Raw genomic sequence first — 144,179 nt, forward strand, 5'->3', positions numbered from 1 at the left:
ATGGCTCCTCAATGTTATCTGGGAGAGGTATATAAATATAATACGCTACGAAGATCCCCACAATCAGAAGGTACAGCGATTTTCTTCCCATGGTGTTCTGTCTGCTTCTTGGTCTTCAGAAACACAGAAAGTAAACTTACATAATATGCCTGAATAAAATACATTAATGACTGGTGTGCTTCAGCTCCACCCAAAAGATTTATCTTGCTTTTTTGAATATAGAGTTGCTCACTTAGTTTAAGGTTGCCATAGTAAGGTCAAAATTTTATCTGTTATTCAGATACAGTTGTGTTGAGTGCAACTTCAAGGTTTAATGAGTAATAGGAAACGAGGGCAAAGTATACTGTTATTTGTAGGATAGATAAGCATGTATTGAGTAATAACTTAGAAAAAAATATTTAACTATAACAAAATTATCCATAGAAAACATACAGAATTCAGATTCTTTGTTTTAAAATAGCTTATCATGGAAAACCAAACAAATTATATATGTATATTTTATATAGTCTCACTCTGTCACCCAGGCTTGAGGGCAGTGGCACAATCTTGGCTCACTGCAACCTCCACCTCCCAGGTTTAAGCGAATCTACTGCCTCAGCCTCCTGAGTAGCTGGGATTGCAGCCCTGCGCCGCCATGGCTGGCTAATTTTTGTATTTTTAGTAGAGTCAGGGTTTCCCCATGTTAGCCAGGCTGATTTCGAACTCCTCACCTCAAGTGATCTGCTTGCCTGGGCCTCCCAAAGTATTGGGATTACAGGTGTGAACCACAGCACCCAGCCAAATATAATCTTAAAGTGTTGAGAGTACAGAAAACAAAATAGCTACTATTTCTGCCCTTATAAAATTTAGGTTAACTTTTCAGAGACAGAAATATTCACAGTATTGAAAAATTGAGTTTAGTTAAGATTAAGAATTTATGTTAATCAAACTGTCCAATAAAGTAATTGAAAAGACAAGCTATGATCAGGTGTGGTGGCTCATGCCTGTAACCCCAGTACTTTGGGAGGCCAAGGCAGGCAGATCACTTAAGGTCAGAAGTTTGAGACCAGCCTGGTCCACATGTTGAAACCTAATCTCTACTAAAAATACAAAAATTAGCCAGGTGTGGTGGCAGGCACCTGTAATCTCAGCTGCTTGGGAGGCTAAGGCAGGAGAATCACTTCATCCTGGGAGGCGAAGGTTCAGTGAGCCAAGATTGTGCCACTGTACTCAGCCTGGGCAACAGAGTGAGACTCCATCATCTCCAAAAAGAAAAGACAAGCTACAATGTGGATAATGATATTTGTAATGCATATAAATAAGAAAATATTAGTATATAGAATGTATAACAAACTGATGCAAAGAGGAATAGACCAACAACTCAATAAAGTAGATGACATACTTCAACAGTTTTTCATGGAAGGTCTAGTTATTGGGATTTCAAGAAAAAAAAAGATTCAATTTTCAAGTACATATTTCAAAAGGAAATGCCTATGAAATAAGATGGTAAAATGAGCACTGTTTTAACATCCTCTCCATTCTCCTAATATTATTAAAACAATGGTCAAGAAGAAATCTTAATAAACTGATGTCAAAAAGAGAAATATATTCATATAACCTTCTAGAAAAAAAGAATATTAACTGGAATAGAGACATTTTGTAATAACAAAAAGTTCAGTTCTCCAAGATGACATAACAATTGTAAGCACGTATACATATGACAACAGAACTTCATAGTTCAAGAAGCAAGAGCTGAAAAAAGCGAAAGATAGTAATTGACACTCCCATCTCATTCATTCTTACATGTTCTAATAATAGATTATTATTAGAATAATATTCTCCTTTTAATTATTATTTTATGACTAGAACAAGTATGCAGAAAACCAGTAGGCATATAGAAAATTCAGTCTCTTGTACAGCCTCCACAAGTTATAGGTAATATCAGAGCAAACATTAACATTTCATGGTATAAATGTACATTTAAAATTAATTCAAACTGTTATAAAACCCATTATATCAAGAGTTAAATCCTTTTAAAGAATTCTTTCAAAGGAACCATCAACTTCAGATGTACTGAAATTTATATTCTAAATGTATCCCAGTGTTGTCACAGTCCATAAATATTCTTCCCAGTTCTACTAATAGTTGTATCAGAAAAATGAGCCTTCTCAAAATTAAAAACCATCAAAATTTAATCACAATCTTGCATTTGCCAAACCAACGGACTTCACTTTCAAATACATCAATTGAAAGTGAAGCTAAAAAATATATAAATAATGATACACACATTTTTTTTCAATTGTAACTTTATGTCATATTCCTAATAAAGACATACTTAAGACCTGGTAATTTATAAAGGAAAATGTTTTAACTGACTCATAATTCCATATGGCTGGGGAGGTCTCACAATGCAGAAGAGCAAGGGATGTCTTACATGGCGGCACGCAAGACAGAACTTGTGCAGAGGAACTCCCTTTATAAAACCATCAGATCTTGTGAGACTTATTCAGTACCATGAGAACAGCACAGGAAAAGACCTCCATGATTCAATTGCCTCCCACTGGCTTCCTCCCACAACATGTGGGAATTGTGGAAGCTACAATTCAAAATGAGATTTGGGTGGGAAAACAGCCAAACCATATCAAATACCATTTTATTGTTTGTGATAACAAAACATTAGGAAGAACAAAAGTTTCAACTGAATAGAGCTGATTAAATGAACTATGATTTACACAGATATTGAGTCCTATGCAGCTATGTAAAAGAATGAAGACAGTTTGTATGTAAAGGCGTGCAAACACCTGGAGGATGTATAAGTAAATGAAAATGTAAAGGCATAATAGCATATGTGTGATGGTGTCTATTATGTAAGAAAGGAAGAAGGATAAGAATACATTTTTCTATTATTTGTATTTGTTATTATTATAATGGGAGCAGAATACCCAGGATAAGTCACAAGAAACTAATAAGACTGATGGTGTATATACGACTGGGTTGGAAATAAGATGAATAAAGTTAGAAATGGGAGCAGTATATGTCATTGTATACTTTCTTTGTATTGATTTTCAACTATATGAATATTTCAATATTTAAAAAATAAAATTTGCTTTCAATTATCTTGGAAACATGGAGTGGGCTACATAAGAAAGTAATAAGCTCTCCATTCTTGGAATTGTGGATGCTAAGATCAAAGACCTCTTCCAGTGAAGATTCAGCAGTTTCTAATCTCTACTACCAAACAATTCCTACTTGTTACAGTTAAAAATTTCCTCTCTATATATTGCTATGTGTGTGTGTGTGTGTGAGTGTGTGTGTGTGTATATATATATATATATATATATACACACACACGTATATATATATGTAAAAGAATGAAGACAATTTGTGTGTAAAGGTGTTAAAGTTAGAAATGTGAACAGGATGGGTCATTGTAGACACAGATATACACATATACACGCGCACATATATATAACTATGTATACACACATATGCACCACACATATAGAGAGAGAGACTGAGAGAGAGTTAATTTTGTAGCAAGAAGATTTGAGGAGATAGACTGGGTCAGGTTCTCAATGAAATACTCATAGTAGGGAGAGGTATTCTTCCAAAGCAACTAACCACATCTCTCATAATTTTTAAGTATTTTTCAGTCAGTGAAGCTACAGTATGATTTCATAAGAACTTACACATCAATAGCATATACCCAAATCTACTATTAATGCTTAAATGTCACAGAGTAGCTCAAATATATGACTTCTGAGTTTTGAATGAAATTTAAAAATCATACCTAAGTAGAAGGTTTTTAAATTAATGTATATCTTATGACTTTACTCCTATTAGAATAGGTCGTTTTTATTATAAATATAAGCCGAATATCACCTTGTTGTTCATCTTGTTAGTGGTATGCTTTAGAATCACTCAGGGATACAATAAAGAAGCCAGTAAAACTTGACAAGAGGAAACCAAATACTTACAAAACTTATTTTTAAAAAGAAAAATAACTAGAATCCTAGAAAACTTACCTTTCTTGATCAATAAAAATTTTCACTTATTGAATATGATGACTTTCCATAACGGTAATTAGCAGCATTATTTTCCATGGTTTCTCAACATTATCTGAGAGGAGTGTATAGCTACAATATGCTATGAGGACTCTCGATATTAGAAAGTAAAAGAATTTCTTCCCGTTTTGTAACTCTGTTTCTTCAAAAGACAGCATATGGTTTATATCAAGCCTGAAATTAAATAGATATAGAAACCCCCAGCCAAAACTATTATCTCACTGTCTATCCCAGAAAGTTCTTATTAGCAAAACAGATTGCCGTATTGTACCATGTGACCAATAATAGCACAAATTCCAGTGAGCATCGTGTAAAAGAAAATACTCACTTCTGGAAAGTTCTGTCCAAACTGCAGCATTACTGTATCTTCAGAGCATCACTGGGCAGAGAGGGCTGTGGCCCACCGACTTGGAGAAAAGCACATTAATTTTCAGATATTCTGGAAAATGTAGTAGAAGCACATCCCCCCAGTGGAGAGAAAAACATACTGATTCATTAAAAAGTTCTGATATATTTTGAATAATTTATTTCATCTTTAATAAAAGCCAAGAAATTATGGGCAAATTGAATATCTTAAGTAGTAATTGGAATGGTTTGTAGTGAATAATGAAAAGCATTCTTGCAAAAGAAACTTTGAGCCATGTCTTAGAAAGGCTGACTGGTGATAAGAAATAAAAAGGGCTTTGTAAATCAAAAGGCGCTAAAGTAGAATTTGTAAATATAACTCTTAATCTACATAACTTTTTGCCCCTTCATATTCCATCTTAGTTAATATATACTCTCAACTGATATGTTGCTGAATATCATGATACTTGATAAGAAATGAAGGAGTCCTTGATGTGTCCTTAAGGTTATTCTGCTATTCTGCTGTCTTTAATGTAAGGTTCAGGTTTCTTTTCTTTTTCTTTTTTGAGAAAGGGTGTTTCTCTGTTGCCCAGGCTGGAATATTGGAGTGCAATGGTGGAATCAAACCTCTTTGTAGCCTCTGCCACCCAGGCTCCAGGGACCCTCTCATCTCAACCTCCTGAGTAGCTAGGACCACAGGTGTGCCATCATTTCCAGGTAATTTTTTAAAAGAAATTATATGTAGTGATGAGGTCTTGCTATGTTGCTCAGGTTGCTCTTGAACTCCTGGGCTCAAGCAATTCTCCCGCCTTGGCCTCCCAAAGTGCTGGGATTGCGTGAGCTACTGCACTGCCCAGTCTTACTCTTTAACATGGTTCTGTGTTCTAGAAAAGCAAGAAAAGCAATTTGGATAACAACCTTTTTCCGTGTTGCAAAGAAAATTTTTACATGGAGAGTGGACGATATAAATGGAAAATTTTCAATTTACAGCAGCACTTGCCCAGGACAGAATCAAAATTCAATGCTGTGTTTCACTATAATTTTTTTGACACTATCCTCTCAAAGAACCAGGACGTTTAAGTAATCCTGCTAATCCTGACATTAATCCAACCAAAGATTCTTTCCTGATAAATCAGTGATCACTGGGGCTTGTTTAAACCAATTGTTTATAGTCATTTAGACTCCTTGTACTACAAGGGCATCTAGTTTTCAGTAAATGATAACATTGCAACCTATAATTTTAATTGTATCCAAAAGCAAACCTTTCTCACATGCCATAGTATATCACATGTACCCCATAAATACTAAGTATCAATCATAAAATAGATATGTGAATATCAAGCTTAACTTTTAAGGGTTTTTTGTCTGTTTGTTTCTGAGATGGAGTTTTGCGCTTGTCACACAGGCTGGAGTGCAATGGCACCATCTTGGCTCATTGCAACCTCCACCTCCAGGGTTCAAGCAGTTCTCCTCAACCTCCTGAGTATCTGGGATTACAGGCCTGCACCATCACACCCAGCTAATTTTTGTAATTTTAGTAGAGATGGGGTTTCCCATGTTGGTCAGGCTGGTCTCAAACTCCTTACCTCAGGTGATCTGCCCACGTGGGCCTCCCAAAGTGCTGGGATTATAGGCATGAGTCACAGTACCCAGCTTAAGGTGATTTTCTTAACTGTAATATTTTCATTTTCAAATGCTGCTCCTCCTCATGGCATAGAAGTTTTTGTTGTTCTCATGGCTGTTGCTATTTGCTAATTCCTTCTGCCAACTGCCATGTATTTTCAACAGTGTCCTAGGGCAGCTTTTTTGGTGTCCACTCTTGAACATTAGGGTTTTATTTCTTAAGAGCAATAGAGGACAAGGATCCCAATGGACTTTTGCCACCACCTGCAGCAGCTGCCATTTCCCTCCCTGGCTAATATCATAAGGGAAGCTTTCTCAGGATTCCCCCCAATCTTGTGTTTGTGTGTGTAAATCTATTTAATATCTATCTATCTATCTATCTATCTATCTATCTATCTATCTATCTATCTATCTATCCATCCATCTATCTACTATCTTCCTACCTATTATGTAATCAATCTATGTAATCTATTTATATAGCAGACATATATCACAGATAGATTTCTCTTCAAAACATTACAATTTTGAGCAGGTTGTTGATTAATAATTTTCACTGTCTGAGTGGATGCTCTGTTGAATTCTATCTAACTATTCTTCATATTTATTTACTGAATCCCAAGAAGAGTAAAATAAAAAACAATATGAAGAAAGAATGCTACGATCAACAGACTTCAGCTGAAGTTCTAGCAGGAAAAGCTTTCACATTCGTTATTTTGAGGCCAGTCCAAGTTCAGTGTAATCAAAAGTTTACTTTGTGCTTGAAATCAAGAAAATGGACCTTTGAGAAAGAACAAGGTACAAAAAGCGAAATAAACCCCTTTCCATGAAAGCTCATTTAATAAAGGTATTTATTGTTTAAACAATACTTCATAATAAGAATATATTGTGTTTACCATTTCAAGATGAGGATTTCAACTTACATTATTACTAGCTGTGTGATCAAAGGGAAATTTGTTAGACTCTTCTTGATTTACTGATTTATAATAAAAACATGTTAATTCATACCTAATAGGATTGCTGTTTGGGTTACAGTCATAATGAATGCAAAGAATTAGCATAGCTCTTGGCATCTAGGAGATCCACAAGAAATGGTAATTGGTTACTATTGTTATCACTGCATAATATTATCATTATGGTGAGAAAGGGACGCAACCATGATTCTTGCTGATGTACATCTAACTTAATCTGTCCCCATTTTAAAAAATGCTGCTGAAAGTGCTGACCTGAAATATGTAGAAATGTAGCAATTTTTGATAGCATAGAAAAGGCCAAGATTGTACAGTGCAAAAGTGTAGTATATTAAAGCCTAATGACCAATGAGTCAAAATCCTTTCACTGACTTCTTATAGATTATTAATCTATTAAAATGGAGAAAATAAATAACATGTAAATCATCAATTCTAAGTGGAATTTTACAAATTAAAGGAGTGCAACTTTTACACAAATAGAAGTTTTCTGTGGTTTTCATTTCCCCTTTGTCCACATGAGTCACACTTTTCCTCATGGATAATATGTACTATGTAAAATAGCAGTGTCGTCAGAGCACATATGCAACACCAGTGTAAAAATACTGACATCAGAGCTTCTTGCTGTACCACATGCTTGACTTTTTTCAGACATTTGGTTTCACTCATATTATAACAAACTTTACTAAGGCAGAAAAATTTATAGCTTTCAATTTTATATTTGTGAATAGGTTTTCAAAGTGTTTGTAGAAATACTTTCAGAATTTAAATAATAAGTAAACCCTAAGATCTTATTTTTTGACCCGACTAAATTTTAAAATTTAAATATGTTTCCAATAGCAAATTAAGGCTTTTCTCAAGTTCTTAGAAAGTGGTTGTAATTTGAGAGTCTATCATTTTTCCCAAATTCCTCTAAGCTTTTTAGTTAATACCTATCTCTCCAAATAACTCATAAATTTATGAACTGGATGTTGTGAAAGATCTCATAAGAGAGAGAAAACGATTATTAAAGTGGTTTCATTTACTCCCCATAATCTTCTCACCTTGCCTAGAAAAAATAGCGGGACTTCAAGCAATCTGTTTATCAAAAGAATTCTCATTAGTTGTTGATGGACCAAAGGAATTTAGCTAAAGCAATCTTTATTGCTATAGAAAGACACAAGGCTAACACTGACATAAATCATGTTATGTGCACATACAGCCATTCCAAATAAGGCAAAATAAGACAACTCTTTATATTGCAACATAGCACCGGGGCCACCAGCTGCGCTATGGGAAGAAGGAGAAAATTGTGAACTAAGAAGTGTTCAAATTGGTTGCTTTCATAATGGATTGGCCTCCAAAGCTCTAAGTAGGGAGCACAAAAAAAAAAAAAATTGCCTATGTCATGCTGCTACCGCTGATTGCCAAGACTTTGAATGTTTGGACAAGGATAAGGAAACAGCAGATGTCTTCACCTTTCTTTATAATTCTCTCGATATGTCAATCTTTGTGGCTTAGAAAACACAAATGCCATAGGGTTTAGGATGTGAACTAGAAAATATATACTACTCAAGAGAGCATTAAAACAGACTGAACTCTAATCCATGCACTCATACACTCACACACATATTTCTACCAAAGATCTTGTCATCTTTTAGTAACTCTCTTTCTTTCTCTCTCTTGCCAGAGACAACATCAAGAACTTGCTTCATGGCTATATGCCCTAGTCCCAAATCCAGAGCATTTAAATAAATATTTCTTGAATAAATGAATTTTCTTTAACTGTGAGGGTATTATGATACCTCTCTAATAAAGAATTAAACCCCCTCTTTAAATGTTATTTCCTTTTTTGTATCTTTTCTTGTAATAGAAACTAAGTCTGAATTTTGATAAAGTCCAATTTATCTATTTTTCTTTTATACCTAGTGCTTTTTTCTGTCCCATGTCTTATCTAAGAAATTTTGGCCTAAAAAGAGATTACAAAGATTTTTTTCTCTTATGTTTTCCTCCAGAAGTTTTAAAGTTTTGTGGGTTTTTAAAATATAGATCCATGATTCATTTTGAGATATTAATAATTTTTGTATATGGAATGAAGTAAAGGTCAGGGTTAAGGATTTTTTTTAATATGGATATGCAAATGTTCAGGTACCATTTAAAAATATACTACACTTTTGTAATTGAACTACTTTGGCAACTTCTTTAAAAATTTACCCCAAAGTTATGGATTTATTTCTAGATTCTCTTTTTATTACCTGTCTACCCTTATTGAAATACCTCATTGAAATAAATCCTTTTTGAATATTATTCTATTAAAATATCTTGACTACATAGCTTTGTATACAATTTTAAAATTATTTACTGTAAATGCTATGAATTTGTTCTCCAAAATAGTTTTTTTCTAATATTCTACACTCATTTTTATTTTCATATGTGCTTTAGGATAAATACGATATTTTCTTTAAAAATTGAACTAAAGCCTTCTGGGATCTAGACTGGGATCATAGTAAATAAATAGGAGAACTGACACCTAAGTAATCTTGGGCCTTTTGGGCAATGAACATCTTACTTCTTTCCATTTATTTAGGACATCTTTAATTTTCCTCAGAATAGCTTTCATTTGTCTGTGAAACTGTCTTTTATGTATTTTGTTAATTTTATCTCTGAATATATCATGTTTTATGCCATTAAAAAGCAGCTTTATTAAAAGATAATTGACTTACCCAGATTTTACTATTTAAGGCACTTTGACATAATATGTCAAATCATATATTAGCACAGTGCAATAAAATTACAAATCAATTCTAAGATAGTAGCACAACATATTTTGCAGAATGCTGATATGATTTGGCTGTATCCCCACCCAAATCTTATCTTGAATTGGAATCCAAATTGTACTCCCCACATGTTGAGGTAGGGACCTGGTGGGAGGTAATTGGATCTTTGGGGCAGTTTCTCCCATGTTGTTCTCATGATAGTGTGTGAGTTCTTATGAGATCTAGTTGTTTGATAAGTGTCTGACTCTTCTCTCTCTTCTCTCTGTGTCTGTCTTTCTCTCTTGCCTGCTGCCATGTAAGATGTGCCTTGCTTCCCCTTTGCCTTCTGCCATGACTGTAAGTTTCCTGAGGCCTTCCTAGTCATGCAGAACTGTGAGTCAATTAAACCTCTTTTCTTTATAAATTCTCAGTCTCATACAAATGCAGAAAGAAATTTTTTCAAAAGATAAATGGCTATCTCAAAAGAAAATGACAACTCAGCAACAAGGGATTGGTTTCTTTACTATACACAACATTTCTACCTGTTAACAACAAAACAGCAATGGCTTAACAGAAAAATTGAGGACTTATGTACTAACAGCTATGGAAAAATAAATTTAAATATATCCTAATGATATGCCACCTAGTATGTCAAGGCTACAAATAATTACCTAGTACTCATTACCTTTATTCTCCATATATTTATTCTTCAAAATCTTTTATATCTTTATCTCTCTCTCTTTCTGAGGTAATCTACTTCTTGATAGCTATCTTCTAGTTCACTAATATTCACTTCAGCTAAGTTTGATATGTTTTTAAACCCATCTTTTTTGTTTTAATTTTCAATTGTTTATCTTCCAAGTGCTCAAGCATAATGATGACCACATAAATTAAATTCTCAAGAGACATCCTCCAACAAAACTGTTCAACAAGAACAAATAAAGCTACAAAGCCACAAATTTCAAATAACCTCTAAGTAGAAGTGTAAACAGCAACGTTCAACAGAGTTATTTCTCAAGTTCTTGCCTTGAAACTGTATAGAGAATAAGATTTGGGAGAGAATTGTCTGGGAAAATTACACAGAAAAGAAAGAGAAATGAAGGATCTAAGACTGAGCTAAAATCATGCTCCCAGAAAGAGAAAGTGAACCCAAAGCATGAAAATCTTGTACAAGAGTCTGAGTGCTAAATTGTAAAACTTAGTGAAGATAATTAATAAAAGGTGCTCACAGCTAGCTCATTGTGGGTGGTAACTAGGGGAGGAGATGGAAACCAGGGAAGGAGATGGCAAAGGGGAGGAAGTGGAAAACTTTTGAGACAAGGTGGGAAATTGGAAAAGGAAGAAGAGAACTTTGGTAAGTATTTCCTAGTTTTTCTTCTGTTTTTATATGAAATATAAACACTAACATGAACAAAGAAAATATTTAAAGGTATAAAACCCACTGGTAAAATTAAGTACATGAACAAACCCAGAACACTCTAATACTGTAGTTGTGGTGGGCAGTCCACTCACAACTCTAGTATGAGGCCCAGAAGACAAATCTATTAAAAATAATAATACCTAGAGCAACTTATTAAGAGATAGGCAATATGCATTCTATATTTAGGTTAAGTTATATGATTATATTATTCAGGACTTTTATGTTCCTGTAAATTTATTCTCTATTTTTTCTGTAAATTGCTAAGAGAAGAGTTTTGAAATCTTCAGCCATACTATGGGTTTGTCAATTCTTTCTTTGGTTTAGTAATTTTTTGCTTCCTTCACTTTGAATCCCTGCTACTGGGTGTACACGCATTTGAGATCATTTTGTCTTCCTGATGAATTGACCACTGTATCTTAGAAATGCCTCGCTTTTTCCATAATTTTGTTTTGTTCTGAAAGTTACTTTGTCTGATATGACTATAGCTAATCCAGACTTTTTATGAATAGAAAATGCGTAGTATGACTTATTCAATCATTTTGCTTGCATATTTACATTTTTAATTTTTACAAGAATTTTTGCTATACTAAAAACAGTCGGAACTTCCATTTTAATGCAATTTGATCATCTTTGATTTTTCATTTGATGCTCTATTTGCAGTTTTTGTAATCATTGATAAGGTTTGGCTTAAATATTACTATTTGGTTTCTATGTCTCCCATATCATTTTCCTCTTTTTAAGCCAATTTTGAATTGAATATTTCTTATAATTCTCTTTTACCTTCACCTGAGGTTTATTACCAATATGTCTGTTTTATGATGTTTATTGGCTGCTATGGCATTCACAAGGTCATATTTGAGGAGATAAAGGAGTGAGCCACATGGGTATCTCAGGAAGGAACATGGAAGACACAGTGATATCAACTGGAAAGTTTCAATAAGGTTGGAGCATTCCAGAGATGTTCAAATAACACACAGGAGGTAAGAAGGAGGAGTTAGAGAGCTTTCAGTCTGACCGAACTGAGAAGCCACTGGAGGATCCTGAACAGAGGAGTGTGACATACTTTGACTTCCATTTAAAAAAGATCATTGTCTGACATGTTGCAATTGACTCTAAGGGTACAGGATGGAAGGGGGGATATCAGTTAGAATGCTATTGGAATATTCTAAGCAAAAATTGGCAGCAGATTAGAGGTTATTTGCAATCGAGTTTAGAAGAAAAAAGAGGTTGAATATAGAACATATTTTGGCTAAGAGGATTTTATAATGATACACATGAAAGAAAGAATAAAAATAAAATTAAAAATAGCTAATTTTTTGCTCCTTTTTCTTTTGTTTAGAACAACTGAAATATGCAATAGCTATTTATTGAAATGAGAAAGACAAAGATCAGAGGTTATTTGAGGGAGATCAAAAATTTGTTTGGGATTTTTATTTAAATCCAAGTGAACTTGCCAAGTAGGACATTGGATATATAACTAATCTGGATTTGAGAAGTTCCAGACTGAAGATGTGACCTGGAGGGGAGGGTTGCCTTCCAGGTCATTTAAAGCCATGAGACTGAATGGCATCTCAGAGAATAAACTGCAGATAGAGAAGAGACCTGAGTTCCAAGATCAGAAGCACTCTACTCAGAGTAGATCAGAAAACGATAGTGACATGAGAGTCAGTGACTCACAGGTAAGCAGAAAACTGCAAAACGGAAGGGAGATTGGTGATCTAGTCTGCTACATCATTAACATTGACAAGGATTTTGGTGGTTAGAGCAAGTTTGGATGAAAGGTTGATTGGAGAAGATAAATAAGAAAGATTTGGAAGAAAGTATATGGAGGCAGCAAATATAGACCGTTCTACCCAATTTTTCTTTTTTGTTTTGCTATAAAGGAAAATAGAGAAATGTGGTGGAAACTGGAAGGGCAAATAGAGTCATAAGAGTTTTTTTAAAGAAAGTGAAATTTTATCATATTTGTATTCTGGTGGAAATGATCCATCAGACAGCAATAAAGCAGAAGAAAAAGTAGATAATTTCTAGAATATTGTTCTTGAGAAAGCAAAAGAGGATGAAATATAGCATACACTTAAGAGAATTTGGCCTTACATGAGAGCACAATTTAAATATAATAATAGGAGAGATTGACTTGGGGAAAATAATGTAATTGATGGGCAGCATTAAGGGCACACTGGAAGCCTGCATGTGTCAATGAGAACATTGACACATTATTATTTTATTCTATCATGCTCATCTGTAAAGGATAAAGGGTTATGGAGGAAGGAGAGAGAGAAAACCTGGGAGTATATATGTAATGAAGTGATAATGACTGACTATACAACTTAATCTGAGTAATGAAAAAAAGAAAAAAATACATGAGCATAGTGAAGAAATACGAAATCCCGGTAAAATTCTTAAGTACTGTGGCTATTGAAGTATTAGTGGGAGCAACTTACAAATACAGCAGTTATAATCTGACAGTAGTCTATTTAATGCTGAGATTATAGAGAGGGTGTAGTTTTTGTTAGTAACAAGGTCGAAGGCATGATTATACGGACAAATGGTTTGTGCAGAATAGAAGAATAGAGGACAGACCATTGGGGAAGAATAAGTCATAAAAATCAGAGTCTGCCTTGCTGGCTATATTATCTATATAGATTTTGAGGTTCTCAACTATAATATTGGAGATATTACATTTTGGATATTGAAGTGACAATAATAATGGATCTGATTATTAGAGTGACAACGAAGTTAAAGGTAAAATGTTTGAGACATGAGAGCCAGTGACTCAGAGGTAAGAAGATGACTACAAAATGGAAGGGAGACTGGTGATCTAGCCTGCTACAATAATTCAGAAGGCTTTAGAGAAATGGAACAGTCTGAGAGCAACAATGAGGAAGGAAGACATCTACTTCATGTTAAGCTCCTGTAGTATGAATAATATGGAAGAAAAAAAAATAGAAGAAGCCTGATCCTAAATTAAGTACTGGAGCTCAGCTGAAAGTTGAGAGAGAACACTGACAAAAGTTTGAGGATGTCACTCATAATGAATCGTGAGCTCCAGCCAGCACAGTGGAATTTGTAGGAATCAGGAAGGGACTACGAGAAAGACAGAAAAAGGTACAGGGAATGACTTGTATGGATTAGAATTTGGGAGATGAGAGTGACTTGAGACTAATGACTAATGTAGAGAAGGATAAAAAACAATTAGAAAGAACCAGTCCTGGTGACTTAGGACAAAAGAAGCCAGTTGGTAAGGTAGGGGACACCCATAATTATTTATCATATTTTACTTTGAGAAAACCAAAGGTAAGGACCTAGGTGGAGATTTGAACCAGAAATTGAATCTGTCAGTAAATAATAAAAGATGTTTTGTTGCTGTTGCTATCATTCCCTCACTCTATTACCTCTTCCTTTGGGCAGGAGTCCTGGAAAAACGTGGTATAATTAATACCAATTCATTTCATTATTATTGTTTATGTTGCTTTAATAAGGTTTTTTATTAAAACTTTATGTCTATATTTAAATGTGTCCTCCTACTCCAAATTAAGACTCCTACTCCTTACATCATGAAACAGATTATTTTGATTTGTGGGCACCTGGTTTGAGGGAGGTAAAGGAATAGGGCACAGAGATCTAAGTAAAAAATTAGAGAAAGGCCTTCTGCGAGTAATTGAGTACACAAATATTACAATGATGCCCCATTGGGAACTGTAACTCATCTATACATCCATTCCATGCATTATATGACTCCAAATATTTCTATGTGTTATTCACACGTAATTTTAATCACTTACCCTAAAGAATTTGTGGCCTACTTCTTATTGCCTATCTACCACTGACATGATTTTACTGAATATAAGCTTTATTCAGAATGATGTGCTCAGATTAAAAAATATGACTTCTCAGGCAGCTTTAACAGCTAAGGCTCATGACATGAAATATAATTCTGTAAAATGACATATAGGAATGTATATACATATGTATACGTATATTTATGAGTGGGGCTTCCAGGAATGCTATTGTTTTTCCTGATAAAACAAACAAAAACGAAAGTGTATGATTTTCCCCATTGTCTCCACCAGCGATTTCTGGCTGTCAACAGCTGAGCAGTAAAATAAAGAAACTTTGGCTTCTAATAAAAATTTAAAAAATAAAATAAGTAAAATAAAAAAGTGCTGGGAATCCCAGCACTTTGGGAGACTGAGGCGGGCAGATCACCTGAGGTCAGGACTTCAAGACCAGCCTGAGCAATATGGTGAAACCTTATCTTTTAAAAAATTAAAATAAAATAAATAAATAATTTTTAAGAAAGAAAAGAAACTTTGGTGTCCAGTGTCTGTGAGGAAACTCCATGCTGGCCCTCGGCTGTCTTCCCCAATGCACTTCCAAAGCGATCAAACCTTATTACCATATGATCGCTACGGCTTGTTGTTCGTGGTCTTTCCCCCCAAACAATGCCTATAGGACTTAAGAACTTTTAGCGATAGCGAAAGTTTTTTAATTTGGTTGTATCATTTCTTCTATGTCCTAAGCTTTGCTCACCACTATAAGTCACTGCCACATGTGGAGCTACTGCCTTATGCTGGCTTCGTGCCTACTTCAACCTTCTTAATTTCTCACAAAATTAGAGCTGGCTTTCCCTAAAGTACCTAAAAGATCATTTGCATTAATGTTGTTAACTTAGTACAGGAAGAGGTCTGTATTAAGAATTGAATTTTACAATAATAGGCAAACAGTATTATATTGAGGCAAATGCTTTTTAAAAGAGATGGCACATATTTCCTATTAGTTCTCACAGGGCAGCACGTCAAGTCTCTAAATTCATGCTGACTAAAACTCTGGCATTTTACAAACCACATGTGTTTGTTTAAAACTTTCTTCTCTTCAGTAATATTTTTAGCCAATCAAAAAACTAGAACTGTAAATAGGGATTTAACAAATGAGTCATGGTAGCCGAAGAAAATACGAAGTGAGTGAATAACACTTAGAACAGTAAATAAAATGGAGAAGAATTTGCTAGCAGTCAAAAAAATAAAAACAAAAACAAAACCCACTATGGCTATGAGGACCTTAGAAGGTCACAGATGATAAAGATCAATTCAAACATCAACCTTTGATTTTCACTAATTTGCTTCCTGTTCTGAGCCTTCTACATTTTAAATAAACCATTGCTTAGATTTTTATTATAGATTTTTACTTAGCCAATTCATATACTGATTTTCTATTCTATACCCAATTTTAAGCCCATTATAGGAAAGAGCTCCATGGAATCCATCCTCAATGTGGTTATGGGTCACTTGAACTCCAGCGTTCCGTAGTCGGGTGACATACATGAGTCCATCATCTCTTAAGATGTCATATTGACAGGTGATGATGTAGGTCAAGGGCAAATCACGCAACTTGTTGTCATCAGCCAACAAAGGGGCTGCCCTCACATCTAGGAACCCTGGATATTTTTTAGCCAGCTCAGAACTACCATGATTTGGACTATAATAAGAGTGGCCTTTCTTAAACTTCTCAGTGAGCAAGGAACTCCAATTAACAAATTTCAACAGATGGCTTGATTCCATTGGTACATGTTGATTAAAGAACATGGTTTTTTCAAGTGATCTGTCTGTGGTAAAGTATTCACTCCACAACCTGACCATGAGTGGTTTGGACAGGACTAGAGAGTCTTGATTTTCCCGATACGATGGTAAATCCATGTCAAGAGTCTGAAGGGCAGGATATATTAAAGACTGAAGCTTGAGTTTGATCTTGATATCTGGGTCGTCTATGAGCTGAAAAACAATTAAAATAAATTTCTTAAACAAATAATTTTCATTCGAAAGCATATTTTTATTTAAAAACAATACATTGATGAGATTAATTCAGAATATCAACAAGATAATCAGAAACAACAAAAATATATCTCAAGAACTTCTCCATTTTCAACATTATAGGAATCAATAATTTAATACTATGTATGCAAGATGATTTGTGCTTTTTTCATAATTGGAAAAAGAGACCGTCTAATCTGTGGTCTCAGCAAAATCTCAGGCCAGAAACCATGGCTAACACCTGTAATCCCAGCACTTTGGGAGGCCAAGGCAGGCAGATGACTTGAGTTCAGGAGTTGAGACCAGTCTGGCCAACATGGCGAAACCCCTTCTCTACTAAAAATAGAAAAATTAGCCAGATGTGGTTGTGTGTGTCTATAATCCTACTCAGTAGGCTGAGACAGGAGAATCACTTGAACCCAGGAGGTGGAGGTTGCAGGGAGCCAACACTGTACAACTGCACCAGCCTGGGCAACAGAGCAAGACTCTGTCTCAAATAATAAATAAACAAACAAACAAATAAATAAATAAATAAAAGGATCAAATAACTAAGAATTCTAATTTGGCTCTAACACTGAACAAATTAGTTCTGAATAAGTTTTATAGTCCCTCTGTGAAAAATGTGGGTTGGATTGGTTTGATTTGTTTTTTAAATGAGAGTATTTCAACTGTGTTCTTTCTCTTTGTGCTGCAGTCATCTACATAATTATCTTTTTAATTTCTACAGGGCAGTGGTATCCTAATTAGAAAATAATTCTCTCAGGTGTTATGTGAAAGATTGGGAGCCTTAAATACAAAAATATTTATCAAAGTTAAGCAAGAACATATTAGAATTCTCATTCCCACTATAAAACTCTAATTCATTTTAATTTTCATGTTTTAAATATTCAATTTATAAGGCCGGGAGCTGTGGCTCAAGCCTGTAATCCCAGCACTTTGGGAGGCCGAGGCGGGTGGATCACAAGGTCAAGAGATAGAGACCATCCTGGTCAACATGGTGAAACACCAGCTCTACTAAAAATACAAAAAATTAGCTGGGCACAGTGGCACGCGCCTGTAATCCCAGCTACTTGGGAGGCTGAGGCGGGAGAATTGCCCGAACCCAGGAGGCGGAAGATGCAGTGAGCCGAGATCGCACCTTTGCACTCCAGCCTGGGTAACAAGAGCAAAACTCCGTCTCAAAAAAAAAAAAATTCAATTTATAGTGGTGTTAAGAAAAATGTTATCTATAAATCAACGTGCATACTTACAGGGTGGGCTAAAAGTTTCCTGTTTATAGGGTACTGAATTAGATAAGCAGAGACCAGAAATTTGAGTTTTAAGAACTACTTCAGGTGATTCTGATGCAAGCTAAAATTTGGGATCCACTGGCATAGGTCTAAATAGTGATTATTGAAGCCACCTGCATTCTGATGCCTCTCAGATCAAAATTTAATGGGTAAATTGGAAGTCTATTTCTGAAAACTTGCAACAGCATTTTGTATATAATGTTGAAGAAAACACAGCATGCTGACATTCTTCAACATAGATATAACATTTTCCGAAAAAAAGAATAAAACAAAATATGCACACACAGCAGCAAAAGCAAAGGCAGCAAATTTTATTTTATTACATTTAAAACAAAGTTAATAATAAGAACCACTTGGCACAATAGAATATAAGTACATTACAAGATTTTTTAATGTAAAATAATTTCTGAATTGAAATAATTAGTGTCATTAGTTCAAGTAAGATTGCCACACACAGTCCATCTAAGTCAATATCTAGTAGAAAGATGCTGTTTACATTAGCAGAGGTGTGATAAATAATTAAGTAGATAGCTAATAGGTGGCTGATAAAACACAGAGTAAGATAAAACACAAAAAATATTTTATATTTTACCAATAAATTCAGGTAACCAAATCTCAGGTAAATTTACAGGTAACTAAATCTTTGAACATGCAGATATTTTATAAAGTTGTCTTTTATTATTAAATAAAATATGCAGAAAATCAAGCACATGGCTTCATAAAACAGAAATGTAAAATAGAACATTTTACATGTGTAAGGTTCAGGGAGTTCACCATATCTCTTGAATTGATCATTGGCCCTTCTTCCCTCCCGGAAATCACCATTCTTTGTTTCATGGTATTTAACATTGCAAGTTTCTTCAGAATTATGCCACCTGTGCTCATTTTTAACTCATATAGCTTATCGGGTTAAGAAAATTCTATCTATTCCTAGTTAACCAATAATTAGAACAATTGTTGTGACTTTTTCAAAATGCTTTTTCTACCTCTAGCAAGATGATATATGATTTTGCTTCTGTAATTTACTAATATGAGGAAAATTAACTGATTTTTATAAAATATAATTTCCTTCCATTATTAGCAACTTGATCATGGTATATTTTGGATATCTTAGTTTTATGAGTGTTATTGGCTCATTTCTTTATTCCCAAAAATAATTTGTTCATGTTTCCTGAAAACCATCTGATCTTGACTGATGGATTGGTTATAAAACATATGCCTCTCTGAAAATAAATCAGAGACCATACACTGTTTTCTTTTCCCCTAGCATACTTCATGTTTATTTGAATTATTTCATCTTTGAATGTTTAATGTATATTACCAATGAGGTTTTCTACTGGTACTGTATTTTATTACAGGTTGAGTATCTCTTATTCAAAATGCCTGGGATGAAAAGCATTTCAGATTTCTGTTTTTCATTTTGTTTTGTTTTGGAATATTTGTATCATACCTACCAATTCAGCATCCCCAAACCAAAAAAATTAATATTCAAAATACTCCAGCTAGCATTTTCTTTGAGTGTCATGTTGGTGCTTGTAAAGTTTTAAATTCTGGAGCATTTTGAATTTTGAATTTTCAAATTAGGGATATTCAATCTGTACTGATTGAATTATTTTAGTAATTATTACATGGCTGAGATTTTTATTTTTTGTATCTATCTGGCAAGTTAAATTTTTCTTGGAGTTTGATTATTTAATTTCAATATTGTTCCATTTTCTTTTAATTAAAAAGTTTTTCAAAGTATCTCTTTTAAGACTTACACTGTGCATTCTTAACTTATTAAAGGCTAATTCTTTTTTATATCTGAAAGATCAACATACAATCTTACTCCCTTTTTCAATTCTGCCATTAATCTCTATTTTTCTCCATTTGTCTTTCTAGATATTTTACAATTTTATTCATCTTTTTAAAGTATTAACTTTTTGCTTGTCATTCATACTACTAAGCATGTTAGGTATATCGTAATTTCTGATATTATCATTGTTATTATCTCCCTTGTATTTTTGGTGACTTCTGTTCTTTTTTAAAAAGAATTATTGAGACATACATATTTTTAGCCTTTCTTATTTTCTAATATATGCTTTTAAGGATATACAAGTTTCTCTAAATATTGCTCTAAATGTGGAGAACATTAAAAAGATATTTAAAAGATATAAAAGCATCGTGGCCCAGTACTTCATCCATTAAAAACAAAACAAAAAGACCTTTTGTGTTCGCTTGTTCCTCTGTTCTTCATACATCCATTACATGAAATGTGTTGTTATTCCCGAAGTATCTCAGCTTATTATTATTCTTGTCTGTTTAGTGTTTTAATTACTGAAAGAGGTATCCTTAAATTTCTCGCTGTAATTGTGAACTTGTGTATTTTTCCCTGCACCTTTTAATATTTTCTTCATCTATTTTAAGGCTGTATTATTAAATCCACACAGATTTAGGGTTGTTGTATTTTCTTGATAATTTAAACTTTTTCTGTAAGATGTAACTTTTTTTTAACCTAGCAATATCTTTAAATATGTTCTCATGGTATGCATTTTCCACAAATTTACTTTCAAATTTTCTGCTTATGCCTTTAATGTGTCATTTAAAAACTACACATGATCAGAAATTGTTCTTCAGCCACTCTGATAATCTTGGTCCTACAACCAGATTATTTAGATCACTTATATTTAACCTAATTACTATAGTGTTTGGTTTCAATCTGCTACCTCATTTTATTATCCTTTTTTTTTCTATTTTTTGCCTTTCACATTAACCTTTCAAATTTTCTATTTTTCCTCAGTCTAGAATTTATACAATATCTATACTTTAAATGGTTGTCCTCAGTGTTACAATGTGTTAGTAACTTCTCAAAGGCAAAGGCTATGAACTTTTCAGATGCCGATTCTAATCTTTTATTTCCTTTTGGACAATAAAAAGAGTTTATAACACTTAAAATCTATCCTTCCCATTCCCCTTAACTTATAGGTCCTTTTTTTCTAATGTTTTAATTTTATATATGTTATTTTAAACTACCCAACTTGATTAGGGTTTATCCACATCTTAACACATTCCTGTCTTTTGCTTCTACCTACATCTTAATCTTTTATTTGTGTTTTCATTTTGCCTAAAATGCTTTATTTAAAATATCTTTCAATTTGTCCTATTAATAGCAAGCTGGCTTAATTCTCATTTATCTAAATATGTCTCTGTTTCTACTTTATTCTTAAATAATATTTTTGTGAGGCATAAAATTAGGTTGTCTGTCATTTTTGTTCTGTACATTAATATTATCATTCTCCTACCTAGAGCTTATGTTATTGCTGTTGAGAAGTAAGCTTTCAGTATAACTGGCACTTCTTTAAAGCTACATTTTATATATATATATATATATATATATATACACACACATACACACACACACACACACACGCACATATATACATGCATATATACACATACACATATATATGTATGTATATATGTATATACACACACATATATATCATGTGTGTGTATATACATATATATATATATATTTTTTTTTTTTTTTTTGAGACGGAGTTTCACTCTTGTTACCCAGGCTGGAGTGCAATGGCGTGATCTCGGTTCACTGCAACCTCCACCTCCCAGGTTCAAGCAATTCTCCTGCCTCAGCCTCCCAAGTAGCTGGGATTACAGACTCCCACCACCATGCCCAGCTATTTTTTTTTTTTCTGTATTTTTGGTAGACACAGGGTTTCACCACGTTGGCCAGGCTAGTCTCAAACTCCTGACCTCAGGTGATCCATCCACCTCAGCTTCCCAAAGTGCTGGGATTACAGGCATGAGCCACCATGCCTGGCCTACTGTTGTATTTTTAAATATCCCTTTCTCCCATTCTCTTGCCTCTCTTTTTGGTATAATATTTAAAACACTATCGGATTTTCAGACTGTAGCTACTATATCTTAATCTTCTTTTCTGTATTTATCTTTTTGTCTCTTCAAGCTTCATTTTGCCTAGTTACATGAGTTGATATGACGCATCTTTCCCATCTATCAATTTACAAATGATCTCTTCAGCTGTGTAAAATTACTTATGCCATTTTTAAGGTTTTAATTTTCATAAGTTTATTTTTTAGTTTTAGAATTTTTTTTAAAGTTCTAATTTTCTAATGAAATTTGTAACCCTCATTCTGGATTTATTGAAGAAAGTAGGACAGTTGTTTCATATTCTGTGAATATCACATTCTTATATATTAGCTCTAATATCTCAGTTTTGTAGTATTTCTATTGTCTGCTGATTCAGCTTGCTTTCCTTCATGGTTTCTTGCTTACTTGTTTGCCCAAGTACATTTGATAGTGTTTTGGGCATTCAATTTCATGAGGTATTCACACAAAAAAAGTTTAAAGACTATGATGGTACTGTATTTCTCCAGCAATGTCTTTTATGCATTTCAGTCAAACACATAGTAGTAATTGCCTCTCACACTACTTTAATTTAAATTCAAAGCTTGAGGTTCCTCCAGCCATCTGGATGACGTGCAGCAAGGCTATAAACAGAAGTGAGTTTTATTTTACGGCAGGTTCACTTTGACTCTGAGAGTTTATTTCTTCAGGGCCTCACTTAAAGTGAGGAGTGATTTGTGAGTGTACTCATATCTGCAAGGCTCTTAAATTTGCGTGTATAACCCTGAGAAGCTTCCAAAGCTCATCTTGGTTTGCTTCCTTTTGATTACCACATGCCATTAGGGCAGAGAGGATGTTGAGTGCTAGAATTATTTTTTGAGAAGTTTTCTCTTGTTTGTCTTTTAAAATTTTTGGTATAAAAGTTTCTATATCTTATTAGCCTTTATAAGATATTTTAGCTAGATTTTTTTTTTTTTTTTTTTGAGATGGAGTCTCACTCTGTTGCCCAGGCTGGAGTGCAGGGACGTGATCTTGGTTCACTGCAACCTCTGCCTCCTGGGCTCAAGCGATTCTTCTTCCTCAGCCTCCTGAGTAGCTGGGATTACAGGTGTGTGCCACCAGGCCTGGCTAATTTTTGTATTTTTGGTAAAGACAGTGTTTCACCATGTTAGTTAGGCTGGTCTCAAACTCCTGACCTCATGATCCACCCACCTTGGCCTACCGAAGTGCTGGGATTACAGTTAGCTAGATTTTTAATAATTATGGGTCAGAATTAACTGGTTCATCATTTTAGAAGTCTAAACTCCATATGAGGAAAGGCTTATTATGCAACACAATAAAGAGAAATTGATGTTTGAAGAGATTAGATGGTTTATCTAAGGTCGTAGATGGACATTGCTTCAACTCCAATAATCTGTGTCTCCTGATGGGTTCATTGTACTTCACTAGGATGCCTCTCAGAGCAACAATGTATATAGAATTCAATTTTGGAGAAGTTTCACATATCTGTTCTATAGTATATTAGAATGAATCACAAAATTTGTATTTTTCCTTTGGCTAGAAATCAAAATAAGGTTATCTTGAATTTGCCAATAGCTAAAATTTATACATTTACAAAGTATATAAAAATAAATAATAAAATCAGCAAAACTGATAGCAATAGTTTTATTGCACGGTAAATTTAGATGCAATATTTATTATGAGTCAGTTATTCAATTACAGAATCAATTATTAAACTGTAGATATTAATTTGGAAAGTTTATGTAATTATTTTTCCTTATAGAAACATTGCTTCTAAGACATCACTCCCTGGTTTATTAGGTCAAAAAACCAATACCAAAAACAATTTTATCCATAATATAGTAGGCTACTTACAATTACATAATAATTTATGTTGATAGCTCATAGGTATACAGTTTTGGCTAAATGTCATATAAGTAGCGTCATACAAATAACAAATGAAAAGTATAATTCCTTCTGCAAGTGTATGGTATCTATAGACCTGTTAACATTTTTTTCTAAAAATTTTATTTTAAATAAATATATTTAAGCATAGGATATTTAAGTAATAAAACAAATCTGAGCATCATACCTGTTGAGTCACCGCTGCAGCTAAATTTCCACCAGCACTGTCTCCAGAAATGCCAATTCTTTTAGGATCTATACCGTATTTTTCAAGAATCTCTTGGCGTAACAACCATCTTAGTGCATTATATACATCTTCAAATTGATTTGGAAAGTGATATTTAGGTGCTAGTCTGTAGCTGTGGGCAGAAGAACAATTTTTAAGTCAACTGTTTTTAATTTAAAAGTGTATGATATTCTGCTTACTCTAACCCTAAAATCAAAAGTAAATTTTTTTCTGTAGCAAGCCTGATATTTTGGATCATGATAAATCCGAAAACAGATTTCATCCTTATGATGATGCTCTATATGAAAACTTTTACAAATGACATTTACACAAGTAAATTCTTTAATACAAAACTTGGATTAGGCTTACGGTGAAAACAAACACACACACACAAGCAGGTGTTACGTTTCCCTGCTTGGGAATAAATTTCTTCCAGAATGATTTTTTTTTTCTGTGATCATTATATTTTGGTGGTAACCAATAAATGGTAAGCAAATCTTCAGAATTGTGAGATTCTACCTTAATCCAATGTTTAGTTAATCTAATGTTTAGTTCATTACAATGTTTTTTCACATGGCTTCTTCATTTTTCTACTCATTCTTTTCTGATCAGTTTTCCAGGAATTATTGATCTAGAACACTTCTCAAGAATAGATTTTGCCTGTGTTCCCATGTGCAATTGCTTTTAGTGAAGGATTTTACTATGACATACCTTGTAATGCTTTAAGTTTGCTTTATCATATAATCCTCAAAAAACCCATTTGTAGGAAAATATTATATGCATCCCAATTTAAAGATGAGGAAACTAAGCTAAAGAAATTGTATTTATCTAGTACAAAGTCACAGAATTAATTTGAGTACCCAGATTTGATTCTGATTTTCTGATTTTAAAGCCCTCACTTTTATTCACTCTGCTCGTGAAAACTAGGCTGGAAATCTAGCAGAGGTAATTTGTCCATAAGATCCAATAGTTTAATTGTATTCTATTTCTAAACTTCCTGTTTGATCTGATTTCTTATTTCCCATGTCTGTTCCTGTAATGCTCAAGCTCACTTTCTCTATGGTCACTCTCTCAATTTCACATAAACTCTCTTGGCACAACAAAGAAAGACCACAAAAGCTGACAGCATTTTCCTATATAAAGCATTCAGCCAAAGCCCAAACAAACGGAGAATGCTCTTACTTGGTTGATACAACAACAGCATCAAGTCTATCAGCTGTTCGCCTTGACAGAAAGTCATAGTTAAACAAAGCTGAAATTAAAAAAAAAAAAAAAAGAGTGTTTCTTTCAACAGAAAGCCTACTGGTACACCTTGTTCCTCATTGATACACTCTAGAAAAAAATATTTCTAATATTTTATCTTAATTTTAGAACATAAATTCTTCCCAGTGTTTCTTTTACATGTGACTTGTCATTTTCTCATCCATTCCTACATTTTTACACTGGATAATTTAAACCAGTTTTTTCTCCTCAAGATTAATTTCTGCTTCCTTCATTTAGCAGGCATTAGGTGTTGAAAGTATAAATAAATATTAGCTCCAGCTTTAGGGAAGTCATAGCCTACTGGAAACAGGGGTGGGGAGGGCAGGCATATAAACCAAAAGCAATAATGCAAAATAATAGTTGTTTTAATGGAGGAATGGAGGGGTACAGAAAATGCTCTTTGGAAATTAAATTAGACTTCACAGAAACTGCCAGAGAGAGAGAGAGAGAGAAGAGTAAATAGCAAGTAGAGAGAGCAGAGACTTGAATTAAGTATTCATATTTTCTTGGCAGACAAGAAAGGATGTGTTTTGTTCTGTTCCATGGTTTGGTTTTGCTTCGTTTTGGTGTGTTTATAGATTGGGGATGGGTCAGACCTGTTTACCATGGGGCTTGGGCAAATGCTTCCTTTTGCAGATAAGAAACTTGTTAAAAGAGAAATAGAATTTAGTAGTAACAAGTGTCAGGAAAAATCACACAGCTGTGAAGGAGAAGTAACAGGATACGAGGTTCTTACAAAGCCCATCTCTTGTGGGCCATGGAAAGAGGAATAGATATCATCTTGTGATGTTTCCAAAATCAGGTGCTGAGTACTCTTAACGTCAAATGCACACTAAGTCCTTAACTTTTATTTAACCTTTACTATACAAAGCCATGCTCATATTTTTGATTGGAATACATATTTTTATGTTTTTCTTTAATATTGAAATAGAAAGTATCAGGCAAATGTTATTTTGTTTCTGAGCTTATTCTTATTTAGTTCCTTCACCTTAGTAAACATATTTTCATTCTTCAGAGATACTTTGAGGTAAAAGTTTTCAAAAAAGTACTTTGGACAGAAGAGACTTGTGGAAACGGGTATGTCATATTCAGATTTTGTGTTAGACACATCGCTGCATTGTTAAGTGGTGACTTTACTATCTAAATTTAGAGAAAATGATAGAATCACCATTAACTGCTCCAATTTAAATTCCCGATCTACATCAATACCATCAACACGTATTTTCCTTCTGTCACAAATGAAAATATGCTCCTCTTCCTGTGTTGCTAATTTTTCCCATCTGTATCAAATCCAATTTGCTTCCATATCCTCTAGATCAGATAAACCCCCATCCCTTCCTCTAGCTGCCACTCCCCACGTTTCTCCAATATACCTCAAATTACCACCACCTTAACTTCAACTTACAATCATGTTCATATACCTCCTGTACATAAATATGAAATATATATAATAAAAAACATGCAAAATATATTTGCAAATAAAATAATTTTAGATTTGATAGTAATTAAAAGTTTATATTAAAATATATTGTGTTTGTATAAATTCATAAGTGCATTAAACAAAATACATATGATACAATATAAAATCAAAATAAAATACCCTTATTCAACTCTGTTTTTTTTAATCTAACACCTTTTTCCCGTTTCCTTAATGTTTATGCTTAAGACTAAAGTCTTTGTTTCTATTTCCTCATATTGAATCCATTGTTCAACTCACTTCATTGTGCAACTTTCTATCAAATCTGCAATTAATAATAAATGTCTAAGTTAGTGAAATACATTCTCTTCTTACCTTAGATTTGCTACAGTTTTGGTATTTATTATGCTCTCTTTCAGAATGAGTTTTAAAATAGTTCTTTTAAACCTGCATAGCTCCAAAGAAATAAATTTCAGACAGCTGAAGTGTTTTGTTATCTGACATGTATGTCTTGATATGATGAAGTCAATATTTCACTAAAATATATGTATATAATAAACTAAAACTTTTAACATGGGGCACATACCAGCATCCCCCATGCACCAACCACCACCATGAACGTAAAATAAGCCTCTTCTTAGTATCTCCGACTTTCGTGTTGGCACGTACACACGGACAGGAACATCATTAAAAGTCGTCTCCATCACAGTAACATTTTCATCAGATGTAGGTGGGACTTCTTGAAAGCTCATGAAGAACATTGCAGTGTTTACAAAATGATCGATTCCCAAGAATTCAACTAACAAAGCCTAAAAGGAGAGACAGGAAAAATAAATACTAAATTACAAATATCAAATGCCAGTGTTGCTTATGAACACAGAACTATGCAGAGGTACACCCGGCAGTCCTGTCTCATACCCTCACAGGTGAATCTGAATGGCACAGTTGGAAATACTGAAGGTTTAGTGGTGTTGCCACATAGTTTCCTTAGGCTAAAAAAAAAAAAAAGAATTATTGAGGAATTACAACTTGATAGATTCCATGCTGGACGGTTCGAGTTACAAAGATAATTAAAACAAGTGCTCTTTTCTAAAGAAGCTCAGAGTCAAGAAGGAAAATAGTTGTGTTAGCAATTACCAAACAACATCACTGCATATCTCATAGATATGTACAAAGAACTTTGACGGTGGTCGGCCGGTTCACTAGCTGCCTGGATGAGAATTGAAGAGGAGTTTTCAAATAGCACGTGAGCTCTGATATGAGTACTGAGAGGAAAGTAGAGTTTGGCCAAAGGGGAAAATCTCACTCTAGGCCAAAGCAATCGCCACAAGGACACTTCTGTTGTAATCAGAAATGCATGTAGTTTGGTAAAGCAATAAAGATGTCTGTACAGGGATGTATGAAAGAAAAGGGGCCTCTAAAGGTGACTATGAGCCAAATCCTGATGGACCTAGAATGTTGGGATTCCAAGGATCAGAAAGACTTGCTTTCCTCTCCTAAATTGGAAACATTTGGACTAAAGGGCTGTGTGATCGAAGAGCTAGCTGAACCTCTTTCCCAACAATGAAAATTAAGTAAGTACAAAAGAAATAACAAAATTGTCTATTTTCAATACTAAATTGTCCCCACCCTATTCTTGAAGAGGAAGTCAGGAAATACAGTTCCCAGAACTCCTTGCCAGTGCAATTATAGATTATGCAACAGAGAGGCATTCTTATAAGACTTACTGGGTAGAAAAGAAGGAAAAGTCATTATTTTTTCGTTTTGCAGTACTGTGGGCATTCATATAGACACTGGCAAATATGTGGCTCTTAATACTTCTGATTGTCCTCCTAAGAACTGCCACTTCAGTAATGCAGGCAGCTGGAATTATTGATGACTACTCTTCACTCCTCGATTTTAAAGACTGAATTGATTCCTATTGACCTCCTTGTAGTGGCGTCTGTGTTCTGAAAAAAAACATGATTGATAAAAGTATATAGTCTAAAAGATGGTATCAAAAAAGAGAACATTTAAGACATGTTAGAATTAGATATCTGATCTCGTTAGATTTAAAGACAGGAATAGCCTCACTGCCAATGTAAAAATGTAACTGCTAATGCATGAAATGCAGTAGCAGGCCGGGCGCGGTGGCTCAAGCCTGTAATCCCAGCACTTTGGGAGGCCTAGGCGGGTGGATCACGAGGTCAAGATATAGAGACCATCCTGGTCAACATGGTGAAACTCCGTCTCTACTAAAGATACAAAAAATTAGCTGGGCATGGTGGCGCATGCCTGTAATCCCAGCTACTTGGGAGGCTGAGGCAGGAGAATTGCCTGAACCCAGGAGGCGGAGGTTGCGGTGAGCCGAGATCGCGCCATTGCACTCCAGCCTGGGTAACAAGAGCAAAACTCCGTCTCAAAAAAAAAAAAGAAATGCAGTAGCAAACCAGTTACTTAGTTTAACAACTGTTGTAGTTTCTGTTAAGGGAGGGTTTTCGGAGATCAAGTCGCTGTTGCAAAAAAAAAAAGAATATTACGGAGAGAACGATGAGTTCAAATAGTGACTGCATGCAAAAGGTAACCGAAAGAATAATAACATTCTCAGGGTTTTAGTTTTCATCTAAAATTACAGTCTGGAAAGCAAATACTGCTATAACTTCCCTAAAAGAAACCACTTACACTTACATCTCTGTCTGAAAATAGAAACGAAGTTTACAGTTTGTGGAACTGCAATAACAACTGAATTCACGGTCCTCCTGGATGTCTTGGTCGAAAGATGAAACTTGGTCTAACATTCATATCTAAATAATATTCTGAGTACTAGATTAGAAACATTTGTATGGATTATGGATTCTGACAAACCTAAACACTGAATTCCCAAGTCCCACTAAATCTTCCCTAGCAGAAATAGCAGGTTTTTAACAGTCTCATTTAAGGAAGATTAGGTGCCAGAATTTCTCTTGGTGGCTTTAAAGGACCAGATACATTGAAGTTACTTTTTCCTGAGTGTTTATTGGCTTGTTCACTGATGAGAGTCCCTGGGAACTCTCAAGAGCACTGGGAGCCATAATACCCCTGAGTTCCCTATGAGAACTCAGAGGAATTGGTAGCAATGATGTCTCTGCAAAGATCCCTTTTGGTCAACCTCAGAGGAGTCCCTAAAGTATAAGTTTCTTCCGGCAGATAGTGGGTCTTCAATGCAAGTGAATATGTGATGACAAGAAGATGTACTGAATGTCCACTCTGTGCTAAACACAGTGCTAAAAAGTATGATTGATTAAAGATGCCTGTTTTCCAGAGTCCAGTCTTCATTGACTGTGAATAAGTTCAACTGTACTTATAGATAAGATTTAATACAAGGCAGAATTGAGGAAAAACCTTGAATAGGGGGCTCAGGTAGCAAGAGGGGTGGGATCGATTTTAACTCACCATCATGGAGAAAGTTTCTCATGAATGCTCTATTTGATCTTAATCTGTTGACTCTGAAAAATGTGTTTAAAAATTTTTAGATTCATTCAGAAAGACCAGAGCAACTCGATCAAAATCCTGAGTAAAAGACAGGATTTTGGTTTAACTTTCTTGGGCTATGTGATCAAAATTAACCTGGGAAGTTCTATGATGGTGACATTGTGGGGAGCCGTTTTCACAAATGTCCTTTCTTTCTTTACAGGAGTTTTTTTTTTTTTTGAGATGGAGTTTCGCTCTTGTTACCCAGGCTGGAGTGCAATGGCGCGATCTCGGCTCACAGCAACCTCCACCTCCTGGGTTCAGGCAGTTCTCCTGCCTCAGCCTCCTGAGTAGCTGGGATTACAGGCACGCGCCACCATGCCCAGCTAATTTTTTTGTATTTTTAGTACAGACGGGGTTTCACCATGTTGACCAGGATGGTCTCGATCTCTTGATCTCGTGATCCACCTCCCTCCACCCAAAGTGCTGGGATTACAGGCTTGAGCCACCGCGCCAGGCCTCTTTACAGGAGTTTTAATTAGCAGCTTAATATGTTCTAATGAGCCAACAACAAAATAAATTATCTATATGTAATGTTAACATGTATGATTGAATATAAATATTAAGTCATGTAAACCACTATTTTTAAAAGTAGTGATTTTGCAACAATCTTTGAGTTAAACTATACAACTATTTAATTTTCTAATTCATTTACTGAAAGGTCTTTTATAAATATTATTCTGTTATTTAAGATTGTCTCAGATGAATTTTATCCAAAATCATATATTCAGTTGTTACTAGATTTGTCCTGAAGTTAAGAAGTTAGTCATAGTCAAAAGAAAAGGCAGCAACTAACCAACTAACAGCTATTATAGGTATATATAGGCAACAATGACTTCATAATATATTCATTCACCTATATGATGTATACTATATAATGTATAATGGATATATGGATATATGAATTAGGTATAGATTTAAATAAGATATATAACTCAATGTAAATATACATATTTACATTGCATTATATATATATAAATTATATATACACATATACATGTATATGTATGTATGTAATATATGTGTACATATATACATTATATATATGTACATATATACATTATACACCTATATTTCAACTAAATATTTTATTAAAATAGTACAGAATGCTATATGTAACACAAATTAAAAATAGAAATTTAGTTATGAAACTACTAATTGTAACATATGGGAGAAAGTACTAAGCATGTATTTTGTAAGGGGATTCTATAATTTTACGAGTTTTTAGATTCTACTAGTAAATGAGGTAAATGTATAACAAAATGCTAAGAAGTCATTAGCATTCAAAACATATCACCCAGTGCCTGAAATCTGAATTGAAGGACAAGAGTGTTGCACTTTACTCAGCTGCCTTCTCTTTAGTGGAATATGATTAATTGGAGCAGTGGCTTAGTGGACATATCTTCTCAGATCATCTTACCCTCTTTATCCTGACACTATAACCTAAAAGCAATGTTTGATATAAATTTGAAACATTAAATGATATAGAATAAAATTCTGACTAACTCTGAAATTTGTATCTCTCAGTTTATATATAAAATTGTTTCTTGCTGAATCTTAATCTATCATAGAAGGGTCCATTACCCCAAGAAAAAATAATAAAATTGAATTTCTGATGATTCATAGTTAATAAACAGTGTCTAGGCCCCTGGCTACACCCGCATAAGAGCTTTGTTTACCCAGTGTGGTTATTCAACAATTTGGAAACTCAAATTATCATTGGACTTTAAAGTTCATGCTTTGGAGGCCAACCAGTGTATCTTTGAGAAGACCATAACAGGAGAAAGAAGTAAGCAGGGCTGGGAGAATCAATGGCAAACAGAAAGAAAACAGAAGATAAAACTAATCTTTTTGAAAATGTCCTCAAACCTAAAAACTTCAAACCTTTAGAATCAGGTATAACAATAGAAAACTATTTTTACAAATGCTAATAATCGCTAGTCTGGGATAGGTCTGGTTGGCTCATTAGAAGATAGTCTGGGATAGGTCAAATAATACTTGATTGCAGTATTATTTCCTGCTAAGCCTAAAAAGCAACCTCAGAGTCCTTTCAGGGTCATGCTGAGCAATCTATCAGAATTGGCATTGTAGCTAAACATAATTGATATTGCTACTATAGAAGATAATGACATGATACAGACTAGTTGAGACTTGATTCCACTCAGTGACTTCCATTTATCTTCATCACTGAATTATTAGAAACTTGAATTACCATTTTAATATCTTATGCTCAAATTGATTGCTAACCACAAGGAAGGACCAGATGGCAAAAATTCAAGCAAGTTATTGTTGGTTTTTTTTCTTTTTCAAAGGGTTTGGAGAAAAGATGGGAAAAAACTGAGGGACTTCATGAAAGGTTGATGATTTTATAGAGGTTTTGAAAAGATGACAGATTCTATGGTAATCTGACGTACTTTGGCAAATAAATGTTTTTCTTATCTTTTTCTTTCTTTTTTTAAAGGAGTCAGGGCTTTAAGTTCCTTCAAATCTATGCTTTTCTTCTGCAGGAAATTATACAGAACATGAAAGTAAACAAGTAATCAATAATCATGGTGATAAACTCTATTTCTTCAAAAAAACAAAGAATCACAAAAAACCCATGAACTATAAATTATGTGTAGTGTTGGACCAAAGCAACTGAAACCATATACATATATATGGTTTGAAGCCATATTGCAGTGAAACTGACCCAAATCCAGTAACAACATATACTAGACCATTTAATGAGTTTGAATTGAGTGAGTCTACTTATACACAGATTTTTAAAAAGCAAACTTGAGGATGAAAAATATATGTGCAAAACCCGTGTATACAGAAGACCAACTGTATATGCTAATAAAATGACTAGAAAGCGAAGTAACTAATAGAAAATGAAAATGCAGCACTGAATGTAGGGGCTGATGCCTGTAGTCCCAGTGCATTGAAGGCAAAGATTGGGAGGTTGGGGGATTGCTCAAATCCAGGAGTTTAAAACCAGCCTGGGCAACATAACAAGACCCCATCTCTAAAAAGAAAAAAATTAATAGCTAGGCATGGTGGCATGTGCCTGTAGCCCTAATTACTTGGAAGGCCAAGTAGTGGGAGGATCACTTGAGCCCAGGATTTCCAGGCTGTAGTAAACTGTGAATACCAATGCACTCCATCCTGGGCAACAGAGAGATCAAGAACCTGTCTGTATAAAAACAAACAAAAAAAAAAAAAACAAAGAAACAAACAAAAATCCTGAGAATGAGGCATGTATCACACTTATTCAAAGCTGCATTAAATGCCAGAAGAGAATGTTGAAATATCTAAAAATATATGGAAGGAAGCAGAGTGTGAGCCAAGTGTTTAAGTGTCCTTGGATTATTGTTTTCTTTTGCTACAAGAAGGCAGTTTGCTAAGAAGGTTCAAAAAATTATAATGAATGGCTTTATATCCAAGTAGTTAGCCTCCTTAGAAAAGAACCACAGGTCTCCGAGGGCCAGTGTGGACACTGGGGACAGCCAGCCAGGCAGCTACCCTGTTGCCTCAGCAGCTCACTCTCCTTCAACTGAGAATCATGCTGTGTGTGTTCAATTTCCCTTGCTCTTTTACCAGTTGACCTTTAGACAGAACATTTCAGTAAGAATGTATTTTCACATCTGAATCCAAGATTGTTACATAGAATTTTATATAATCACAGTGCCACTCAATTCTACCTTTTCTGAAGTTTATACTTCACAAAGGCTTCATTCTATCAGTATTCATGCCATGAAAATCACAGTAAGATTAATTGTTTTTTTCAGCCAGCACATTTTATTTTCTAATATTTAAAATTAAAATTACTTGAATACTTTCCTTCATGCTTATTCTGCTAGGGGTCTGTGTTAAAGAATGAAGATTTTTTTTTTTTTAAGTTTCGAAAATCAGCAAGCAAACACTAAGAGCAAAATTTCCAAGACAGCAGAAAGTTTTAAAAATAATATAGCTGGTTATTATTTTCTCCTAAGTAAGCTTAAATATTCATAGAGATTATGAAATTCTGAACTTACCAAATTTGTTATCATTTTCACAGGTATACCTATCCACACCAGTCGCCAGGCTTCCTCAATATTATCTGGGAGAGGAGTATAAACATAATATGCCCCAAGTACTCCTGCAATCAGAAGCAAAATAGTCTTTCTTCCCATGATGTTTCCCTTCTGCTCTTTCTACTTTTGCACACAGCATGTACATGTTTGAAACATTCAGTGGCTGAATTTTCATTGTTTTAAGACTTGTTATAAAATGTTACATAACTTCCTGAGTACAAATTCCACTGTTCAGTTTTTCATTTCATCAGCAGACTAAATATACTTAGCAGAAATACAAAGGCGAGCTCTGAGAAACAATCAGCACTTATTTTCTGCAAGTTCTGTCAAATCCAACAGCCTTATTATGTTGCTAGGCTGTTAGTAAACCAACATTTATTGCACAATTACTAAGAGCTGAATACTTTGTTTAAAAACGCCATGTGACAGTGCAGGAAATCCAGTGTATGTCTCAAATAACAAATCTTAGAGTATGGAAGAACAAACAGAGTATTTTACAAGTATTGAGGCTGGGTGTGGTAGCTCATGCCTGTAATCTCAGCACTTTAGGAGGCTGAGGTAGGTGAATCACATGAGGTCAGGAGTTTGAGACTAGCCTGGCCAACATGGTGAAACCATGTCTCTACTAAAAATATGAAAATTAGCTGGACATGGTGGCAGGTGCTGGTAATCCCAGCTACTCAGGAGGCTGAGGCAGGAGAATCTTCAACTTGGAAAGGAGAGGTTGCAGTGAGCCAAGATCCTGCTACTGCACTCTAGCCTGCATGACAGAGTGAGACTCTGTCTCAAAAATAAATAAATAAAATAAAATAAAAAGTACTGAGAGCTTTTATGAAGTTTGGCACTCATGATCACATGTTTTATATATTACTTTTATTCTCTTATTACAATTACAATTATCAGTGAATAATACTAATTATGTTTAAATTATACAATAATCATGGTGACAGCTAACAGTTTTTGAGCACTTACTGTACTCCAGTGTACTAAAACATTTAAAACTTATTTAATCCCCTCAATGGTATTTATTATCACATTAAAGAGAAAAACTGAAACTGAGGAAAGTTCAGGAAGTTGTACAAGCTCATTTAATAGTATGTAGTGAAACCTGTACAGGTGTCTCTCAGAGCACATTAAAAGTCTCACTTATTTCAATCTTTAATTAATCTTCTATTACAGATAAGCAATTGAAATTACAATGGTTAAGTAACTTTTCAAGGTCACAAAAAAACAAGGACTAGAAATGTCAGAGACATTTACCATTCCCTTAATATCCACATGCCCCTCTGCTAAAGATTGAATGTGTTGCTCCCAAATTCATATGTTGAAACCTAACCTCCAAGGTGATGATATTAAGGGCGGGTGGGGGCTTTGGGAAGTGGTTAGGTTATGAAGCCTCTGGCCTTGTGAATAGGATTTGTGCCCTTATAAATGACGCTTAAGATAGTCTGCCTACTCCTTCTGCCTTGTGAAGACACAAAGCAGTTGCCATCTGTGAAGCAGAACAAGCTCTCACCAGACACTGAAGCTACTGGTGCTGTGAATTTTGACTTCCCAGCCTCCAGAACTGCAAGCAATAAATTACTGCTGTTAATAAATTACTCAGCCTAGATATTTTGTTATAGTAACCTGAACAAACTAGTACACTCTAATTTTTGGCTCATTATAGTTAAATGAGATTATCAGACTAGTGTCAGCCAAAGAGAGCTGATGCAAAGTCATGTGTGTTACTTCTAGGCAGAAGTAGTTAAGATCCACAGAACCTGAAAACCATCTTTTGAATGGTGGCATCACGAAATATAAGCAGTCTGAATTTTTCAGTGAACCAAAGATTCAGTAGATCAAACTCTATACTTTTCTTGAGCAGTGGACAAATTTCATGTCCAAGTTTAAAGTACTGTAATCTTCATATCACATTAAATATATTTGTTTTTTAGTTGTCATATCAAAACAGGAACGTAAGAACAAATATTATGAGAGGCTTTCTTTCTCAAGGTCACATGATTACATATTTCCAAAGCTAGCATATTAGCCTAGATTCTCTGGCTCAGATGTCTTTATTCTTAACACTCTGAAAATTAATAAGTGGAAATCCAGAAGAGCTAGTTATGTTCACGCAGTGTGTCATGAATGTATGGTGTGTGTTGTGAATGTTCATGTTTATATGTTGAAATCCTAACCCCCAATGGGATGGTATAAAGAGGTTAAGCCTTGCAGTGGTATTTAGGTTATGAGGGTAGAGCCCAGATGGATAGGATTAGTGATCTTATAAAAGATACCTCAGAGAGCTCTCTTGTCTTATTCTGCCATATGAGGACAAGGTGAGAAGACAGCCATCTATTACCCAAGAAGAAAGCCCTCACCAGATGGAATGTACCAGAACCTTGATCTTGTACTCCCAAGCATCCAGAAGAGGGAGAAATAAATAGGGAGAAATAAATGTTCATTGTTTAAATCACATAGCCTATGGTATTTTTGTTACAGCATCCTGAATTTGTCAGGGTTCTGAAGAGGAACAGAGCCAATAGAAGATATATATACATACATACATATATATATATATATATATATATGTATGTATGTATATATATATATGTATGTATGTATATATATATGTATGTATGTATATATATATATGTATGTATGTATATATATATATATATATATATACAGCCATATATTGCATAACAATGTGGATAGTCTCTGATAAGTGCATCATTAGGCAATTTCATCATTGTGCAAACCTCATAGAGTATACTTACACCAAACTGAATGGTATAAAATACTAACCTCTAGCCTAGATGATATAGCCTATTGAATCTAGGCTACAAACACACAAGCATGTTACTATACTGAATACTGTAGATGACTATAACAAATAGTAAATATTACTATATCTAAACATATCTATATTAGTCGGTTCTCACAATGCTATAATACTTGAGATTGGGTAATTTATAAAGAAAAGAGGTTTAATTGGCTTATGGTTCCACAGGCTATATAGGAAACATGGGTGGAGAGGACTCAGGAAACTTAAGAATCATGGTGGAAGGGGAAGCTGGCACATTTTCACATGGTGGAGCAGGAGAGAGGGCAAGTAAAGGGAGAGGTGCTACACACTGAAACAACCAGATCTCATGAAAAGTCTATCACAAGAACAGCAAGTGGGAAATCTTCCCCCATGATTCAACCACTTCCCAACAGGCCTCTCCTTTAACATGAGATTTGGGTGGGGACATAGAGCCAAACCATATCAATATCAAAACCTAGAACTGTATAATAAAAATACAATATTACAGTCCTTTGGGAATACCATCAATATGTGCAGTCTTTCATTAACCAAAACATAACCATGGGTGCATGACTGAATGTAGCTGGAGATATATGTAGAGATATCATTTTATCATTTTAAATTTGATGATAATTGCCTTAAGGCCAAAAACTTTTTTAAAAATGTTTCATGTGTACTTCAAAAGAATGCGTATTATGACATTATTTGGTATGGGTTCAATTTGGTAAATTAAATCAATTGTATTAATTGTGTTATTGAAATTTTTTGACTTAATTTTTGTGTTTTTCTATTAGTTACTGAAAAAAAATTAGTTAAAATCTTCTACTACAGGTTCTCAGCTTTTGAAAATCTCCCAGTCTCCTCACAAGAACCCACAGAGAAACGAATATAACAAAAGCAAAAGCCCATGGGCAACGTAATATGAAGAAAAATAGAAGGCAAAAATACAACAACAAACCAACCTCAAGTATCTATGTTGGGAATAACTTACCAAAAACTACAAGGTCTGTGTGGTATGAGCTTCCCTATGTGCAGGTGGAAGCCGAGGGAAGCGGTGACATATTTGACAGAATAAGAATTAATCAACAAATATTCACCTGAAATTGTTGTTACAAATCTGAAGCAGTTGAAACTGGCTGGGGTTTGCACTGCCTTATGCTGAGTGTAAGCTCTCTGCAGTGTGACCTGAAGGGGTTGGAACAGGCTGGGCCCTACTGTCCCTCAACGCTGGCCAATCAAAGGCTCTTCCAGGGAAGAACCCCACACTGAGAAGAAACTGTTGGGGAAAGAATCTAAATTATGCAAAAAATGGGAAAAGAAGTAGACTGGATTGTGGGAATAAAATGAAATATTTCACAAGAACAATAGAAGAGGGCAAGTTATCAGTAGAAAATATACAAAATCATGGCTCCCTTCTAAGGAGTTAACATCCAAGTTAATGAATTTTCTGTGAAAATGAGCCTCAGAAATAACTGAGGTTAAATATCATTCAGAGTTATTGTAATAGCAAACATAATAAGCAAAATGACCTCTTTATTGACAATTAAAGTCCACAAAGCAGAGGAAAACTATAACTTAATGGTTTAAAATTAGCCAAAGTCATTAACACAATAACCTGCAATGTGAAAGAACATCATAAATGAGAATTATGAAAACTCAGAAATTAATAACACACAAGATGTAACTCCCTAAACAAACAAAGAACAAACAAACAACACCATTTCAAAAATGAAGACCAGACCAAAATGGACGCAAAAGAGAATAAATATGATATAAAGCTACAAAGACTACAGAAAACATCATAGGGGAAAAATAGCATAAAAATGAGATAGAAGTTTCAAATAAAAAGGAAGTTAATAGGTACAGACTCTATGATTCATTTTTATGAAATCCCAAAAAAGGTAAATTTACAGAGAAAATGGGTTTGCTGGAGGGCTAAGGGCAAAAGAAATGTTTGTCCACAAAAGAGAAATAGGTGAAAACGTTTTCAGGGTACAAAGCTGTTCTGTGCCCCAATTATAGTGAAATTTACATAATGGTATACATTTGTCAAAACATATAGGATTGTATACCAAATATGATGAACCTTATAGTATATAACATATAAATGAATGCAAAAAGAAGTTAGGAACAAAATTAGAATGACTTTTAGAAAAACAGCAAATGATGAAGTCGGTGAAAGAACATCCAACACAAATATAATGACATTTTACATGAAAAAAATCAAAGCAAGGGAATGGAACAATTATTAAAGACTATAAGATATTCCTGAAATCTTTAAAAAGAAAAACTAAGATTTGAAACTGCATATTAATGAGATAAACAACATAACTAGAAAAAAAAAGGTAAGCATAGTAGCCAATACTGACACATTCTGTTAAAAGGAAGATTATTAGACTTAAAAAAATCTTTTGCCTGTCATCCCAGCACTTTGGGAGGCCAAAGCCAGCACATCACAAGTTCAGGAGTTTGAAGTCAGCCTGGCCAACATTGTGAAACCCTGTCTTTACTAAAAATACAAAAATTAGCTGAGCATGGTGGTGCGTGCCTGTAATCCCAGCTACTTGGAAGGCTGAGACAGGAGAATCATTTGAACCCAGGAGGCGGAGATTGCAGTGAGCCAAGATCGCACCACTGCACTCAAGCCTGGGACAGAGCGAGACTCTGTCTCAAAAGGAAAAATTATTTGCACATTAAAAAATAATACCTTATATAATACAAAAAAGAAAAAACAGATTTTCTTCAGATATTATATAGCTGAAGTTTTAGACCAAAAGAAAATTATATATATATATAATTTATGTCTATATATTTATATATCTGTATCCCTACTTAAAGGACCCTTCTACATAAATAAATTATTTTATTTCCAGTCAAAATTAATTTCAAATATAAATGCTGAAGACAAGCTACCATCTATATCCAAGAACTCAATAGCGATATCATCCTTATATATTCTCCCTTTAGAATGATGAACTTTAATGAGAAATTTCTCATTAAAGTGTCACACAGTCAAATTACGGGAGAGATATCAACATAAAAACTGGTGGTGCCATATTTTCTTTATCCAGTCAATCATTGATGGGCATTTGTGGCACATATACACCATGGAATACTATGCAGCCATAAAAAAGAATGAGTTCATGTCCTTTTCAGGGACATGGATGAAACTGGAAACCGTCATTCTCAGCAAACTGACACAAGAACAGAAAATCAAACATCACATGTTCTCGCTCATAAGTGGGTTTTGAACAATGAGAACACATGGACACAGGAAGGGGAACATCACATACTGGGGCCTGTTGGGGGGTGGGCGAGCTAGGGGAGGGATAGCAGGAGGTAGTGGGGATTAGAGAGGGATAACATTAGGAGAAATACCTAATGTAGATGACTTGGGGATGGATACAGCAAACACTATGGCATGTATATACCTAGGTAACTATCTTGGCATGTGTATACCTGTGTAACAATCCTGCACGATCTGCACATGTACCCCAGAACTTAAAGTATATTTTTAAAAAAGGTTTAAGACAATGATAGAAAAGAAGAAAGAAACAACAACAAAAAAAAACTGGTGGTGAGCATTAAAAATACATATATGTACGTGTGTAAGAACAAATGAGGGCTATGAGGAAATATAGCATGTAATGTCTATATGTTTTGGCAATGTAGCTAGACAACAACTATTGTTTTTTAAGTAGCAGTGAGCATACCCAGTTCCCAGATGTTTATTTCTAAATTTCATTCTCCATTAAAGAAATCAATCTTGGAGAAATGACTTATTCTGTGACCAGGTCAGGAAAAGTATAAGATGAGCCTGAAGCAGCCTGTAATGGCAGAAATAAGAAAGTGCTCAAAAATCAAAAGGATAGTGATATGTCAAAAGGACACTGGAGCCAACATGAGAGAGCTTCGAGGGACAAAGCTGGAACAATTTGAGCAACAAAATAAATAATATAGCATTAGTTTATAACCCGAAATACAATATCTATATGCATATTTACATCTCGACGTACATCATTGAATTTTAAATAAAGGTATGAAAGAGAAGAGACAAGTCTTTCTTACGGAAGAATTCCAAACAATTTATGTAGATCTTACCCTATAGGAGATAAAGTTTAGTTTTCCCTGCTCCTTGAGTGGGGGCCGAACTTAATGTGTTGCTTCTAAAGAATATAGCAAAATAGAGGAAAAAGTAATTTTTAAGTAAAGACTCATGGGAAAAACTGCCATGGCCAAATGAGTAAGGTTAATATTATCAGTTATACAGTCATGGTGATAGCATTGTTTTCCCTGATGTGATATTAAAAGGTCATTGCTCCTATGTGGTCTTCTTTCAAACCCATGATCCAAACTGGTTATGAGAAAACATAAGACAAATGCAAATTGGGGGACATTTCACAAAATACCTGATGAGTACTCCTCAAAACTGACGGTCATGAGAAATAAGCGAACACTGAGAAATCGTCATAGACCAGAAAAGTCTACACAGACATGATAAATAAAAACATGGCTCATCCTAGATTAAATTCTGGAACTGAAAAATGGCCATGTCTGGAAAAAATAGTGAAATTTTTGAAAAAATCTGGAGTTTAGTTAATAGTAGTCTACCAGCGTTGGTTTCTTGTTTTTGGAAAATGTATTATGGTTAAGCAATGTGTTAACAATGGGGGAAATGGGTGAAAGTGGTACAGAAATTTTCCATACTTTCCGTGCAACTTTTCTGAAAAATATTATTTCAAAATAAAAAGTTTATTTTTAAAATATGGGGAGCAAATGGGGAGAATGCATGCAAAACATTTTAAACTATTTTCAACAATCACACTGCTGTTGTGTTGGTATGTTATTCTAAAAATGACTTCTGTGTAATGTGTGATAAAGCAGGTGAAAAACAACATAATATAATTCTGTTGTCTCTGGTATACCTGAGAAGCAGGAATCTTAGTGTGAAAAAAAGAAGATACAGTTATAAGATAAAAATGTTGATAAACTGATTTGAATTGGAACCAGTATGGATTCAAGAGATATGAGTGATAATAGTCATCACTTCCTATTTACAATTTCGACAGAAAAATGTTTTGTGATTCATTATTTATGATAACTCTTTCCATTGTGTTTGGTAATTTAACCGTCACCATGTTAAGGAATTCTAATCTATTCATATTTCCTGTGATGTATATACATTGGGACCAGCTATTAATTTTATCATGCCTTTTCCTTAATTGGTTCATTCACATGACTCTTCTATTAATTCCTTTTTTAAAAAAATACTTCTCTGCTAAATCTATTAATTTTTTGATGTAATAAATTATATTGCTTTATACTTTGGTACTGAGTTACTATGGCATGCCTGTTTGCTCAAACTGTATTTTCTTTTGATACATTGCTGGATTGCTTCCTAAAAAAGAACTGGAATGCTTTTATTGCTTTTCTGCCACTTGGAATAATTTCAATTGTAATTAATTAGTTTTAAGTAACTCGTGCTATTCTGAGAAAAGTCATATTACTATGAATCCATCTGTTGCTGATGCCCTCTCCAGTGATGTATTATGAATTAATTTTCCAGTTTTTCTCAGCTTTATAAGTTAGGGGAGGGTCATTTTTTTCCAGCTATGGTTAAGAATTACTTGTTTTGTAACTTTCATTTTAGGTTCAGGGGTACATGTGCAGGTTTGTTACATAGGTAAACTCATGTCACGAGGGTTAGTTGTGTAGGTCACTTCATCACTCAGGTACTTAGCCTAATACTCAATTTTTTTATTTTTCCTTCTCTCTCTCCTTCCACCTTCCACACTTTAGTAGGCCCCAGTGTCTGTTGTTTCCTTCTTTGTGTCCATGAGTTCTCATCATTTTACTCTCATCATTTAGCACTTAAAGCATTTGCTTTTGTCAGCTTTGTTGAAGATCAGGTAGTCGCAAGTGTGCGGCTTTATTTCTGGGTTCTCTATTCTGTTTCATTGGTCTATGTGTCTGTGTTTGTACCAGTACCATGCTGTTTGAGCTATCTATGACAAACCCACAGCCAACACCATACTGAGTGGGCAAAAGCTGGAAGCATTCCCCTTGACAACTGGCAGAAGACAAAGATGCTCTCTCTCGCTGCTCTTATTCAACAGAGTCTTCGAAGTCCTGGCGAGAGCAATCAGGCGAAAGAAAGAAATAAAGTGCATCCATATAGGAAGAAAGGAAGTCAAATTATTTCTGTTTGCAGATAACATAATTCTGTATCTAGAAAACCCCATAATCTTGGCCCAAAAGCTCCTTCAGTTGATAAACAACTTCAATAAAGTTATAAGATACAAAATCAATGTACAAAAATCACTAGCATTCTTATACACCAACGATAGCCAAGCCAAGAGCAAATCAGGAAAGCAATTCCATTCACAATTGCCACAGAAAGAATAAAAAGTGTCTTGGAACACAGCTAACCAGGGAGGTGAAAGAGTTCTACAATGAAAATTACAAAACACTGCTCAAAGAAATCAGAGATGACACAAACAAATGGAAAAACATCCCATGCTTGTGTGTAGGAAGAATCAATATCATTAAAATGGTCATACTTCCTAAAGCAATATACAGATTCAGTGCTATTCCTATGAAACTGCCAGTAACATTCTTCACAGAAGTAGAAAAAAAGAACTATTTAAAAAGTCATATGGAACCAAAAAAGAGCTTAAATAGCCAAGGCAATCCTAGGCAAGAAAGAACAAAGCTGGAGGCATCAAGTTACCTGACTTCAAATTATACTACAGAGAGTGCAGTTTTTTCCCCCCATTTATATCTTACCCATGCCCTCTAGGTTTGAAATATGTTGCCCTCAATGGCACATAGCAGTCACATAATTATTTTAGTACCTTCTATCTTCTTTTTCATTGCCAATATTGTATCTATTTTATTATATGAGTTTGAGGAGGAGTGTGTGGTATTTGTCTTACTCATCTTCAAAAATTATCAGCTTTTGATTTACTTAAGTGGAAAACTATAAGCCATATTTAATTTTAGGGAAACACTCTAATAGACATTTATTTTTGTCCATTATTATGTCTATTCTAACAGACATTTATATATGTATGTATCCAAATACATACATATATAGGATTTTATATTTCATCACTTTGGTATATGTATATGTATGTATGTGTGTATATATATATATATATATATATTCCATCACTTTGGTATATATATTTGCTCCTGCTGTGTTACTTCTGTGAATACAACAGATGTGATTTTAAAAATAAAAATAAAAAGGAGAGAGGACCTCCTGCTGGGGATGGAACCAAACAAAGGTGTATCCAGATAATGTTCCTACAAATTTCTGTCCATATTGAGGCTTGCAGCAGACTTCTGTGAACTGTCCATAGTGTCATTAGTGTCATTAATGTCTCACCAAGGCACATGCTAGGAGAAATTGGTCCAGTAAGTTCTATCAGTGAGAGACTTTTTGAAAAGACTCTAGAGAGCTATGTGTACAAATTAAAAGTACTAGTTCACATAACCCAAATGGAACAATTTTTCTGGGTTAATCAGAGCTAGATTTAAAAGGAGCTACTATGTCTCAAGGGCAAGTGCTTTTCTTCATAGGTGGTGAGTGTACAATAGGATCATACATGATAGGAGAAGTGGTATGTTCTACCATTGATATGATCCATGAAGGTACTTTTGAGCACGTGGAAGGCTCTGATACGACGTATGGTGTATTCAGCTAGCTGCTGTTCTTGCTGGTATCCTGTTCTCAGAGAGAAATACACAGAAGGAAAATTGACTCTTCCTTTCAGAACACCATTAATGGTACAAGACCATTTTTTACTTTTAAGAAATTGGAACATATGATACTTGCTAGGTGTTCTTTTGTGTTCCATCATACAACAACAGGTAACATATAACAACATATATATACAACATACACACACACACACACACACACACACACACCACATCCTAACCCCCAATACTTTACCTGTGATTTTATTTACAAATAGGGTCTTTACAAAGACACAGGTTAAAATGAAGTCATTAGGGTAGGCCCTAATCTAATATGACTGCTATCTTTATAAAAAGGGAAAATAGAGGAAAATGCATACAAAGGGAGAATGTCATGTGAAGATTGGAGTTATGCTGCTACAGGCCAGGAGTCCTGAAACAGATCCATCCTTGGTGTCTTCAGAGGAACCATGGTGTGCTGACACCTTGATATCTGACTTCTAGCCTTCTGAACCACAAGGCAATAAATTCCTTTTGTTTATTTAAGGCACTCATTTTGTAATACTTTGTTATGGCAGCTCTAGCAAATAAACACAATGCTCGAATGGATATTTCAGCAGAAAAACCTGGAAATGTCCCTTAGGATCAGTGCTGTTTGGAAACTTAGGAAACAGTTGCTTCCTTACATGTTAGACATGCACATCAGAAACCGACACCTTGTGTGTTTCCACATCAGCTGTATCATCAGGACTTGGACTAAGACACCAACTATAATGTAAACCTTCGTCCTGGTAGCTAGAGAATATTAATCTTGACTCTCAGCTTCTGGATCACTATTTCCCTTAGAAAGAAAGATGAGATGTAAATACAAATCAACGTCTGGATAACATAGCTACAAAGAGACTGAAAACACTGGAATGTCATTGCATGGGGTTTAATCAAGGCTTCCCCTATACTGTCAAGAAATAAATTAGATTTGTTAAAAGATACATTACAGCAAGGTAGTTTCTATACCACTACAGGATGACTAAAGTTAACAATAATATATTACATAATTTCAAACAGCTGAAAAGAGGATATTGAACATCCCCAAGACAAAGAAATGATAAATGTTTGAGATGATGTGCCAATTACCCTGATATAATCACTATACATGATATGTATTGAAATATCACCATATATATATATCCCATGAATATGTATAATTATTGTCAATCAAAAGGTAAAACACATTATAACAGATGACTTTTGTTAGATTGTTTCCAAACTTAAAGACTTGATCACAATGCTCATATGCCACCACACAAAAGGGAACAAACTTTGAAAGTATGAGGCAGTGAAATGAACCCTTTAGCATGCAAATGGTAACAGTGCCTGGATAAAACCACAGAAGAAGCTAGTGAGGTAAGAGACTGCAATGGAAGCTAATCTAGCTGTGGTTCCTTCCAGAAATATTCTGGGACCAGATTTACAAAATAAATAAACAAGGATCGATTGGCCTACCTTAGCATACTTTTCTACCACATACTTATACAGAAAAGAAAGTGTTTTTCTGCTCTGCAAAATATAAGATTTTTCAGAAATTAAAACAAATTTAGTTGTTACCTAGCTTTGAGCTATCCTCCCTGTTTAAAGCCTTGAAAGAGCATACTAGGGACGCTGCACACTAGTGAAGTACTTACAAAGTTGAATGGGTTTTGAGTTAAGAATCGTTATGAAAAATGTTCAGACAATAGGACACTCAAAATGTGCTTTCTATTCGAGGGCTGCATTTTTAATGATTTGTCTACAAATCAGAACATGCTGTCAAAATGAAGAGATTTCTAGGACTTGTTTTCCTAATTAGAACACCTGTATATTAAATAATAGAAAAGAACTGAAACCAGATTCAGTATCATGGAAAACAAATTACAATTTAAAAATATATCGAGTTTAAAGGAGGTTAAATCAGAATTATGAAAACTACAATTTGTTAGTGTATAGCACATAGAATCAAATCTCCATTTCTCAGAGGAGAAAAATAATAGACTTCAGTGACACTTATTGTAGTCATAGAAGCATTGTTAGCTTAGTGGTACTGAAACTGAGTGAAAGAAAAATGGCTCTTTGAACATAATTAATTTCTCTTTACATTAAAAAAATCTTACTTTGTTTGTGGACTGTGGAAATTGTGATTTTTAATTGCCTTGTGAATAGTGAGAATTGAAAATAATGTCTGGTCCCAACTGAATAAGTTGCTTTTGGGTCAATCGGATAGTAGATTTTTCACACACACATGCACATACTCATACATATACACATTTTTTTTTACTGCATTTTCAATTTCTTAATTGGATTCAACTAATTATGCTTAATACTCAAAATTAATAACATCATTCCATAAATCTGTTTTCATAGTAATGTATCTTCAGTTTCTTGGTTTATGATTCCACTCAGAAAAGGCCTACAGAAGTGAGTTACTCTTTAGGTAATCTGAGATGTTATATTTGAAAGTTTTTGGAGAAGCTTTTCTAGTCCATACGCAAATGTTCTTCATTATTGAATGCATATTTAGATCAGATTCTTGAGTTATTATACTGATGTACTGCCTCCTTTAAAAAATAAAATTTGACTGAAAATGTTTTAAAAAATGACCTCCCAAAAGAAAACTACATCCTAATCTCTGAAGGTTACTTTATATAGAAAAGGGTGGGGAAATCTGCAAATGCAATTAAACTGAGGGTCTTGAGATTCGGAGATTATCCTAGACTATTCAGGCGGACCCTCCTAAATGCAAAAACATGTGTTTTTCTTAGAGAAGCCCATAGAGAGATTTGACACAGGCAGAGAAGGAGGCAATGTGAAGATGAAACAGAAAGACTGGTAGATGCCGGCCTTCAAGATTGAAGTGATCTGGCAATAGTCAAGAATGCTGGCAGCCACCAGAGGTTAAAAGAGGAAAAGAGCGCCATCTAGAGTCTCCAAGGGAGGCGTGTCTCTTGTCTATGACTTGGTTTGGACCTAGTTAATACTAATTTCATAGTAAAATTAGAACTAAAAAAACTAATATCTATTATTTTAAGCAACTGAATTTGTAGTAATTTGCTACATAGGCACAGGAAACTAATATAGGTCCCTTATGGTTTATTTCATCCAGTGGTTTCCACACATTTTTAGCAGCAATTTTGGGCCTTGTTTTTTCCTCTTCCCACTCATTACAATTTCTGCGCCTGTCTGGAAACTGTCTTTCGTAATTTGCCAATAACCACTCTTATTTTTCAATTTTAATAAGCATTGGTTCTTATCAGGAGTAACATAATTATAATAAATTATAAGTAAGGAGAAAATAGGCACGCTTACATACATTTTACACATGGAGGGTCTGCAAGTCAGAAAATGTCATAACTGTTCAAGGACACACATTAACTGCTACAAATGATTCAAATATAGATTTAGACAACTTAAATGTCATTGTTCTTTGCTCCAAAACTACAAAATACCAAAAATTACAACCCATTATGTAAGGGCTATACATGTTTATTATATACCTATAAATTTTTATCCAGCCAACTTACATACATATCTCTTATCCTAAGACCTAGATGTAAATAAAATGGTGAAGTCATGTATGATAAAGCTCCATGAATTCCATCCTCAATATGGTCATGAGCAACTTGGACTCCAACATTTCGAAGCCTTGTAACATACATAAGTCCATCATCTCTTAAGAGATCATGTTGACAAGTAAGAATATAGGTTAGTGGCAAATTCCGTAACTGGGAATCATTGGCCAACAAGGGTAATGCTCTGGCATCTGTAAGTGCTGGCAGTGAATAACTAAGTCCTCCAAGAATTGGTTCAGTATAAACATAGTCTTTTCTATACTTCTCAGGAAGAAGAACACTCCAATTAACAAACTTAAACAGATGTCTTGACTCCAGAGGCATGTGTTGGTTTCTTCTCATTGCCTGGGGAAGTGCTTCATCCTTGGTGAAATATAAGCTCACGAGTTTTATGGCTACATCCCTTGTCAAAACTATACCATGCTCATTTTCTCGGTGAGATGGCGAATAGCTGTCTGTTATCTGTAAGCCAGGGTAAAGTAAGGCTTGCATCTTGATTTTATGTTTCATTCCAGCATCATTCTGCATCTGAAAATACATAGTAATATTCTGGAATGCAAAAACTTCCAAAATACCAGAAGAATAAAATTTAATTTTAATTATTTAGCAATCATGAGATAAACAAATCTACATAAACTGATGTTATATATCATAGTTATTTTTTACAACATTTATAATATATTTATATGGCATGAAAAAATTCAAACCAGTTTAAAATTAAAGTTTTATAAAATACGGACTTTGTGTGTGAGGAAAAAAAGAGAAAGAATAAGAGAGGGAAAGAGAAAAAGAATACACCAGGAGGGAGAGATATATATGATTTTTAGTCAAAATTCACAAATGAAAATGATCCAATTCCAAAGATATTTCTAGGGGAAATTGACAGTACATATAAGTTTGTAAAAATCCTTCTTGACAAAAGTAACCAGAGTGAGTGGAAGAAATAAATGTAACTATTAAATCATATTTCTCCATTTTAGAAACTAAAAAAAAAATCTTAAAATTTTTTAGAATATATTCTTTGGCAATGAGGTACACATCATCAACATCACACCATAATTTTTAAGAAACATTATACCAATGCAAAAGCACATGGACCAAGTCTGAGGGGAAAAAGCCAATCAACAGGTATCTTATGAGAATGATGCAGTGCAGTACTGGAAAAGCAAAGCGAGAAAATTATGAAAAAATTGATATGCACAAGTTTAATATGCAAGGAAAAAAATGCAGAGTACTTGATAAAGGAGTGCCTTTTCTTTTCCAAAGCAAAAAAGGCACTTGAGGCCTCACCTATGACCCTGCAGACTGCAGGAGAGAACCTTGAATTAATCTCCCAGGAGCTTTTGCCTTGACTAGAGTCTGGCATCTGGACAAATGAAAATACCTGCTGCTGCTCCAAGTGAAAAGTCCAGGACCACAGGATGTAAGTCTAAGTCAACCAGTCACCACAGTGGTTGGCTGAACGGAAAGAACAAACTCAATTGAAATCCAAGAGGTACCTCAGAAAGGGAAATGGCATCCTACCAACTCCATACGTACTTCCAAGATGCTAGAGGTTTAACAAGTGTAAAATAAAAATGAGCCAAAACAAAGTTATCTTACAGAAACTTCCCTAAATTCCAAATCTCTATGCAGTGCTCTTAGATAGATAATTTACTTATCAAACATTGCTATCAATAGCCCACTGTCAGTCATCCTACTCTCAATGTTGATAATCTAGGGGGAAAAAACAAAACAAAACAGAGAACACATACACAGGGATGGGTCAAAAATGGTCCATCAATACTCTTGCCTGACCCTAACTTTCCTTTCTGAAATGCCTTATGAAATAAATCACTTCAACAAATGTGTCAGCCTTTCCTACCTCTTGTTCCCCATTATGTCATTTGTTACTTTGCCATTCAAGGCTTTTTTTTCTTTCTCTCTGCTATTCTTCAAAACCCATGCTAAAGTCAGTTCTCTTTAATATATTGAAAAAGCACCTGAGTCAGATTCTCCGAGGTTGGCAATTTTGCCATAGTCTTAAAAACTATCTTATTTATCTGGTGCGTTTCAGATATTTTCTACACATTTTATGTATACCCACAAGCATGTATGTATGATTATGCATATAAACACCTGATCAAAAAAAACTCTTCTTTAATTCCCAAATCTCTATTACCTCTTTCAGGCCAATCATCACTTTTCCTTTATTATACAAAAATGTACATTTTTTACATTTTTTTGAATTTCACAAGCACTGATATGATACCTAAGTTATCATTGTATCTTTTACCAGGCCTAGGATAATAAAGTCATTAATATAGTATGAGAAAATAATAGAGAAATGAATATTTTAATAATATGGAAACCATAGTATTATAAACCATAAGATCTGATTGTAATTATTTTAACAGGACACTATCTCTGGAATCAGGAATACTAGAATGCAATAAACAGTAACAAGCCTAAAACAAGTAGGTCCCACAGCAATGCTGAATGACTGAACATCGATTCCTTAGTTCTTTACTTTGAGACCAATATGGTCTCGAAGACAGCCAGCTAAGCACATTTCAAAAGTGCGCATAAACGTAATACTAAACCAAAACAAGCCTGGAATAGACTATTCTATCAAATAGACATGAATGAATGGATATGTATGTCTGATTTTGTGGGTAACTAATATGAACTTGAGTGCAAAAAAAAGTGACATTCGTCACAGATTGGTATTACTTTGTGAAGAACAAGAATGAAAAAGTAAAAGGTCAAAAAAGTTGAGAGAACATATCTTGCACATGGTAATGTCCTAAGGGTTTAGACACTGGCTAACTATTTAAAATTTCCATTTAAATTTTTATTACATTTCCAATATAATAAAGACCTTTGGATAGCTAAGTAATTTAAAGGTTGTGGAAGATCTTCAACAAAGCCCGTACTTAATCTTTTTCAATAATGAACATTATTTCCATGAAAACACAATGGATAGTATGCATTTAAAATTTCCTTTTATAATTAAACACCATTAATCCTAAACTTAGGGTTTTTACAGTAAAATTGTCTCATATAAATTATTTGTTCTGCCCCTAGTTTATTAAGTCACCCAATTTGAATCTCTAACTGTTTTTCAGAGTTATAGCCCATGCCACTGGTATTATTGTCATCAACAACGTAATTTATTTATACCATGATGATGATTGGTCTCCTAGATCTTTACATATGAGAGCAAAATTTGGAACCCAGTTCATAAAAAGCTTCTAGGCCATGCTGAAATGCTTGGAGTAACATATGGACCAGCACCATTTTCACTCCTACATCAGTTTTTTCATTCACAAACCACCCTCCTAGACTGCATGAGTTGGGAGTGGTGGCTGAAAGGAAGTTGGTAGCTACGTCAGAAAAGGGATGATCCACAACTTCATGCCCTGTGTCATTCTATGACTCAACTGCTTCGAAGCCCATTCAAAGCAGTAATCTGCCATGGACACCTGTGCTTGCCATAAAGTCAACTCCAGACAGTCTGAGGCATTACTGAATCCTCTCCCATTTCCCAAGCTCCCTACGACTATTCAAAGGGCATGGCACTTTCCTAGAGAATGACAGGTTCCCCTGCCAAGGGAACATATTGCAGCCTTTGCACTATGCCCCTCATCATTTACTACCCTTCTCAATCCAGTTACTGATTCACAAGATACCCTACCATCTAGCTCCCTAGTTTGAGTGTGTATTATTCAAAGTCCTGCATGCCCACACCAACTTTTCCATAACCTGTCATCCATGGAAGAATGGATGTACACAAAATATTAACTTGTTATTTGAGGAGTTTCTACATTGCTATGATAAGTATTGTTCACCAAACTTAATATTTATCTGTTATTTTCAACCCAGAGCACTGAACTTGATGGCAACTGTGATTGCTTTCCCCACTAATTTTCCTTTCTATTAACCACCCCTACCAACCCCAAACCAAATTCCACCAATACACAACTAGTCAATGAGTATCTGGACAGACTATAAACTACCATGGAGAAATCCCAATATGGAAGGAATTCCTTGCTTTATCCTAACACACATCTTCCAATCATGCTTAAAACTGCAGAACTCCCACATGGGCTGGATAGAATCCAAGATAATCAACCCACTGTTCTCCTTGCAGATTCTTACTGTCCTTTCCTGATCTTTATTCTTCCCCTAAAATCCCACTTCCCACTTTATGTTCTAAAAGTATGACAATAAAACAGATTATATCACTCAGAAGTGCAGGACTCATGGTGATAACACTTCCAGGTGCAAGTAGCAGAAGACAGATATTTGTGCTTCTAATGAATTTCAGGTGGCCTGTATAACACTGAGATGCTGTGATTACACAGAGGTAAACAAGCAAAATAACAGAAACTGACACACATATTATGTATCTATGGGACATCATCCAATGTCCAAGGATGCTGCATGTCAATCATGTTTTTCTAAAACTCATCACCATTAATTATAATTTCTGATTAATATTTGCTATTAAAACTATTTTAAAGTTTTTAAAATATTTTTAAAGAAGTGTCACATATGTAATAACTATATAGCCATAGAAATATTATTTTAAATCAGATCATAAGGCTTATTATATCACCTATGACAAATGACACAAATTAGAAGCAAAGATATATTTAGAAAGACCGAAGCTAGAAACCTAAATAAGTAGAGCTATCACATATCATAGCTTCCTCTTTAAATTATCTATGTTAAAATACTTATTTTTTTTAGAAAATCCAAGAGAGTAGGACTTAATAATTACTTCAAAATATCAAATTAATTCCCATTGTTTTATGAAAAGAATATCTCTGGTCCTAAATAAGAGCAATGCATACCTTATTTTAAAATAAAATGTGGCCATGAAATTTGATTTAAGTGATATGATTAAAGTTTAGAAATAGTTTTTTTTTTAATTAAAGATTAAGGCACTATGTCCACAAAAGTTTTCCTAGCTACAGTGATCATCCAGATTATTATGACCAACAAGCCACATTAGTGATTTTAGGACACATCATGTGATATTTCCAAGAAACCTAGCAATCATAGGTAAAAGATATTCATTTTTTCTGAATAATAAGAATATAATTGAAAAGTAGACAAAGTCCACAAGAGAAAATGATAGGATAATGTATTTGTCCTGATCCATGAGAAAATCCTTTTATAATGTGAATTGAAATGGATGAGCCATTTTTTAAATATATATCTCTCAGTGGTGATTATTGATACCAAATTTTTAAAGCCATAAACTATAACATATTATTGATCACCAGATCATGTGGCATTGGAAAAAGTAAGCTCTATAATAATTTCATAGTAAAAATTAATTCTTATGACCCAGAATAAACAGTACAGGGAATAAAGCTTTTCAATGAAAATGTAGTTCATGCACAAAGTTTAGCAGTCCATGAAGAACAAATCACTTTAAGTATAATCATAAAATAAATAGGAAAGGGTAAAGAAAATCGCCTTTTTACATCCTAATTAATTTCACTGAGTTCTGCATTCTGTTCATCTGCATACAGCACTATGTTCCCCTTGAACAGGTGAATCAGACATTTAAATAGATACTATGTTCTTATATAATTAATTTAAGAAATAGAATGACGTTAGATTTTTATTCACTTTTGTGCCGGCCTACAGATTTTACTGAGAATTGCATCTCTGTTCGGTGCCTGTGATAATATCAGGTGTTGTCCTGCTGAAAAGTTATAAGGTAGGGTATCACATTTTCATAAATCTGTATGGCTACATCCAATTGTTATTTCTTTTTTCTTTCTTTCTTTTCTGTTTTGTTTTTTAAAGGTAGGGTCTTGCTCTGTCTCCCATGTTGGAGTGCAGTGGTGTGATCCTACCTCTCTGCAAGCCGTGAACTCCTGGGATCAAGCAATCCTCCTGCCTCAGCCTACTGAGTTGCTGGGACTACAGACGTAGTCTGTACCACTACCCTTGACTATTTTTATTTTTTGGCCAGATGGGCCTTGAACTCCTAGCCTCAAGTAATCCTCCCCACTGGGCTGCCCATGATGATTGCTTCACTTGCAAAGCCAAACAAATGTTACAGATGTGCAAGAAGAAATTAATGGTGTGGCAAGATGTTGCTTAATCACTATTGGGTAATTGTTGGACAGCTTTTGGAATCTCCGCATTCCCCAAACTGGTTTCAGATGAAATTTAAGAGCAGGATGCTATACAATTTTACATAGTAATTAGCATAATAATCTCTAAGCAGGACATTATTCTGTTTTTACCTTCTATCTAACTTCTCATTTTATTCCAGCAAGATCCTTCAGATAAATGGCATTATTTCAAGTAAGTAGCAAATAAGTTCAGGTTGGAAGAGTCCTCAGGAATCAACATGTCTAATGGTTCGCAAACTTTCTTCTTGGGAATAAAATGTGCTTTTTTCTCTTAAGAAAATTTACTTAGAACTCTAAACATGAAAGGTAACCAAAGTGGAACAGGTTGGGTTGAAGGGAGGCCCAGGTATAGAACCAAAGGTGAGGCTTTGCTCTCACTGCCATTTTGGTTTCACAATAGGGTTTTCTGTGTGTGATGTCACAGATTAATATATACATATAGGCATATGTATATGTATATGTAAATGTATATGTATGTATGTGCATATATACTTACATATGTATGTATAACATAAATTTCAATGTATATGTACATAACAATATGTATGTATATAAACTTCTTCTAGTGTTCTAATCCTGAATCTTCTAATACTTAAGAGGAAAGAAATTTTAAAAAATGAATAAAGAGGTATCTAGCATAACCTTTTGGTTCAGGTTTTTATAATGAGTCATATTTTTAAAAGTACAGAGCAGTGTTTCTCAAAAAGAAGTCTAAAGAAGGTTAGTTTCATCATTTTTTTTTGAAGTAGAAAGGTAGAAAACTTGACATAAGGAGTAAACATCAGGAAAAAAACATCAGCACTCTTAAAAAGTGTCAAGATCATGAAAGATCAGAAAAGACTGGCAAACTATTCATTAGGAACATAGACACGCAGGTGGAGAAAGTTATGAACAGAGACTCATAGGTAAACTTAACAACCTAGTTGGACAGGTGGTGGAACCTGATCTCACAAAACAAATCCCCAGCACTATCAAAAAATGTCTAGGTCATGAAAAGCAAAGAGAGCCTGGCTACTTTTCCTTTATAAACATACATGCAAAAATTTTAAACAAAATACTGACAAACAAAATTGAACAGCACATTAAAAGGGTAATACACCATGATCAAGTGGAATTTATCCCAAGAACACAAGAATGCTTCAACCAATGTGATACACCACAGTAAGCGTGAAGAATAAAAATTACATGAACAGCTCAACAGATGCAAAAAAGCACTTAACAAAATGCAATATCTTTCATAATACAAACTCTCAACAAATTATGTATAGAGGAAAATACCTCAACATAGTAAAGCTCACAGCTAACATCATACTCACTGGTGAAAAGCTGAAAGTTTTTCCTCTGAAATCAGAAACAAGACATGGAAGACCTAGTTAGTCATTAAGCAAAAAAAGAAAAGAAATAAAGAAATAAAAAGCATCCAAATGAGAAAGAAGTAAAAATGTCTGTTTGCAGATTACATGATGTTATGTATAGAAAACCCTAAGACTCTACCAAAAAACTGTTAGTACAAGTAAATAAATTCAGTAAATTTGCAGGATAAAAAATCAACATACAAAAATCACTTGCATTTCTATATACTAACAACAAACTATCTAAAAAATAAATTTTTAAAAATCCAATTTCAATAACATTAAAAATAAGTACATAAGTAAAACACTAGGAATAAATTTAATCAAGGAGGAAGAAAGATCTGTACACAGGAAGCTATAAAATATTAATAAAAGAAATTGAAGACACAGATAAATGAAAAAATTAGCCATGTTTCTGTATCTGAAGAATTAATACTGTTAAAATGTTTATACTACTCCAACATATAGATTGGGGTAGTATAGATATTTTAACAGTATTAATTCTTAATTAAGCAATGTTAAGCAACGTACCAGATTGAATGCAATTCCTATCAAAATTCCAATGGTATTTTTTACAGAAATAGAAACATGTGGAACCACAAAAGACTGAATAGGCAATATAATCTTGAGTAAAAAGAACAAACCTGGAGGCATCACAATGCCTGGTTTCAAAACAAACTGCAAAGCTACAATAATCAAAACAGTATGGTACCGGCATAAAAGACAACATAGAGACCAATGGAAAAGAAAAAAGAGCTTAGAAATAAATGGTTGTCTTAGTTCAGTTAGTGCTGCTACAACAGAATGCCTGAGACTGGGCAATTAAAAAAAATATTTGTCTTACAATTCGGATGGCTGAAAGGTTTAAGATTGGATATCTGCATCGGATAATGGCCTCTGGCTGCTTTAACTCATGGCTGAAGGAGAATGGGACTCTGCATATGCAAAGAAATCACATGGCAAGGGTCAGGCGCCATGGCTCATGCTTGTAATCACAGCACTTTGGGAGGCCAAGGCAGGCTGATCACAAGGTCAGGAGTTTGAGACCAGCCTGTCCAATATGGTGAAACCCCATTTGTACTAAAAAATTAAAAATTAGCCAGGTGTGGGGGCTCACATCTGTAGTCCCAGCTACCCTCGGGAGGCTGAGGCAGGAGGATCACTTGAACCCAGGAGGTGGAGGTTGCAGTGAGCCAAGATTGTGACACTTGCACTCCAGCCTGGATGACAGAGTGAGACTCCATCTCAAAAAAAAAAAAAAAGAAAAAAAATCACATGGCAAGAAAGGAAGCAAGAGAGAGAAACCAAGGAAGTTGGATTCTTTTTAACAATCTGCTCTCTCATAAACTAATTCCCTGGGGAGCAAGAATTCACTCATTCATTCCTTCTGAAGGGCATTAATCTATTCATGAGGGATCCACCCTCATGCCCCAAACATCTCTCACTAGGCTCAGTCTTTCAACACCACCACAGTGGGGATCAAATTTCAACATGACTTTTGACTGAGAAAGACCAAACTACAGCAATGGTCAATTGATCTTTGACAAAGGTGCCAAGAACACACAAAATGAAAAGACAGTCTTTTCAGTAAATGACGTTGGGAAATCTGTATATTCACATTCAGAAGAATGAAATTGGACACTCATTTTATTCCATATACAAAAATCAACTCAAAATGATGAACAAAAGTTTCAAAACTTACTATGAAACGGTAAAGCTACTGGAAGAAAACTTACAGAAAAAAATTATTGATATTGGTCTAGAAAATACTTTGAGAGGTATGGCTGAGTCTGCAAGTACAAGCAACAAAAGCAAAACTGGATACATGGAATTGCCTCAAACTAAAAAGCTTCCGCTCTAAAAAAGAAACAACAGAGTGAAGAGACAATTTAAACAATAGGAGACAATATTTCAAAGCATGGGTTGAATAAGGGGTTAATATTCAAAATGTATGAAGAACTCAACTAAATGGCAAGAAAAAAATGATCCATTTAAAAATGGGAAATAGAACTGAGTAGACATTTCTCAAGAGAAGATGTACAAATGGTGAACAGCTATATGAAAAAGTGTTCAACATCACCAATGATCAAGGAATTGCAAATTAAAGCCTAATGAGATATCAGATAACACCTGTTAGAATGGCTATTGTCAAAAAAGAGAAATAATAAAGGTTGGTAAAGATATAGAGAAAGGTACCCTTTGTGCATTGTTGTTGGAAATGTAAATTAGTACATCCATTATGGAAAACTGTATGGATTTTCCTCAAGAAATTAAAAAGGGAACTACCAGATGATCCAGCAACCACTTCTAGGTATATATCCATAATCAGTAACATGAAGAGATCCCTGTACTCACATATTCATTGCAGCAGTATTCACAATAGCTAAGGTATGGAATCAAACTGTTGTCAGCCAGATAAATTGATAAAGAAAATTTGGTGTGTGTAGCTACACACACACACACACACACACACACACACACACACACACACAATGGAATATTATTCAGCCATCAAAAAGAAGAAAATCCTGTCACTGGTTACAACGTTGATGAACCTGGAGGTCCTTACACTAAATGAAATAAGCCAGGTAAGGACAGACAAATACTGCATAATCTTGCTTATATGTGGAACCTAAGAATGCTAAACCCCTAGAAGTGGATAGTACAGTGGTGGTTACAAGGAGCTGGGGATATAGATGCAAGGGGATGGAGATGGGGAAAATGGGGAGATACTGGTGAAAGGGTATAAAGTTTCAGTTATGCAGGATGAATACGTTCTGGAGATCTAATATTAAGTGCTATGACGATAGTTAATGATACTGCATACTCCAAGTTTGCTAAGACAGATCTTAAATATGCTCACTACACAGAAAAAAAAATGGTAACTATATGAGGTGATGACTATGTTATTTAGCTTGTGTTAATCATTGCAAAATGCATACATTTATCAAAACATCAAATTGTACCTCTTAAATATATATGATTTTCCCTTTCAATTATACCTCAATGAAACCTTACGAAAGAGAAAAAACAGAAAGTAAAAGAGTTGGCATTCTTCCCAAATTATTTAAAGAGACAATTGTAATTTTTCTCTCAAAACCTGACAAAGGAGGTGGAGGTTGCAGTGAGCCTAGATCATGCCGCTGCACTCCAGTGTGGTCGACAGAGCAAAACTCCATCTCAAAAAAAAAGCCTGACAAAAAGTGTTAAAAAATAAAGATTAATCTCAAAAAATATTTAATAAACTATAGCAAATGGAATGTAGCAATGTATAAAAATTTTAATTCATCATGACCAAGCAAGCCTCATGCTGAGAATATAAGCATAATTTTATGTTTAACATTTAAAAAACCAATCGGCATAATTTACCACATTAAAAGAATAAGAAAAATTACATGATCATAGTTTTTGCATAAATGGGTGTTGAATTTGTCAAATGCTTTTAATGCAACGATTCTACTAGGAATAGAAATAACTTCCTCAATCTGACAAAAGCTAACCATGAAGACCTTTAGTTAATATCATATGTATTGATAAAATATTGAAAAATGTCCTCCTAAAATCCAAAGCAAGACAGTTATATTAAATATTTTACTCAAGGTCCCAGACAGTGCACTAATAAAAGAAAATAAAAAGAAATAAGTACTGGGAAGCAACAACTAAAACTGTCTCTAGTCATTGAAAATATAATGGTGTAGAAACAAAAACACAGAACACTAGAGTTCTAAGTGAATTTATTGATGCTATGATGACAGAAGGCCAGGATCACAATCCACTGTATTTCTACAGAGCATAGAAATAAATCCCAAATTCCAAATCCAGTATGTGTTAGGTAAATGTTTGGAAAATGTTAATTTTAATAAAATTTTTGAAAAATATTTCAGAGTAAAATTTGAGAAAAGATTTCCATGATTGCTATACTGAAAATAGTAAAATATTGGTGAAAAACTGAAGAGGATCTAATAAAGTATGAGACATGCCATGTATATTAATTGGAAATCTCAATATTATTGAGATGTCAATTCTCCCCAAAGTTACAGATTCAATGCAATCCTATAAAAATTCAGTTAGACTTTCTTTTTAAAATTGATAAGGTCATCTAATATTTTAATGGAAAAGATATGGAATACTAAAAACAATTCTTTTTCAAAGAAGAACAAAATTGAAGTCAGTGTGGTATTGGCAGTAGGATAGGCATATAGATCAACGGAAGAAAATAATCCAGAAATAGTCACATTAAGGTTAAATAAATGTTTACTCAAGTACCACTGTAATTCAATGGGAAAGAATAGTCTTTTCAACAAATGGTGCTGGAAGAACTCAATTATCTATAGAAAAAGAGTAAGCCTCAACTTCTGCTTCCTATCATAAAAACAAATATAAGGTACCTGTTGAGTGACCGCTGTTGCTAAATTGCCCCCAGAACTGTCTCCCGAAATACAGATTCGAGTGGGATCCACTCCATATTTTGTAAGAACTTTTTCCAGGAGAAAAAATTTGACTGCAGCGAGGCCATCTTCAAACTGAGCAGGAAAGTGGTGTTGAGGAGCTAGCCTGTAGCTTTAAAGAAAGAAAATAAAGCATTTATGGTGGTCCAACTCATCCTCAAATACCGAATAAATGCAATTTAGTGCCAGCCTTTATTTCTCCGTCTTCTAAAAATCAAGCCTAAGTTTTCTACTAATTCTTGATTAAAATGAAAATTATTTTAACAAAATGTAATGGTTATCAATCTTGCACCTAAAAGTCCATGGATGGCATTATTTGTGAGGAGTCGCGGGAGTGTTATGAACTTCCTAGGAATTGTAAGCAAAATTTTTAGTCCAAGTGTATTTTGGAATAGAGATGATCTATAGTTTACATTATATTCTCAATGTGATTGGTAATCCAAACATTTTTTTAAAACACCTGTTTAAAAAGCACAATAGACTGGAGATCTGAGAGCATATCGTAGGCAGTGTCGTATTTTATCATGGTCATTTTAGGTAAAAATTCTATAAGCTGACACTGCATATACTTCATCCTGGATAATACCCACTAGTTATTACTAGATAACAATTGGAATTATAAACAAAATTTAAATATGCCAGAGAACTTGCTTATTTCTGATAAATTCATTTGTAAGGCAAATTATCACCCCATTCTTTTAATGGGCACAAATAGATATTTTCCCCAATATATGTGGACCAGAAAAACAGGAAAATACCTTTAGCAGCCTATTCATAGAGCTTTTTCTTTTTGATCTTCAGAATGCTAAAAAGTGTAAATTTCCATAGCCAACATGAAATGTTGGTGATAAGGTTCTTAGAATTTTATTATAAGCTATCTAGAAAATTCTAAGTAATGTGTAGCTTAAGATGTGTACCAGAAAGATGTTTGTATCTTTACTTAGAATGCAGTGGATTTATACTTTTTGGGCAAAGAACGACACAAATTGTAAGGATTTCATAGAATGTATAAGCCAGGCACAAACTTTTTTAATTATATCGAACCAGATATAAAATAGTATTTATATTACTTCAAATACAATGAAATTAGACTTTTCTTGCCTGCTCAAATACAATCCAGTACTCCAAATGTGTAATAGTTAATTTGCTTCCTTCTGTCCAGCTATGTTACTTGGGACACTGTTAGTACCTTACAGGACCTGAGTCTTATGTGTCTAGAGCAAGTTTTTCCAAAACTGCTTACACTGGGGTATACTTCAGATATTCTCACAATCACAGAAGAATAATGGGACACTGAACCTCTTTGAGGAGCAGTCTGTGTTGCAGTAATGACAAGTAAAATATATTAATTAAAAATATATATTTGAATCATAGCTCACTTGATGTGGAAATCAAACCTCTACATGGTAAAGGCAAAAATCATAGTAGCCAAAGAAAATCATTCTCTTACTCCACGCCTACAACAACAGCATCAAGTGTGTTTGCAGTCCATCTATTCAGGGAGTCAAAAGCCTTCTGTTCTGAAATGAAGAAATAAATATCAATGTATTTCCTGTAATTAAAAGGCAATAGAGAGAGTTACAGCTATGAATGTGGAAATAACAGTGGTTTGTGAATATCACATAGGAGCTTTTATTTCTACCCCCCATTTCCAAGCAGATGGACCTGAATCCAGATGACACACTCTTCCCTTCCTAGCCTTTTCAGCCACTCTCTCCAGGAGGAAAAGATGACTTTACCAATTGGTTATTTTGAGGAGGATAAACTAGAATAGGCTCAGTCTATTGTAATTTCCTCTTGACATCTGCTGTCTGTACACAAGGACCCTTCCAGAACCCTCTGTATCCTGGTGCATTTTACTCCACTTTGCTTCTCCGGGCAGCAAGTTTCACAGGGAGGAGGCATATGATTGGTCAGTAGGACCAGCCACTATGGCTGGGTTAATCTCTCTAACTCAAGGATAACATACCAACAAGACCTAAGCATACATTCACCAAAGTCTTCATCCAAAATAATAGTAATATTTTGACTTGGATTTATGTGAACTCTATGTATAACTTTTTAATTGGCTCAAAAGTTGGAGGAAAAAGAAATAGTACATATTGACTCTCTAAACATGATTCTTCAAAACCTCTGTCTTCTTTGAAGACGCCATATAATTAAACAGTCCAATAACATTGGCATTAAGAAAGAGTCTAAGGAATAGTAACCATATATGAGAGAGCCTCTGTCAGGTCAGTGTGAAGACTAGATATACATAGGAGTTTTGACATGCTTGACATACAAGCCATTGACTTTCCACAGTACACATAAAACACACATATACACACATCTTTACCCAGGTCCCCTACATATCCTGGCCAAGCAACTTGGCAAATTCTGTGACATCTGCTGCTGCTTTATTTACCATGAGATCCTAGAAATCCAGAGAATTCTAGAGTTGTAATCAAATTCCAGACTTGTAAAAAGCTTCCCTCACACATTAACAAAACTGCAAAGTAAAAACTATTTAACCACTGGGTATATACATAATCTGGAAAACAGGAAAGCAAGTCACCTAGTCTATTTTTTTTTTTTGAGACGGAGTTTCGCTCTTATTACCCAGGCTGGAGTGCAATGGCGCAATCTTGGCTCACAGCAACCTCCGCCTCCTGGGTTTAGGCAATTCTCCTGCCTCAGCCTCCTGAGTAGCTGGGATTACAGGCACGCGCCACCATGCCCAGCTAATTTTTTGTATTTTTAATAGAGACAGGGTTTCACCATGTTGACCAGGATGCTCTCGATCTCTTGACCTTGTGATCCACTCGCCTTGGCCTCCCAAAGTGCTGGGATTACAGGCGTGAGCCACTGCTCCCGGCCTAGTCTTTTAAATTAAAAATAATAATAATGTTTTATTAAAGATTAAGTTAATTTTCAAGAAAAGGCCATGCATAGATGAAAATCAAAATACATAATATGTAAGAACTCTGTGAACTTCACCTTGTTAACCAAAGACATTAAATCGTCCAAAGAAAATGGGAGAGCTTTATTTTCTAAAAAAAAAAAAAAAAAGAAATCTGCAGATAGTGAGACAGAGCCTTCTGTGTGAAACGGAAGTGTGCTCCAGAGACCAAAGAAAGGGTCTGTGGCTTAAATATGGAGAATCAGAATCATGTCTATATATGCAAATGAAAGATTCAAACTTATTCAAATAGTTGGAAACAGCTGAGTCCTGACTGGGTAGTTTCCAAGCCCCAAACCAGAAGTCTGTTCGATACCCCTTTCAAGCAGCTGGTGGGAGGAGTTTTCTAGCCAAGATGTCTCAGCTTGGAAACATCCTAGCTCAGGTGGACAAACAGGATATTTGGAGCTGTCCTCACTGGGAACAAAGGGGTGTGTGACCACCCTTTTCTCACTCATTATGGACACTGAGCTCCCAGTATCTTAATTTGGGTTTCTTTATCAGCCACAGGGAGTCCATCTCATGCAGAGACTTTGGGGTCTTATTTCCAGTTTCATTTCATAAACTTTAAAGCCATTCAATGATATATTTCAAATATATGTCTTCATTTTCATCTCCCAAAACTTTTTAATTTTTCTTAGAATTAAAGCCATATTGTTTTTTTTTATTTGTTTCCCATTTTTATCTCAAACTGTCTCTACTCATAGAATATTGCTGATATTATCTATCTGGTCATGTTTTTCTCTATTCTATGCCTTTTTATTGTTACAGTGTCTGTAGAATGCAGATAGAAACAAAAAGATATAAGTGTAAATGTTGAGAAACAAAATTCACAGAAGTATGTAAAAAGTCTACAATAGTAACATTTTCCTATATTTTTTGATTCTCAAAGCAACTTTGGTTTGTTTCAGATAAGAAAAAAGAGGAAGCCTAGGAGGAAAAAGAAAGAAAATTAAAATTTGCAAATACTAGAAAATAGTTATGTCTATTTTTTCTTGGTCAAAAACCAGAAAGCATTTAAGTCTTTTCCAGTTCATTTACATATGTTTGGGAGATCTGAAAACAAATAATGTGTAAATACAAAACCAAAACATCGAAAAAAGACATCCAGAATTTAGCAAAGCAGAATGTTGGAATGTCATATCCTGAATAATAATTCTCACATTTTTAGGAATTACTGATCACAATCATTGCCTATGTCAGTAATAAAAGATATAAACCTAATAATCAGGAATATTTCTTAGTATTTTTCGATCAGTGATATTTTTCCATCCGTGGGCATTTATTTTGTGTTTACTCAAGTCCTAGGTAATATATATATGAACACTTGATATTTCATAGACCTTATAAAAACTTCAGTGGAATGAATGCATTTCTTTGGAGAGAAATGAGACCAACTTGGTATTTATCCTACCAAGAAAGCTGGTTATTCTGACCGTTTTGATGCATGGTATAAATTAAATTATAGATGAAATCTAATTTATTGAAAACATTAAGGAGATAAAAAATACATGAAAGAAAATGATTAGAACATTTTGGATAATAATCTCATTAGAGATCATCAGATGTTCCTCTCATTCACTCTGTGTGTGTTTTATTTTTTTCTTCACAAAAACGTTTATTGAATAATCACTGTATCAAAAATGCCTAAAAAGACAAGTGGGGAACCTAGACTTTATGGGAAGAGTTCATTATTGCGTAGTACTATTTTGTGTTTTTCTTTTAGAGTTAATACTAGCAACTGTGCTCTAAGTCTTATCACTATTTGTATTATGTTCTCAGTAACTGCAAACTTGATCTTGTAGCAACCAATAGCAAATGCTTTTGACTTTTTTTTTTTTTTGAGACGGAGTTTCACTCTTGTTACCCAGGCTGGAGTGCAATGGCGCGATCTCGGCTCACCGCAACCTACGCCCCCTGCGTTCAGCCAATTCTCCTGCCTCAGCCTCCCGAGTGCTTTTGACTTGTTAATTGAAACTTCTACATCTCCTCAATATTTCTGCTCCTGAATTCTGATCCCAAGGAAAAAAAGTTTTAGTAATTGACTTCATATCCTATTTTCATTTGATATATGTTCATTCAATATGAAAGCTAAGGATAATAAAAAACAAAACAAAAAAAGCTGAATTTAAAATCCCCATAATACTATTTGCCAAACATATGTCTATGTCTGTCTCTTTATTAGATATCTAACATTTATATCTATACTTATCCATATCGACAAGTATACATATCTAGATGTATATATCAGCATAAGTGTGTATATTTATATAAAATAGTTCTCATATCAAAAATATAGAGCTAGCTATACTTTTTCCTTCTACAATGAACTTACTGCAACTTCCAAAACAAAAACCACCACCATGAAAATAGATTACAGCTCGTCTTCGGGTTTCTGACTTTCTTTTTGGCAAGTACAATCGTACTGGAATGTCAGCAAATGTTGTATCAGTCACTGTGATGTATTCATCTGAAAGTGGTTGGGTGTAATCCAGCCTGAATATCATGGATATAAACTCTTCATATCTCATAATACCCATATTTTCAAAACACACAGCCTGTAAGAACAAAACAAACACAGTTAAATATTTGGATATTTAAATAATACCAAATGTATATAAAAAGAAAGTTTAAAAAGGCAGAAAAATAAGCAAAGTAAACAAAAAGAAATAGACTGTTTATAAATATTATTTCAAAATAATATTGTAAAGATTTTATTACATGACCTTCTTGCCCTTGAAAATCTCAAATATCTGGCAAGATTGCCAAACAGAATAGCTGTGGTCTGCAGCTCCCAGAGAGAGCAACACAGAAGGTGGGTGATTTCTGCATTTCCAACTGAGGTACCCAGTTCATCTCATTGGAACTGGTTAGGTGGTGGGTGTAGCCCACACAGGGTGAACAGAAGCAGGATGGGGTATTGCTTCACCTGGAAGCACAAGGAGCCCAGGGACCTCCCTTCCCCAGCCAAGGGAAGCCTTGAGGTACTGTGCTACCCAGCCCAGAAACTAGGCTTTTCCCACGGTTGTTGCAATCTGCAGATTAGGAAGATTCCCTTGTGTGCCTACATCACCAGGGCCCTGAGTTTCAGGCACAAAACTGGACGGCTGTTTGAGCAGACACTGAGCTAGCTGCAGGAGTTTTTTTTCAGACCCCAGTGGCACCTGGAACCCCAGTGAGACAGACCCTTTCACTGCCCTGGAAAGGAGGCTGAAGCCAGGGAGCCAAATGGTCTCCATCAGAGGGTCGCACTCCCACAGACCCCAGCAAGCTAAGATTACTGGGTTGAAATCCTCACAGCCAGCACAGAAGACTGAAGTCAACCTGTGACAATCTAGCTTGGTAGGGGGAGGGGCAGCTTGAGTAGGCAGTTTTTCCTTTACAGTGCTAGGGAGAACAGGAGGTTTGTACTGGGCGGAATTCAGCACAGTGCAGCAAAGTGACTGTGGTCAGACTGCCTCTCTAGATTCCTCCTTACTTGGCAGGGTATCTCTGAAAGAAAGGCAGCAGCCCCAGTCAAAGGCTTACAGATTAAACTCCCATCTCCCTGAGGCAGAGCACCTGGGGCAAGGGGAGGCTGTGGGCACAGCTTCCACTGACTGAAACTTTCCTGCCTGCAGCCTCTAAAGAGAGCAGCTGCTCCTTAGAAGGAGGATTCTCCCAGCACAGCAATCAAGCTCTGCTAAAGGACAGACTGCATTTCAAGTGGGTCCCTGACTCCTGTGCCTCATGATAGGGAGACACCTCCCAGCAGGGGTTGACAGACACATCATACAGGAGAGCTCTGGCTGGCATCAGGCCAGTGCCCCACTGGGATGAAGCTTCCAGAGGAAGGAACAGGCAGCAATGTTTGCCATTCTGCAGCCTTCACTGGTGATACCCAGGCAAACAGGGCCTGGAGAGGACCTCCAGCAAACTGCAATAGACCTACAGAAGAGGGGCCTGTTAGAAGAAAAACTCACAAACAGAAAGCAAAAACATCAACATCAACAAAATAGACCCACACACAAAAACCCAACCAAAGATCATCAGCCTCAATGATCAAAGGTAGATGAATCCATGAAGATGAGGAAAAGCCAGCACAAAAACACCGAAAGTCCCAAAAACCAGAATGACTATTTTCCTTCAAGTGACCGCAACTCCTCTCCAGCAAGGGCACAAAACTGGATGGAGAATGAGATTGACAAAATGACAGAAGTAGGATTCAGATGGTGGCTAATAACAAGCTCCTCTGAGTTAAAGGAACATGTTCTAACCCAACGCAAGGAAGCTAAGAACATTAATAAAAGGTTACAGGAACTACTAACTATAATAACCACTTTAGAGAAGAACATAAATGACCTGATGGAGCTGAAAACACAGCATGAGAACTTTATGAGGCATATACAAGTATCAATAGCTAAATCAATTGAGTGAAAGAAAGGATATCAGAGATTGAAGATCAATCTACTGAAATAAGGTGTGAAGACAACATTAGAGAAAAAAGAATGAAAAGGAATGAACAAAGCCTCCAAGAAATATGGGACTATGTGAAAAGACCAAATCTGCATTTGATTGGTGTACCTGAAAGTGATGGGGAGAAAGGAATCAAGTTGGAAAACACACCTCCGGATACTATCCAGGAGAATGTCCCCAACCTAACAAGGCAGACCAACATTCAAATTCAGGAAATACAGAAAACACCACAAAGATATTCCTAGAGAAGAGCAACCCCATATCACATAATCATCAGATTCTCCAAAGTTGAAATGAAGAAAAAAATGTTAAGGGCAGCCAAAGAGAAAGGTCAGGTTATCTACAAAGAGAGGCCCATCAGACCAACAGTGGATCTCTCTGCAGAAACTCTACAAGCCAGAAAGAGTGGGACAATATTCCACATTGCTAGATAAAAGAATTTTCAACCCAGAATTTCATATCCAACCAAACTAAGCTTTATAAGCAAAGAAGAAATAAAATCCTTTCCAGACATGCAAGTGGTGAGGGATTTGGTCACCACCAAGCCTGCCTTACAAGAGATCCTGAAGGAAGCACTAAATATGGAAAGGAAAAACCAGTACCAGCCACTGCAAAAATACACAAAAATATAAAGACCAATGACACCACGAAGAAATTGCCTGGACTAATGTACAAAGAGACCAGCTATCGTGATGACATCATGATGACAGGATCATATTCATACACAACAATATTAACCTTAAATGTAAATGCATTAAATGTCCCAATTAAAAGACACAGACTGGCAAATTGGATAAATAATCAAGACCGATCAGTGTGCTGTATTCAGGAGACCCATCTCATGTGCAGAGACACATAGGCTCCAAATAAAGGGATGAAGGAAGATTTACCTAGCAAATGGAAAGTAAAAAACCAAAACAAAAAAAAGGCAGGGGTTGCAATCCTAGTCTCTGATAAAACAAACTTTAAATTAACAAAAATCAAAAAAGATAAAGAAGGGCATTACATAACGGTAAAGGGATCAAGGCAACAAGAAGAGCTAACTATTCTAAATATATATGCACCAAATACAGGAGCACCCAGATTCATACAAGTTCTTAGAGATCTACAGAGACTTAGACTCCCACTCAATACTAGTGGGAGACTTTAACAACATACTATCAATATTAGACAGATCAATGCGATGGAAAATTACAAAGATATTCAGAACTTGAACTCAGCTCTGAACCAATCAGACCTAACAGTCTTCTACAGAGCTCTCCACCCAAAATCAAAAGATACATTCTTTTCAGCACAATAGTGCACTTATTCTAAAATTGACCACATAATTGGAAGTAATACACTCCTCAGCAAATGCAAAATAATGAAAATCATAAAAAACAGTCCCTCAGACCACAGTGCAATCAAATTAGAACTCAGGATTAAGAAACTTACTAAAACTGCCCAACCACATGGAAATTGAACAACTTGCTCCTGAAATAGCTACTGGGAAAATAACAAAATTAAAGCAAAAATAACCAAGTTATTTGAAGCCAATGAAAACAAAGAGACAATGTACCAAGATCTCTGGGACAAAACTAAAGCAGTGTTTAAAGGGAAATTTATATCACTAAATGCCCACATCAGAAAGCTGGAAAGATTTGAAATTGACACCCAAACATCACAATTAAAAGAACTAGAGAAGCAAGAGCAATAAAATTCAAAAGCTATCAGAAGACAAGAAATAATTAAGGTCAGAGCAGAACTGAAGGAGGTAGAAACATGAAAAAAACCTTCAAAAAAATCAATAAATTCAGGATCTGGTTTTTTGAAAAGATTAAGAAACTAGATAGACCACTCTCTAGACTAATAAAGAAGAAAAGTGAGAAGAATCAAAATAGACTCAATAAAAAATGATAAAGGGTATATCACCACAGATCCCACAGAAATACAAACTACTATTAGAGAATACTACATACACCTATATGCAAATAAACTAGAAAATCTAGACAAAATGGATATATTCCTGGACACATACACCTCCCCCCCAAGACTAAACCAGGAAGAAGTTGCATTCCTGAATAGACCAATAACAAGTTCTGAAATTGAGGCAGTAATTAATACCCTACCAACCAAAGAAAGCCCAGGACCAGATGGGTTCACAACCAAATTCCACCAGAGTACAAAGAAGACCTGGCACCATATCTTCTGAAATTATTCCAAGCAATAGCAAAAGAGAGACTCCTCACTAACTCATTTTATGAGGCCTGCATCATCCTGATACCAAAACCTGGCAGAGACACAGCAATAACAAAAAAATTTCAGGCCAATATCCCTGATGAACATCAATGCAAAAATCCACAATAAAATATGGGCAAACTGAATCCAGCAGCACATCAAAGAGCTTATCCACCATGATCAAGTCTGCTTCATCCTTGGGATGCAAGGCTTGTTCGACATATGCAAATAAATATACATAATTCATCATATAAACAGAGCCAATGACAAAGCCATATGATTATCTCAATAGATATAGAAAAGACCTTCAATAGAAATCTAGGCAAAACTATCCAGGACATAGGAGTAGGCAAGGACTTCATGAACAAAACACCAAAAGCATTGGCAACAAAAGCCAAAATAGACAAATGGGACCTAATGAAACTCCACAGCTTCTGCACGGCAAAAGAAACAGTCACTAGAGTGGATCGGCAACCAACAGAATGGGAAAAAATTTTCGCAGTCTACCCATCTGACAAAGGGCTGATATCCAGAATTTACAAACAACTCAAGCAGATTTACAGGAAAAAAACAAACAAGCCCATTCAAAAGTGGGCAAAGGATATGAACAGATACTTTACGAAAGAAGACATATATGAGGCCAACAATCATATGAAAAAATGCTCATCGTCACTGGTCATCAGAGAGATGCAAATCAAAACCACATTGAGATACCATCTCACGCCAGTTAGAATGGCGATCATTAAAAAATCTGGAGACAACAGATGCTGGAGAGGATGTGGAGAAAAAGGAACACTTTTACACTGTTGGTGGGAGTGTAAATTAGTTCAACCATTGTGGAAGACAGTGTGGCGATTCCTCAAGGCCTTAGAAATAGAAATTCCATTTGACCCAGCAATCCCATTACTGGGTATATATCCAAAAGACTATAAATCGTTCTACTATAAGGACACATGTACACGAATGTTCATTGCAGCACTGTTTACAATAGCAAAGACCTGGAATCAACCCAAATGCCCATTGATAATAGACTGGATTGGAAAAATGTGGCACATATACACCATGGAATATTATGCAGCAATCAGAAATGATGAGTTCGTGTCGTTTGTAGGGACATGGATGAATCTGGAAAACATCATCCTCAGCAAACTGACACAAGAAGAGAAAATGAAACACCGTATATTCTCACTCATAGGTGGGTGATGAAAAATGAGAACACATGGACACAGAAAGGGGAGTACTAAACACTGGGGTCTATTGGGGGGAAAAGGGGAGGGCCAGTGGGAGGGGGAGGTGGGGAGGGATAGCCTGGGGAGAAATGCCAAATGTGGGTGAAGGGGAGAAGAAAAGCAAAGCACACTGCCATGTGTGTACCCACGCAACTGTCTTGCATGCTCTGCTCATGTACCCCAAAACCTAAAATCCAATAAAAAATTAAAAAAAAAAAAAAAGAAAAGACCTTCAATAAAATTCAACATCGCTTCATGCTAAAAGCTCTCAATAAACTAGGTTTTGATGGAACATATCTCAAAATAATAAGAGCTATTTATGACAAACCTATAGCCAATATCATACTGAATGGGCAAATGCTGGAAGCATTCCATTTGAAAACTGGCACAAGACAAGGATGCCCTCTCTCACCACTCCTATTCAACATAGTATTGGAAGTTCTAGCCAGAGCAATCAGGCAAGAAAAAGAAATAAGGGGTATTCATTTAGGAAAAGAGGAAGTCAAATTGTCTCTGTTTGCAGATAACATGATTGCATATTTGGAAAACCCCATTGTCTCAGCCCCAAAACTCCTTATGCTGATAAGCAACTTCAGCAAAGTCTCAGAATACAAATCAACATGCAAAAATCTCACACATTCCTATACACCAACAATAGGACAAGCAGAGAGCCAAATCATGAGTGAACTTCCATTCACAATTACCACAAAGAGAATAAAATACACAGGAATACAACTTACAAGGGACTTGAAGGACCTCTTCAAGGAGAACTACAAACCACTGCTCAAGGAAATAAGAGAGGACACAAACAAATAGAAAAAAACTCCATGCTCATGGATAGGAAGAATCAAGGTCATGTAAATGGCCATACTGCTGAAAGTAATTTATAGATTCAATGCTATTCCCATTAAGCTACCATCGACTTTCTTTGCAGAATTAGAAAAAGCTAAGTCTCATATGGAACCAAAAAAGAGCCTGTATAGTCAAGACAATCCTAAACAAAAAGAACAAAGCTGGAGGCATCATGCTACCTAACTTCAAACTATACTACAAGCCTACAGTAACAAAAACAGTATGGTACTGGTACCAAAACAGATGTATAAACTAATGGAACAAAACAGAGCCCTCAGAAATAACACCACATATCTACAACCATCTGCGCTTCGACAAACCTGACAAAAATAAGCAATGCTGGGAAAACTGGCTAGCTATATGCAGAAAACTGAAACTGGACTCCTTCCTTACACCTTATACAAAAATTAACTCCAAATGGATTAAAAATTTAAGTGTAAGACCTAAAACCATAATATCCTAGAAGAAAACATAGGCAGTGCCATTTAGGACATAGGCATGGGCAAAGACTTTGTAACTAATTCACCAAAAGCAATTGCAATAAAAGCCAAATTGACAAATTAAAAAAAAAGAGCTTCTGCACAGCAAAATAAACTCTCATCAGAGTGAACATGGAACCTACAGAATGGAAGAAATTTTTGCAATCTACTCATCTGACAAGGTCTAATAGCCAGAATCTACAAGGAACGTAAACAAATTTAAAAGAATAAAACAACCCCATCAAAAAGTGGGCAAAGGATGTGAACAGACACTTCTCAAAAGAAGACATTTATGCAGCCAGCAAATATATTTAAAAAAGGCTCATCATCACTGGTCATTAGAGAAATGCAAATCAAAACCACCATGAAATACCATCTTATGCCAGTTAGACTAGTAATCATTAAAGTCAGGAAACAGCAGATGTTGGCACAGATGCAGAGAAACAGGAACACTTTTACACTGTTGGTGGGAGTGTAAATTAGTTCAACCACTGTGGAACACAGTGTGGCAATTCCTCAAGGATCTTTAACCAGAAATAACATTTGACCCAGCAATCCCATTGCTGGATATATACCCAAAGGATTATAAATATTTCTACTATAAAGACACATGTACACGTATGTTTATTGCAGCACAATTTACAATAACAAAGACTTAGAACCAGCCCAAATGCCCATCGGTGATAGACTGGATAAAGAAAATGTGGCACATATACACCATGGAATACTATGCAGCCACAAAAGGATTAGTTCGTGTCCTTTGCAGAGACATGGCTGAAGCTGGAAGCCATCATTCTTAGCAAACTCACAACAGGACAGTAAACCAAACACTACATGTTCTCACTCATAAGTGGGAGTTGAACAATGAGAATACATAGACACAGGAAGGGGAATCACACACCAGGGCCTGTTGGGAGGTGGGTGGAAAGGGGAAGGAGAGCAATAGGACAAATACCTAATGCATGAAGGGCTTAAAACCTAGATGAAGAGTTGATAGGTGCAGGAAACCATCATTGCACACATATATCAATGTAAAAAACCTGCATGTTCTGCATACATATCTCAGAACTTGAAGTAAAAGAAAAAAGAGAAAAGGAAACAAAAAGAAAAATTGTTGTGTATATAAAAAAAGAAAATATCAAGTATTCAGTATTTTTAGATTGAGTGCTATCGTATTCAAAAATCCATTAATTTGCTAGCAGTTTTTTATGCCTACGGTAATCATTTGTGATTTATAATTATTTTTCAGAAAAATAAAACAATTTTTAGGCGTGCTGTCACATTTTCTTTTTTCATTGTTCATTTTATTTAATACAAAGTTTTAAATATAATCATGTAACTACAGCAGTAATAATCCAAATTTTGGGGGTTTCAACTCCAAAAAGATTATATTTTCCTCATCCTTAAATTCCATCTTTGATGTTATTGAAAAAAAGCTGTCTTTGGTATTTCTGACAGCTTCTCTAGGACCCTTGTGTTATGTCACTGGATAGTTTACTCACAAGAAAAAAAATTTTTTAATTATGTGGTTGATAACACATTAAACAATTTTTATTATTGCAGTCATTCCAAGGAAATTAAGATATTTACAGGGCAACTGAGAACATCTAACCCCTATACTTTTTTTAACTTTAATTTAATTTAATTTTTAAATTTAATTTGAGAGAGAGTCTTGCTCTGTTGCCCAGGCTGGAGTGCAGTCTGGCTCCAGACAATCTAGGCTCACTGCAATCTCTGCCTCTTGGGTTCAAGCAATTCTCCTGTCTCAGCCTCCCTAGTAGCTGGTATTACAGGCATGCATTACCACACGCAGCTGATTTTTGTACTTTTAGTAGAGACAGCGTTTTCCCATTTTTGTCAGGCCGGTCTTGAACTCCTGACAGGTGATCCAGCCACCATGGCCACCCAAAGTACAACAGTGAGCCACCAAGCTAACCCCTATACTTTAATGATGAGGAAGTATGCTGAAACTCATTAAATTGTAGCCAGTAAATGTCAAAGCCAAGTTTGCATCCATTTAAACCAGCATCTTGTGCTACTACTTACTAGCCGTATGACATTGAGAAAATTGCTCTCTGTAGCTCAATATCCTTGTCTATATGATAGTAATAACAATAATAATAATAAATCAGTGGGCTGTAGAAGGGTTTAAACAAGTTAATGTTCTGAGATACAAATTAGATAATCAAGGAAGGTAACATAGCAGTTTCTCTGTGGAACTGACACTTGCTTACCCATTTATGGTTACTCAAGGAGTAAGAGCATTAGAGAAAAGTTATGGAGAAGGTAAGCCTCTAGAAGTGATTAGAGGGGAAAATATTTGCGGACATCAGAAAGAGTCAACTGTGGTTTCACAAGCATATGTATTGTTTGCTGTACAAAGCTTCACAAGACAGCCTCTTCTTCTTAGACCATGGATTGCCCTCTTTTTTCTGTTGCCTTCTCCTTTTAGCCCCTTATTGTTACCCTTTCTGGAAGCTATCTGGCTTGGCAGAAAAAGTATGGGTTTCTAAATGAGACAGTTTAGAGTTCAAATTATGGAGTTGTTACTTTTTACCTGCATGTGTTCTTCTCAATCTCTTCCCCTACCTCCTAAAACCTGATAAAAATAATTGCAGGATAGTGGGGAATCAATGGAAGTATATACTATACGAAGCCTATACAATTTAATAACTCAAAAATATTAGTTTTAACCCTACCTTTCCCTTTTAAAGGAGCTACTTTTTTGCTTGAATTTATCATTAATTCTGTATATGCCAAGTCAGAAAATCTCTGAAAACCAGCAATTAAGAATTGAATATGGACAATGAAAGCCATTAAAGAGTAAGAGCCTTAAATTGATATCAAACAGTTACAAATATCAACCATGTGTATCTGAGCAACTAAAAGGTAATTATGGGACTAGGTTGTCCCTGAAAGTTCAAATTTCATCAAGTTCTCAAATCTCAAAGCCTTTTCCTTTGTCAATACCATTTATTTTATATGTCACAATAAATTTAATTTATACATGTCACATTTAGACATAAATTCTTAGAAGTGAGGATTCTGTCTCACTGTTTCACACAGCTGTAGGAAGCTTTATTCACCAATTTTATTTAATTAATTTACTCTAACAAATAAGCAAGGGTTCTTTCAAAAGGGTGATACTATTAATAAAAGAGTTCATAAGCACTCATTTGTAGTCAATAAGTCATCCCAATATCCAATAGAAAAAAAATGTTAATCTTACCATAAATGTACAGGTTTTAGCAATGACATCCAAGGCCATTATTTTCCAGCTTTCTTCAATGTTGTCTGGCATGGGTGTGTAAAAATGAGAGGCAAAAAGAACACAAAGCAGGCCCAAACAGAGAGCTTTGAGCCCCATAATATCCCTTTTTCCAGCGACTTCACGGTACTGAGATTAAAATCTGTCATAAACACTGAATAATAACTAGAAGAGCAAATGTAGTCTTGGGAACTCTCTCAGGTGATATGGTCGTCTTTACACAAAGCTAATTTTCAATTCAAATGTTACAGTGTCTGCAGTAACTGGTTTTGCAAGCACACAGACTGGACCAGATGTCATAACTCATCAGGGTGTGCGTGCATTATTAGCATTCAATTTAAAACTCTTACAGTGTTTCTTCACCCTGCGAATCCATCATCAGCCCAAAACAATTATTATTGAGACATAAATCAGAACCTAAATGAAAGCACTAAATAAGTCATGAAGTAAATTTTTGTGATTGGGTGGTGGTTGCAACATTTTTTAAAAGCAGGTTTTTTTTTTTAAGTTTGCTGATATTAAGTCAAAATCCAGGCTCATGCCATTACTATGGATTATTAACAATGTTAACAAACTTTTCTTGTGGTGAAACAAGTTTTCGATTAAAAGACAGGGGATGAGGGTACTTGTTCAATTTCCATCAAGCACCAAACTAGAATTTTTCCGTAGACTAAGCCAGGAAGCTCAGTTGAATTATCTGTTTTACAAAGGATTACATAGTATGTTGAATATGTGTCAATTCAGTTGGGCTAGGGAATGCTCAAATAGCTGGTAAAAAAATATTTCTGGATATGTCTTTGAGAGTGTTTCTGGAAAAGATTAGCATTTGAACTGGTAGAGTGAGTGAAGAAAATCATCCTCCCCGGTGTGGGCTGGCAGAACCCAATCACAAAAATGTGGAGGAAAAGTAAATTCCCTCTCTTCCTCGGCTGGGACATTGTTGTAACTCTAATTCAAGTTCAGGCTGCCTCAGCAGCACCTTCTTGCTCTGTTCCTGGCTTGTCACAAATGACCTATATATTTTGAGACAGTCTCCACCCAGTTTCTGTTTCTGTTTCTAGATAGATAAAGCCCCATTTGCTGCCTTATTTCTGCTTTAAGTCTGGTAAACACAATCATGTAACCGCTTTCAATTAACCAATCCAACTCTGTTGTGGGAAACCCACCTAGGTCATCCTGAACCCCAATAAAGGGTTCTACCTACAGGTCCCTCCATCTCTCGCTTGCTTTCTACCTGCTAGCTGAGAGACAGTGTCCTTGACTGCCTCCCCCTTTCCATCGGCTCTGCAAGGCATTTTACCCTCCTCTTTCTGGAATCTGCAAGTAAATAAACTTCATCTTTTTGACATTCCAGTCTAAATGTCCTCATTGTGCTGCACCTGACTACATCAAACCTAACTTAAATACTTCACTTAACAAACATCCATCTTCTCCTGCCCTTGGACATTGGAGCTCCTAGTTCCTAGGCCTTTAGATTCCTGGACTCCCATCAGACACCACATATTGTGGGACTTCTTTGCCTAAATAATTGCATGGGCCAATTTATACAATATATATCTACATATATATGTGTCTGTGTGTGTGTATATATATACATATGTGCTATATACATACACACACACATAAACTTTCTATATATAGTTTATGTAAAATATCTATATATTTTTATATATATAGACACTTTATATATAGAATATATAGAAAACGTATATATATATAGAAATTTTATATAGAGAAATATAGAATTCTTTATATAGAGAAACTATATATATAGGAACTTTCTGTATACAAAATTTTATACATAGTTATAACTAGTAACTTTCTATATATGTATAAACTAATCATGGATAGATACACAAACATATACAAATATGTGTGTATCTAAACATTATAATAGATAATCATAATATAGATATATATAGAGATATATAAATATATAATAGTTATCTATATCTGTGTGTGGATCTATCTATCTGTCTGTCTGACTCCTGTTGGTTCTATTCCTTCGGAGAACCCTGATTAATACATATAGTGACTTCGTTCATGTGTTTCAATGGTAAATCTTTAGAACTAACCCACATGAATAATTTAGCCTAGGGTGGCAGAGAACATCAAGTACAAATGTTGGACTTGTGCCTGCTGCAACCTGACAGCCTGAGAGAGACCATGTCCACATTAGAGCTGATCACCTGAAGGTTCTTCAGAGATACAAGGACTACTAGAGATTTTCTCTCTGATGTGTCAGGACCTGGTAAATAGTAAGTACAGGATTGGTACTTATGGAAAGTAATTTTTAGTAATAGAATTCACTCATATCAGAGGTCCAATATACACTTTTAATGATATAAACATATATCATTATACTGACATAAGTATATGTCATGATATAAGCATATATATCATTAAAAGTATATATTGGACCTCTTAATGCATGAGTATTAACGCCAAAGTCTATCCAACTTGAATTATTTAAGCATTTATTTTTATTGACCTGTATTTCAGGTTTCCCTGAATTCCTTAGGTATAACTTAATATTGTCTATCATTTAAAGAAGAACACTATTAAAGTATAAAAGTCACTATTGTTAATAATAATACACATATATTGGAACTGTCCTGGACAAAATGGGAGTTGTGACCTTAGCCTACTTATAAAACTTTAATTTAATTCATTCTGTGCCTCCATTTTTAAGTAGACAATAAGATTCTTGAAGGGAGACAGCATCATATTTTTATCCTTGCAACCCCTAAGTTCTCAAAGCTGTGCATGTAGCAGTGCTTAATAAACATTAAAAATAAATGAATGGATTCTCTAGTTAATTGGTTAATTGATGCCTAAAGATTCTAGGAAAGGGAAATTCTCAAATCCACCGATAGCAATGGTATCTGGAAAGTAATTTTAGGAATGGTCAGTTATGGCAAAAACTAAGGGAGGAATAGAGTTAAGGTAAAGATTGCAAGACTTCTGCCTTCACACACCTCACAGATACACACACATAAATGAACAGAAAGAGACATTGTGGAAGAAAGAGAAATCATGTTTGATTTGTCCGTTTGTGGCTTTTAGTGTGTGAAGTTCTGAAGCACCATGCAAACAGTTCAGGACAGTGAGCTTATTTGAGCCTCACAAATTTTCACCGCACAGTGTCATAATCTATGATTACTGTCTATGGAGTCTTAGATGTGCCTTCCCACACCTTAGTTCTATTAAGTTCAGGCAATCTCAAACACCTTTATAGCAAGTAATATTTTCTTCATTCCTCTGAGATAAAATACAAATTCCTCAATAGGATGGTATATGTTTCTGATTATCTTCATACATCTCTCCTTTTATCCTATGATTCAGGTGGACTTCAACCACTGGAAATGATTTTATAACAAAAAACTAAATAAATAAAGCTTCTAAAGTTCTTGTCACATCTCTCCTAGAATGAACCACTCAATTTCTCTCTGATCCCATCTCCCTGTCAAACATTCATTTTTCCTCTTAATTTTCAGTTCAATCCTTTCTATGTTGCTTTTCGTGATCCCCAATAGGTAGGGTTGATGAATTTATCTTTATCTCCTCCTAAATAAGTGCAAATTGTAGTATGAGTAACACCAAACTGAACTTACATAGTGGGTATGAATCTTCTTGTAATGATATGTGCAGGACACATACATATAAATATTTTCTTTAAACCTTGCTATACACTGAATGTTTATGCCCTGTCCCCCTAAATTTACATGTTGAAATCCTTACCACTTTCAAGAATGAATGAAACAACCAGATAGAAGATACATGAAGGAATAGAGAACTTTAACTACACAATAAACTGACTAGACCTAACAGGCATATATATAGAACACGCCACCCAGCAATAGCAAAATACACATTATTTCAAGTACACATGGGACATTCTCTAAAATAGACTCTATATTAGGCAATGTAACAGGTCTTACTAGGTTTTTTAAAATATAGTAGCTTATAAAAAGTATTTTTTCTACTATCAAAATGATATAGTTAGAAATTAATAACAAAAAGAAAACTGAAAATTACACAAATGTATGGAAATTAAACAACACACTTAAAATTTTTTATTTGTATTTATTTTTCATTTTTTAGAGAGACAAGGTCTTGCTTTATTGCCCAGCTTGGAGTACTGCAATGCAATCATAGCTTACTGCAGCTCCAAACTCCTGGGCTCAAGCAATCCTCCTGCCTCAACCTTCTGGAGTAGTTAAGACTACAGGTGTGTGCCACTACACCCGATTAATTTTTTTAATTTTCTGTACACACAGGATATACCTGTATTGTCCAGGCTGGTTGCAAATTCCTAGTCTCAAGCAGTCCTCCCACTTGGCCTCTCAAAGTGCTGGCATTACAGGCATGATCCACTGCACTTAGCCTAAACAACACACTTTTAAACAACTAATAGGTCAGAGGAAAAAAAAGTCATAAGGAAAATTAGAAAATAAATAGAGATGAATGAAAACAAAACCACAATACATCAAAACCTATGGGATACAGCAAAGCAGTGCTGAGACGGAAATTTATAGGAAAAAAAGGAAATTAAGTTCAAAGCTAGTAGGAATAACAAATAGTAAAGATTAGAATGTGAATAAACAAAAGAGAGAATAAAAAAATAGAGTAAAGCAGTGAAACCAAAAGTTGGATGTCTGAAACAAAACTGACAAAACCTTTAGTTGGAACAACAAATCAAAAAGCGAGTATACGCAAATAACTCAATCAGAAGAGAGAGTTGGGACCTCACTAACTGGCCTTACAGAGATGAAAGGAATTATCAGAGAATACAATAAACAGCTGAAGGCCTAAAAGTTAGACAACCTAGAATGAAGGAACAAATCCTTGAAAACTTCAAATGTTCATTGCAGCATTATCCACAAAAGCTAAGAGCTGGAAACAATCCAAGTGTCCATCCACTGAGGAATGCATAAGCAGACGTGGTATATATTTGCAGTAGAGTAGCATGTATTTGCAATATTCAGTCATACAAAGGAATGAAATTTTTTCCTACAACATGGACCTTGGAAACATAATGTCTGGTGGAATAAACTGGACAAAGAAGGTTAAAAATTCCATAATTTCTCTTATTTGAGCTACCTAGAATAGGTAAATTTATAGACACAAAATAAAATAGAGGTTACCAGGGCCTGGGGAGAGGTTGGGAAAGGGAGTTTTGGACCAATGAATACAGAATTCTGTTGGAAATGATTCTAAAAAGTTCTGGATCTAGATAGCGGTCATGGTTGCAAAACATTATGAATGTATTTTATGTCTCTGAATTGAAAATTGATGAGTAGTTAACATAATAAATACTACGTGTATTTTACCACAACAGAAATAAACAAAGAAACCAAAGGAAAAACTGGGCAAGTACTTGAAAAAAAAATATGAGTAAACTCTGTTAAAACAAAGGGGAAGTTTGTTTTAATGGTAATTTAAAACCTGGACATGGTTATTAAAAAGATTGATAGATTTGACAAGAAAATTTTTTTAAAAACTTAAACTCACAGTAAGCAAGTTCTACATATGATATTGTTTGGCTCTCTGTCCCCACCCAATCTCATATTGAATTGTAATCCCCACGTGTGGAGAAAGAGACCTGGTAGGAGGTTATTGGATTATGAGTGGTTTCCCTCATACTGTTCTCATGATAATGAGTGAGTTCTCACAAAATCTGATGGTTTTATAAGTGCTTAGGAGTTCTTCCTTCACTCTTGTGCTCTCTCTTGCCTTCCACTATGTAAGGCACACCTTTCTCCCCCTTTGCCTTCCACCACAATTGTAAGTTTCCTGAGGCCTCCTCAGCCATGTGGAACTGTAAGTCAATTAAACCTCTTTCCTTTATAAATTACCCAGCCTCATGTAGTATCTTTACAGCAGTGGGAAAAAATGGACTAATACAACATATAATAATAATTTTAGGTAGTTAGATAGACATTAGCAGCTAGGAGGGGGTAAAGGAAGAGAACAAAAAGGCTGTCACTAAGACAGCAGCCTATGGTCTACCTAAGTTCAGCCCCAGAACTGCACTAACTCCATCGTAAGAAATCGAGTTGGTGGTAAAGTTTGTGGCCAGCCCATACTGGAAAAAGATAAACAGGGAAGAAGTGGAAATTCCCTAAAGTGGTTCATGCCCAGTAGCCTGGAACTGTGTCCCAAAGTTCACCCCAAGCTCATTAGACCATCATTATAATAACATCTACCTGTGGTTTTCTCCATCCAGTGGGTTTTTCTTGACAAACTATGGATAAGAACATGGGCAGTTTAATTTTAGCTATTTAACTATAGACTGCCAATCAAATGACATCATCCTGTCACTCTGACATAGCCCAAACCTAAACTCCTCCCCACTAAACTCTCATAAAAGCCCCTTGAGTTTTGTAAGGGAAAACTGCAAATTTCACTTTGCAGAAATCGGTCTGCTCTTTCTCTGAGAATGTATTACTCTGCTTAATAAATTTTGCTTTGAGCTTGCATTGTGATGTTAATTTGCAATTCTTTGCTCACTATCACATGAGCTGAGATTTATGGTCCAGGGCTTCAGGTCTGTTGACTTCCCCAGTTAAAGAGTTCATCCAAATGCAAAATTCCCAGTAAGAAAAAGACAAATGTAAAAACATTTAAAACATGTGGAACATGTAATACAGAAGAACAGATAGTTTCATAGTATATAAATGCTCTGTATATTGAGAATAATACTACCAACAATGCAATCAGAAATCAGTGAAGTTTATGAAAGCACATTCAAAGGCAAGGGAAATACAAATGGTCTTTAAACGTGTTAAAGGAAGTTTAGTATCATGTATAATAACCTCATAATATTCCCGTAAAATGCATTTTTTCCAAATTAATTGTGAAAAATCAAAACATCGACAACTCATTCTAAAGGCAGCATAGTGGGAAAAAACTGCTTTCGTGCACTAATACACTAGCACAAAACGGTGAAACCATAGGAAAGACAATTGAAGCACCTAATAATATAACTATATATTCCGCCTTGTTCCAAACATCACATTTCTGAGAATTCATTATACAAATCAACATGTCTGAAATTATGTACATATAACTACATTTTTCTTTGTGATATTCTTTTTAATAGAAAAATGTAGTAAGTCTCCCAAGTGCCCACCTATGGATGACTGGGTAAAGAACTACAGCACCTCCACACAATAGGATATTATGCAGATATTCAAACAAAGTGGAAGTTAGGTAGTTATTTAAAATTTTCTTCAGAGTATATAATTAGGTAGAAAACAAAGTGTGGAGAATTATGCATGTAATAGCTTACTTATACAAAAAAAATAAAAAACATATAATTGTATTTTCTTATAAGGAAAAACTAGGAAAATGAGCAATAGATAAATAGCAAGGTCAAATCTCATATAATTAATACAAGTTACATATAGTTGTGGGGGTGCAGGAAAAAAGTGTGAAAAGTAACAAGAATGTGACCATCCCTTTCCATGTTTTCTTTTTTATTTATGTAAATTTGATTCTTGAATGGTGTAAATCAGCTAAGTATTGAAAATGAATTTAAAATTAGAAAACAGAACATCAATATAGATATAAAAGAAAACAATAAAATTATCTATACCAATACAATTATACTAGAATTTTTGTGAAGTAGAGTTGAACCATAGTTTTCAGTTAAAGGATAAAGATGAGAAATTTTGGAAAACTGGAGGTAACAAGCAGCAGGTAGTTTTTAGGACTTATTGGTATCTATACAGAAACAAACGGAGCAACTACATAAATATCAAAACTAAAATGAAATTGATGATGTGTACAACAAAACTGGCTAAGTATCCCCGCAAATCTCAAAATATAAGAAAGGAAACAAAGCAAATGAATAGGCACAAAACTGGTATGTTATCAGCATCTAGGCAGGAGAATGTAGAGGAAAGCAGAGGCCATCTGACAGATCAAATAATAACGGTAGCAAAAATTAGTTAACAGGTAGTCACTGAAAAACACAGGAGGCCAAGTTGAGAATAGTAGGTAAATTGGGAAGGATTTTGTCCATTCAAACAGCGGCTGAGTTCAAGAGGCCCAATCTGAAACAATGGAACAATCTAGCTCCAGTAAAGCCTGGATCTGCCCAGCTCTGTCTTCCATGAAGGATAGAACCCCACAGAGCAGAAATTGATGGGAGTGATATACAAGCTGAGGAGGATGTGGACAACAAAGGGGTCATGAGCAGAGGTCCAGATAACTGAAAAACATCTGAAAGCAAGCCACTCTACTTTATTTATTTATTTTTTATTTCTTAATAAAGCATAATAAAACAAAGCATCTAAAACCGCAGCTTCTGAAAGAACCACTTGTTCTTACCTGTCCTGTATCTCTCCTCAAACTTGACCTTGGCCTTTGTCCAAAGGGATGTCCACAGAGTGCCTTGTGGGCATCAGGTGATTGTAGTTTTAAACTTTCCTAAAAGACTTGATCTTTGACCTCTTGGCGATCTTCTTCTTGCCCATGGCAGCTGTCACTTTGTGGGGATAGCAGTCAATTCCAGCCACCAAAGCATGACTGCAGGGGCGATCTGAGGTGCCATCATCAATGTTCTTCACTATGACAGCTTTGCGTCCAGAGTAGCATCCAGCCAGGACAAGCACCACCTTCCTAGGTTCCATGAATTTGCCCATTTCGGCAGCACCCACTCGGGCCTACAGCAAAAAGGAAAAAAATCTCACTCTACTTTTTATATTTTAACACTTTCCAAAACCTGAAGAGGGAACTCTGTGATATCAGAGAAGATATCTAAACTGTTTCCTTCTACAAGTTCAGAACCAAATGAAATCCAAATTCAATAGTATCAAAGTCAAATCTCATACAAAGTAGCTATAAAATAAAACATAGACATAAAAACTAAAATAGAACAAATGGGGAAAAACACAACAAATCACAACAAAAGAAATGCAAAATGAAAAGGAATAAAATTGTAAATATCAAAAAAGAGGAGATAAATGATATTCAAGAGAAAGTGATAAATTTTAAAGATAAGCAAAGAAGAGCCATCTCATGGACAAAGCAGTCATTTAAAAAGAAAAACATGGCCACTTTGAGAGGCTAAGGCTGGAGAATCACTTGAGTCCACGACTTCAAGTCCAGCCTAGGCAACATACTGAGACCCCCATTTCCACTAAAAAAATAGAAAAATTAGCCCAGCATGGTGCCACATGCCTGTCGTCCCAGCGATTCAGGAGGCTGAGGAGGGAGGATTGATTGAGCCTGGGAGGTTAAGACTGCAGTGAGCCATGATCATACCACTGCACTCCAGCCTGGGTGACAGAACAAAACCTTGCCTCAAGAAAAACAAAGTAAACTAACAAAAACAGAAGGCAACGGAAAAAAATATATTAACAACTGCAATTCAGGAAACTGCTGAAATAAAAAAGACTTGGAAATACCTAATGAAAAATCACACCACGTACCTGGGAATATGAATCAGAATGGTCAACACAAAGACATATTCTTATAAAATTACTGTGCTCTAAAGAAAAAAATTGTGTCTTTCTTCTTTTTCCCCTACTTAATCTAGTTGCACTTCATGTACACTGCCAGATCAAAATGCCCCCAAGTGCTATTCTCTCTCCTTTAACAATGATTGTCCTTCATAAATGTATTAAATAACAATGCATTTAATGATGCCAATCAATACCTATGTTGCTATATCTCTATTAATTTTGATTATATGACAGTCATTCTCGACTAGATTCGTTTTGAAACGGGAAAGTTTCCCTTGCCCCCTAACAGGGTGTGTGCAATGGGGGTATGGCTTGCTTCTTCAGTGCCTCACTGCTTAAATCTATAGGGGAGCATACAGACCGGCAGGCCCACTGTGGGGCTCTAACTCCATGGCAGTGTCTAGAGTCTAGGGGGTGAATGTCTACAGCCGAAGCCCCAGTGGACGTGTGTTACAGGGACTCTTTTAGCTTGCCATCTATAGGCACCTTGTGTTAACCAGCTCAGTTAGACTCTCTACCTTGTTGCAAAGACAGAGGGCTTTCTGTATCCTGGGTTCTTGCCTTGGTGTACCGGAAGAATCGGATCACCCATGGACTTGGAGAATGAGTGCAGAGTTTTATTGAGTGGAAGTAGCTCTCAGCCAATGGGGAGCCAGAAGGGAGATGGCTTTCCCCTGGAGTTGGGCCACTTGGCAGTCCTGGCCCTCCTCTAACTGCCCCAGCCAAACTCTGCCTTTTAGTAAGAGGGTGATGAATTCTGTCAGGACTGGTCCTTCCCTTCAAGTACTCTGCTTAGTGCTTTATTCTACTGTGGCTGAGTTTGTATTCAAGTTGCAAGACAACGTTCTCTTTCCTCTTCCTTCTCCTCTCAAGTACAAGGAAGTAGTCTCTCCTGGAGCTGCAAGCTGCACTGCCTAAGGTTAAGAGAAGAGTGTTAGGCCGGGCGCGGTGGCTTAAGCCTGTAATCCCAGCACTTTGGGAGGCCGAGGCGGGTGGATCACAAGGTTAAGAGATCGAGACCATCCTGGTCAACATGGTGAAACCCCGTCTCTACTAAAAAATATACAAAAAATTAGCTGGGCATGGTGGCGCGTGTCTGTAATCCCAGCTACTCAGGAGGCTGAGGCAGGAGAATTGCCTGAACCCAGGAGGCGGAGGTTGCCGTGAGCCGAGATCGCGCCATTGCACTCCAGCCTGGGTAACAAGAGCAAAACCCCGTCTCAAAAAAAAAAAAAAAAAAAAAATAGAGAAGAGTGTTTCCAGCACTCTTTTGGCCACCCCAGCTGGTGTCTTTCTGGGTCATTTGCACCCCAAGTCCACTGGCTGCAAGTCCAGCCTAGCACCAGGACTTGCACAGGAATTGCAGTCCTTGTTACCTAGACTGCCTTTCAAGTTTATTTAGGATCCCAGAACAGTATAGCGCATGGTGACAATAATACCGGAGTTATTAAGAAATAATTTTAGGCAGGTAGATAGGGTAAAGGTACCCAATGGAAATTTTTCTTTTAACAGAAACAACCTCTGAACCATTTCTTTTCTTTCTTTCTTTCTTTCTTTCTTTCTTTTTTTTTTTTTTGAGACTGAGTTTCGCTCTTGTTACCCAGGCTGGAGTGCAATGGCACGATCTCGGCTCACCGCAACCTCCGCCTCCTGCGTTCAGGCAATTCTCCTGCCTCAGCCTCCTGAGTAGCTGGAACTACAGGCACGCGCCACCGTGCCCAGCTAATTTTTTGTATTTGTAGTACAGACAGGGTTTCACCATGTTGACCAGGATGGTCTCGATCTCTTGACCTCATGATCCACCCACCTAGGCCTCCCAAAGTGCTGGGATTACAGGCATAAGCCACAGTGCCCGGCCGAACCATTTCTTTTCTTCTTTTTTTGAGACGGAGTTTCTCTCGTTACCCAGGCTGGAGTGCAATGGCGCAATCTCCGCTCACCTCAACCTCCGCCTCCTGGGTTCAGGCAATTCTCCTGCCTCAGCCTCCTGAATAGCTGGGATTACAGGCACGCACCACCATGCTAATTTTTTGTATTTTTTTGTAGAGACGGGGTTTCACCATGTTGACCAGGATGGTTTTGATCTCTTGACCTCGTGATCCACCCGCCTTGGCCTCCCAAAGTGCTGGGCAGAAAGGCAGCTTAAAGAGCCAGGATGGCAGGCCCGGCGCAGTGGTTCACGCCTGTAAACCCAGCACTTTGGGAGGCCGAGGCGGGTGGATCACGAGGTCAAGAGATCGAGACCATCCTGGTCAACATGGTGAAACCCCGTCTCTACTAAAAATACAAAAAAAAAATTTAGCTGGGCATGGTGGCACGTGCCTGTAATCCCAGCTACTCAGGAGGCTAAGGAAGGAGAATTGCCTGAACCCAGGAGGCGGTGCAGTGAGCCGAGATCGCGCCATTGCACTCCAGCCTGGGTAACAAGAGCGAAACTCCGTCTCAAAAAAAAAAAAAAAAAGAGCCAGGATGGCAAGCTTTAATATGCAAATGCAGGCAATTAAAAACTAGGTCAATCCAACATGGCCAGTATGGCTATTCCCACCTCTTCTCCTTATCACCATGTGTGCCAAGTGTCATAACCACCTTCAGATAATATCACATGCTCAGAACATCATGGCCACCTGCATTTGCATATTAAAATCTAAGGTGAAAGGACTAGGTTTTTCACGGGCTACATAAATGACCACCTGGTCAAATCAATCTCCTGGACCCTATGCAAACCAAACACCACTTCCTCCAGCCTCCCAGTATAACCAACCACATTTGGGGTCTCACTTTGTTCCAAGCCCCCCTACCGCTGTCTCTGTATGGGGGAGTTTTCTTTCTTTCTTCTTTCTTTCCTGTTAAACTTTTCTCTCCTTAAAACTACTCCATGTGTGTCTGTGTCATTAACCCTTACAGTGCTAGACCAAAGACCCTGGTGTTCCACCATTCATCAGAGGCCTCCATATCAGCAAGGCCTCCTTGCTCGGTATCAGCAAGGCCCGTCCAAATTCAAATTCTGACCGCTGAGATTGGCAATTTCTCTCTGTCTAGGCCTCATCTAAATGTTTCCTCCATGGGTGCCAGCTGAATTCTGCCCTGTGTTGCTTTTTGCCATTACAGGGCAGCTGAGTTCCAACGCGAAAACCCCACAATTACTGCACACCCCCTTCTCCCAAGAACACAGATTCTGTCTCTGGGTGAAGAGTGTTGTAGGTGATTCAAGAATCTCTTTACTCCCCACTTTGGTGACTCTTTCAGTGATATGAAGTTGAAACCAGGTACTGCGACTGCTTGCTTGATTTTTGGATTTTTAAAAACGTGCTTTTTTTAATCTGAATAGTTGTTCAATTTGTGTTCTTGCAGAGAGAGGCTTCAGTTCCACCATCTTGCTCTGCCTTTATCTGTTTCACTATTTTTTATATACTTATTGTTGGATGTTTGCAATTAAACGTTTTATTTTAAAGTTATTTATATTTTACTTTGAATTTTATTTAAATTAAAATAATGTGAATTTTATCAAATATCTACTCATTATGTATTGATTTTATTATACTGTTTTCCACTGTTAATTTTTTAATTGTTGGATATATTTCCTGATTGATAAACCTTAGCATTACTGGAATAAGCCCTGTTTGGTCACAGTATACCTTTATTTTGGTTTCTCTTTGATAGAACTTCATATAGAATTTTTAATCTATATTTATGATGGAGTTTCTTTTTATCTTCTGCTTTGTTTTCTCTTTTCCATTTTGTTTTTAGTTGACACATAATAATGGCCCATATTTATGGGATAGAGAATGATATTTATATACATGTACATGGTGTGTGATGATCAAATCGAGGTGTTTAGTGTATCATCATTTCAGACATTTATCATTTCTTTGTGTTGCAAACATTCAAAATCCTGTCTTCTAGCTTTTTAAAAACAGTAAATTATCATTAACACTATTCACCCTACTGCACTGCAGAACACTAGAATATTCTTCTCATCTACTTGTTGCTCTGTATCCATTAACCAACCTCTCTCTATCTCCTCTCTCCCTTACCTTCCCATCCTTTAATAACCACAGGTCTACTCGTCTCTTCTATAAGCTCAAAACTTTTTAGCACCTATATATGAGTAAGAACAGGAACGTAATCTTTACCTTTTTGTGCATGATTTATTTCACAGTGGCCTCTAGGATCATTCACATTGCAAGCAAATGGCAGAATTTCATACTTTTAAAATTTTTCATTCTCTTTTATTCTGCTCTGTATATACACCATATTTTCTTTATATAATAAAGTTTATTTGTTACTTTTATTATAATTTAGTATAGAAATTATGCTGAATTAGTGAAATAAGTTGCAGAGCCTTTTAACTTTTTACTGTATGCAAAATATTTTCATGAGTATTTGCATGAATTGATTTGAAATATGAGATAAAATGAGCTACAGACTCATCTGTTTCTGATACCTTTGTAATACACCATCAATCAACTGCCAGTTACTTTAATGCTAAGTACTCTATTCATTTTATTTTTTCAAGTAAGAAGGGTTCTTTGACCCCTTTATATCTCAGGAAGTAATTATTTCCTTTATGTTTTAAATGAACTGGTAATTCTGTACCTACATCCAAAACATATTAGATACAATATTACTCTGTCACTAGAAATTTGCTTAAATATTATACAAGTCTCTAGAGAAACATATTACATATTATCCTAAAATTGCTGTTCAATCATGTATATTAACTGAAAGACTGATAATCTGGATGGTGACTGAATTTATATAATGCATATTTAATTCTTCTTTACTTTTATATGTTCAGTGCTCTATAAGTATGTTTAATGTTTAAATAACTTACTTCAAAATATTTACCTTGTGAACCAAAAAAATGAGTTTTCTAATCTTTATGCTCACGACTTACTTGAAATTTCACTATTATAGAAAATACTCAATGAAGTTTGTGAATGATTCAATGAACAAATACATGCATGAATGCTGCAATTAGTCTACATACTTTTCCGGGTGTACAGTGTTTGCAAAACAAATCTTGAACATATAATACTTACTCACATGACTTAAATCATTAATAGTTAAGTCAGGCAAACAAAATTTTGTCAATTCTGGTTTAAAGTGAGTTTATCAATGTCCCTTGTGATTTATCAGTGGAACAACCAGAAAGTCATTGCACAGGAGGTCATAGCTTTAACTATTACCTCATGGAACAACTAACAGCAAAGAAAACATATGCATCAACACAGTCTCAAACTTGTGAAATACAACTCAGTTATTTCAATTTTAGTGAAGAGATGTATTTGGTAAAATTTGCTAAAAAGTAGTGAAAAGATTATTGTTGAGATGGCCAAACAGCAAATGAATAAGCGGCAGACCAAAAGAAAAAATTTTGGTATTTAGTTATCAATCAAATCCACAGAAACAAGTAAATTTACACATTACCATATTAACCAAGCATTTATAAAAGACTCAGAAGAGAGAAAACAACATCAGGCAATAGCAGCATCACAAGGACCTCAAAAATTAGACATTACTTCTTACGCCTCAAAATGGGAATGCATTTTAGTTATGAGGTTAGAATAGGCTGACATGAGTATTGAACTCATCATCACAAGAAAGAATTCCAGAGGTTATCTTGCTACTTGCATATCCTGCATGAGGATATATGATTCAACTTCGAATTCACAATAATAGAATAAATAATTTTGGCTGATATGTATAGTTCATTAGGAAGCTCCTTGGATTAATAATCAGCACATAGCAATCAATGTAGTAAAATTTGCTAAAAGTTTGTAGTGATTTTGCTAAAAGTCTGAGTAAGGGTGAACATTTCAGGCTATAGAAATAATTTAGAGTCCAGAAGTTAATTTTTTCCTCTTCTATAGGCAAAGAATCCTAGCAATACATTTGAAATCAGAGTTTGTTTTTATTAAGTGAATGGGGAAAAACTAATAGAATTTACATTGGGCAGATGTAAGTAATGTATGGGCCATATCTAATAGAAAAAATGGCTGCAATGTAATGTAGGGATACCCCCATACAAAGTTCATTGCAATTTTCCTTCCTTAAATTTTTTCCTCACTCGCCATTACCATTTCTATCACTGCCCAGAAACTGTTATGCCTACTTTGCCTATAATCATACTCACTTTTATACTTTACTGATATTAGTGGATATTTAGTGTTTAACAAGTAAATTATATAAAATGGGAATAATACAATAATGTCTTAACTTTAGCAAGGTTAAAGAGTAGAAAAACTAAATAATTTGTTCTAAGGTACACAATTTAAACTTAGATTTGAAGTTACTCTGATTTAAACTTCGATTTATCCCAAACTCATGCCATTGTTCTGTCCATGAAACTCACAAGACTTTCAAACATAATCTTTGGATTATAATACTAACTAAATGATTATCTGCTGACATGTATGATTTATGGATTTATAGATTTTCTTCTAGCCAAGTAATATACTTATTTTTTATTCTAATGCCCATGAGTAAATAAAATGGTGATGTTATGAATGATAGAGCTCCATGGAATCCATTCTCTATGTGATCATGAACAACGTTAACTCCAACATTTTGAAGTCGTGTGACATATATAAGTCCATCATCTCTTAGAATATCATGTTGACAGGTGAGAACATAAGTTAAAGGCAACTTTTGTAACTGGGAATCATTGGCTAACAAGGGTGATAACCTACTATCCAAAAGTGCTGGATATGATAAGTTAAATTTTTCAAGAATTGGTTCCCTATAAATATGGTTCTTTTTAAACTTATCAGGAAGAAAGGTACTCCAGTTAACAAACTTGAATAGATGTCTTGATTCTTGAGGAATATGTTTGTTTTTTATTATTGCCTGAGAAAGTGCTTCATCTTTGGTCACATACAAGGCTCCCAATTTAGCTGCAATATCCCTTGTTAGAAGCGGGCCATGTTCATTTTCTCGGTGAGATGGCGTGAAGGAATCAATTATTTGTAAAAAAGGGTAAATTAAAGCTTGTGCCTTAATTTTATTTTTGAATACTGGGTCATTCTTTAGCTGAAAATATATAATAGAATTTGAATTAGTCAAAGGTTTTTAAACCATAGAAGTTCAAGTCTTTACTTCAATAACATGAGTAATTATAAGATAAAGTTATAAACCCAACACCAGGCTCAATGACTATTTTCAAAATATTTATACTTCATCTCAGGAACATTAAACTGTTTTATTCAAGGAGGCCAAGCAAGATGGCCAAACAGAAGCCTCCACCAATCGTCCTCTCCATAGGAACCACCAAATTGAACCACTATCCATGGAAAAAAGCACCTCCCTAAGAATTAAAAATCAGGTGTACAATCGTAGTACCTTGTTTTAACTTCATATCAAATCTTGGATTTCAGCAGTCAGAACCTGAGTGTTTGCACTAAGGGCTACAGTGCTCTATGTGTCCATGTAAATTTGAAAGGCAGTCTAGGCCATAAGGACAGTAACACTTAGGCAAGACCTAGTACTGAACTAGGCCCAGAGGCAATTGACTAGGATTGCACATGACATACTGAGACACAAGATGGGGCAGCCAAGGAAATGTTGGCACCACCCCTCCCCTAACCCCAGCCTGCACAGCTGGGGCTCCAAAAGAGACCCCTTCTTTCTGCTTGAGGAGAGGAGAGGAGAGAGAAGAGTAGGGAGAACTCTGTTTGCATCTTGGATACCAGCTCAGCCACAGCAGGACAGAGCACTGGACAGAGTCATGAGGGCCCTAATCCAGCCCCTAGTTCCCAGATGACATGGCTAATTACACCCTGAGCCAAAAGGTAACATGCTGCCTTGAAGAAAAGGACCCAGTCCTGGTAGTATTCATCACCTGTTAACTGCAGAGCACTGGGGCCCTGAATAACCAGCATGGATACCCAGGTACTGCACCAAGGACCTTGGGTAAGTCTTTGAGACTTACTGGCTTCAGGTGACCCTCAGCACATTTCCAACTGTGGTGGCTATGGGGCAAAAACCCTTCTGCTTGAGAAAAGCAAAGAGAAAAGTAAAGGGGACTTGGTATTGCACTGTAGGTACCAGCATGGCCACAGGGAAGCAAAAGGCCAAGTGGGCTTTTGGGAATCCTGCTGTCCTAGAGGGTGGGTCCCAGGCCAGGCAGCATTCACCACAAGCTGACTTAAGGGCCCTTGCGCCTTAAGAGAACATTGGTTGGTAGTCTGGCATTATTCCTCATGACCTGGAAGCAGTGGCTACAGAGTGAGGCTCCTCTGCCTTTGGAATGGAGAGGGAAGAATGGGAAGAACTGTGTCTTACAGTTTAAGTGCCAGCTCAGCTACAATACAATAGAACATCAGTTAGACTTCTAAGGTTTTTGGTTCTTTTCCCTGATACCCAGATAGCACCTCTGGACCTACTGGGGCTGGAGGCCCTCGCTGCCCTGAAGGTGAGTGAGACCCAGCACTGTTTTAGCTTCAGGTCTAACCAAGAACAGTTCCAGTAGTGGTGGCCACCGGGATGCTTCTGTCACTCCAGCCCCAGCTTTAGGTGATTCAGAACAGACAGGGAGACTCTATTTGTTTGGGAGAAAGTAAGGGAAGGAAAGGAAAGGGAAGAAGAGTCACTGCCTGGGAATCCAGAGAATTTTACCAGATCTTGTCCAAGACCATCAAGGCAGTACCTCTATGAGTCTGCAAGAACAACAGCATTACTGGACTTAGGATGCCCCCTAAAGTAGATACAGCTTAGATCACAACACCCAAGTCCTTTCAAATATCTGGCAAGCCTTCCAAGAAAGATGGCTACAAATAATCCCAGACATTGAAGACTATGATACATACCTAACTCTTCAATGCCTCGATACTGAAGAACATCTAGCACCAACACTATTCAGGAAAACATAACCTCAGTAAATGAACCAATTAAGGCACTACACACCAGTCCTGGAGAAGCAGAGATATGTGGTGACCTTTCAGATAGAGAATTCAAAATACCTGTTTTGAAGAAACTCAAGGAAATTCAACATAACACAGAGAAGGATTTCAGAATTCTATCTGATAAATGTAACAAAGAGATTGAAATGATTTAAAAGAATCAAGCAGAAATTCCGGAGCTGAAAAATGCAACTGGCAAACCAAAGAATGCATCAGAGTCCTTTAATAGCAGAATTAATCAAGGAGGAGAAAGAATTAGTGAGGATGAAAAAGGGCTATTTAAAAATACACAGTCAGAGAAAACAAAAGAAAAAAGAATAAAAAACAATAAAGCATGACTACAGGACCCATAAAATTGTCTCAAAATAACAAATGTAAGAGTTATTGGCCTTAAAGAGAAGGTAGAGAAAAAGATAGAGGTAGAAAATTTGTTAAAAGGGATAACAAAAGAGAACTTACCAAACCAACAAAAAGATATCAATATCCAACTGTAAGAAAGTTATAGAACACCAAGCAGATTTAACCCAAAAACTACCTCAAGGAAATTAATAATCAAAATCCCAAAGGTCAAGGGTAAGCAAGAGTCCTAAAAGCAGCAAGAGGAAAAAAAACAACTAATATACAGTGGAGCTCCAATACATCTGGCAGCAAACTTTTCAGTGGAAATCTTACAGGCTAGGAGAGATGGCATGACATATTTAAAATGTTGAAGGAAAATAACTTCTACCATAGTATAGTATATCCAGTGACAATATCCTCCAAACTTGAAGAAGAAATAAAGACTTTCCCAGAAGAAGCTGAGGGATTTCATCAATACGAGACAGGTGCCACAAGAAATGCTAAAGGGAAAAATTCAATCAAAAATAAAGGATGTTAATGAGCAATAAGTAATCACCTGCAGGTACAAAACTCTCTGGTAATACTAAGTACACAGAAAAACACAGAATGTTATAACACTGTAACTGTAGGGTATAAACTACTCTTATACTAAGCAGAAAGACTAAATGATGAACCAATCAAAAATAATAACTATGACAACTTTTCCAGACATAGTCATTATAATAAGATATAATTAGAATAAACAAAAAGTTAAAATACCAGGGAATGAAGTTAGGGGTAAAGTTTTCTTTTTGCTTGCTTATTTGTTTATACAAATAGTGTTAATTTGTTATCGGATTAAAATAATGTGTTAGAGATAGTATTTGCAAGCCTCATAGTAACTTCAAAGCAGAAAACATACAACAGATATACAAAAAGTAAAAATTAAGATGCTAAATCATATCACCAGAGAAAATCACCTTCACTAGGGGAAGACATGAAGGAAAGAAAGAAGAAAGAGAAGGCCACAAAACATCCAGAAAGACGAATAACAAGATGTAGGAGTAAGTCTTTGTTTGTCAATAATAGTATTGAATGTAAATGGACTAAACTCTCCAATCAAAAGACATAGATTGGCTGAATGGATAAAAAAACAAGACCTATCAATCGTTACTTATAACAAATATGCTTTATAAAGACTCACATACACTGAAAACAAAGGGATGACAAAAGGTATTCAATTCCAATGGAAACAAAAATCAGCAGGATATACTATACTTATACCAGACAAAATAGATTTCAAGACAAAAATTATAGGAAGAGATAAAGTAGGTCACAAAATAATAATAAAAGAGTCAATTCAGCAAGAGGATATAACAATTTTAAATATATATGCACCCAAAACGGGAGCACACAGATATTTAACGAAAATATTATTAGAGATAAAGAGAGAGATAGGCCTTATCACAATAATATCTGGAGAATTCAACACCTCCACTTTCAACACTGGACAGATCTTTCAGACAGAAAATCAACAAAGAAACATCAGACTTAATACGCACTATAGACAAATGGATGTAACAGATATTTACAGAACATGTTATCCAAGAGCTACAGAATACATATTTTTTTCCTCAGCACATGGATCATTCTCAAGGGTAGACTATATGTTAAGTCCCAAAACTAGTCTTAAAACATTCAAATAAATTGAAATAATATCAAGCATCTTCTCTGACCACAATGGAATGAAACTAGAAATTAATGACAAGGAATTTTGAAAACTTATGGATACATGAAAATTAAACAATATGCTCCTGAATTATCAGTGGGTCAATGAAGAAATTAAGAAGAACATAGAAAGTTTTCTTGAAACAAATGACAATGGAAACACAACATAACAACCTATAGGATACAGCAAAAGCAGCACTAAGAGGGAATTTTAGAATTAAAAGTGCCACATCAAAAAAGAGGAAAAATTTTAAATAAACAATTTAATGATGCTTCTTGAAGATGTAAAAATGCAAGAAAAAGTCAAACTCAAAATTAGTAGGAGAAAAATAAGAGCTGGGTGTGATGGTTCATGCGTATAATCTCAGCACTTTGGGAGGCTGAGGCAGGCAGATAACTTGAGGACAGAAATTTGAAATCAGCCTGGCTGATATAATGAAACCCTGTCTCTACTAAAATTCAAAAATCAGATAGGCATGGTGGCACATGCCTGGAGTCCTAGCTATGAGGGAAGCTGAGGCAGGAGGATTGCTTGAACCCAGGAGCCAGAGGTTGCAGTGAGCCAAGATCTCACTATTGGACTCCAGCCTGGGTGACAGAGTGAAAATCTGTTGAAGAAGAAGAGACAGAAGGTGAAGCAGAAGAAGAAGTGGAGGAGGAGGAGGAGGAGGAGGAAGAGAAGGAGGAAGAAGAAGATTAGAGCAGAAATAAATGAAACTGAAATGAAGGACATGATACAAAAAGGTCAATGAAACGAAAAGCTGTTCTTTTTTTAAAAAAAGTTAAACAAAATTGACAAACCTTTAGCCTAACTAAGAAAAAAACAGAGAATACCCAAATAATTTTTTAAAAAATGAAAAGGAGACAATACAACAGATACTGCAGAAACTCAAAGGATCATTTGTGGCTACTATGAGCAATTATATGCCCATAAAATGAAAAATCTAGAAAAAAAAAAGGAAAAATTCCTAGATACATACAACCTACTAAGATTGAACCGAGAAGAAGTCCAAAACTTCAACAGACCAAAAACAAATAATGGGATTGAAGCCATAATAAAAATTCTCCAAGCAAAGAAAAGCCCAGGACCTGATGGCTTCACTGTTGAATTCTACCATACATTCAAAGTTCGACTAACATCAACCACTCAAACTATTCCAAAAATTAAAGAAGTTTATTCCAAACTCATCCTATGAGGTTGGTATTACCCTGATAGCAAAACCAGAGAAAAAAAATTTTTTAACTACAGGGAAATATCTCTGACAAAAGTTGGTGCAAAAACCTCAACAAAGTACGAGCAAACCAAATTCAAGGATTCATTAGAAAGATCCTTCATTATGACCAAGTGGGATTTATTCCAGGAATGTAAGGACAGGTTGACATACATTAATCAGCATGACACATAATAAGAACAGAATGAAGGATGAAGACCATATGATCATTTCAATTGATGCTGAAAAAGCATTTGATAAAATTCAACATCTCTTCATGATAAAAACTCTCCAAAAACTGGGGACAGAAGGAACATACTTCAACAAGATAAAAGCCATATATAACAGACCCACAGGTAGTATCATATTGAATGGGGAAAAACTGAAAGAAAGCTTTTCTGTAAGATCTGGGACATGACAAGAATGCCCACTGATATGGTTTGGTTGTGTCCTTACCCAAATCTCAACTTGAATTGTATCTCCCAGAATTCCCACTGTGTTGTGGGAGGAGCCCAGGAAGAGGTAATTGAAATAATGGGGGCTGATGTTTTCCATTGTATTCTTGTGATAATGAATAAATAGGTCACGTGTTTGTATGCAAAGCTTTGAATGTAATAATTTTTAAGTTTTTAAAAAGGTTTTTCAAGATTATTTCAATAATATCAATAGTGTGTGTTACCTATCTCCAAACTGGTCATTTCACCTTTTAAGGTAACATTCCCTCACTTTATTAAATTCTAAAATTCCGATTAAACTAATACCTTAAATTCAGAATACATTAATTCATACAAAGCTCATAAAGTTCTAAAAAGCTTTTTAGAAATTACTGTCTGAATATTCTTTTTTATGTGGAATGATGATCATCACACAAATAGTGGATATGAGAAGAATAAAATAAAAGGTTTTATTAACAAACCTCCAAAGTAGGAAGTGATTTTTCTAAAACAAAAACAAGAGATATAGACAGCATCTCAAGATATGTACTCTCTGGTTTTAGATAAGCTCAAAACTTCTTACTGTCAATATCTGTTCTGAATTGCAGTGCAGAGAAATTCTTGGGGCACACCACTTCTTCCATAGTGGAAAAAGGTCCATAGTGGACCTCACAAGATCTGATAGGTTTATCAGGGGTTTCCTCTTTTGCTTCTTCCTCATATTCTCTTGCCACTGCCATGTAAGAAGTGCCTTTAACCTCCTGTGATTCTGAGTCCTCCCCAGCCAAGTGGAACTGTAAGCCCACTTAAACCTCTTTTTTTCCCCCAGTTTCAGGTATGTCTTTATCAACAGCAAGGCTTCTGTTTTCTGATCTCAAAATTAATGATTTTATTAGTCAATACTGTATATGGTTTTTATATGGTGAAAATGAGATGAAACTAGTAAGGAAGAGTTCCAGGAATGCAGTAAGTGTTCAATAAACATTAATTATATTTAGTATTATCACTATAGGCAATGGAAAAGAATTATCTTTTCTGAAAATATTCATGTCCTAGCAGGCAAACTATTAGCTTGGCTCCATTTTTGTTTGAAGAGACACAGTAAAGTCTGATGTTGTATGGCAGGTGAAAAGAAATAATAAATGTTAAATTAAAATAGGAGTAAAAATTGAAAACATTAGCTCCACAGGACATGAAAGCCCATCAAAGGCCACAATGTTGGTAACACAGAGGCATTATATATTATTTATTTTAGTATGTTAATTATTTTAGAGATAGAATAGATTATATGTAGATGTAGAGATAATAAATACATACTTTATATGAAACAATTTTATCAACTTTCTAAACCAGAAGGTTTTTCCAAGCTTAAAGGCAATGGGAAAAATAATAAAGAAAAATAATGAGAACCAAGTTTTTCCAATATTATACAAGTTTAAAACTTTTCTAAGTGTAAAAAAAAAGAAAAAATTTTTGAAAAGATGAACAAGCCTATTTTCCATGCAAGGAATGCAAACAGACTCACAAAAATAAATTACAAAGGTCATCTTTAGTTAACAAATAATTCTACTCTTCAAAGAAAAATATCATGAAACAAATTATCAAAGACTATAGAGAGCTTATTGAGGAGGAAATAAAATTATTCACATTTTAAATTTTACCAGTAAAAAGTATTCTATTTTACTGGCCGTGAAAGAAATGTACATCAAAACTATAGTGGAAATAATATCCCTTTACCACTGTAAAATAAAAAGATCATTGTAAATATGATTATGTACTGCATGTGGGAATGGAATGAATACAACATCTATCTACATTTTTCCTGTCTAAGCAAACTGGCAAAACTTATTTAACAAACAATATGTCTCTCAAATCTTAAAGACCAAGTTTTTCTACTTCCAAAAATCTACCTTAGGCAGTAAGACTATGATAGAAATGGTGTGCCCCAAGAATTTCTCTGCACTGCAATTCAGAACAGATATTGACAGTAAGAAGTTTTGAGAGATCCAAGATGGCTGATCACTAACAGCTTGGGATTGTAGCTCTCAGTGAAAGTGCAGAGAACGAGAGGACGCCACACTTTCAGATGAATTTTCGTCGCTCATGGACCAGAAGATTCCCAGTGGAGGAGCCCCACGGGTCACCAGCGTGACTCTTGTGGCCGGTGCAGCAGCTCTTCTCGCAGAGTAAACAGGACTGGTTCCCCTTCTGACCCATGTTTGGAGCTCAGGGAAGGCAGAGCCGCTTATTACGGACTCAAGAAGAAAGCCAGACCAGAGATTCCTGGGCAGAAGGGCACCATCAGTCTTATTGCTGCTGTTTTGGCCTGCGCAGTGGGTTGCTCAGATTCCAGCACTGGGAATCAATGAACTGGACGTCCACTCAGAAACCTAATTAGAAAGGCGGTAATTGTAAAGACGACAGATGGATACATTTATAATGAAGGGAAGAAACCAGTCTAAAAAGGCTGAGAATACCCAACATCAGAACCCCTCTCCCTCTACAGGGGATTACAGTTCCTCATCAGCAACAGAACAAGCCCTGATGGAGAAGGACTGCGTTCCATCATCAGAAGTAGGCTTCAGAAGGTGGATGATAAGAAACTTCTGGGAGTTAAAAGAACTTGTTCTAACCCAATGTAAAGAAACTAAGAACTTTAAAAAAAGATTTGACGAAATGCTAACAAGAATAGACAATATACAGAGGAATATAAATGAACTAACGGAGTTGAAAAACACGAGAACTTAGAGAAATAAGCACAAGATTGAATAGCCGAATTGATCAAGCAGAAGAAAGGATATCAGAGGTCGAAGACCAACTTAATGAAATAAAACGAGAAGACAAGAATAGAGGAAAAAAGGATAAAAAGGAATGTGCAAAGTCTCTAAGAAATGTGGGACTATGTGAAAAGACCTCATTTACATTTGATAGGTGTACCTGAATGTGACAGAGAGAATGAATCCAAGCTGGAAAATACTCTTCAGGATATTATTCAGGAAAACTTTCCCAATCTAGCAAAGCAGGACAATATTCAACCTCTGGTAATACAGAGAACACCACAAAGATATTCCTCAAGAAGAGCAACCCCAAGGCACATAATCGTTAGATTCACCAGGGTTGAAATGAAGGAGAAAATACTAAGGGCAGCCAGAGAGAAAGGTCGGGTTACCCACAAAGGGATGCCTATTAGACTTACAGCAGATCTCTCAGCAGAAACCCTACAAGCCAGAAGAGAGTGGGGGCCAATATTCAACATCCTTAAAGAAAAGAACTTTCAGCCCAGAATTTCATATCCAGTCAAACTAAGCTTCACAACTGAAGGAAAAGTAAAATCTTTTATAAGCGAGTACTCAGAGATTTTATTACCACCAGGCCTGCTTTACAAGAGCTTCTGAAAGAAGCATTATACATAGAAAGGAGCAACCACTATTAGCCTTTCTAAAAATATACCAAAAAGTAAAGAGCATCAACATAAAGAAGAATTTACATCAACGAATGGATAAAATAGCCAGTTAACATCAAATGGCAGTAACCCTAAATTTAAGTTGACTAAATCCCCCAATCAAAAGATACAGCTAAAACCTAACGGTATGCTACATCCAGACCCATTTCACATCCAAAGATACACAAAGACTCAAAACAAAGGGATGGAGAAAGACTTACCAACCAAATGGAGAACAAAAATAAATAAATAAAACAGGAGTTGCAATTCTTGCATCTGATAAAATAGATTTCAAAGCAACAAAGATATAGTGGTAAAAGGATCAATGCAACAATAAAAGCTAACGATCCTAACACCCAGAATCATAAGACCCATAAAGAGATTTAGACTCAATAAGACAGAAAATTAATAAGGACATCTAGGACTTGAACTCAGATCCAGAACAAGTAAACTTAATAAATATTTATAGAGCTCTCCATTTTCAGTACACAAAATATACATTCTCCACTTTAAATACACAAAATATTGATTGGCCATTATTAATACCCATTTTTATTCCCGTTCTCTCTCCCTCTTTTTCTTCCTCTCCTTCACTCCCTTTTTTTTCCTTCTCTCAAAAAAAAAAAGTTTTGAGCTTATCTAAAACCAGAGAGTACATATCTTTTGAGATGCTGTCTATATCTCTTGTTTTTGTTTTAGAAAAATCACTTCCTACTTTGGAGGTTTGTTAATAAAACCTTTTATTTTATTCTTCTCATATCCACTATTTGTGTGATGATTATCATTCCACATAAAAAAAGAATATTCAGACAGTAATTTCTAAAAAGCTTTTTAAAACTTTATGAGCTTTGTATGAATTAACGTATTCAGAATTTATTAGTTTAATCAGAATTTTAGAATTTAGTAAAGTGAGGGAATGTTACCTTAAAAGGTGAAATGACCAGTTTGGAGATAGGTAACACACACTATTGATATTATTGAAATAATCTTCAAAAACCTTTTTAAAAACTTAAAAATTATTACATTCAAAGCTTTGCATACAAACACGTGACCCAGGAGTAACTGCACATAAGAATTTAATCACTTACTCCACCCTCCACACCTCTCTGCTTGTTTCAAAGCACTCCTAGACATCTGCCCTCTCCCCTGTGTTGAGAGCGCTGCCCCAGACTCTCTCTCTCTCTCTGCTTATCAGTTTGCTGCTGCAGACAGGGAAGGTTTTAATCCATAACCACAACTCTACTTCCTTCATCTGCTTGAAGATACGTGGATCCTCAAAGCTAAGGACCCAGAGGGGCTCTGAGATCATGAAGAGAGGAACAGGATTTAAGTTCGTTTCCTCTTTTTCATGCTACATGGAATGTGCCAAGAAATCTCCTTTATTCATGGTGGTTTTATTTTGTTTTATTTTTACTTAAAGGCACAATAAGAACTTACAAACTAACTTTTGAGACTACATATATTTTATAAGCAGAGGCTGTTCTATAATTGAAAAGGATATTCCTCTGCTTAGGTAAATTTTTTTTCATTAAATAAATGTTTTGGCAGTGGAAATTATATATTAGACTGAAATCATTTTTCAATATTTATTTGGCAGTTATTTAGTTGCATATGACAAGGGTTTTAACATAAGGTAAATTTTCTCTGTCACGGTAGTGCTTCTTCTGCGCAAGCATAACACAGGGCTGATATGTTATCTGATGACACTCTACAGAGTTTAAAACATGGATTACAATGACCTCAAATGCTCAGTAGACTTTACAACTTACCTAAGGAGAACGACAACCCTCTGTCATATTAAATGGTAGTTCCTGGACATTGTTGTAGTTTTTTTAAAATTAAGAGCTTATTTAACATTATGTGCAATGTCCCCTCAATGCCTTTAAAGCCATATCTATCTAAGGTATAATTACACCAAAAGGGATGAGAAGGTTGGTTGTATGTTTGTTCATTTTTGCTATTTCAAAGTTGAAAATATAAGACCAATACATTTATTGTAACTGAAATAAGATGATTCTCTTGTATTCAAATTACAGTACGTATGCATGTCATAAACATGCATAATACATGGAACATACCTGTTGAGTCACTGATGCTGCCAATGTACCCCCGGAACTATCACCCGAGATACAGATTCGGGTGGAATCCACCCTATATTGTTCAAGAATTTTGTCCTGTAGAAAGAACTTGACCACAGAAAGAGCATCTTCAAGGGCAATGGGGAATTGATATTGAGGAGATAGTCTATAGCTTCAGAAAAACAGAAAGTAACAAAGCATTTATGATTAAACTTAAGTTATAATTATTCAAATATCTATCAATTGAAGCAACAGATCTGTTTAATATATTGGCCCTACTTTGACTTTAATTTCACCAATTAAACCTGACTTACTACTAACTTTTGTTTTCAAATAAAAAGTAGATGCTGGTATAAGGGTTACAAAATTTTGGCTTTATAGGGAGATGAGAGGGAGAAGGATGTGTCTTCAGTCTCATAAAATTTTCAACAGAAGAGCAATCAGGAGGGAGGTATCCTGTAGTATTTATGAGATTCTCAATGTAGTTGGTGATTCAAGAACAAATTTTTACTTTAAACTGACAACTAGAATTTGTAAAAATTTTTATTTCTAAGGTATTACATAAATTTTAATAAATTATAATTTTATAAATTTATGAGGTACAAAGTGATGTTATGATTTATGAATATAACATAATATGAAATAATTAAATTGATCTAGGTGATATATCCATTACCTCAAATACTTAATATATTTTATGGTAAGAACATTTGATATTTATTCTCTTTGCATTTTTTAATATTATTAAATGTATTCACTGTATTGTACAATAGAACTAAAAAAGAATTCCTCTTTTTTCAAAAACGTATTTTGTACTCTTTTACCATCACCTCCTCATTGGTCCTAACCACTGGCCTCTGTAACGACCATTGTCTTCTCTGCTTCTGTGAATTCAAGGATTTTAGTTTCCACATATCAGTGAGAATCTGTGGTATTTGTATTTCTGTGCCTGGCTTATCTCATTTAGGAAAATGTTCTCCAACTCCATCCGTGTAGTCACAAATGACAGAATTTCCTCTTTATTGAGGCTGCATAGTATTCCATTGGTATATGTACCACATTTTCTTTATCCATTCATCTGTTGATGGACACTTAGGTTGACTTCATATCTTGGCTATTGGGAATAGTGCTGCAATGAACATGGGAGTGAGGACATGTCTTTGACACACTGATTTCAGATTTGTTGGGCAAATACCCAGAAGTAGGATTGCTGGATCATATAGTAATTCTAATTTTAGTTTTTTGAGGAAACTCCATAGACTTTTCCATAAACGCTGTACTAATTCACATTTCCACGAATACTATACAAGGGTTTCCTTTTCTCAATATCAGTGCCAACGCTTGCTACCTTTCATCTTTTTTATAATAGGTGTGAGATGATATCTCACTGTGGTTTTAATTTGCACTTCCCTCATGATTAGCAATGTTGAGTATTTATTCATATATGTTGCCCATTTGTATGTCTTCTTTTGAAAAATGTCTATCAGATTTCTTGCCCATTTTTTAACTGATCTTTTTGTTTTCTTGCTATTAAGTTGTTTGAGCTCAAAATATAAATACTTTTTATGTTAGCCCCTAGTCAGATGTATGGCTTGCAAATGTTTTCTCTCAATCTACAGATTGTCTCTGTGGAGTGTTAACTATTTTTGCTTTCCAGAAGCTTTTAGTTTGGTGTAATCACCATTTGGTTACTTTTGTTTTTGTTGCCTATGCTTTCTGGGTCAACAATTTTCAGAACTATTGTTGGGAAGTCACAAAAAATTTTAACAGGAGAAAATCTGAAAGTCAATTATTTGTAGATATCTTGTATTAGAAATTTATTTAAGTCAAAATTCTACAAGGTAGCATGTCTCATTTCACATCATGAGCACTACCTGAAAACTTGATTAAAAATAAAAGCTTTTAAATGTAAATAATATTAAAGTATAGCAAAGAATCTTCCTTAATCATTGTAATTTATTTGTAAGGCAAATTGTTGCAGCACCTTTTAATAAGCCTATATATTTATATAATATGTAGGCTCAATATTTATATATAGGTTCATTAAATATATATGATATAAAGATATATATAATCATATATATAGGCTTGTTAAAGATGTATAGGCTCATCAAGATATAGATATGTGTGTGTATATATATCTTCACCATATATATATATGTAAAACCAAATACAAATTACATACTTTACCTTTTAATATAGAGCATACCTCGTTCTAATATAGGAGCTATTGAATGGTACAATTTTATTTCTATCTGTAGTAGTAATCTTAATATCCATAATTTATAATTAGTCAATTATGCATATGTCAACACTAAACAATAAATGTTACCAAGATGGTCCTAGCAGTTTTGTCATACTATAATCTGTATCTAAAGTATCTAAAATACAGTATAATCTAAATAAGATAACATATCAAAAATGTGATTGTTATTTTAAACACGCTTCAGAGAAAAGAGCAACAAATATCATAAGTAATTGATAAAGTTATTGAACCAGATACTCTATATATCATCATTTAAAAAGTATACTTAAAATGATTAAGTGACATACTAGGTTAAACCTGTAGAGTAAAGGGGAGAATATCCTAATTAGTATAAGTTAGAAATAGCTCTGAAAGCATAAGGGATTTTTCTGGTTGCTCTAAAGCAGCAGTAATAAACAGGATGGCATTGGTTCAACTTGTTTGTTCTATTTGATCCTATTAATTTCTCACAAGAAATTATACTATGTTCTCTTTTCATAAGAAGGCTAAAAGTCTCTAAGTGTATTTCTGCCCTCTGAAATTGGCAGGAGAGATGGAAAAAGTTCTTCATCCTGAGGATGATGGTTTTAGAAGTATAGAGTACACCTGAATACATCAAAAAGTATTGGACATTTTGGACAATGATTAGTCTTTCTCACATGTTGTTAGAAATTTTGGCAAACAATTGTGAACTACTAAGATCTCTAATTTTGAGAATGACTTGAAATTACCATATGGTCCCAACATTTGTCACCTGATGTTCTTCCAACCCAAAATAATCTCTAAAATTCATCGTTTTATTACCAGCTGAAACAAAACCCAACATCTCAAATGTGTAAGGGGTAACTAGTGCCCTCTTTCTATGTTTATTATATTGGGATTAAGCTAGGTCCTTATAGGACCGTTATGTTCCCAGAGATTCTCACAGCTGTGTTGCCCAGGATGTTCACCCTGCAGTGCCTCTCAGCGTTCTCTACAAAGGAAAAGACTAAAGGAAAATTGGGTCCTTTTTAGTAGGAGTGGATATTTTAATATGAATAAAAGTTATTAATATAAACAAAAACTCCCTATAATTCAAGCCACTTTTGAGGCTTGAGTGACTGGTATTGGAAATCGGTCCTATGTCGTGAGTGCAAGGATCATGGGACTTTTTAAAAAATCTTACTCCACTCCCACAACAACAGCATCAAGTTTGTTTGCCGTCTGTCGGTTCAGCAAATCATAAGGCGAATTCTCTGAAATGAAAGAAATAAACATAAACGTGTACCCTGTAAATAAAAGACAATAAAAAACCACCAATACTCATGAAATATGATAGAAGTATAGATTGTACTTAATTGGTAGAATCCTTATAATCTCCATTTTTGTCACCATTTGGAAGAACCTGTCAGAGTAAGAAAAGCTTCCTAATCCTCCACATATTAAATCATTCCTCACCAAAAATAAAGAGAAGACATATGATTGGTGACAATGGAAGAAGAAACTTGGCATGCTCTGCTGACCCACTAGTTTTCTATGAGACCTCTCCTTCTAGGTCCACTGTGTTGCATGCTTCAAAGGGGGCATCATTCATTTAATAATAAATCTTTAAAGCAAAAATCTCATCAAGTGTTTTTATAATGTTATTTGCCACATGGTGTATGAAGAAATATGTATGAACCATGATTGATACAATCTATTATTTCTTTGCTAAAATACATATACATACTTACAAAAATTAATATATCAGCAAATGTTCTGCCAATTTTACATGTATACATGCCATATATTTTAATATAAACATGTAATTTGCAACATACACACATAAAGTGCACTTACTGCAACTTCCCAAGACAAAGGCACCACCGTGAAGAAAAATTACAGCCGGTCTCTGCCTTTGTGACTTCCTTTTTGGTAAATACAAACGTACTGGAATGTCACTAAAGGTTGTGTCAGTCACTGTAATGTTTTCATCTGAAATTGGTTCTGTCATGTCCAGATTCGTTAAAATGACAAATAATTCTTCATACCTCATAAGACCTATATTTTCAAATAACTTAGCCTGTCAAAACAAAACAAAATGGAAAACATTAAACATTTTACCCAAGGTCAAAATATAACTTAAGGCAGTACCAAAGCAATATCCAGGGATCCTTATAATAGACTTGTACTTTCTCTGAGACCAGACTCTCCTTTACTTATATATCCACAAACCTTCAGAAGCTTCGCTTTGTCAAAGCATTGAATCTAAAATCTTCTCCCCACTTTTCAAGACTCTCTTTAAACTGATATTTTTTTTACTTCCTTGTATTACACACTACTTTCTTTTTAAAAAATATATTTACTGAAGCTGGGTGAGGAGCTCCTGCCTATAATCCCAGCACTTTGGGTGGCCGAGGTGGGCAGATCACTTGAGGTCAGGAATTCAAGACCAGCCTGGCCAACATAGTGAAACCCCGTTCTCTACTGAAAAAAAAAAACAAAAAACAAAATACTAGCCAGGCGTGGTGCTGCACAGCTGTAATCCCAGCTTCTTGGGAGGTTGAGGCAGGAGAATTGCTTGAACCTGGGAGGTAGAGTTTGCAGTGAGCTGAAATTATACCACTGCACTACAGCCTGGGTGACAGAGTGAGATTCAGCCTAAAAAAAATAATAATAAAATAAACGTACTGTGTATAATTGAGGTTTACAACACAATGTTACGGGATACATATAGATAGTAAATTGTTACTAAAATAAATTAACATATGCATTATCTCACATAGTTTTGTGCAAGAACAGCTAAAATCTACTTATTTTTTTAATTCCTAACACAACACAAATTTTTCACTCTATTCCTCATGCTGCACATTAGATTTCTAGACTTACCCTACATACGATTAGTGATGTTGAGCACTTTTTAATGTAACTGTTGACCATTTTTATGTCTTTCTTGTAGAAATGTTTGTTCAGGTCTTTGTCTATTGTCAGGTTGTCTTTCTGCTTTAAGTTGTAAGAGTTCTTTATAAATTTTGGATAGTAACTCTTTGTTAGGTATATGGTTGCAATCATTTTTCTCAATCTACACATTGCCTGTTCATTTTGTTATTTAAAATTATTTTTAATTTTTAATTTTTTTTTCTGTAGAGAAGACTTTTAGTTAGATATAGTCCCATTTATTTATTTTTGCTTTTGTAGTCAGAGCTACAAAAACTGGGTGTAATGCCCAAAAAGTCATTGCCAGAGCCATTGGCTAGTGTCAAGGATCCTTTCCCCTATATTCTCCTCTAGAAGTTTCATGGTTTCAGTCTTCCATTTAGGTCTTTTATCTATTGTGAGTTTATTTTTGTATATGGTGTAAGATTAGGGCCCACTTTCAGTCTTTTGCACATGGAAATCCAGTTTTCCACACAGCCATTGCATTCTAACAAATATGTTTTGTTTTTCTAAAGACATTTACTTTTCTATTATGAGATTCTCATTTTAACCTGTTTTTCTTTTTTTTCATTTTTTTTATTGTACTTTAAGTTCTGGGATACATGTGCAGAACATGTGGGTTTGTTACACAGGGATACATGTGCCATGGTGGTTTGCTGCATCCATCACCCCATCATCTACATTAGGTATTTTTCCTAATGCTATCCCTCCCCTAGCCCCCCACCCCCTGAAAGGCCCCATTGTGTGATGTTCCCCTTCCTGTGTCCATGCTTTCTCATTGTTCAACTTTATAAATATTCTACTTGCTTGGATGGTTTGTTTTAGAAATAGGAAAATTTTACATTATCTTTTTGAGGTCAAAATTTTGAAGACACATCCAAACATCAGTGTCAAAATATAAAATAATTGATTTTTATTCAAGTAACATGGATTCCAGACTCCCCAATCTCTTAGCCTCTCTTCACCCTAATCTCATTTTTGAGGTCCTCATAAGAGATGTACTTGTTTCTCTATGTGAGGAGGTGAGGTTTATCAAATACTTGAGAATTTAAACATTGAAGGGAAAAACTTTAATGTTTTGCCAAAAGAGACCTCCACCAAAATGCCTGCAATAAATATCACATATCCATTATCTAGAAAGTTTTTCAGATAATTCTGTTGTAGTTTGATGAGATATTAGTCTAGGAAAATGGCAGAGGAAATGAAGACACAGTGAGAAGATACGTTTTGTAGGGAAAATTTATCTTGCAGGATACATTTGGGAAATTAGAGAGATGTAAATCATTTACATTTTTTTAGAGACTATAGCAAAATTGAAAGGAAGTCACAGAGCTTTCTGTGAAATTGAAAGGAAGTCATATGCACCCTACCCCCACACATACTTGGCCTCCCCCATTATTAATATCCCCCACTAGAGTGATATATTTTACAATTCATCAAGCTACATTGACATGTCAGAATTACCCAAGTTCACAGTTTGAATTAGGGTTCATTCTTGATGTAGAAATTGTATGAGTTTGGGCAAATGTGTAATGATATGTGCCACCATTATATGTTCATACAGAGTATTTTCACTGCTGTAAAAGTTCTCACTGCTCCACTTATTCATCCCTCCTCCCCTATACCCAGTCACTGGCAACCACTGATCTTTTACCATCTCCATACTTTTGCCTTTTCCAGAATGTCACATAGTTGATATACTACAGTATGCAGGCTTCTCATATTGACTTCTTTCATGTACTAATATACATTTAAGATTCCTCCATGTCTTTTCCTGATTTGGTAGCTCATTTCATTTTAGCACTGAAAAATATTCCATTGTCTGGATCTACCATAATTTGTTTATTCATTCACCTACAAAAGAATATATTGGTTGCTTCCAAGTTGGGGTAATTATGAATAAAGCTGCTCTAAACATCTATTTGTAGGTTTTTGTGTTGAAATAAGCTTTCAACTCCTTTAGGTAAATACCAAGAAGCATGACTGCAGGGCTATATAGTAAGAATATGTTTAGATTTGTAAGAAACTGCCAAAGTAGCTGTACCATTTTAAATTCCCACAATACAACGAGTGAGAGTGCCTACTGTTACACATCTTCACCAGCGTGTGGTGTTGCCAGTGTTCTGCAATTTTTTTTGTACAGTAATATTCATTGTTGCTTTCATTGGCATTTCCCTGATGACAGATGAGTGGAGTATTAGTGCCTATGCTTATTTGCCAACTGTATAACTTCTTTGTTAAGGTGTCTGTTAAGATCTTTAACCCATATTTTAATAAGATTGTTTCTTTTCTTATTTTTCCTTTTTTTTTTTTTAAATTTTTATAGAGATGGAGTCTTGCTATGTTTCCCAGGCAGGCTGGTCTTGAATTTTGGGGCTCAAGTGATCCTCCCACCTTGGCCTCCCACGGTGTTGAGATTACAGCCATGAGCCACTGTACCTGGTCAGATTGTTTGTTTTCTTATTGTTGAGTTTTAAATGTTTTTTGTGTTTTTGGATAGTCTCTTATCAAATATACCTTTTGCAAAGATTTCCTCAGTCTGTGGCCTGTTTTCTAATTTCCTTAACATTATCTTCCACAAAGTAGCAGTGTCTAATTTTAATGAAGTCCAACATATCAATTATTTCTTTCATGGATCATATCTTAGTGTTGTAGGTAAAAAAAATCACTTCCATATGCAAGGTCTTGTCGGTATTTCATTTGACTTTTTAATAACCCATCTGTTGATTTTTAACCTGCTCTCAAGAGTACCACCACACATCCACTTTTTACTTATTTTACTTCCATTTGCATTTCCTTTAACTATCGTTATACCTATTATCTGTTAATAGTAGGATAAGTTAGGAGATGAAATGAGTGGTTATACTCAACATGATGGCAAAAAATTAAAAGAGACATTTTCTTCTCCTCTCACTTGATTTTATTTACCAAAAATAAATAAATAACCTTGAATGTAAGTCTCATATATTATTTTACTGTTTTCCCAGCAACCGTAAGCTCTGAATCAATTTGTCCCAAATCAAGTTATTAGATAATCAACTTACCAAGAATGATTTGCCAGAGAAAATATTCATGGAATAAAAATATTCAAATTTACCATAAAGTAGTGTTATGCTGTAGTTTTCTTGAATATCTCTTTTTTTTCTTGAGACAGGGTGTCACTCTGTTGCTTAGACTGGAATGCAGTGGCATGGTCTCAGCTCATAGCAACCTCCACCTCCCAGGCTCAAGCAATTCTCCTGTCTCAAGAGACCTGGGACCTGAGTATCCTCCCAAGTACCTGAGATTACAGATATATACCACTACTGCCTGGCTAACTTTTGTATTTTTAGTGGAGACAAGGTTTCATCATGTTGGTCAGGCCAGTCTTGAACTCTTGACCTCAAATGATTCACCCACCTTGGCTTCCCAAAATGCTGGGATTACAGGTGTGAGCCACTGTGCCTGGCCTTCTTGGCTATCTTTAACAAACAAAAACATAATCTCATGCAAATATATTTATAAACTTCATTATTCCTTTTTTTTTTGAGATGGAGTTTTGCTGTTGTTACCCAGACTAGAGTGCAATGGCACGATCTCGGCTCACTGCAACCTCTGCCTTCTGGGTTCAAGCAATTCTCCTGCCTCAGCCTCCTGAGTAGCTGGAACTACAGTCGTGCACCACCATGCCCAGCTAATTTTTGTATTTTTGGTAAAGACGGGGTTTCACCTTGTTGACCAGGATGGTCTCAATCTCTTGACCTTGTGATCCACCCGCCTCGGCCTCCCAAAGTGCTGGGATTATAGGTGTGAGCCACCATGTCTGGCCTCAATATTTCTTATGAATTTATTTTTATCAGAGTCTTGAAGAATATACTCATTATAGATACGTTTATTAATTATTGACTCTTAATAGGGTTATTACAATTAATGGTTCTGGTGGCTTTCAGTTCAGACAAGACGGAGTAAGCTCATCAAAGACAACCTTTTAACTGATTACAACTAAAAACTCTGCACACTATATAAAAGACACTACTTGGCTACTTTGAAAAGTAATCAAAAGGAGATGTGTGGGAAGTCAAAACTTGAATATAAGAGAGGGTGAGTTTCACATTTTTTTCTTTTGTCTTCTGGCTTTGGCCTGAGATCAAACTAAGCCCCAGAATGACAGAGTAGGAGATGAAAGCAGATATTTCAAGAGAAATCCTCCCTTTCTAGCTATAGGATTGGTTAACACATACCCTGTGCATCAGAGTGTATATAGGAGCAGATAAGTAATTCCCATTTTCATTTTATTAATTTTTCTCTTTTTCTTTTCCCATTATGCCCCAAGGTCAGTTCCATTGGGGGAGATGTTTTTTCACTGTGGCAGAGGTACAAGCATGTAAAACCCTGAGCAAAGACTCTCTGGCTAGAGAAGCTGTGAAAATGAGCCCCTGGTGTACAAAGGGTACAAAAGAAATAGCCAGAGACACTGGCCAAAAAAAAGGATCTTGGGAGCCACAGAGTGTGGAAGAAATCCCAGAGATGAGATAACTGGAGAAAACTCTTCCCAAATTTTGCAAATTAAAAATAATTAGTCTGGTCCCACCTGCAAACTGCAGTGTTTAGCCAAATCAAAGAAGCATGGCAAAGGCACACAAACAGCACAGGAAAGGCTTTGAAAACTGAGTTGACATTGGAACCACCTTCCCTGCAGAAGGAAATGCAAATCATTCAGCCTGTAGCTAACGTGGTTGATTGCCTTCCAAACAAAACAATTACAACAATGAAAACCCAATATTCTCCAAAGAAATTTAAAAGGTCTCAGGATCTCATAATAAGAGTCAAAATGCTTAGGATACAATTTATAATTGGTTGTCATAAAAAGAACAAGACAAATGAAACATTTCCCTAAGGGAAACATAATCAACAGATGAAAACTTGAGAGGTTACAAATGTGAAATCGAAGACAGTAAAGTAACTATTACAATCATCCTCCATAAGATAAGGATGAATTATCTGAAAATGAATGGAATAATAGTCATCCTCAAGAAATAACTTTTAAAAAACAACAAAACTTTCATAACTGGAAAAAAATTCTGAAATAAAATTCACTGCATGGGCTTAATAATAAAATGTAGATGACCTAGTAAAAGGTCAATAACATTATATAATCTGTAAAAAAATTAAATATTTTTTAAATTAAATGGAGCATATCTAAGGAGCCATGGGACAATATCTAACAGCATTTGTGTCATTGTAGCCAAAGAAAGAGAGGGAAAATACTGGCATAGAAAATGTATTTAATGAAATAATGACTGAAAACTCCCCAGATTTGCTGATAGGTATATATTTACAAATCCAAGAAGATTGAAAACACTCAAAAAGGATAAACTCAAATAAAACATTCAGACAAATAATAATAAAACTGCTGAAAAACAAAGATAAAGAAAAAGAATAGGCCAGTCATAGTAGTTCATGTCTGTAATCTCAAAACTTTGGGAGGCTGAGGTGGATGAATTGCTTGAGCCCAGGAGTTCGAGACCAGCCCAGGAAAACCCACTCTCTCTCTCTCTCTCTCTCTCTCTCTCTCTCTCTCTCTCTCTCACACACACACACACACACACACAAGACTTGACAGCCTAGAATTTGATACACAATGGAAATATACTTTAGAAATGCAAAATAAAGAGGAAAAAATAAAGACATTATCACAAGAAGGAAAATTAGAACAATTCATCACCAGCAGATATGTTCTAAAAAGAAATTCTGAAGGAACTTCCTCAATACCACAGAGAAATCTGGAACTTCAGAAATCAAGAAAGATCAACTGAGTAAATATAATATACTATAATCTGCTCTAATATTAAAATATTTATAACTTCAAAGCAAAATGTGTTAAGATGTCTGGAAAGGTTAATACATACACACACACACACACACACACACACATTACACATGACAATTATAGTATAAAGCATTAAGGGTAAAGGCATCTATGTGGTTGAAAAAGATCTATTTAATACATAAGGGGGTCAATTATTAAGTTTATGTAAGCGGTGAAAAGTTAGAAATACATATTGTAATCTCTAGAAAAAGTCATTTTTTAAATAAGGTGAAAAAAAATAGCCAAAACTGTATTGGAAAAATAAAAATGAAATAGTAAAAAATATTCATATAATCCAAAGCAGGCAGGAAATAGAGGAATAAGAAGAGGTTAAACAGAATACAAGGATGCAACTGTAGAACTAAATCCAACGATATCAAAAATTATATCAAATATAAACATCAGTTGAAAGAGAAATATTTTCTAAAAGAATTTGTTATCTACTCCAATGCATGATGTATATGCTATCTACAAGAAATCCATCTTAAATATAACAATATAGACTACTGAAAAGTGAAGGGATAAAACACATAACGTGCAAGTAACAATTAACAGAAAACTATAGTGGTTATGATAACGTCACACAAAATAAACTCCAGACCAAAAAAAATAACCAAGGATAAAGACATACTTACATAATGATAAAAATAAATTACCAAAAAGACAATAATGAAAAATGAGTACCCATTAAAGGACCCTCAAAATACATGAGGCAGAAACTGATGGAATTTAAAGAAGAAATGATGATTCACAATTATCCTTGAACACCTCCACTTGGTAATTGAGTGAAAAAAAAACCAGAAAACCATCAAATGTATTTAAAAACCTCAATGACTTTATTTTGAAAGTGGAAAACACAGTTGGAGAACTCATAAAACCTGATTTCAAGACTTACTGAAAAGCTACAGTAATTAATACAGTATAGTATTGATGAAATCATAGACTGATAGATTAAAAGAAGAGGAGAAAATCCAGAAATGAAACAATAGAAATATATCCCACTCATGTTTTACAAAGAAAATCAATTTTAAAAAGCCTGAAAATCCTAAGCACTGGTATGGATGCAGAGCAAGTGGAGCATTTATCTATTGGTGCTATAAATGCAAAATCATACAGACTTCTTGGGAAACTGTCAGGCCCTAGAAAATTAAATATACTCTTAAAATATGTTCCAACAAATCCAGTTCTAGGTATTTAACGAACAGAAATAAAAACTTTTTCACACAAAAGCCTATATCAGGCCTATAACACAAATTTGTGTTGAGCCACATTCAAAGCAGTCCTGGATTGCCGTGAGCCACAGGTTAAACAAGCTTGCTATGTATGAATATTTGAGCAGACTTATTCATATCCATGCCAAAGTGGAAACAACTCAAATATCCTTCAACTGACTATTAATGGACAAACTGTGTCACATTGTATAATGGGACATTACATAGCTTTAAAAATTATTTGAGGCTGGGTCCAGTGGCTCACGTCTGTAATCCCAACACTTTGAGAGGCCAAGACAGGAGGACAGATTGAGCTCAGAAATTTGAGACCAGCTTGAGCAACATGTTGAAACCCCGTTTCTACCAAAAATACAAAAAAATTAGCCACATGTGGTGACACATGTGGTCCCAGCTATTTGGGAGGCTGAGGCAGAAGGATCACCTGAGCCTAGGAGGCAGAGGTTGCAGTGAGCTTACATCACACTGCTGCACTCCAGCCTGGGTGACAGAGTGAGACCCAATAGCAAAAAAAAAAAAAAAAAAAAAGTTTAAATATTTCTCTCTCAACAATATGGATTACCTCCAAAAACATACACTAAGTGAACGAAGCCAGACTCAAAAGGCCATATGCAGCATAATTCCATTTATTTGATAAGGGCAAACTATAAGGAAATATGAGGATCAGTGGATCTTTATCTAAGGATCATGAGGATCAAAGGTCACAACAGACTAAGGGTAGAGAAATGTTTGTCACAAAGGAATAGCATGGTTTTGAGGGATTGTTGCCTACCTTGATTGTGGTGGTGGTTGTATGAATCTACACCTTTGTTAAAACTCAAACAGCTACACAAGCAAAAGAGCTAATTTTACTGAAAATTTAAAATTGGCACAATAATTTAAAATTACAGAGCCTGAATCTAGACTATCTGGGTTTGATTCATAATTCTTCATTCTATCAACTACACGCATAACTTTGGTTTGTTTACTTACTCCCTAGACCTCATTTTCCTCATCTATAAAATAATTATAATGACTCCTTCAAGGTGTAGTTGTAAAGGTTAAATAATACTTATAAAGAAATTAAAATACAGTAAGCACATCATTAAGTATTAAATAAATTTTAGCTATATTACTATCAATATATATTGAAAACAGTCTTCGATAGAAAATATTCTTGGATAAAATATTCATTCCTAGTTGATGATAATTGCATTGAAAGATCCTTTCAATTTAGCAAATGTGTCATTATAAAATTAACTTCTACAGCTAATTTTATTTTCATTTAATTTTATTAAATTAAGTTTAATTTAATGTTTGTTTCCTCATCTCTCACAGCTTCTCTCATGCAATAGATGCTGACTACCTCTCTATTAAATAATAATCAGTAGCATTCTAGACATTATTAAGTGGTGTTATGGGATATATGTCCTCACAGTCTCATAGTAACTCTGTAGTCTGCTGATGAGCTTTCTCATTTTGCAGTTGAAAAAAAGGAGCCACTAAAGAATTAGATAGACTCTCTAAGATCTTATTGTTTTTAAAGCTCACGTTTGTCTCCTACCTTATACTATATAATTTGAACATGTAACTGCAGAGTATTAATTTTTTTCTATACCATTTTTATCAAGAACCATAATATTGGCTTCCCTGATATATATTTAAAAATTAGCCTCTCTCCAAGAATCACTTGAGTAATTGAATTTAGTCTCAGTCATGACAATAACAAAACAGTTGTCCCTTGAGCAATTGGAAGTTGATTGATCACTAGCATAATCATCAAAATAATTCTTTCTCAATATTTTCTTTCTAATTGTGTATGTATATAACATATGTGTATATAAACCAATGCATAACATCAATTCTATTTTAGATATACCATGTCATAATGCTATTTTGCATTCGAGAAAGTAAAAGTCAAATTCTTACAGTTGCTGAATGTGCTTACATTGAGGAAATAAACATTAGTCCCTCTGAAATATAAAAATATATGAACTATTCAGGGAACATAACAGCAGTCACTGTAGGGCTGGCCCTTGTTCATAAACCTTTTCCTCTGTTGTCCAGTGAATAAGACAAGACAATAGCAATTAATATGAAAAATGAGAGGCTGAGGTTATTCAGCAAACTTTGGACTTTGAGCAGAGCTGCCTCAAAGTATCTAGTTTGAGAACTATGTTATCTTTTCTGGGTATCAGAGCAGGCAGCCTCTTCCTCATATCCCATGCATTGCTCTCTTTTCTCTGATCAGTTATTGTCTGTTGCTGCTTTCTCCCTAAAGATTTCTGTTAACACTATTATCTATGAGGCTTCCAGATACCAGCACGTTTTGAGTGAAGGAGCATGGTATTTTCAGCATGATAGATTTGAGTTCAATTTCTGATGTGGTCATAAAAATAGTCTAAAATCTAGCAACTTAAGATTGAGGTAGATAAAAGCAGCAGATCTTGAAGTGTGATCTTGCAATGCTTATGGGTCTCTGAGACACATTCAGGGAGTGTGCATAGTATTATGACTCTTTCTGACTTTCTACAAAAATTTAATTCACCCATGAGTATACAATTGAGTTTCCGGAAGCTACATGACACGTGATATCACAACAGACTAAATATGAGAATCTAGCTATCTTCGATAGAGACATTAAAAAGTGTAATAATGGAAAACAATGCCACTTTCATAACTAATTTTTTTCTACTTTAAAAATATGTTTTTTTAATTAAAAATATCATTTATGTTAATTTGTGATGGAATTATCATCATCAGTTAATATTGATAAATATTACCTATATAATAAAGCTTATTGGGATTGTCAATAACTCAGAGTATAAAGAGTTCTTGAGATCAAAATGTTTGAAAAACTACTTGAAAGAGAAAAGCATTAAAACAGTAGAGATACTAAATATACATCAAAATGTAAAACATAATAATTATATACCTATAACTTTAAAAAAATGTATGAGACTGGGTTTCTTCAGAAATGCCAAATATAATCAAGTGATTTAATAATCCCCATATTTCCTTCAGACGATACCATTTCTTTCATTCTTATCACAATGCATAATCTTTATCTTTAGAGATATAATCTTAGCAAGAATTTTCGCTCCTGCTTTGTACAGATTTAAGTAAACATGTTAATGATTAATTAAATTAAACATATTAATATTATTTGGCTGATTTATTCTAAAAGAAAATCCAAAGTCTTTCCCAAAATACTAACTGAAAGAAAATTTACACATACTTGTAAGAAGATATCCCCATTCCCCAAAGAAAAAAAAATTACCGTAAGTGAAGTCATTTTTAGCATAGTATTCATGAACCCTATTTTCCAGGTTTCTTCAATGTTTTCTGGGATGGGAATATAAATATAATAAGCAAAGAGAATAAATAATAGTCCAAAGCACAGAGTTCTGCACCCCATGATATTCTCTTTCTAATCTCTGTATAGTAATGATTTAATGTCACCCCATATATATTAAGTGTAAAAGACTAGGCCAAAGGCAGAAGGTCACTCTCTCAAGAAGCGTGATAATTTTAGCAACAATTTAACATTCAGTTCCAAGATTAACAGTGATAACAGTAACTAGTTCAACAACTATATACTACTTCTGAAACTGAATTGACAATGTATCCTATCAAATATGCGTTAGTAGCAAACAACTAATAATACTGGGAGAAGGCATCTTCCTACCTGTGACACCAGCATCACCCCAGCACAATGCACTTCATTAGAATTCTCAGATGAACCATAAAATCAAATTTCCCAATGCTTATCTTGCAAAGATTACTGAGGCGAAGTTAAAAAAACAAACAAAACAAACCCTGTCTGGTAACATTTAGTCAATCTCAAGGTTAATCCCTTTAACATAGATTATGAACAAATTAAAATCTCCTGTGATCAATTAACTTTAGACCAAAAAAAAAAGAGGAAACTGGGTATTCCTGTCCAAGTTACAGAATTAATTCAACTCCAGAAATATTTATGAAGTGTTTATCTTATATTAAATATGAAATTTTCAATACATAGAGTTACATAATCATAGAAAAAGCATGGATTTCTTGAGCAATTATTTATTGGATGCTTAGTACATACTAAATTCAGTATTAAGCTGTAGTGTTAAAAAATTGAGTAAAACCTGGCATTTGTCCATTCTTTTGTGGAGCTTTCTCCAACCGTTTAATTTTCATTTTCCTAAGACTATTTTTGGAAATGTTATCATTGAATAGTTTATTCAATTGTAGGCCCTACCCAGTTTCTCCACTAATTTTTCAGCAGCAGTTGTTACTGTGACTCTAATTGCTCCCTGTTACTCTATTTCACAATTTCCTATTGAAGGCTGGCTTTATTAGCCGTCTGAACACCTGACTGAAGGGAGGAAAGACTATTCTTCAAACTTGAGAAATAAGAACTACAAGAATGGAAGAGGATAAGGGGCTGAAAATGAGGTAAATATGAACAATCCAACATGTACATAATGGAAAAGTCAACCTAATTTTGAAATATGTACTTAATTTTGCATGCTCTTTTTTCTCTACCTCCCCCGAGTTACACGAAACTTACATGACACCTCTCCTTGGCCCTGCTTCTCATCCCACCCACACAGCTGGGCTCATCTTTCCTCAATTGCTCAAGGATGTAATGTACCATCAGAACTTAGAAAAATTAAAAATTATTTTTACCTTCTGCGTTTTGAAATATACGTATTTATGTTAATGGTAAAACTCTTAAAAAAAACCATGAAATTATTCTGTTTCAAATGCAGAAATATTTGTCCTTCATTGACAGTTATTTCCCATGTAGCTTTGACACAAGTTGGAAAGCAGAGAATGATTTCCCCACGTTTTCAGTGTTTGTTTATATACCAGATTTCTGCTAGAGGAAGGAGTCTTCCAAGTAGAGGAGACAGCGTTCCATCTAAAAATTTTAGAAACCTAGTGGCTCATGCCTGTAATTCTAGCACTTTGGGAGGTCAAGGTAAGAGACTCACATGAGGCTAGAAGTTTGAGACCAGCCTTACTTAGTGTTTTGATTATATTTTATATTTATTTTTTGCAATTAACTCTAATACTTTAAAGAGGTTTATTACATCATTATAATACTCTGAATTCTAACAGGAGGTCCAAATGCTAAACATTAACTCTCACCGAATACTCATATAGCTATGAATGCATTATTACCCAAGATATAAGGTAAAAAAAATAGTAGGTCAGTAAATATATTTCTTAGTTTCAAAAACTCATTTTCTACAATTGGAATCAACCAATGTCTGTGAATCTAAATTAACTCCAGGTAATCAACTCTGGGGGAAGCGTCTGTCTCTGACTGCAGTGGGAACAAGTCCCACACGAAGACTTGATGTCTTTCCTTTTAAGTCAACATCAGAATGCATATTCATTTTTAAGTTTTATGTTTAATTCAGGTGAATAAAGTCAATATGCGATACTCTCAAAAACCAAGATTGGTTTCTCCCACACTTAGTACTGAGTCTTTCTGAACTCAGGGCAGTTCCACGGAGATGATTTGCAATTGACTGCAGACACTCAGCAACATAATATTATGGACCACAAGGAAAGAGCTGGACCCCTTTTGCTAAGCACTATTGGTTCTTCTTCAAACTTTCAACTATGATTTCCTCATAAAGATAAACTGTGTCTTTGTTATACGAATGAACTAATTAATTCCTTGTGAAGTTTCAAAGACTTGAATATGGAAACAGATTTTTATTTTTGGTACATTGTAAAATTAAAATTATTAACCTGACCGACCACTATTCCTCTGCATAACCTTTGTGGTGATTAGTATTCTTTTCTTTAAGAGCTTTTCTCACTCAAATTCCTAAAACTTGTCCTTGGGAACTTCTTCTAGGGCTAGAAATTTGTTTTTCTGCTTTTTTCTTTTTTAAAAAAATTATACTTTAAGTTCTGGGATACATGTGCAGAATGTGCAGGCTTGTTATATAGGTATACATGTGCCATGGTGGTTTGCTGCAGCCATCAACCTGTCATCTGTATTAGGTATTTCTCCTAATGCTATCCCTCCCCTAGAGCCCCACCCTTCAACAGGCCCCACTGTGTGATGTTCCCCTCCTTGTTTCCATGTGTTCTCATTGTTCAACTTCCATTTATGAGTGAGAACATGAGGTGTTTGGTTTCCTGAGAAAAAACAAAAGAAGTAGAAAATGAGAATTGCTATTTATATCATAAATAATTATCCACATAATACATATTTAGCTACCAAAAATCAATAATAAAAAGAAAAAATCATTTTTAAACATTATACAAGGTTTGGGAAGATCAAAATATGAGAAATATAAGAAATCCAACCGGGTTTATAATATATGAAGCATGCCCACACTAAATTATAAGTGAAATGTATATTAAGTTTACAGTAAAAACCATGTATCACTTGTCAGGTTGACAAAACAAAACTTTCGGTAACAATTCATGGTAACAATAAAAATGAGACAGTCATACATTGTTGTCAAGAGTTTCAATTGACATAGGCAATATAATTTATTATTTAAACAAGAACACTTCAGAGAGTGAAAGAGGTGCTATTAATAACACCATTCACAATCTATGGTTCTGGCTGACGTTCCTGCAGCTTATGAAGTGACAACACTTTAATTATGTTTTACTTGTGTGTCTATCTTTCCGAATGGTCAGTAAACTCACTGATGGAAGGCACTATAAGATTTTTACCTTGTAACTCCTAAATGTGTACTACTTTGCATATATTGTATGTGCTTAATAAATGTTTTAATAAATTAAAGAATGGTTGAATTAATTCTTTCATTAGTGCCTAAAGGGTCTAAGGAGTGGAAAATATCCAATCCATCAACTGTCATAGTGATTGGAATTCTGAGGGAGGTCAGTAATAGGAAAGGCCAAGAGGTGCCATAAAGGTTACAATAAACAAGAGGTCCTTTCTTCAAACTACAAATAGAAAGAAGAGGAAAAGAGAGGAATTTTATGAAGTTAAACTATTGTATGTAGAGATGAAGAGGCCAATTAATATAATCAAAGAAGTGTAGGTGTCTGGAAACTTTTCAAAACTTGGACATCAAGTGATTGAGGTTTATTATCTCAAATGCAGAAATATCCATTGTGGTAGGTAGAATAATGGTCCCACAAAGCACAAAGATGTCTACCTCCAAATTTTCCAAACCTGTAAATATTCTCTATTACATGATAAAAAGAAATTAAGGATGCAGATGAAATTAAGTTTGCTAGTCAGCTAACTTAAAACAAGGAGATTAGGACCAAATATCCAGGTGGTTTCAATATAATCACAAGGAGATGAATGAGAGAGACAAGAATAATTGTCAGAGTGATGCAATATGAGAAAGTCGACTAGTCAGTTAGCTTTGAAGATGAAGGGAGGTTAGAAGGCAAGGAATGCAGGCAACCTCTAGAATCTGGAAAAGAAATGAAACAAATTCTCGCTTAGAGACTCCAAGAAAACAGAACTCTGCTGATACTTTGGGACCCATTTTAGACTTCTGGTGTACACAACTGTAAGACAATACATTTTTGTTTTTTAAAGCCACTGTTTGTGGCAATTTGTTACACAGTGATAGGAAACTAACATACCCATAAGCAGTTTAACAGGTGTTATCAGCATAATACATTCTCATTTTTTTCCCAAGAAAGTTATAGAAAATCCTAATACTTTTTTATTTAGAAAGGTAAATATATGTGATGTGATAACTAAATTAAGCTAATCGGATCACAGGTGTTTGCCTGGCACACAGTAAGCACTCAGAGTGTTTATTGCCACTATTATGTATGTTATCATTCATATATACACATATACATATATATGTATATATCTCATACATATGATTATATTTTATATTTAATTTTTGCAATTAAGTCGGATACTTTAAAGAGGTTCATTATATTATCATAAAACTCTGAATTCTAACAGGAGATCCAAATGTTAAAAATTAAGTCTGACTGAATACTCATACAACTATGGATACATTATTACCCAAGAAGTCATAAGGCAAAATAAAGTAGGTCGGTAAATATATTTCTTAGTTTCAAAAACTCGTTTTCTACAATTCTACATATATAAATATATATGAGATAGGGTCTTACTCTGTTGCCTAGGTAGGAGTGCAGTCACATGATAATAGATCATTGCAGCCTTGACCTCCTGAACTCAGTTAATCCACTCACTCCAGCCTCCCGAGTAGCTGGGACCACAGGCACATGCCACCATGCCTGGCTATTATCATTTTTATAGATGACAACAAGAAATGAGGTAATTTGGGAGCATGAGTCTTTTCATGAGACATACCTCTTTGTTGATGATCAGTGGGAAACTGTAGATCTCCAGAAGGCAGTCAAGGATCACAAGCACCTGGAGAGCTAGCTGCAGATCAAAAGAGAGCATCCAGAGATTTTGTCCCTTTACTGTGGGACACTAGTGTTTGTCTCTGAAGATTTTCTTATTCTGGCAGTGCAACATGTTCCTCAGATCATCAGTGTTAAGTTTAGTGGGGAAAAAGATCAGTTGTATGAAACGAGAAAACAATGAAATTGACCCCATCCTCTGTCACACCGTTTTCCAGAAGCCATCAGCAGCATTGTTCTGCGGATGGCTTTAAACTTTATCTTCTTTTACTCAATGAAAAGAGAGAAGAATAAAACTTTCGGAAGCTGGACACTTTAAATGCCACCCTTTGACATTTGGATGGCAGACATTTTTGATAATATTGAAGTTTTAAGTTTGCAAGGAGTTGAGTATTTGCCAAGGTTCTCATTCTGTCATTCCTGAAGTTCTAACTTCTGTGTTTTTAAAACCATTTGTATACACCTCTTGAACAATTTTAAATTTACAGAAAAATTTTAGATGGTACACAGAGTTCCCTTGTACCCTATACCTCATAGTCCCTTTTATTAACATTAGTATGGTACTTTTTTCAAAATGAGTGGCCAACATTAAAACATAAACTTTAAGATTAACTAAACTTTATACTCCAGCTTCCAAGAGTTGTTTAAATATAGCCCTTTCTACACTTTTCTAGAAGTAAGGTACTCCAGCAAACAGAGTTTTGATTTCATAGGCATATGTTGGAATTTTCTACATCGTTTGAGGTAATGTTTCTTCTTGATCAATGAGTTTTATTGACAACTTGCTTGACAGAAATGAAACATGTTCATTTTCTAGGTAAGATTGCATGACTTAGGTACCAGCTGTATATTAATCAAAGTAAATTAAAGCTCAATTCCATGTTTTTGTTTCAAAAATCATTCTGTACCTGGAAGACTATAAGACAATACATTTTTATTTTTTTAAATATTTGAATCCTTTGATGTGAGTCAAAGGATTTCAAAATAAAAAATTAAGAAATTTGATATATATATATAATGAGGAATATTTCAAAGTATATATATTAACGATTTATAAAAATAATAAAGGAATAAAATATCATGATCATAGTATCTAAGGGGGAATTCCTGCATATATTATCCAAAGGCAAATGGAATTTCATGCAGAAAAATGTCAATAAAAATAACAGATGGCCGGGCATGGTGGCTCAAGCCTGTAATCCCAGAACTTTGGGAGGCCGAGGCGGGTGGATCACGAGGTCAAGAGATCGAGACCATCCTGGTCAACATGGTGAAACCCCGTCTCTACTAAAAATACAAAAAATTAGCTGGGCATGGTGGCGCGTGCCTGCAATCCCAGCTACTCAGGAGGCTGAGGCAGGAGAATTGCCTGAACCCGGGAGGTGGAGGTTGCGGTGAGCCGAGATTGCACCATTGCACTCCAGCCTGGGTAACAAGAGCGAAACTCCGTCACACACACAAAAAAAGAAACAAACAAACAACAAAAAACCAGATAATAACTTTCATTCAGGAGAGTGGCTGTAGTGTTGTAGAAAATTAGTGGAGGAAATTGTGAAATAAAATCTTTCCTAATACCCATGAGTGTAGAAGGCAGGACATTGTATTTAAAGACTCTTTTTCTTTCCAGAGAAGAAAGGTTTATCTTCTGCTATTTGACAAGGAGAGCTCCATACGTTTTTTTTTGTTTGTTTGTTTTCTCCTAGCCTTGCAGACTATGGGAGAAAACCTGGAATTATTCGCCCAGGAGCAATTTTCTCAGCTACAGAGTGGCATCTGCAACAACAACATCTGGACAAATGAAAATAACTTGACCTGTTTCAAGTGAAAAGCTTGGGATCTGAAGGCTATGTCTCTAAGCCATCTCTCATCACAGCCGCTGGCCAATTCCAAAAGAGAGAATTAATTGAAATCTAAGAGGCACCTCAGAAGAAGAAACGGAATCCAACTACCACCCTAATGTACTCTCAAGACGACAGAATTTCCGTAAGTTTATAATGAAAATGATTACATACAAAGTTTTTAGACAGAAGGTCTCCTAAGGTCCCTAGAAGCAATATTATTAGACTAGCAAATAGCAGGAAAGGAGCAGAATTAAGCAGCTTTGTCACCATGCTGTCTTGAACTGCTATTATGCCTTCCTGTGCCAAAACCTGCTCTGCTGAAACAAGTTTGCAGAGATGGCAAGCATTCCCTTCCCTGTCTCTGGACACACATGTAATTAAATCTGGTTATGACAGTCTCAAAGGTGCTGCCTAGTGTGCATGTTTATTTGAGGATCATTTACCAAACTTCACAGAGATACCTGGGAAACTATGACTGGCCATTGTTTACATGGGAAAACTATTCCAGGAGGCTTCAAATTGCCTGAATTACTCTGAGATATTTGCAATCTGTGGAACAGCAATGGAAGTCACTGCCAGGTTACCATAATAGGGTAAGTCAGACGAGTTAGACAATTGTGGCATTGAAACTTGCTGGAGTCTTGTGATAGTCTCCAGAGCATTAGATAAGGAGAACTGTCACTGAAATCTGTAATATTTCAAGAATATGCCACATCCGAGTCCTTTGGAGAGGAAGCAGTTGTACTTTTTACAATTGGCACTACAGTTAAATTCTTCTCGTAATTCAGGGAATGTTTTGTCTAAGAGTAGCCTGACATCAGAACCTCAAAAGAGAAAGAACTCAAATTGCTTGTGACCACATGAACTGCTACTTCCTTAAAAGAGTATTTTCAGAACTTGGAGAGACCAGTGTGGACAACTAGTCTACAATATCCACATAATTAATTAAAAGTAGTTTTAAATCATCTATGCAGCATAGAAAGAACATTTCAGTTTTATTCCACTAATGGTAACCAGAAGCAGGTAGGACCGGGTAGTGTGAGGAGGCAATTGTAGCCATTTATCCTGGTCGTAATCTAATGTCACTGATACAACATACAAGGCATCAGCCAAGGCCCAGGGATCTCTCACAGAAAGGGATGCTGAAAGAAGAAGGTCTGCCAGCAGATGAGGACAGTCCTGACAGCATGCTCCCCTTACCTAAGCATTGCCTTTAACATTTTTAGCCATCTAATATCTGACTCTAATCTCCCCTTCTGAGAAGTCAAATGTATTTTTCTTTTCCCAATATGACTTCATTTTTAAAAAATTACATTGTCCGATATCTTACCACACAATGACTTTTCCTATTTCTCTGTCATTCTTTAAGATTCTTTAAGAAGTCTTTAATACTGAACTGCATCAAACATTTAAAGTAGAAATTATACCAACAGTACATGAATTCTTCCAGAAAGTAGAAGAGGACAAAACACTTCCCAACATATTTTATGAAGCCAACATTAACGTGATCAAGAAAACTAAGAAAACTATAGATCATAAATTTTAAAAAAATATTTGATAAAATATTACCGAACCAAATCCAACAAATATAAAATAACACAGAATGGGCCGGGTACGGTGGCTCAAGCCTGTAATCCTAGCACTTTGGGAGGCCAAGGAGGCGGGTGGATCACGAGGTCAAGAGATCGAGACCATCCTGGTCAACATGGTGAAACCCCGTCTCTACTAAAAATACAAAAAATGAGCTGGGCATGGTGGTGCGTGCCTGTAATCCCAGCTACTCAGGAGGCTGAGTCAGGAGAATTGCCTGAACCCAGGAGGCGGAGGTTGTGGTGAGCCAAGACTGCGCCATTGCACTCCAGCCTGGGTAACAAGAGTGAAACTCCATCTCAAAAAAAGAAAAAGAAAAGAAAATAACACAGAATGAAGTGGGGTTCATTCTAATAATGAAAGGTTTGTCTAATATATGAAAATTAAACAATGCAACTAACTATATCAAGATATTAAGTAAGAAGAATCATAAGATTATCTCAATAGATATACAAAAATATTTTTTCCTAAATTATTTTTTTCTTGGCTAGGGAAGAAGACATAGCCAGTTTTTCATCATTTCTATCCAACATTGTACTGGACATTCTATCCAATGCAATAAATAAAGAAACTGACGAATAAAAGCATGTAGATTAAAGACAAAGCAAACTTAATTCTGAGTATGATTATCAATGTAGAAATGCTTAACAAATCTACAAAAAGCTTACTAGAACTGACAAGTGAGTTTAGCAAGGATACAGAATAAAAGGTAGAATATACTAGGTACAATGGCTCACACCTGTAATACCAGTACTTTGGGAGGTTGAGTCAAGATAGATTGCTTGAGCCCAGAGGTTCAAGACCAGCCTCAGCAACATGGCAAATACAAAAAAAAATTTTTTTTAAAAAGTTAAAAGAGTTTTAAAAGATAGAATATACAAAATCAATTTTTCTATTTACTAGTAATTAAAAATTATATGTTAATACTATTTACAATTGCATCAAAACATGAAATACTTAAATTTAACAAAATAATTCAGTATTTATATGCTTACAACTACACAAAATTATTGAGACTAATTAAAAAAACATAACTACATCAAAAGAATACAATGTTAAAGTTGGCAAAATTCCAACCTGGACAATGTGGCAAAACCCTGTTTTTATAAAAAATGCAGAATTTTCTAGGTGTGGTGGCATGTGCCTGTAGTCCTAGCTACTCAGGAGGCTGAAGTGGGAGAATCACTTGAGCCCAGGAGGCTGAGGCTGTGGTGATCCTGCCACTGCACTCCAGCTTGGGTGACAGAGTGAGATCCTGTCTCGAAGAAAAAAAATGTTGTCAGAATTCAAACTGAGTCACTTGTTTTAAAACCTGAAAAACAGAGCAGGAGAAGGTCACAAAGGGAAGGTCCTTATGCAGAAATGCCTAATAACAACTATCACACTATCACAAAAGACTGCAAAAACCATAACCTTGCACAAAGGCCATCACAATCTTACACAAATACTTCATGAGGGTACGTGTCAAGCAACTTCTTGTCCAACTGTAACCACCCAGTGTGTTCACTTTGCCCACTGCCAAGACGAAGCTAATTTCTCAAGACAGGTGAATTGCAATAGAGAAAGAGTAATTCACACAGGGCCAGCTCTTTGGGAAACCAGAGTTTTAATATTACTCAAATCAGTCTCCAGGAGATTTGGGAATCAGAATTTTTAAGGACAACTTGGTAGGTGGAGGGAAGCCAGTTAGCTGGCAGTGCTGGTTGGTCAAGTCATAGATGAAATCATAGGGAGTTGAAGCTGTCTTCTTGTGCTGAGTCAGTTCCTGGGTAGGGGAATGCCACAATATCAGATGAGCCAGGTTATTGATCTGGGTGGTGCCAGCTGATCCATCAAGTGCAGGGTCTGCAAAATATCTGAAGCACTGATCTTAGCAGCAGTTAGGGAAGGTCAGAATTTTGTAGCCACCAGCTGCATGACTCCTAACCATAATTTCCAATCTTGTGGCTAATTTGTTACTCCTACAAAGGTAGTCTAGTACCCAGGCAAGAAAAAGGTTTGCCTTGGGAAAGGGGTGTTATCATTTTCATTTCAAACTATGAACTAAGCTCCTCCCAAAGTCAGTTCAGCTTGGAGGCTAGAAGCAAGATGGAGTTGGTTAAGTCAGATCTCTTTAACTATCTCAGTTACAATCTTGCAATGGCAGTTTCACAACCTTGGACTGAAACCACTCTTGTAGCCAAGAATAATTATCTCAAAATAATTGTGTAATCCTTCTCACTTTTCTTGGAAAAACCTGTCTTCCTTTATCTTCCTTAATACAGACACAGTTTACTATAGCATACATATTCCCATTGCAATGGCTATTTCCAACTAAATATCATTTTCCTTTGGACAGTCTTTCTCTCTATTTGTTATTTAGATTAACAACAATGTTCACCGATCAGAAGACTCAGGATTTTTAAGATGTTAGGTCTCCATAAATTGATCTACAGGTTCAGTGTAATCCCGGTCAAAATCATAGCATGACTATCTGTACATAATGACTAGTCTAAAATTAATTTAAAAATTCAAAGGACCCAAAGAGCAAAATCAATTTTGAAACAGAAGAAAAAAGTTAGACTCACTGTACTTGACTTCAATACTTATAAAGCTTCAGTAATCAAGAGTACTATCAGCATAAGCATAATTATTATAACTAATTAGAAATCCACACATATATAGTCAATAGATTTTCAACAAAGGTACACAGGCAATTCAGTGGGAATATGCATGGTTTTTTCAGTAAATGGTGCTAAAAAATTACACATTCATGAACAACACATTGTTCAATTTTCTTACACAAAGTTAGTTCAAAATGAATAATAAGCTTATGTGTAGAGCTTAAATTATGTAGAAAAATATTTTTGTTTTTATGTGTTATAAGACCTGTTGTTTTCTTTTTAATAACCTGTCAGAGAAAAAATATACAAACCAAAATTTAACATAGTAAATGCATATAAAAAGGAAATAAGAAAAATTAGCTAACAAAAATAAGAAATATATATATATTTTTTATATATATATTTATATATATATATTTATAATTATAAGAAATAATTATAAACATTAATTTTAAATAACTGTACAGACTAAAAGTCTGCTATATTTTCTTGGTAGATGTCTTACCAATAATTTAATTTTCTTTCATTACTCCTATAATTTGATTCAAACCTTAGAAAATCATTCTACTACCACATTACTAAAAGGCTGATTTTCACATACAAATATAACCATCCAGGTAACAAGATTTGGAACTTCCCCAATTGCTCCTATAGATAACACCACTATTGTCGAAACCTAAGCTGGATCTTGGAGTTATTTTTCAGGCTTTTGCGTTGGGTGGACCAGCCGATTCCACTGGGACTCATGACTCATGTCAGAGAACTAGCTCAATTGGTCTGTGACTCCCACACAGAGACAAACCTGGCTCACAAAGACTGTTTGGAAACTCCTATGATTTCATTCCCAGTGACTCTGTAGCACCAATTCCCTAGCTTCCTGCCTGCCAAATTATCCTCAAAACCCCTAGCTTCTGAGTTTTGGGGGAAATGGATTTGAAAATTATCTTCCATACTTCTTGGCTGGCCCTGAGATTATTAAAATCTTTGCTATAAGACCTTCTGTTCTCAGTGCATTGGCATTTCTGGGCAGCAGACAAGATGAACCCATCTACAATCTTAAAAGGCGATGAATGTGAATGACATGCTGTGTGGCCTTGAAGGAGCCATCTGTCACACTGGCACTTGGCTCTCAATACTTTCTCAAGAGAACATTTCTTTGGTAAGAGTGTATTGGTTTGATTTAAAGAACTTGCACTCTACCCATTCAATGGAGCCTTTGACAGTGCTGTTGATTAAGAGGTTTCCCTCCTTCAGTCAGTAGATGAGAAGGTAACTCAAGTGGTCTAATCAGGTGGGAATTGTGTCTAAAACAAAAATATATGAAGTATGAGAATGGTAAAACTGATATATCAACATAGTTGGACCATGGCAGTCACTGTAGTTCCTGCTACTGACTTCTCTGGAACTGCTCCAGCTCCCACACATTTGAAAGCATGGTACTTTGGCATTCCTTACAGTTCTAGGATATCCCCAGAGTCCTGTCAAAATGTATTACTCTTTTTCACTTATGTTAGTAGTAGTCAGGTTCTATTGTTTACAACCACTATAATCTACCAGATAAAATCAATAGATAGGGTGGGGTCAGATGAACTGAGAGCACTCAATACTGCAGTGCATGTGGCAGCAGACTTCTCGGTGGAAATCCTACTGGCCAGGAGAGAGTGGCATGACAATACAAGGGGCTAAAGAAAAAAAAAGCTTTTACTTTAAAATAGTATATCCAGTAAAAGTGTCCTTCAGGCATGAAGAAGAAATGAAGACTTTCCTAGATCTGAGAGATTTCATTAATACCAGACCTGTCCTACAAGAAATGCTAATGAGAATACTTCAATCAGAAAGAAAAGGCCAGTAATGAACAATAAATAAATAATCATCTGAAGGTACAAACTCCCTGATAATAGTAAGTACACAGAAAACACAAAATATTACCTTAATAACACTGTGTCATGTGTAAATTACTCTTATCCCAAGTAGAAAGACTGAATGAACAAGAATAATAACTACATCTTTTTATTTATTCATTTATTTTTGAGATGGAGTCTCACTCTGTCACCTAGGCTGCAGTGGTGCGATCTCGGCTCACTGCAACCTCTACCTCCTGGGTTCAAGCGGTTCTCCTGCCCCAGCCTCCTGAGTAGCTGGGACTACAGACATGCACCACCACGCCTGGCTAATTTTTGTATTTTTAGTAGACACACGGTTGTAGAGACAGGGTTTCACCATGTTGGCCAGGCTGGTCTGGAACTCCTGATCTCAAGTGATCTGCCCACCTCCACCTCCAAAAGTGCTGAGATTACAGACATGAGCCACCGTGCTCAGCCTACAACTTTTCAAGACATATTTAGAAATAATAAGATGTGGCCAGGCACGGGTGACTCATGCCTGTAATCCCAGCAATTTAAAAGGCCAAGGTGGGTGGATCATCTGAGATCAGGAGTTCCAACCTGAACACAATTCTTGTACATCAAATCACATAAGCATTGTGTCCTCTGAAATCCTAAGAGGTAGAAAAAACTGAAATTAGCAAGTAAGTTTGAGAAGAGTTAAAAGAACTTTAAGAATGGAAGTTTCAAACTTGCTATTTGCAGATTGTATACCTTGTTTTCTAACCATACTTTCTCTTAAAAACATCTCTACCATAATTTTTTAACTGCTTCGGTTGAAAAGAAAAAGACCAGAAGAATATATAATTGATTTGTCTGATGCAGTTGGGCATGCCCTATTTACATTTACATTCCCGCCTGTCTGCAACACCACAAGAATGTATTTTAATATAAAAAAATATGCCTGGAAGTTCCAGCAAATCATCCAGAATAACCTAGGCTGTGTCAGAAATTAAGGTACATACATCACCATTTCATGGTAGTTTTTAGTATGTAAGAACCATTCTATTCCTTAGGAGAAAAAAATGAGGGAGTAGGGTCTTAATCATAGATTTGTTGAAAGGATGATTATTCTGCATAAAAGCCCTGTTAAAAGGGCTTGTTTAAACAAGTGTTAAAAATCACTTGTTTTAGTAGAGAATATTTAAATGGCACCAAAATATGAAAAAGGCTACCTAAAAAGTTTTAATGCAAAAGAGAATGGTTTCTTTTCTTTTTTGAAAAATCCTGTTATTAATTACAGGCTTAAAACTTTCACAACTGGAAACAAACAGCTTTATTTCATAAACCATCTTTTGAATAAACACACAACTCCAAAACAGAAAAATAAACCCAGGTTAAATCCCATGATTTTGAGACAGGCCTAAGCCAAACTATCTTTCACCGAAAGAGGAGCTCTATTTACAAAAGCAAAATCCATGTACTAGGTAGAAAGTAATAATCTCTGTGGCCACCCAAATTATCCAATTTCTTTTTGTGGTACATTATTGTACATTCATAAAGTAATGTTTTCAAAGTTGCATAGCTATTTTTAAGACATCCCTAAATCAGAGGCACCCTATAGGATGGAAACAAAGCTGGATTCCTTTGAACAAAACAAGTAAATATTCTGTAATAAACTGAGTTTATCTCAAAGTATCCGGACTCCAAACACTCGTAGTCTTAATTTGTAGTAGTTTTAATTAAATTCTAATTTAAATAAAATTGTTTTGCTGTTATACAAATAACAAAACTTGCAAATATCTATCTTCATGATTTTATACTTTCAGATTAGGCTAGTTGGAAACCCAGGAAAAACTGTGATATGAGACTTTGGGAGCATGAATAAAAACAGGGGACCAGAGGATGCTCAGATGATCTCAACAGAGCTTCATCATGGGCAATAAATCATGTTAACTGTCCTGCTCTCAAAAAAAAAGCACTTATAAAAGTATAATATATTTAATTCTTAAACATAAGCTTGTGTGTGTCCATACATAAGATTTTCTAGTTTTGTCAACATAAAAAGTCTAAAAGTGACTTACAATGACTAACTCATGAACAATTGGACATTCCTGGTATCTTGACTGTGATCCTGAAATATCATTTCAAAGCTAAAGAAACCAGAAGTTCTTGGAGAATGACTGTTTCCAGTGCAAGTAATGTACTACTTGAGCCTAGAACACCTTGTCTTACTAGACAGTAAGGAAAGTATTAAATACTACAAGGGTCAGGTCAAAAGACTCAAGAGCCAACATAAAGAGGCTCACACCGATCAAAGATGAAACAGCTTAAGCTTTAATATGGTGAAGAATTGCAGTGGATCCAAACCTATGAAAAATGTTCAAATCAATGGGTTCATAATGATATTTAAAAATAAACCAACAAAGTAGTCACCTTTAAACTAGGAACTTATTATACTGAAAATTGCTCATAAAGGTAAAGAACTAAGAGTCTATCCTGACTTTTTCATGTGAACTGTACCACTGGGCAACCTAGTAGATGAGAGGAAAAGGCTCTTTATAACATCATTATACCTAAAAAATAAAAAGACATAATACAGTTAGAATACTACCATTTTTAACCCCAACTGACGTTAATGGGTCTAGGCATGAAACCACAATAACTGCTAACAAATTGGAACAAAACTGAACAGTATGGTGTTCTGATGAAAGAACACAATCTCTTCCAGTCTGAACAAATTGAAAACCTGAGGCTGTAAGACATTTAAGCCTGCTACCAACTTGCAGCAAATACAGAAGACAGAGGGACACATTGAGCCTCATTATGAATGTGCAAGACAAATATATAAAAAGCAATCGTATGTCTGCACACTAGTAACAAAAGGAATATGAAACGTATTCTCTGAAAATGATAAAGCATTGTTTAAAGGAATTTTTTAAAACCTCAATAAAGACAAGACACTAAATATTCACAGATCTGGCTGGGCACGTGGCTCACGCCTGTAACTTTGGGCAGATCACTTGAGGCCAGGAGTTGGAGATCAGCCCGGCCAACCTGGCGAAACCCCTTCTCTACCAAAAATAGAAAAATTAGCTGGGCATGATGATATGTGCCTATGATCCCAACTACTCTGGAGGCTGAGGCACAAGAATCACTTGAACCCAGGAAGCTAAGGCTGAAGCGAGCCAAGATCACGACATGGCACTCCAGCCTGGGTGAGAGAGCAAGACCCTGTCTCAAAAAATAAAATAAAATAAAATAAAATAAAATAAAATAAAATTTCATAGATCTCTTTTTCCCTACAGCCTAGCCAAGAAAGTTCAGTCTTGTTCTTTATCTTTGAGAACTTTTTTAAATATGAGAGAAAATTTTAAAATAAGAGAGTTAATTCCTTATGAGAGCCTACAAATAAAACCCTTAAGATCTCAGATTTATAAGCAAAAAAAAAAACAAAAATTAAAATAATAAGATAAAGTATTTTGCCTTTCATAGAGAAAGACTTGTTTTAATTTAAGGATCACTGCCTATAGGAATGCAAATTAATAACTTTTTGGAAAAAAAAGATTGCTTGAATCAAGAAATTAATAATTATTTTTATTTTAATAATTATTTAAAATTAATAATATTTTGATTCCTTGATCCAGTAATTTACATGTTCTTCTGAGTCTTTTAAATACAGAGTTTTTATATACAAAAAAATTACTGTGCACAATTTTTTCATGGCCATATTTATAAAATGAGAAAATTGGAAACAATTCAATAATAGTCATTGCCAAAATATAATACGATACAGCTATTGGACACAACTTTATATAGCCATCTACAAAGCAACTATCATCAAAAAATGTTGAGTAACATGGAAAATGTTTAGGTTAAAAACTTAAGTGAAAATAATCTGAATAAAAATATCTTTACAGAATCTCAGCGATATAAACACGTATAGAAAAAATAGAAAAATGTTAAGATAATGGTTGTTATCTTGCGGAAGATGGGAAGAGATCCAAGTGATCATGTTTTCTTCTTTCTAATATAAACGTTTTCATACAACAACTATGTATTATTAACTCGTAGTTTTAAAAAAGCTGATTTTAAAGAAAACAAATGACCTGTGAAAAATAGCTTCCTACATCCAAAAACAAGTAGTGCTTTTTAAAATAAAATTTTCTTAGCTAATATTTATATGTTTGATCTGCCAGTTGAGTAAATGTATACACATTTATCTTAAGTTATTCTTTACAACTTTATGCTCAAGTGACCTTAAATTTATCAGTTTGAAAACATCAGGAAGTAAACTCTATTTTTCAAATATAATCATTCAAGATATGTGCATAATTCTTAGGCATAACTCCAAAAATTATTACAAAAATTCAAAATGTATTATTCTAAGTAAAATTTCATTAAATCACATGCAATTTAAGTGAAATCAAATCCAAATGTTACTGATCCATTTACATTTACATCATCAGATTATTTCCTCTTTTAAGAGAGATTTGGTAATTTAGAAACTTTAAGTCTCTTCCATGAGCTTGTATTTTTCTCTTAGAATTGTTATATTATTTCAAAGTAACACTTTACTATCTCCTAGTTAGGAAGAATTTTATGACTGAGAATCTCCCACTCTAAGCATAATTTTCATTATTCCATGTTATTTACCTCAATGGAAAAGCCAATTCAAAGATTAAAGTGAAAAAAAAAAAAGTGGAACTGCTACTAGCTACATTGACATATGTTTATTATTATCCTTATTAGCAGCAAATAGAGTCTCACTTTGTTACCCAGGCTGGAGGGCAGTGGTGCAATCTCAGCTCACTGCAACCTCCACCTCCAGGGTTCAAGCGATCTTCCTGCCGACTCCCAAGTAGCTGGGATTACAAGTGCGTGCCACCACACCCAGCTAATTTTTGTATTTTTAGTAGACACAAGGTTTCACTTTATTAACCAGGCTGGTCTTGAACTGCCGACCTCAAGTGATCTGCACACCTAAGCCTCCCAAAGTGGGGGGATTACAGGCGTGGGCCACCGTGCCCAACCTACATATACTATTAAAGATAAATATTGCTGGGCATAGTGACTTACACCTATAATCCCCACACTTAGGGAGGCAGAGGCAGGAGAATTGCTTGAGCCCGGGAGTTCAAGACCAGCTGGGCAACACAGCAAGACCCTATCTGCACAAAAAGGAAAAGAGTGATAAATATATAGCAACTTCATTTTAGGCAGAGTCTCTTAGAATTTGAGAAACAGCCTTTTTCCTTTTTCTGAGTCTGTCAACATTTTGAAACATAAAGATCTGCCCAAACAAGTCTGTGAAAACTGAATTATATTCAAATGTTTACATTTAACACAACATTTTTAATATAATTATGGCGATTCCCAAGATAATTACAAGATTTATAAAAATATTAATTCACCATATTAGAAGAGTGACTGATATGGTCCACTATGAACACAAGGATGATGAAAGCTGTCTTCTTTTACACTGTTAGAGTATCTTTGGAATTGCATGTAAAACTTAATGACATGTAAAACTTACAGACACAGCACTAGATTTTAACCCAGAATGCTTGGGTCCAAGGCTGTTGTACTTTTCACTCACAGTGGACACAGAAGACTTTCAGATGCTAAAGTTCCATAATCAACATTGATATTGAAAATGTTCTTTCCATAATCAACATTGATATTGAAAATGTTCTAAGACTCTCTTAATTATCTAGTTTAGCACCTGGAAGGACAATAGGTATTATAGGCTCCATTCACCATGTTGGCCAGGCTGTCTTGAACTCCTGACCTCAGGTGATCTGCCTGCCTCAACCTCCCAAAGTACTGGGATTACAGGCATAGCCACTGCACCTGGCCATGAGTTACCATTTTAATTGCACAATAAAAGTTTGAGGCATATGGCACCTGGGCTTTGCTACTCAAAGTATGTTCCTCAAACTAGTAGGATAGGCATTGTCTAGTAGAAATCCAGATTACAGACCATCCCAGATCTGCTAAATTAGAGTCTACATTTAAACAAGATCCCAGATAATTCAGGTAACTCATAAGCACACTGAAGTTTGAAAAATGCTACACTAGATATATAACCTTTCACTTTGTTTAATGGGAGGATGGATGGAATCAAATAGATAAAAAACTAAGGAATATTTTAGTCTCGAAAGTTCACAGCAATGTGATCAGTACTTACTTCTTTCGATAAGCTGCAGTTTGGATTAGCCTAATTGAACATTTCACAATAAATAATTATTTGAGATATTAAATCTATGTATTTAAAACTATAGGAAAGTGTTCTATTTATTGAGAGTCAAGAGCAAGCTTAACATATGCTAAATGTTACAAGAAATATAAAAGAGAAATGAAAGAATTATACCTTCAAAAATATGATTACCTTCATCAGAAAGTTGGAAATAAAAAGAGAAAACCATTTAATAAGTTATAATTATGTGTGTGCATGTGTGTGTCATCTTCCCATAGTGATCCTTTCCTTCTCTCTTCTGAGAATGGCATCCCAAATTTCATTAGGATATTTACATTCTTCTTCACTCTCGGTCCAGCTTGTTCCAGTAAGGCTCCATTCTGGGCTGCTGTTACCCAGCCTAGACTCAGTATTGACTAAAAGACCAACACATGCGCTAAGCTAATCCAGTCACATAAGTTCCCAGGAGGAACTCTTTCTCCCCAAGTTTACTTGAAAATGGCACCAAGTGAGCTTCAAACTGCTGAAGACCAACAGACAGGGCCAGGTAGTCAAAAATACTTCCCAACAGCTATTTGATGAATAATTATGATCAACATCATGAGATCTTACAAATAAGATTAGGCATAATTATTATTTTGTTACAGGTTTACAACTGTGAAGGAGTTACATCTTTGGTGTTTTAGTATTTATTTTCCTGTTCTCTGGTTTGTCTCTGGCAACCCAAGGACTTGTTCTTTTTATCTTCTCATTCTTAGTTTTTTTTAGTACACGCAGAAACAAAAACGTCGACTTCAAAAAGAAACTAAGAAATTTCAGAAGCATACTAATGTGCAGGTTTTTAAGAATACATAAAACACCTGGACTATACGAGATGAAAAAGGAAGTAGCAGTATAATCCAAAAAGAAAAAAGAAACGAAGTACACAGAAAGGTAACAAGGAGAACTTTTTTTCCCCCAAAGAACAATGAGTGAAGTGCAAGTGGTGTCAGGGTTGAAATTTCTATCAACCACCAACCCACAGTGAGGTGTCCATCAACCTGAAATCTATTGTGCCAGAAGGAGTAGAGGAGTATGAGCAGCCCCACCAACCTGCTAAAATCCATCTTAGGATTCTTCAAAGAAACAGAACCAATAGTGTGTGTGTGTGTGTGTGTTTGTGTGTGTGTGTGTGTGTGTGTGTGTGTGTGTGTTCAGAGTAAGAGAGAGAGAGACTGATGGATTAATTTTAAGGAATTTGTTCTTGTAATTGTAGGAGCTGGCAATTCAAAATCTCTTGGACAAGCCAGCAGGCTGGAGACCCATGGAAGAGTTGGTGTTACTGTCTTGAGTCTGAAGGCTGTCCGAGGCAGAAATTCCCTCTTCTTCAGGATACCTCAATTTCCTCTTAAAGCCTTCAATTGATTAGATAAGACTCACCAAAATATATGAAAGATAATCTGCTTTACTCAAAGTCTATCAATTTAAATGTTAATCTCATCTGAATAATATGCCTTCACAGCAACATCTAGACTGATGTTTGACCAAGTATCTGGCTATCATGGCCCAACCAAGCTGACAATATACAATTAATCACCACAAGTTCATTCTGTCAATTTGTTAGTCACACACATCTTAAAATTTATATCTCTGAACAAAGACTGAAGACAATAAAGGCTCCAATATTTTTGACATGAACAACACTGGGTAAGTGGGAAATACTGGAAGGGGTAAGCTGCTAGAGTGGTGCTACTGGGTGAGGTAGCAGAAAGAAGGAAAATACCTGTTTTAGACATGTTGAATCTGAGATACTTAATAGAATGTATATGATAGATAGGGAACAGAATGTATAAGTCTAAAGTTCACGTGAAAGATGAGAGTCTAAAACGTAAGTTTAGAATTCATTGGCATATGGATAATTATGTCAAGTCATGAGATAAACCTCTGATGGAGAGAGAGAAGGCTCCTAGGACCCGTTCTGGGCATGCCCAACATTTAAAGAATAAGCAGATGAAGAGGACCCAGTATAGGAAATGAGAGGGAGTGGCCGAAAGAAGAGCTAGGAGAGGGTGGGGTCCCAAAAGCCAAGAAAAGAAAGTGATTCATCTATATCTTCACAAGTACCCCAAAACCTAAAACACAATTTTATATATATATAATGTATATATTTCTTTGTATATATATTTATATATATTTCTTTATGTATATATATCATATATATATATATATATATATATATATAAAGAAAGTGATTCATCAAGAAGGAACTAGTTGACTGATTCGTTTATAACTGATGACATGGAGAAAATTGGGTGGGAATTACTCTGGACTTTTTTCAAATTAATATACCACATTCTTGCAAAAGGAGAAGAAACAAAAATAGTTCAAGAATCTTATCTTTTCTTACTGTGTTATAAACCTCAGGAAAAGAGTCCATGTATTACATTTTCCTACCTTTGCCTATACCAAATTAGCTTCCCTGATAATTTTGATGATCACTTATAGGGAGCCTTTACTTATGTTTATGAGAATAAAAGAATGAATACTGGAAAATGTGGGAAGGTACTCTACACACATATATATAAATGTCCTGCCCTTTCTGAAGAGAATGAATTGTAGGTTCCCAAAGACTGAATAGCACTTATTGATTGGGTTCTCAGCTTAGACATTATTGGTACATGGAAATGTTGCTAATTTTTATATGTTGATTTTGTTTATCAGCTCTAGGAGCCTTCCTCACAGCCCTATTTACAATAACAAAGACATGGAATCAACCAAGATGCCCATCAATGGTGAACTGAATAAAGAAAATGTTGTACATATACACCAATACTACACAGTCATTAAAAAAGAATGAAATCACATCCTTTGCAGCAACGTGGATGCAGCTGGAGGCCATAATCCTAAGCAAACTAACACAGGAATAGAAAAACAAATTCTGAATGTTCTCACTCAGAAATGGAAGCTATACACTGAAAACACATGGATACAAAGATGGGAACAATTGCCACTAGGGACTGTCTTGAGTGGGGAGGCTGTGAGGGGAGCATGGGTTACAAGGCCACCTATCAGGTACTGTACTAAGCAATAAAACTATAGTCCAAGAAAAATTTCCAGAAAAAGAATTACTTGAATCTATACATTGAAAAGGTTCCCCTGGTATCTGGCAAAAATTAACCAAAAGTGATTAACTTTATGCATCATTTTAGCAAAATTATTATATTTCAAAAATAAAGACAAGATCCTCAAGACCACCAAGCAAAAATCTAAAATAATTTTAAAAGTCAAAAAGAATTAGATCAACATTATACTCTTCAAAATCAAATACCAAACAAGATAACTATGAATCAATCTTTATAAAAATACTCAATGAAAGAGAATGTGAAACTAGGATTTTATATCCAAACAAGCTGCTCTTCAAACAGCAAGAACAGTACAAACATTTTCAACATATAAGAACTTAGTAGATTCTACACACAGCAGCACTTCTCGAGTAATTTGCCAGAGTGTGAACCTCACACAAGTGATGACTGGGAAAGCTCTGGTCAAAGAACTGATGATGATGATGAGCCTTTTTTTTTTTAAAGACAGAATCCCCCTCTATTGCCCAGGTTGGAGTGTAGTGGCACAATCATAGCTCACTGTAGCCTTGAACTCCCAGGCTCAAGGGATCCTCTCACCTCAGTCTCCCATGTAGCTAGAACTACAGGCACAAGCCACCAGACCCAGTTAATTAAAAAAAATATTTGTAGAGACAGGTTCTTGATATGTTGTCAAGGCTGATCTCAAACTCCTGGCCTCAAGCAATCCTCCCTCCTTAGCCTCCCAAAGTGCTAGCCTTACAGGCATGAACCACCACACCCAGCTTCATTTCAAAGTATGTAAACGTACACATAAGACAAAAACAAACGTAGGATAAGGGTAGAAAATTAAGGTATAAATATAATATTCTGTGAAAAGTAGAAATTAAGCAATTAGAAAAAAAAAACAAAATACAACAATGAAGGAAAGAGAAAAATAGGAAAAGCTTGGTGCTATATAAGCAACATATGGGCACTAAAGGATGCTGGGGAAAAAATGGTATAAACCAGATAGTTAAAGGGTAGATGAGAAAATAGGGACTAAAGATACTTTTAAAAAGAATAAATACAAAAGTAACCACTAGAAAAAAATTCAAACCTTACTAGACTGTACAAATAATAAATGAATAGCACAAAGAATGTACAGAAAAAAAATAAACGAATACAAAATACACATAATTACAAAATATCAGGACAAACTATATTAGTTATATCGATAAATGTGAATACACTTAACTCTCTCATTTAAAGAAATCAATTTTCAATTTGATTTACAAAACAAGACCCAAATATATGCGTTAAAGAGGAGGCAATTTGAATGCAAAGTAATTCAAAGAGGCTAAAACTAGAAGAATGAATACTTTACCCTATTTCTCTCATTAAGTATAAATTAAAATTCTGAATGTTATATGAAAATAAACATAAGAAATCTATCAGAGGTGGTAAAGAAGGCAGCAGATCAGCTAGGGAGCTAAAGACCTAAAGAACCACATGGTGGTGAATCCCTTGGGTTTTCTGTTTGTCTCATATATCCCACACTCGGATCTGAAAAAGCCAGAAATGTAGAAGAGTCAAGAGATATCAAAAGAGCAAGCAAACTGTGGTCTACACCTACCCATGGCCAAGTGGAGGGCCTAGACTTCCATCCTCATGAGACTTCAACTCAACAGAAAAGCCAAAAAACTGTTTCAAAAAATAAGAGAATTAAGATGGTAGCAGGATACAAATAAGTATACACAAATCAATGGACCCTGTACATCAAACAAAAAAGTGTGAAAATTAGAATTAAATATACTATAAAATGTATAATACATTATGATACGATAAAATATCAAGGAAAAATTTAAGAAATATCTGTAGGAAACGTTACAATGCTACTGAGAGACCAAAAGCAGACTTGGAACACATAGAAAGTTCAGAAAGATGCTAACCCCAGGATTATGAGAGGACTCCAACAGCCACCACTTCAGAGGGTATATGGGAATTAGTGATGTTGAGGTGAGATCCAGAGAAGGTGAGTAGGAGCATCCCGAAATGTTTGAGGCTATGAATCTTGCTAATGATGAACTGTGAATTCCAAGAGCAAAGTGTAAAGATTTCAGGGATTGGGAAGATGGACCATAGAGAATAAGGGATTTTACAGATCTCAGCAGGGTATGAAAATGAAGACTGACCCTGATATCTGGTGCTTCTCGTGATAATTGACAAAAACAATAGTAAGAGGCATCATGAGATTAGTCCTTCTGGGCTCATCAGATAGTTCTGGAGAGTCTGTGGACAGAGGGAAAAGGAACTAGTTGATGGATATCTCAGGCTGTCTCTTCACCCCTGACGATGAGTGATTTCTCAGGCCACAATACCTTGGGATCATTTATTTTTTGGTTTATCAAACTTCTCTTATACCCTATATCAAAATTCAAACATATACTATGGACAGAGAGATTTTTGCAATACATGTAGTATGCAACGAGAATAGTATTCGAAATACATACAGAACTCCTAATATACTATAAGACAATCTACAAAAAGTAGACAACTGAAATGCTAATAAACATACGAAAATTTGTACAAATATGTGCAAAATAATTATTAATTGGATAAATTAGAAATAAAATAACCAGACACTTTGGCTTATCAATAGATGAGCCAAGATTTTAAAATGTGATAACAGCAAGTATAGAGAGGTAACTGGGAAACAGGAACTCTCAGCCACTTCTGTGACAATGTTTTTTTATGCTATCTAGTATTCTTGAAACTCAAGGTAGTCTGAAATCCAGAAAATCCACTTCTCAGTATAAATCTTAGAAATTTTCTCTTATCTACAAAGAGACATGTATGGAATATCTATGTGGTCAAGTTCATAATAAACAAAAACTAGAAACAAAGTAAATGTCTAACAGAGAATGAATGACAAAATCAGTTATGTTACCTATGTATAATAGAATGCTAAATAACAGAGAAAATAAACGAACTGATTCTTTATGTGTCAAATAAAGACTGTT

General features: G+C 35.2%; 4 protein-coding genes and 2 pseudogenes across 4 annotated transcripts in view; 1 reads left to right on the forward strand and 5 right to left on the reverse strand.

Moving 5' to 3' along the window:
- LOC100393374 (arylacetamide deacetylase) overlaps window positions 1-132 on the reverse strand; it is a 19,595-nt gene extending 19,463 nt beyond the window's left edge. Inside the window, exon 1 of the mRNA XM_002759483.7 lies at window positions 1-132. This exon is cut by the window's left edge and continues 47 nt beyond it. Within this exon, the coding sequence (XP_002759529.4) occupies window positions 1-91 (91 nt within the window). The 5' untranslated portion in view covers window positions 92-132.
- A 10,083-nt stretch (window positions 133-10,215) lies between these two features.
- LOC100393733 (arylacetamide deacetylase-like) lies at window positions 10,216-34,607 on the reverse strand. Its single transcript, XM_002759484.7, has 5 exons — window positions 34,408-34,607; window positions 27,492-27,714; window positions 25,408-25,477; window positions 24,187-24,358; window positions 10,216-16,902 (listed from the first exon to the last, which is right to left on the reverse strand). The coding sequence occupies exons 1-5, from the start codon at window positions 34,543-34,545 to the stop codon at window positions 16,306-16,308; spliced, it is 1,200 nt and encodes a 399-aa protein (XP_002759530.4). The 5' UTR covers window positions 34,546-34,607; the 3' UTR covers window positions 10,216-16,305.
- A 13,512-nt stretch (window positions 34,608-48,119) lies between these two features.
- LOC100394089 (arylacetamide deacetylase-like 2) lies at window positions 48,120-76,055 on the reverse strand. The gene is made up of 5 exons (XM_002759485.6): window positions 75,886-76,055; window positions 65,760-65,982; window positions 61,934-62,003; window positions 60,424-60,595; window positions 48,120-49,071 (listed from the first exon to the last, which is right to left on the reverse strand). Exons 1-5 carry the CDS (start codon window positions 76,021-76,023, stop codon window positions 48,469-48,471), a joined length of 1,206 nt encoding a protein of 401 aa, XP_002759531.4. The 5' UTR covers window positions 76,024-76,055; the 3' UTR covers window positions 48,120-48,468.
- An 8,168-nt stretch (window positions 76,056-84,223) lies between these two features.
- Window positions 84,224-84,617, reverse strand: LOC118148965 (large ribosomal subunit protein eL27 pseudogene; annotated as a pseudogene).
- Window positions 84,618-90,713: 6,096 nt separating this feature from the next.
- LOC118148905 (arylacetamide deacetylase-like 2) lies at window positions 90,714-119,147 on the reverse strand. The gene is made up of 5 exons (XM_035278323.3): window positions 118,985-119,147; window positions 107,572-107,794; window positions 106,919-106,988; window positions 103,509-103,680; window positions 90,714-92,429 (listed from the first exon to the last, which is right to left on the reverse strand). Exons 1-5 carry the CDS (start codon window positions 119,120-119,122, stop codon window positions 91,827-91,829), a joined length of 1,206 nt encoding a protein of 401 aa, XP_035134214.3. The 5' UTR covers window positions 119,123-119,147; the 3' UTR covers window positions 90,714-91,826.
- Window positions 119,148-131,461: 12,314 nt separating this feature from the next.
- Window positions 131,462-144,179, forward strand: part of LOC100399878 (eukaryotic translation initiation factor 2 subunit 3 pseudogene) — a 22,088-nt pseudogene continuing 9,370 nt past the window's right edge.

Source organism: Callithrix jacchus, chromosome 17 (assembly GCF_049354715.1).
Source record: "Callithrix jacchus isolate 240 chromosome 17, calJac240_pri, whole genome shotgun sequence".
NCBI lineage: Eukaryota > Metazoa > Chordata > Mammalia > Primates > Cebidae > Callithrix > Callithrix jacchus.

Coding starts and splice junctions, on each gene's coding strand:
- LOC100394089 (XM_002759485.6), bottom strand. CDS start 76,023: ATGGGGCTCAAAGCTCTCTGTTTGGGCCTGCTTTGTGTTCTTTTTGCC. Junction 65,983..75,885: donor CTAAAACCTGTACATTTATG/GTAAGATTAACA, acceptor TTGTTCTTACAG/GCTGTGTGTTTTGAAAATAT. Junction 60,596..61,933: donor GCTGTTGTTGTAGGCGTGGA/GTAAGAGAATGA, acceptor CTTTCTTTAAAG/CTACAGGCTAGCTCCTCAAC.
- LOC100393733 (XM_002759484.7), bottom strand. CDS start 34,545: ATGGGAAGAAAGACTATTTTGCTTCTGATTGCAGGAGTACTTGGGGCA. Junction 27,715..34,407: donor TGAAAATGATAACAAATTTG/GTAAGTTCAGAA, acceptor CTCTCCTTTTAG/GCTTTGTTAGTTGAATTCTT. Junction 24,359..25,407: donor GCTGTTGTTGTATCAACCAA/GTAAGAGCATTC, acceptor TTCTGCCCACAG/CTACAGACTAGCACCTAAAT.
- LOC118148905 (XM_035278323.3), bottom strand. CDS start 119,122: ATGGGGTGCAGAACTCTGTGCTTTGGACTATTATTTATTCTCTTTGCT. Junction 107,795..118,984: donor TAAAAATGACTTCACTTACG/GTAATTTTTTTT, acceptor TTGTTTTGACAG/GCTAAGTTATTTGAAAATAT. Junction 106,989..107,571: donor CTTTGTCTTGGGAAGTTGCA/GTAAGTGCACTT, acceptor CTTTCATTTCAG/AGAATTCGCCTTATGATTTG.